Consider the following 144,179-nt stretch of genomic DNA (forward strand, 5'->3'; position numbering starts at 1 on the left):
TAAGTCTGGTTCAACCATCTAATAGTCTGGGTTTTACAGTATTTTGACAATGGACAGCCTTTGTGAGTCCTTTGGGTTTCATGATGTGAGTCACTTTGGGAGATGATAAAATCTCTGCAGCTGTACCAACATGTGGTTAAAAGGCCTAGTTTGCATACATTTACTGGAAGTGTTCGTTGTCCAATCGGGAAATGTACACAGTGATGGTTCATCACATGATTCACTGATTTAGAAGAATGAGCAGCTTTATCAGGAAAGCCTTAAGTGAATCAGATTGTTTCCTTTGCTGATGTTTTTCTTAGAAACTTTAAAACATCCACTGACTGTGCGTTCCATTTAACAAATTGAATTTACAAATGATGGAAGACACTGACATATATTTAAGAAAAGTGATTAACAAACAACAGGAACCTGACTTAACTTGACTAAAGTGAGCTGTAAATAATCTTGATAATGGACTTGACATGGAACTGATCAAATTTACAACACATTTGGAAGAAACCATGACAATAGTGTGGTTGGACGCAAAATTAAAATATGTGGTGTTGAGTCAATATATTCAATGTGTGACAAAGAAAATGCTGTGCTCTCCTACTCTATATCAATCCTCTGCACTGATAAAAAAACAAACAAACAAACAAAAAAACATTACTTCCATTGATTATTGACATAGGTATGAATCAGCGTTGAGTAGCTTGAACATTTTTAATATAGTCTTGTTTAGATTGAATTTATTACATCACTTTTGTTTTCTTTAAAGTTGGATACTCACAAGTGGTTATCATGTATTAGCATCCGCTGGAAAATATTCTATTATTTTAACATATATGTTTAAGTTTGTTCAGTCATTTATTTCTGTTTCTTGTTTTCAGTTTTGTTTTATTTATTTATTTATTTATTTATTTATATTAACTGATGCTTTCATCATTTATCACCCTTAATGCTTTATGGACTGAAAAAAATTATTAAAAAAAAAAAAAAAAAAAAAAAAAAAAAAAATCCATCCCAGATCACGTGGTATTTTCACTGAGGCGGAAATGAAAGTTCACTAGCGACGGCAGCGGAGCACAGCTGAAAAAGGTACGCCAAAGATGACTTTAAAGCAGCATTTCTCAGCCTGTCAATAGATGTAACGTGCTCTTTCATGAACCATGGAACTACCAACACATATGTAGCCGTTGTCAGTTGATTAGAACAGGTTTTATTGGCGTGTCCTTTTATAAAATCACCCTGCGAAGCTGGCTGGCTAACAGTTAGCATTAGCTGCTTAGGTCTGTCAAGTTAGCCAAGGTTAGCTGTGCTAAACCGGAAATGAAGTGAAATAATGTCGACAGAAGGCTCATAAAGGTAGAATAAATGGACTGAGTTGTACACTGCACTGTGTTTAACCACGTAAAGCTTATTCTTATTTGGAATGACACGATTTACTACATGTAGTGTGGCATCTTTGTCACGTAAATTTGAATTTTCCGTCACAGTTAAGCTAATGTTGTTTATATGTTGGAAGTAATTGACCGGAAGTTCCAATGTTTTCTTTACTGTGGTTAACAGCGATGCTTAGAAATGCCTCGGATCGTCTTCCGTGTTTGTTGTGCGCAACAGCCAAGGGTATTTAAACAGAGGATGAATAAAATCAGTCTGTCCGGTACAGCTTTATATGTGATTCTTCATGTATAGTCAGAATAATAAGGTTGATTTGTTGAGGCGTGTATTAATCTAACGCGTCCAAACCGGTCAGGGTGTTTCACAAGGTTGTCGGAAGATGCTTTTGTTGTTGTATCTCTGATGTGTTCATGTGCAGCCCAGGAGCCGGATCCCAGGTGATTGTGTAGGTATTAACTCTGCATCACTGAATTCCTCGGTTGGATCCTATGTGTGGCTCACATGTGGCCTGGATCGCAGGGTTTTGTGTGGACTCAGGTTGAGATGCCAACACCAGTCACCTTGGTGCTGCAGCAAGTAACGTTACACTGATGTCAGGGTAGAGGCAGGCTGTCAGACCTGCATCCCTGACCAGTGTCTTTAACCTTCCCTTGTCTAAAGACAGTAGAGATCAATGTTAACAATAGACTAGAGTTGTCCTTGCATTATGCAGTTCCCTTTTTTGTACCCAGCAGGCAACATCTGTGACTTTGCTCAAGGTGATGTTGGTAGGGTTTTGGCACTCACTGTGTCAGTTGGTTTCTGTTTCTGCTGTTACTCAAAAAAAAAATACAGTACTAATCATTACCAAGACCATATTCTATTTAAATATAATTTGTGTTTAGATCTTTGAACTCAGTACTTATTTTTGTTACATTTCCATTCTCTCCCTACATTTAAAAACAAATATCTGTAGTTTGTGCATCTTACAGTATCAGAACAGGATTTATTTTGGTCATAATAGATAGATAGATAGATAGATAGATAGATAGATAGATAGATAGATAGATAGATAGATAGATAGATAGACTTTATTTCAAACATTAGTGGGCAAAAGAGGGAAATGTCTAAAACATGCAGGATACCAGCCCTCGAGGACCAGGATCTGACACCCCTGATGTAAACAATACAAAAGACATAACAAGATAAAATGATGTAAAAGAAGTCACAAGTTCTGTTGCAGGCGTTGAAAGCTGATATGTACTTTGGAGTAAAGTTAATGTGGGGTATCCTTATTTGATTTACAGTTAGAATGGTTTAATGGTCTTCAAATGATATTAGTACGATGCGAGGTTCAGTGTTAGTACAGAATGTGTGGACTTTTCCATCTCTGTTCAGTTAAATGTGTGTATTTAAATGCGTGAATTTGCTTGTGTTTCAGAGCTGTGATGCCATGGCAGCTGCCAGTGTGAGCAGACCTGGCAGTGCCCAGACCACTGAAAAGTCTCAACTGATCTTGAAAGGTAATTATCATCATTCTGCTGTCATTTCATTGACCAGCAGGAGAAAGTCCTCCTTCTGTTCAGACACGTCTCTGCATTAAAGGCTGCATTATGTTTTGGTGCACAGCAGGCTGGTCAAAGTCATTTTCTTTCAGGTTCCACATTCAGCCCAATATGGTCTCAGGTAGGTCAGACCAGTAAAATAATAACATAATAACCTATAAATAATGACCACAATATTATGCTTCAACCAATCATTACTACATGTGCATTACAGATCAGATCTCCAAAGGCACAAAACATTTAGTAATAGGCATTAAATTGTTAAAATGCCACTTAATTTTCTTTAGACATTTCAGATTGTTCATATTTGTTCAGGTTATTTACATTTTATTGTTAAAGAATACTTTGTTAATGTAAATATATATATATATATATAAATTAATGAGGTTTTTTGCACTAAAACAAAGAGAAAAATTGGAGTTTTATTATTTATAGGAACAATGTAATATTTTTTTTTTTCCACATTTAACGAAGAAGAAAATTTAGAGTCAGTATTTATAGGTTATTATTTTACTTTAGATCATATTGGTCTGAATGTGGAACCTGAACTAAAACCAGTTCAATGTACTTGACCGTTAATATCTTGAGCGTAATATTTGCACTTTGCAAATTCATCCCATGGGCTGCTTTTTGCCCCTGAGCTGCATGTTGAACACCCCTGGTCAGGTTGACTTGGTTAGGAATGAGCCCTGTGTTAAACATCTGAGGTTTACACCATGTTTGATCACTCAGGTAGTTTTTAGAGGGAAACCTCGTGACTCTTAATGACAAATATAATGAAGTGAGGACAGGATGCAACAGCAGTATCCTGTCGTTTGTGCTGAAGACAAATTCCACTGGTATATTTTAATTTATAAAGCAGTTTTGGGGAGACTTCCTTCTTATTCCATGTGTTTGACACCCCTGGTGTACAGGGTGTTCATAAAGTCTCTTTACAATTTAACAAATTCATTACAAAAACAAATGAGTAGACAAATCTGTGGAAATTATTACAAAATGAAAAATAGATATTCAAGTTTTTTTGCCTCATTTAATCCACCTCTATATGGGACCATTAGTTGAATGAAGCACATCCAGACAGTACTGGATTTGTTTCCATGAAGGTCATCCAGTTGTGGTGCCACATATTCAGTCCAAAGGTCAACATTTACAGTAATTGAACTCTTGTTGAAGAAAAATGGACCAGTGGTTCAATGGCACATGGTCCCACAATGTGATTTTAAAACTCTGATAACCACTGAGTACATAGAACAAATCTGATTAACGTATCTCATCGACTAGTTTTCTATTAAACTTTTTGAATTGTAAAGAGACTTAGTGGACACCGTGTATATTAGACACTGTGTATATTAGTGTGTTCATTACAAGTCAACAATGCTGACAACTACAACAATGCATCCTCTTCCTTTTAAGAAACATCGCTCATAGTACTTCCCTTTTCAGATTTTGGCTGTAATTACTCATGCTCAGTGGAACATTTTTAGACCTGGTCTCCTGTTGTTTACACAGTAGAACTGCTGCTGTTCAGATCGGCTGGACAGTGGGTAGAAATCAGGAAATACACATGCCAGTGTTTATTTGTGTATGTGTTTTTTGACAGTCAGATACTCCTTTATGATTTGCGGCGTTGACACGCAGCACAGTAATCACTAAGATTTTTTTTCAAGGTACTATCTCAGGTCTCTGATTACTGCCCTAGACACCTTTATCTTATTCCACAGAGTAACTCTCTTTGCTACGCCCAAGGCTACGTCTGCACACCTGCAAGGTGCATGACCATAGGTGGCCTCTAACCGACTCCAGTACCCAATAAGTAGGGTCCGGTGAACTGGGCTACTACTAGAGGGGGTCACTTATTTTAAATGATCAACTTACCACTTGGGTTTCGGGTGGAAGAACCAACACCGGAGAAATGAAGAAATTCACCAAAAAGAAGGGTTGAGGTTTAAAAAGTTAAAACAAAGCTGGGTTTATTAATTCCAGCAAAAATAGAAAAAATTACAAAAATGCGAACATCAAAGAGAAGTCAGTTATCCACTAGTATGTCTTACGACAAACTGAACTTAGAGAAGTTTTACCATCTCTTTTTATAGTCTTTAGTGATATCAGAAAACTCCCCTTTACCAGTTATGTTCATTTTGTACACACACATTATTGGATAACTTTTGTTACTAGGCAAAAACACATATTTGCCCGATGTGAGGGCAACCAATCACAATCCAAGTTTAAGCCACTCCATGTGGGGTGCTGGGGTAGAACAGCTGTATGCGAGAGCAAGCACATATACATATGAAAATTCAATCAGCAGTCATGCACCTGTCTTGTTGCACCTGCACAGGATGTTCATCTGAAAGTTCAGTCCTAGCTTATGCACTTGTCCTGTGCACATGCACCGGAAGTTCATGTCATGCACATCAACCACAGAAAGTCCCCAAAGTTTCCATGCTCTGCAAACTTGCACAATCTGTCCCAGACCGGTGGACACAGACTTGACTTCTCAAGACAATTTAAAACAATATGTCAGAGCAACATCATTTTATGCAACAATATAGCAATTCTTTTTAAGCAAAGCTATTTTGATGGATATAAATTAATAGAGCTAGGCATTGAGCATCAATCCTTATGCAATCATAGAGCCTTTACCTGGTGCAGGACAGAATCCTGAGATACCCCGCCAACGATCGTCTGTCAATCGTGCCAGGCCCCGTGCCCGACAGTGGAATCTGCTGGGATTTGTGGTACATCATCAGAGGTCATATTTTAGCTGCATGGAACTTTTAGAATTGTTCCTTCAGTGACGTTAACACATATAGAGCTGCAGTCAGAGCTACTCAGCCTCATGCAGCTGCTGTCAGACTCTACATGTTCACACTGGAAATGTAAGAAACTCCTGTCATTAGACGCATGTCCATGGTTTGGTTCACTGTCTCTGTCTGTGGTGTTCCAGAGTGTAGCCATAGCCCTTCTGTTTATCATGTTATGGCCTACAGGTACATTATACGGACAAAAGTATGTGGACACATTGAAATCAGGTGTTTCTTCTCTAACAGGGGTCTGGGATACAAAACAATAATGACTAATGCCATAATATAGATTTATATTGGGATAAATATCATTGCATTGCATCTGTAAAGATAGTTTTTACTTAATTTTTCTCAACATTGATTTTTTTTTTATCCTTTGTTATGATTTTAAATGTTCCACCTCTAAATTTCTAAAAAATAAAAACAACTAAGTTTCATGCTCTGACTGTAAATAATTTTCTTCCACAACTAACCATCTACTTTCTTCACATCTCACTGAGGAAGAAAAATCTGCTATTAAACTTGAAGGAAATATTGATGTTTCTAAACTATATGGACAAAAATACTGTATTGGGACACATCATGTTACAATTTTGTCGTGCTTTTCCAAATATCTGCAGGGGACTTTTCTCTCCCTGGTCGATGTCCTTCTCAACCTTTCTCCTTCCAGTATTTACAACTGAAATACAACTATCAATGAACTAAATGAACTGGAAAAATACAGATATAAACAGCGGGAAAAACAGCACTCCCCCTCAGTAAAACTCCATAGAAACGCAGCAAAAACACGCTGTTATAACACTCAAAAACAGCACTATCACTATTATACACAGTTATTTCTAACAAATCACCAAGAAAGCATCGCTAAAACATGACTAAAATGCTACTAAAAGTAAACAAGCTCTCCTGTTTCTGTCTCATCACCTGTACTCTCCTCTGCCTGCTCTTACACAGTTATATAGTGTTAGCCTGTATAGTGTCGGAAAGCTCAGAATCTCAGCTTTCTGATGCTGTTTGAATTCTGTGGCAGAAACAGTTCAGGAATTACAGTAATTTGAATGCTGTAAAGTGCAAAATATGGCACTGGAGCAATTGCTGTCATTAAAGGGTTAAGGTGCAATGGGGATTGTATATGGGGACTGTATGGGGAACGTATATGGTGATTATATATGGGGATTGTATGGGATTGTATATGGGGGGTGGAGCAGTTCAGCAGGCTCTTGCAACTCTTGAGTATTTAGTTGTTTGACAGACTTGGTGTGGCACTATAATTGTTATGCACAAAATTCACTTTTGTTTAAGGGGAAAAAAAGGATTTTATTGCCGCTTGAAATGTTTGTTGATACTAAATATAAAGTTGTTTAACTTTGTTATACATTCTAATTGTTGTGCACCAAATGTTCTTGTTAAAGGAAAGAAAATGTTTGTTATTGCTGCAATAAATATAATTAAGCCTTTTTTTTAAAGTTCATAATCTGACTAGTTGCCTATTGAAATAGTCATTAGTTTCAGCTATATTATTGTCCTAATACCAAAGCATCTGAGATGCAGGATGCATCTTCCGTTGGTCTTATGTTGATAACATCACATGGTGGCATCATGTATCCAGCATCGTGTGCTGTTGTAATAATGTCACATTATCCATTCATGGCCTCCTCTTTAAAATTTAAAGGCTGCCTCCGTCTTCTGCTGTCCTTCTCTTTTTGTGTTTTCTGTGTTATCGCTTTTACTCTGCTCCGTATGAGCCACATCTATCTATCTATCTATCTATCTATCTATCTATCTATCTATCTATCTATCTATCTATCTATCTATCTATCTATCTATCTATCTATCTATCTATCTATCTATCTATCTATCTATCTATCTATCTATCTATCTATCTATCTATCTATCTATCTATCTATCTATCTATCTATCTATCTATCTATCTCAAATATACATATTGAATACTTTATGAAAACACACTTAGAACAGCAATTAGTACAATATATATTAAACAGATATGATCAAAATGATAAGAAATATACATAAATAAGTGTGCAGATGTGCATGCCATGTAATGTCTCAGATTTACATATATTTGCATATATTCACACCAAATGTGCAACAAACAGAGTCTAACAGTAGCTGTGTTTATACATTCTCTAATATTTGACCAACAGATTGAATAACAGCTCATTCTGAATAAAAATGTCCTGATCAGAGGGAGTATCAGTGTCATCAGCATACATCTACATCTTTTCCTGCTCCGTCTTTTGCCGGGCCTCAGCTTCAAATAAGAGTGTTTTCCTAATCTATCTGGCCTGGTTAAATAAATGTTAAATCTGTAGACCCACACCTGAAAATTCATTAATGTAAACATATGAATGGTGGGGCGTAGGACGGTGCTCTGAGGGATCCCATTCTCAGTTGACTTAAACACAGACCTATGATCACTTGAATTGTCTGTTAACTCCCGAAATCAGATAATGATCGGAGTATGTGTGGATGTAAATGGGCTCATTGATCAGCAAGCCTTCTAAGAGCTCTAAATGGAAATCTCCCATAAATCTGTGCAGCTCATAGAGGCTGATGAAGGAGGTGAAAACATGTAGGAACAAGACCCACAGATGTCTGAGATGCATGACTGTAGTGTTACAGAATTGTGGGGAGACAAAGACTTTTTTTGTCTGTCATATAGCCTTTTTTTTTCTGAAAGGAGGCCAGAATGTACTTTTTAACTCACAGGCTGAAATTAGCCTTTACTCATAATGGTCCAGATTTTGATGGTTTAGAACATGGTAATGGTTAGAGAAATCAATATAGCTCCTATTATCATTATATACAAAGTCATATATGGACTTCCATTTGGGTCCTTGACCTCTGACCTTGAGTGACCTTAAAGGGTCAAAATGTAGGTCTACAAGGTCTAGATTTCAACAAGCTTCTCCAAAACTTCTGATTGGATTAATTCCAAATTTTGTATCTTCTTTGGGACAATATCTACAAAGTTTGTTCACAGTTTCGAGAAATTTTGGTTTAGATTTGGTTTAGATGAACTGGCGAAATGTCCAGGGTGTACCCCGCCTTCACCCCTATGTAGCTGGGATAGGCTCCAAGCAACCCCCGTGACCCTAGTGAGGATAAAGTGGGTTCAGAAAATGAATGAATGAATGGTTTAGATTTTACTTACTTACTTATTTATTTATTTTTTACAAATGTTTGAAATATTCAAACTTTGCCTTTCCTTCTATTGGTCCATATTTTGGTGGTTTATAACACATAAATGGTTACAGATGTCAGTGTAGTTCATATTGATCACTGATAGAAGTCATATATGGACTTGAATTAGTTGAATTCTCCTCCAGTGAAAGTCCCGCCCACTTCTATTGGGAGATTGATCTCCTGCATCCAGACCACAGGACTCTAACAGAACAGAACCTGACAACCTCACAAATTCAACTGGGATTGATTCAGATAGAACATGACGCTGACATACAGGGACACTGGAACTATTTTTTTTTTTTTTTTTTTTTTTTACTGAGGCCTGTCTTTATCTCCTCTTTCACCCTTTGGGTTTATTTTTCTGTGTCCAGTCCTGCCATTTCTATCCCATCAGTGTCATTTACTGCAATTTGATGGAGCAGTGACTCATCTCCTGTTTTAGTTCAGTATTGATCTGCTCTCAGACTCTCTCTCTACCTGCCTTCCACCTCCTGTTCTGTTCTGTGATGCTTCCATTTCTGCTCCTCCTCCTCCTCCTTCCTTCTCCTCACCAGATGTGTATGAGTTAGGAATCAGTAGAGCTGCTAATGTCTCGTCTGCCTTTCTGTCTTCGTCATCGTTTACTCATCTGGTCTTCAGAGAAACACAGCGGGCTGGCTGGTGTTCAGATGGCGTCGCAACAGTGATTCTAGGAAAAACAAATGGGTTCATGTATGACTGACTAATGTTGTAGAAAGATTCTCAGCAGGATGACATCCGTCCTGCAGAGGTGTCCACAGTCTGTTCTCCAGTAGCAGAACACATACTCAAAATAAGGATATGGAACAAAATATGCACCAAATCATGGTTTTGACTTGATGAAGTTTTTGTTGTGGTTTTTGCATAGTTTTACATCATTTTGGTCTCGTTGTGTCCAATACTTTGATTTTGTCTTGTTGCATCTTTTGCATCGTTTTTGTCTTTTTGCATCTTTTGCGTTGTTTTTGTCTTGTTGCATCTTTAGTGTCGTTTTTATCTTGTTGTCTTTTGCGTTCTTTTTATCTAGTTGCGTCTTCTGCGTCGTTTTTGTCTTGTTGCGTTTTTTGTACTGTTTTTGTCTTGTGATGTCTTTTGCATCATTTTTGTCTTTTTGTGTCGTTTTTGTCTTGTCACATCTTTAGTGTCATTTTTATCTTGTTGGGTCTTTTGCGTTTTTTATCTTGTTGCGCCTTTTGCATTGTTTTTGTCTTGTTGTGTCTTTTGCGTTTTTATCTTGTTGTGTCTGTTGTGTCGTTTTTGTCTTTTGTCTTGCATTTTTATCTTGTTGCGTCTTTTGCGTTGCTTTTATCATGTTGTGTCTTTTGCGTCGTTTTTGTCTTGTTGCGTTTTTTTTGCACTGTTTTTGTCTTGTGATGTCTTTTGCATCATTTTTGTCTTTTTGGGTCGTTTTTGTCTTGTCACATCTTTTGCGTCATTGTTCTCTTGTATCTTTTGCATATTTTTGATGTTGTGCATTTCATATCATGTGTGTCTTGCAATTTATATTTTCATCTTTTTCCGTCTTTTGTGTTGTTTTAGTCTCGTGTCTATATTGTTTTCATTTTGTTGCATCTTTTACATCATGTTGTGGACGTTTCAGAGCTGAGTTTACTTATTGTATGAGATGATTTACTGATGAAACTGAAACACTGGGGCATGATTGTAATATTTTCTAGGTTAAACTCTTGTAAATTTCCTGATGCTGGTTCCTGAGGTCCTGCTTTACCTCGGTGTTGACTTCTTGCCTCTCTCTGACCATGTCGGTTTTTCCTGAACCTCAGCCTCATCATGAAATGAATGAAAAGTGCTTCTTCTTTCTTCCACTAGAGAGCGACGTCTGTATTCATCTGTTTTCTCACTACGCCGACAACACACATTAGATACTACCACAACCAAAAAGAACATATTACAGTGAACTGTGGCCCCATCCTATGGACTGTTTTTTAATTTTATTTTTATTCTATTTAACCTTCATTTAACCAGGCTGGTCCCATTGAGATGGGGGAGCAGCAGCAATACAGTCAGATCACTACAATTTTAGAATAATAAAAGCATTTGTAAACACAGAAAAAACTTATAGAATCAGTGGAAACATTTACAGACCAACGGCCTTGATTCCAGAGTTTTAATGCTCTCTTTAAAACCATTAAAAGGAATCAGTGTTTGTAGATGGAGCTCAGTCTGAAGCTTGTTCAGGCTTCAGGAGATAAAAACCTCGAAGATTTCTTTTCTAATTCTGTCCTTATCTTCAGAACAAACAGTTTCAAAGTGTTCATTTAGTGGAGATTGTAATGTCCTTGATTCCAGGTTAATAGTGAACATAAGCAAAGAAGGAAATCTCCCCAAAATTGCTGTAAAATAAAATATACCAGTGTCATTTATCTTTAACATAAATGCCAGGATGCTGCTGTTGAATCCTGTCCGCACTTTATATTTGTCATTTTGAGTCACTTGGTTTTCCTCCACAAACTACCTGAGTGATAAAACATGGTGTAAACTTAAGATGTTTAACACAAGGTTCGTTCCTAATCAAATCATCTAGACCAGGGGAGTCAAACATGTGGCCCGGGGCCTAAAACAGGCCCACCAAAGGGTCCAAACCGTTCCTGTGGTATGAATTTGTGAAAAGCAAAAATGACACTGAAGATATTAACAATCAAGGATGTTAAATAATTTTAGTTCAGGTTCCACATTCAGACCAATTCAATCTCAACTGGCTCAAAGCAGTAAAATAATAAAATAATAACATAATACAGTCTCATCTGACGTAGATTAGATGGGACTTTATTAATCCCACAATGGAGAAATTCACTGGTCAAGGCAGGAACAGGATAAAGTGCAGCAGAAAGATAAAGTGTAAAAGACAAACGCTATGAGAAATAATGATAATAGCAGCAAGTAATAAAACCTTTATAGACTGTATACATATTATTAATTATCTTCTTTTAAATAAATAAATAACAACAGCCGCTGTTCAGGGCTGGTTTTGGCTTTGGTGCCTTTTCCCTACGTTTTTAAGAATGTCTTATATATTCTATATCCAGGTGTCCTTGGTGTTCTACAGATGATCAGGTTCATCATGTACCAGGGTTTTCTGGTGGTTTTCAGATGGTTTCAGTCGTTGTAGTTGTGGTTGGACTGTGGACTACTATTACAAAGACAACACCATCATCCTCATCAGAACCAATGGACATGTGTGTATCTGCAGTGTTTAATCCCTCTGTGTGTGTGTGTGTGTGTGTGCAGTGGTTTCAGCGAAGCCTCAGTCTCCGAAGCTGCCAAACCGTCACTCTCGGCTCAGCTCCTTCGTGGAGGTGACGGCCGACGGACTGACTAGTGAAACCAAAAAAACAGGCAAACGCAGCGGACACCTAGAACTACAGTGGAATGAAGACCTCACCCTGTAAGATCAACACACACACGTATATATACACACGTACTGTTATAGTGTTTATATCAGAACATAGTAATCAATTACATAAAATAGTCTTTTGTTACACAGAAGCGTATTATAGCAGAGACGTCAAACCTATTTTAGTTCCGGTTCCACATACAGCCTGATGTGATCTGAAGTGGATCAAGAGTAAAAGTAGAATAATAACCTATAAATTATGTCAACTCCAAACTTGTCTCTGTTTTAGAGTGAAAAAAGTCAAAGTACATTATGAAAATGTTTACATCTACAAACAATAACATGAACAACCTGAAAGTACTTAAAAATAAGTGCGTTTTTAACAATATTCTGCCTCAGTTTATCATTTTCACATGTACATTATAACTTACAGATCACATTGGATCTACAAATACACAAAACATTTAATAACAGGCAGAATATTGGGAGAATTTTATAGTTTTGAATTTATATTTATGTCATTATTCATATTCATTTTTTTTTTTAATATTATTGTACTGGTCTGACCCACTTGAGATCATATTAGACCCTGAACTTAAATGACATTTGACCATTACTGTCTTCAGTGTAATTTTTTCATTTCGCAAATTCATAGAATAATAACTAATAAATAATGTCAACTCCAAACTTTTTTCTTTGGGAAATATCGGCTTGCTGTTGTAACTGTGTTTTAATAGAGTATTTAATATATAAATGATATGTATAAGTATAAAAAAAATGTAATTAACTGATATATCAATTAAATTGTTATCTTTGCTTCCAAAATGCCTCAGAGTTGGTTTTTACTTAATTTCCCTCAACATTTATTTATTTATTTATTTTTTTATCAGTGACTGATTTTAAATGTTCTACCTCTAAATTTCAAAAATATTTTTCATGCTCTGATTGTAAATAATAATGTTCCTCCACAACTACCCATCTATTTTCTTCACATGTCACTGAGGAAGAAAAATCTCCCATTAAACTTTAAGGAAATATTGACGTTTATAAACTATATGGACATAAATATTGAGACACCTCATGTCTACAGCTGTAAGACGTCCTGTTTATGATGATTTGACATAGAAACATCAATATTTCCTTTAGGTTTAATGGGAAAAATAAATCAATATTGAGAGAAATTAAGTCAAAACCATCTCTGATACATTTTGGAAGCAAAGATAACAATTTAAACCAAACTAACCAATGCAATGATATTCATCCCAATATAAAACTATATTCTGACATTAGTCATTATAGTTTTGTATCCCAGACCCCTGTTAGAAAAGACACCCTTCAATTCAACGTGTCCACAAACTTTTGTCCATATAGTGTAGATTCTATAGGAGAGGAAACACAGGCTCTGGTTTTAAGACGGTGTGTGTTTGATCGCTGTACACTCCTGTGCTGACAGTGCATTTGTGTTGACACTGTCTTGTATTTGACAGTAATGTGACGCCTCAGAGTCATTTGGATCTGAAGCTGTGGAGCTGCCACACCCTGAGGAAGGAGCTACTGGGCAGCGCGACAATAGACCTGTTGGATACACTGCGCACACATGACGGCAAGAGTAAGGACACACACTCAGACCGTTTACATACACATGAAAACACTGACCACGGAGCCTGTTTACATGATCAATAATAATCTGATAGCTCCAGAAATTAGATAATGATCAGAGTGTTAGTGTGTGTGTAAACGGGCTCATTATCCGATTTCTGGAGTTATCAGATTATTATTGATCATGTAAACTGTATAATCTTTTATGTCATTGAATTGTGACAACAGTCAGAATTCTGCACTGGAGGAGGCGGGACCCAGAAAGATCCATATTTCGCTTGGTTTTCTTTAAATTTATGATAAATGACCCAAAAAATGAAGAAAATGTTAATTTGTAATCATTTTGTAAATTCTTCACTCATTTTTATATATTTCATTGATAATTTTGTTCCTTTTTGGCTTTTTTTTCCCTAATAATTTATGATAAATGAGCCAAAAATGAACCAAACTTTCTTAATTTAACATTAGGTTTTACTTCATAGCAGTTTCACAGGCTAATGTGCAGCTGGAGTCTGTGGGTTTAAACGTGTCCTCAGAGGCAGGTCAGGATTAGAAACAGGATCACAGGTTGAAATCCAGTTCATTTTTTCCATACATAAGGTTGGACTCAAAGTTGGAGCAAATCTATGGGTTCAGCCATTCTTCCAAATAAAACATCTACAGCCCCTTTTCCACTGTAGGAACTTTAACTGTACCTGGATCCACACTCAGTTCTACTGTGTGTCCGATAGATAAACCTTATTGATCCCAAACTGGTAAATTCCATTAATTGCATTTTGTCATAAGTATGTCCTCAGTGATGTCTTTATAGGTGGTCATAAATTGTGGGTTGACTCTGTTTACATATCATTATCCTCAGTGCATAATTGCTTAAGTTATTCACTATATGGACAAAAGTATGTGGACATGTTGAATTCAAGTGTTTCTTTTCTAACAGGAGTCTGGCATACAAAACAAAAATGACTAATGTCATAATATAGTTTTATATTGGGATAAATATTACTTTGATTATTAATATTGATGTTTCTATGTCAAATCTTCATGACCTCATCTTACAGCTGTAGACATGATGTGTCCCAATATTTATGTCCATATAGTTTAGAAACATCAATATTTCCTTACAGTTTAGGGGAAGATTTTTTTTTCCTCAGTGAGATGTGAAGAAAGTAGATGGTTAGTTGTGGTAGAACATTATTAATTGCAGTCAGAGCATAAAAAATATTTTATAAATTTAGAGGAACGTTTAAAATCATAGTCATGGATAAAAAAAAATAGAAACAAAATCAGTTTTGAGAGAAATTAAGTCCAAACCATCTCTGAGGCATTTTGGAAGTAAAGATAACAATTTAAACCAAACTAACCAATACAATGATATTTATCCCAATATAAAACTATATTGTGACATTAGTCATTATTGTTTTGTATCCCAGACCCCTGTTAAAAAAAGAAACACCTGAATTCAACATGTCCACATACTTTTGTCAATATAGTGTACGACTTAGTTAATTATGCTATGAGGCTAACGATAGTTTGTCCAACTCAGCTACTGTTGTTCTTTACCTTATTGACCACTCATCCTGTCTCTGCACCCCCCACCCCTAAATCCTCTTCTCCAGTGGAGAACGTCCAGCTGAGTCTGGTGCTGCAGACGGAGAACAAAGGCTCGGTTGTAGCGGGAGGCGAGCTCAACGTCTGTCTGGACGGGATGGTTGTTGATCTGGGCTCATTGCCCAGTGGCAGCACGGCAGCAGACAGTGAGTCGCACCTTCAACACATACACACACTCAGAGATAGGTGAAGGAGAAGCAATAACACAGGGAAGATCACAGCTGTTGTGTCCAGAACAGGCACTGTTTTATGGACCTACAGGCTTTAGATGAAAGAAGGGTCACATACAAACCAGTGGGACCTAAAACAGGTCTGGGGGGTGAGCATTGTTTAAAGGAAGTTCTATGATCATTATGTAATTCTTGTGATGTTGTTACATATTTTGGTATGGCTTTAGGGTTGTGCAATAGTTTTATTTATTTATCTACTGGTGCTGTGTCCCATGTTTCAGTATGCCATGTTATAGCATCGCTGTCACGTGTCTGCAGTGTTATTTATTATTATGTGTCTGCACTCAGATGTCTTCTGGTTTGTGCTATGTTCTCTGTATGGAGTTGCAGCCCATGTACACTATTACCTACGACAAATTTTCCCCCATCGACAATAAAGTATATCTTATCTTTTCTTAACACTACCATGTGTATATATGCATTGATGCTCAATACATAAAATATATATATATATAAAAGAGGTCCGATCAGTCAAATAATAATAATTAAGTGTAATTTTAACAATATTCTGACTGTTACTAAATATAACATACAGACCAATATGATCTCAAGTAAAATACTGTCATAATAACATATAAATAATGACAACTACAAATTTTCCTCTGTTTTTGTGCAAAAAAAAAAGTCAAATTACATTGATATTTGTTCAGGTCATTCACATTTTCTTATTTGCTCTGACTCTTCTGCTCCTTGATCGTCCAATCACATGTCCATGTTATTGAGCGCCTTCTATATGATTGGACGAACACTTTAACATAAAAATACAAGACTAGAAATAGTAAGTACCGGGACGTACCTTTTCTTTCTTTCTTTCTTTCTTTCTTTCTTTCTTTCTTTCTTTCTTTCTTTCTTTCTTTCTTTCTTTCTTTCTATCTATCTATCTATCTCTCTATCTCTCTCTCGCTCTCTCGCTCTCTCTCTCTCTATGCGACCTGTGCCTGTTTTTAACTTCATTTCCCGTCATGCAGTGTGGTACTGCGCTTCTGTGATTGTAAGGCTGTTGTATTCCAAAATGACTAATATCTCTGAAAATATTGGCCCTATAAACTTGCTGAGATATTTCACGTGGAAAGGGGACTATCCCTCAACTGTAGGTACCAATTTGGACAGTTAAAAATGTCTACATTTGTCAGAATTGTGCCGACACACACACAGACGCTCTTAGACCGTCCTGTATTGTGATACAGATCAGTGTGCAAACATATTGTTTTGTGTAATTGTGATTATGAGGTTATAAGGTGGAATTACACAATTAATGTCTTCAAAGAAATTATACCACACATTCAATTTGAAAATATAAAAGAGAACTTTGACTGGATGAATTATGGAGAGCGGTTTCTCAGTGTGATATTTTGGAAATCCAAGGCTTTGGCCCATCAGTGGAATTATATTAAAGCAAACATGCACACAGTGTTTCCCACAGAAGTCCAGACAGTTTATTAACACAGAACGAACCACCACCGTATTAAAGCGTTTCTCCTCCGCTCACTCTTTCCCTTCCTCTTCTATTAAATGTTCAGTAATATTGCCAACAACCACACAGACACACGCATATGCAGTATTTCTACACAAGGATGTTTGTGAGTCTCTCCACCCTGCTAATGTTTTTTTGTTTCCCCTGAGGATTGACATTATGTAGATGACAACTTTCCAGCCCAACCACAGTACGCATTTTAGTCTTTGTTATGGTCATGGGTGTAGTATTTCTGCAGTGACATTACTGTACATATAATTAATACTTAACCCTATAAGGACTGCTATTACAACAGGCCTAGATTTATTAGTTGTTGTTTTTTTTTGTTTTGTTTTGTTTTTTGTTTTTTTGTTTTTTTTGCAATAAAAGGAAAATGTCTTTTTTGCCAATTCTTTTGCACCTATTTTCAGGAAGAGCTCAACTTTCAGTATCTGGACAATAATTATCATTAATGAAAATCAAAATTGCAGATTAAAACAGAACAAAATAATGGAAAAAAAAATTGGAAAACTAAATATGAATTGAATAATAAAAACTACTAAAACTATAAACTAACTAATAAAAACTAAACCAAATTTAGCAAAAATAATGGAAAGATGAACAAAGCCAAAGAAAAATTTTATAAAATGATGTGTAGCGCATCTCTTTGTGCCCTTGTTAGCTCTCTGCATATATATCGAAAATATTTACAGCTAAAATACAACTATCAATGAACTATACAATCCGGGAAAGTATAGATAATAAAAACTGTGAAAAACTTGAGAATAAATACAGCAAAACTGGACAGAAACACATCAAAACACACTAGTAGAACACTCCAAAACAGCACTATCATTATGTATACAATTATTTAAAAGAATTCACCACTAAAACCTCACTAAAATGCTGCTTAAAGTAGTAAGAAATCTTCCATCTCTCTCTCACTGACTGTACTCTGCTGCTCTGTGCTCCGCCCACTTCCACCCCTCCCCCTCAGCCAATGCAGGCCTCTACCCTAATGTATTATAGACAAATAGAAAGAGCCCAATCTCAGCTAAAAGATGATGTTTGAATTTTGTCGATAGCAAGAACCATTCAAGAGTTACGATAATTTGAATGACCTAAAATGCAGAAGGTGTTGTGGGAGACGCACGTGGTCTTAAAAGGGTTAAATTCTTTGGGACATTGTTTTTTTGTGTTTTTTTTTTTCCTGCATCTTCCCTCTGTGCATCCTAATGATAGACGGCTCTGATGTCACCATTAGTTGCAGGGACCCTGGAGGTTCAACCAGGCTGGAGTATCATTGTGGTGTATGGTGTACTCTAAATATGTACCGTCATCTAAAACCAGTTCAGCTGTTACTGTGGGGAATAATTCAACCACCACTAATGACATGTCAGCCTTAGATACCTCTTAAAATCCCTAAAACTCTCTCTACATGTGGACACGAGGCGCAAACTTGGAGAAAAATAAAGTACACCCAATTACACCTTAATGTAATCGACCAATAGTCACTAGTGTCATTAACATCCACCCTCTTCCACAAACCGACCAAGTTCTTCAACCATTCCAAGTATTATCTGTTGTCATTTACCACCGTCTGCAGATGTTTTTAACCCCTTTAGGACAATTGTCGCTCTAGCGCCACAATTTTTGTACACACCGTCATTCAAATTACCAAAACTCCTGGACTGTTTATGCTACCTGAAATATGAGATTGGGTTGTTTTCTGTTACTGTATTGGGGTAGAGGCCTGCATTGGCTGAGGGGGAGGGGTGGAAGTGGGCGGAGCAGAGAGCAGCAGAGTGCAGTTGGTGAGAGAGAGATGGAAGATTTGTATTACTTTTAGCAGCAATTTAGTGGTGTTTTTAGCGGTGGATTCCTGTAAATAATGATATATAATAGTGATAGTGCAGTTTCGGAGTGTTCTACTGGTATGTTTTGCTGTGCTTTTGAGTTTCACTGGTTTTTTGTTTTTTTTCTCCTTTTTTTTCCCACTGTTTTTATCTGTATTTTTACAGTTTGTATAGTTCATTGATTTTAGTTGTAAATATTACATAAATGTGTGTATATACACCTTTCTCATGTGTTTTCTTTTCTGTATGTCTCCACCTTTTTACTTGAGTATTTGTTCTTTCTTTGCCCTTTTGTGTTAACTCTGTATCTGTTTTTACTCCGTTTGTTGTGTTTGTCCCATGGCTGCTTATTGTAAAACATCTTTGAGTACTTAGAAAAGCGCTATATAAAACTGATGTATTATTATTATGCATATATATAAAATATGTGTATTTTCAGTTAAATGAGGGGTTCTGTCACAACTACAACTAGACAGAAAGTGAACAGAGACTATCACAGGATGAAAATGACTAGAAATAACTAAAAATAAGAAGAAGAACATGGACACAGGATGCTCCAGACCAGGGGTCACCAACCCTGGTCCTCTAGAGCTACTATCCTGCATGTTTCAGATGTATCCCTCTTCCAACACACCTGACTCAAATGATAAGCCTATTGCTGCTTTCCAGAGCGCTGGGAGGTAGAATATACCGCACTTAGAGTTAACTACATCCCACCTCGAAGTAATTAGTAGTAGTAGAAGTAGTTCCAGGTGATCCATGTTGAACATAAACAACAAACATGGAGATCGTAGATCCAAGCTCCTATTTGCTTTGTTACTTCATTGTATGTGTCTTTGTTAGTGTTCTCATGTACGCAAATGAGATGGAAGAAGCAAAATGACAGATGAGCTAATTATACATTGTGAAGGTTTATTCATTGTGAATTTGCACACTGTGAACCGCCATTGTTGTGTTGATATCATGTTGTAGTACGTGGTGAGGTTGGGGTACTTCTATCTGGCCCCACTTTGCAACAAGGACCCCTGGCTTGGACACGTGTTCCAATGCATTTTACCGAGTTGGACGTCCGAAACTTCCCATCTACCAGCACTCTGGAATGTAGCATATCATCAAGCTCTGCTGATAATGACGCATCAGGTGTGCTGGAAGAGGGAAACATCTAAAACATGCAGGATAGCAGATCTTGAGGACCAGGGTTGGTGGCCCCTGGTCTAGACAAACTAAAATGTTTGAACACATTTAAAATAGTTTAAAGTTTATTTCTATAATTTCATAAAGATTCATTATGAACATTTACAGTTGTTTTTCATAATGAATATAAATATTCAAGACAGGTTTTTTAGCTTACCGGCTGATAGGCTGTAAGCTATTGTCGTCATGTGTCGTCGTCTGTCGTCCATTACAAAACTATCAATCATCTTCTTCTCTGAAACTACCATTCCCATTGACTTCAAACTTGGTATACAGCTTCTTTATGATGATGTCAGCAAAAGTTAGTGAAATTATTTCGATCCGGATCTGATTCTGGATTTGGTGCAACTTTGAAAAATTTCCCCATTATAAGAGATAGGAAGTGGATGGATGCAATAACTCAGTAAATATAAATGATATCCAGTGTAAATGTCTCCAGTCCAGCCCTGGTGGGGAGATGACCCAAACATAATGTCCACATGCTGATCAGGATCTGCTTCTGGATCCGGGAACTTACGGAAAATTTAATAAGGGCTCTTACAGGGAAAAAATTTCAATCATCTTCTTCTCCGAAACTCCAGTTCTGATTGACTTCAGACTTGGTATACAGCTTCTGTACGATGATGTCAACACAAGGTATTGAAATTATTTCGATCCTAATCTGATTCTGGATTTGGTGCGACTTTGAAAAATTTTCCCATTATAACAGATAGGAAGTGGATTGATCCAATAAATCAGTAAGTATCAATGATATCAAGTTGGAATTTGAATTTTTTATAGATCTGATTGGAATATGACCAAAACATGGGCTATTTCTGTAATGGAATAAATACACAGAACTGGGTGATAATAAATGGCATCTAGATACATTTCCCAAAGCTTTTAATTTGGCCGGTAAGCTACAGGGCCATTTGTCCTATTTTTTTCTTTTACTATAACACACAGTTTTAAACATTTATTGCATATACTAATGATCATTAATGGACAGATGTTGAAAGTTAAGTTCTTCCTTGAAAAAGGTGCCAAAGAAGTGGCAAAGAAGACATTTTTGGACACTTTTATGACATAAATGCCTCTAGTCCTGTTATAATGTTAGTCCTTAAGGGGTTAACATGTTTTAATGTCGACAGAACAACCGTACCTTCAGGTTTTTCGGCCTCATCTGTAAAGTTCCTCCACAGACTGTATGTAACTGATCCTAAAGCAGCTCAGGCTCATGTCAAATCCAACAAACATCAGCCCTCTGCTCGTATCCCAACGCCGGCCTCCTGGAAGTCACCTCCAGCGGTTCTGCAGGTTTTTGGGCTTAGTCTAATTCCTGATCAACGCCTTAGGGCTCGCTTCATTAGGACTAGTCCCATGTTTAAGTCTGATTGCACTTTTATTATTGTAACCCCTCGACAGTGGAGCCCAGTCAGCAGAGGGGTTATTTTTACACCTTGGTTTTTGTCTTTTCCTTCTAATGTCAGTGTGAGGATGTCGGAAATGGATCCAGATTCTCTCATTTCAGACCATTCTCTGCTGCGTCGGTGCATGTGTAGTATATTTATTTTAGTAATGTCTGAATTTTAGTCTAAATTCCAGTAGGATGTCAGATGTTCACCTGTCTCGCCAAGAATAACACGACAAATATATTATTAAAGTCAATGTAACGGAATAGCAGCAGGAAATATTTGCCAAGCACAGCTGCAGGTTTTTTTCTAAACCAAAGCAACTTTAACCCTTTCATGCATGAATGGTTAATAATCTAGTGGTATTTTTGACATGAAACATATCCATTGTTCTATTTTAGCATATTTTTTCTAGATTTTAGTGCATTTTAGTGTTTTGTTTTTTGTTTTTTTTTTTAGTAGTTTGATGTATTTTTTGGAGCAGTGTGTATTTTAGCATTTAGAAAATAAATAAATAAATAAATTAGCGTATCTTTAGAGCACTTTAGTGTATTCTAGTATATTTTAGTGCATTTTAGTGTTTTATTAATATATATTTTAACTTTTTTTTTTTTTTTTGTGCATTTTTTGTGTATTTTAGTGTATTCTAGCATATTTTTTGTATGTTTCAGTACATTTTAGTGTTTTAGCATTTTGGTGTATTTTAGTGTATCTTTGGAGCATTTTTGTGTATTTTTTGTGCATGTTGGTGTATAATAACTATGAAGTGTATTCTAGCATTTAGAAATTGTTTATTTTAGCGTATTTTTTGTGTATTTTAGTATTCTGTAGCATAATTTTTGTATATTTTGTATGTTGTTTCTTTGTTTTGTTTTGGGGTTTTTTAGCCAGTTTGAGGTATGTTTTTGTGTATTTTTGGAACTATTTATTTATGTATCTATGTATGTATATATGTAGAAGATGACGGTGTTTCCATGTTCACTACAGTGCCTCTGAATGTCCAAATGGGTCATATCTGATGACCATGAAAAGATGACAAACTGCATTTTATACCAGTAATTTACATGTATTGATAGGATTAGTGGATCAACAGGTATTAAACTTAAAAATTAATATCGGTAGATGGTTTCAATTGACAGAGGATGTTTGGGTCTTTGAGGGTTAAAGACTGAATAACTGTCCACTGCAGTAATGAATGCATGAAAGGGTGAAACACTAATATATGAGTGCATTTATTCTCCATGTGCTACTGTTAGTATTCACTTCATGTACTGTCCTTTAGATGAGGCGTCTGTTTAACAAATGGAGAATTATTCATTTCCTCTTAAAACCTCCAGGTCCATGCATCCATTTTTCTGTACAACACACACACATACACACACGCACACACACACACACACACACACACGCACACACATGCACGCACACACACACGCACACACACACACACACACACACACACACACACACACACACACACACACAGGGCTTTTCATAGTACACCACACAGAGCCCACAGTGTGTTCTGTGAATGAACACAGGTCCGGAGGTCCAGGCCAAGGCCCACCACCACAGCACCGACCTGTAAATGTGTGTCTTTGTAGCCCAGATGTGAAGGGAGGTTCAGAGGAGCTGTGTGTGTGTGTGTGTGTGTTGTCGCGTGGACAACGAGATGAGAACAGTCCTCTAAAGTGGACACAGGTTCAAGTCCACACCTCTGTGTTTAGGGTGTAGATTGATGTCAGCATACACAGCAGCTCTGCAGACCCATGGATGGGGTTGTGTAGACTTGACCTGGTTCTGCAGGTCTGTGGACCAGGTTCTGTAGACCCATGGACCTGTTAATGGACCTTGGAGGTGGTTCTGTGTGGTCCAATTCACCCAGTAAACGCTGCTTCCATTAATGTGGGTTATTTCAGCTGAACTGAGTGTGTGTGTAATGTTCAAACATGTTGTTCTTCCCTCCACGGATCATTGGGTCCAATGAAGTTCAGTTTCAGAACCAACACTGGGTTTTAACTTTATCACCAGGTACAATGAATGCAATATTTCTGAAGGATTTTAGTGTATTTTTTTTGGTGTGTATTAGTGTATTCTTGCATACATTTGTGTATTTCAGTGGATTTTAGTGTTTTTTGTAGCATTTTAGTGTATTCTTTGAACATTTTAATGTAATTTTTGGTGTATTTTACTGTGTTTTTGGAGGATTTTAGCATATTTTTTGAACACGTTTTTGTATGTTTTAGTGCATTTTAGCTTTTTTTTTATTTTATTGTATTCTTGAATATATTTTGTGCCTTTTAGTGTATTCTAGCATATTTTTTGTGCCTTTTAGTGTGTTCTAGTATTCTAGTGTATTCTGTTTCAGTGGATTTTATTGCTTTTTTAAAATTTTTACATTTTAGTGCATTATTTGAGCATTTTAGTGTATTCTTTTGTGTATTTTTGTGCATGTTAGTGTATAGTAACTGTGAGGCTTGATGGACTGTTATTTATGTGAACGGAAGGTCTTTTGACCAAAGATGAGGAGAAAAATATCTTTAAACATCATGCATTGACCTTCCTCTGACGTGCAGATACACTGGATGATCACACATGCAGATAAAAGCTGTAAATGAACAGATTCACTAAAAGGTTCCATCTGTCATTTTTAACATGTGCACGTAAAAGATAAACATACAACGAACAGAACTCCGCTCTCCTCCTGTGGCCTTTTGTGTGGTGTTTTCTGCACATTACACACACACACACACACACACACACACACACACACACACACACACACACACACATATGTAATAACAGACATCAGGACGGCCTTTGTCTAATTTATTTCTTAGAATTGTGTAATTGAGTCTCATTGCTCGCACTTTGCCTGCACAGTCACCCCCCTTGATCCCTCAGCGGTGTGCATGGTGACGGGGGGTTTCCTGCCCTGGCTCGCAGGGGCACAGATGACAGAGGTGATGTGTGTATGTGTGTGTTTGAGTGTTTTTGGGGGGAGGAGAGGTTGGTGAACACAGGACCGGAGTGTGTCCTCTAAAACCTGGTTTAACGTCCAGGCACTTGTCTTTGAATGTGTGTTTTATGGTATTACCTGTATGTGTATGTGTGTGTGTGTGTGTGTGTGTGTGTGTGTGTGTGTGTACATGTACATGTGTTTTACATCGGGTAGTGTGTGTATGTGTGTAGACGTGTACGGGCCGTCTGAATGTACAGGGTGTATAAAGGTAGGAGTGTGTTGCCTTCTGCTGGTGTTAAAGCGTTCTGTGTTCTTGCTCTCAACGTCTCTCTGTTAGTTCGGAGGTTTTACTCATTTCCCCTGGCAGCTTTTCTGACACACACACACACACACACACACACACACACATACACGGCTTCATAAACAAACCCTTGTATTGAAAAATGGTCAGAAACAGTAGCCAGAGCAGAGAGATTTCAACTCCAGGAATAATGACAGACTTTGTAAATGTTAGTTGGAGAAATCACATGTACTCAGATGAAAAACACCATTAGTGGTGGATTTTCAATGTATTTATGGAGCATTTTAGTGTATTGTAGCATATATTTTGTGTATTTCAGTGTGTTCTAGCATTTTTTGTATATTTCAGTGCATTTTAGTGTTGTTATTAGCATTTTAGTTTATTTTTTGGTGTATTTTAGTGTATTCTACCATATATTTTGTGTATTTCATTGTGTTCTAGCATATTTTTTTGTATATTTTAATGCATTTTGGTGTATTATTTGGTGTATTCTAGCATATTTTGTGTATTCCAGTGTATTTTAGCATATTTTTGATAAATTTTAGTGCATTTTAGTATTTTGTTTTAGCATTTTAGTATATTTTATGGTCTATTCTAGCATATATTATGTATTGCAGTGTATTCTAGCATATTTGTTTGTATATGTTAGTGTTTTTTAGCATGTCAGTGTATTTTCTGAGCAATTTAATGTATTGTAGCATATATTTAAGTACGTTATAGTGTATTTTCTGAGTATTTATTTATTTTTGCTGTATTTTAGTGTATTCTAACATATTTTATGTATTTCAGTGTATTGTAGCTTTTTTTTATATGTTCTAATGCATTTAGCGTGGGGGGTTCAGTTCAGGTCTTCTATACATATAGGTGAGACTCTTTCTATTAACATATACTAGATATTTAATTTAGTAAATAATTTATATCAGCAAATTGACAACAAAAATGGATTATTCCGTAAAAGAGTAAAAAAAAAAAATCTTAAACTGTTGTTTTCCAGGAAAAAGGTGCCTAAATGTTTAGATGTTAGTTGTGTTTGTTCTGTTTTCTGTTGCTGTGTGAGTTTAGGACTGTTGATCTAAACAGATAGAAGGTGTGTAACTGAAATAGGAACCAATAACTTAGTCGATAATGGAAATAATCAACAGTAAAATGTAACGTGGTCTCTTAATCTTCTCCAGTGGTTGATTTTTTTTTTTTTTTTTTTCTTATAATCTTTTTATGGAAGTCACTGTTTCCACCTCGAACTGAGCCCAAATGTTCCTGGTTTTGTCGTGAACGCCAATCAGTTGAGATGTTTTGGGACCATAACAGGAAACCCCGTTTTGCACACCAACATACAGACGCATATAGACACACAGCAGACCAGTAATTAGACCGGCCCATTAAGAGGGAGGGGGATGGGGGGGCTATGACACAATGGTTTCTCCTCAAGCCCCGCTGTTTATTTTTCTTTATGTCCATCGGGTTTGCTCACAAGACGCCCTTTCACAGGCGCAAAATAACACAGTGTGTGTGTGTGTGAGACATAGTGAGTCCTGTTTGCTTTACTTTAGATAGGAGGATATATACCAGCAAACAGATACAGTCTGAGGTTGTCCTGCCTCAGGTGTGAGTGTTGTGCACTTAGAACACACACACACACCCTCACACACACACACACACACACACACACACACACACACACACACACACACATATATATATATATACTGTATGTGTGTCTGTTTGTGAAGGGGAGAGTGAGTGTTAATGAAAAGCATGTTATAGGTCTGTGGTTTTCATTCACAGAGGCTGAACATATAGTCGCACATTCCCTCACACCACTACAACCACATAATCACACACACACACACCAGCACTGACGACAAACACACACACACACACACAACCATACACATACACCAGCACTGACGACACACAACCACACACACAAACGCCAGCACGGACTACACACAGCTACACATGCAAACACATAAACACCAGTGTAGACTACACACAAACACACACAAACACCAGTGTGGACTACATATACATACAACCGTGAATGGTCTGTATTAAACCACCGGTTATATTTCCAGTACCATGCGTCTCAGTCCATTAGAACGGAGTGTTTTCCTTTTTTTCTCTTACTAAACCTGGACACACACTTAACAACAAGCTAAAGGAGTGGTGTCAAACATACGGCCTGCGAGCCAAAACTTAAATGCTTAGTGATTAGAACAGCGTGTTCTAGCAAAAAATAAAAAAACACACTCTTATTTTTGTATCATATTCATCCTGAAAATCAACTGTAAATGTTCATAATGAAACTTTATGAGATTCTACAAATAAACTTTCAACTATTTTCCATGTGTTCAAACATTTGAGTTTGTCTAGATCATTCTGTGTCCATGTTCTTCTTATTTTTAGTTCTTTCTAGTCATTTTTGTCCTCTGCGATAGTCTGTGTCCACTTTCTGTCTAGTTGTAGACAGAGCCCCTCATTTCACTGACAAAAACATCCATCATCTGATTCAAATACACACTCTGCATCTGTGTATGCCCTGGATAGATCTGCATATAGATTATATATATGTATAATATTTACAGCTAAAATAGAACTATTCATGAAAAAACAGTGATAAAAATTGAAAAAATGTTGAAGAAAATTAGGAAAACTAAACATAAATTGAATAAGATAGTGAAAAAATTAACCAAACCAAAGAAAAATTTAATAAAATAATGAAAAAAGTTAATAAAACTAAACTATATAAAACACAACTCTCAATGCACATACAAGCTAGAAAAATCTAGATGAAACCGGGAAAAAAAGACAAAAAAGCAGTGATTACAAACACAACACAATTATTTACCCAAATTCACTGCTAAAACCCTCACTAAAACGCTAATAAAAATAACATAATTCTTCCATGTATCTCTCACCGACTGCACTCGGCTGCTCTCTGCTCCTCCCACTTCCACCCCTCCCCCTCAGCCAATGCAGACCTCTACCTTAATGTGTCACAGACCAATAGAAAGAACCCAATCTCAGCTTTGAATTCTGTCAATAGAATAAACAGTTCAGGAGTTTTACAAGGAATTTTGCAAGTCAAGGAAGTCACAGTCGAAGTTTACAACTCTGTCTCCAAACACAAATTCACCTACGTATTGTTCTGCACATTGTTTTCATTGTGTGTTTTTTCTTTATCGTTGCAGAGATGCTGCAGGCAGACAGACCCAACCTGAGGAGGACTCAGAGTGAGGACAGTCCCAGTGGATCTGGATCCCACAGCAGGTACAACATCCACATACACATGAAAAACACATGAGGGATGAAAGGCTGACGGTGTGTGTGATGTCCCAGTATACAGGATATAAACACACTCTGCACGAGTCCTTTGAGCACAGACGATGAACATATCAAACATTAATGCTGATTGAACGTCGTTGCGGCTTCAGCGCCTCACATTAAAACATCAAAACATCATCTGGTTTTTAGGTTTAGTCTACCACACACCCTGTTACAAAAAAATGTACATGATTAAGATTTAATCCACATAAAAAGAAGTTCTAGTGTTACAGTAGATTACAATTCAGTGAGTTACATTTATCATGATAAATGGTCCTGAGTGAAAGTTGAAGAAACTAGTGAGTTATTTTGATGTTGAATTATCCATAAAGGAAATGACAAGATGAAAAATATTTACAACTATAACAAGTCAAACAGGACTTAAGACAAAAACAGTGTTATAACAAGACAAAGCCAATGTAAAAGACTTATGTAACAAGACAAAATACATAAGATAAGATAAGGTAAGATGAGACCAGGTAAGGTGAAATAAAATAAAATAAGGTAAGGTCAGGTCAGGTGTATTTTATTGATCCCCAAGGGGAAAATTCAAATGCACAGCAGTACAAGACAATAAACATCAAATACAAAAAAAAAATAAAGAAAAGATTAAAAAAAATAAAACAAATTTGTTAAAGTGACTCAATGACATATACAGTTATAATAATTTATATTATAAAAGCCAAGTCACCACTGTGAATGTATGTGTATCTGCTTTATTACTGAAAAACTGGACCGAGCTAGCCTTTGCATTTTGCAGTACTTATGTATTTTGGGTCATGGATCAGACTGGCGAAAACAGCTCATTGATACGACCAATACTTTTGGAGTTATTAGTTGTTTACAATGAAGTTACAGGCAGCCTGTGGACGAGTCCATTCACTGAGCTTTAATGAACATCTACATGACCAGTAAATTAAATCTAGGAAAATAGCTGATTTTCACTGAAAAAGTGGAAAATACAGAGAATAATATTAGAATAAATGCTGATGAATCATTTCAGAAAGAATAAATTAATTAATTAGAGATCTACCACAGAAGTAGCTCTGGGTCTTTATGGGTTAAAGTCAGTACATGGCCTTTGTTTGAGACCTTTGTGAACACAAACACATTCAAATCCAACGTCTTCAACATCAGCTGGGTCCAGATCTCTGCAGACGCTGTGGTTTAATAATAAGAATAATAGCACCATAATAAACTCGGGTAACCTCTTTCTCCAACTCTGTTTGCAAAGCCCTTATATGAAAATCATAAAGCCAAGGCATAATTGTAATCCAAATAAATGGAAGAAAGAGAGAAAAGGATGGTGTGGAGGAAACATGTGCCAGTATATGGTCGACTGAAGCACTTACACCGACTGCCAGCACGTTATTCCCCCTGAATGTGGTCGCAGACGCCGCTGTCTCTGGACAGAATGGTAGCGGGATAATAAATAGTGGAGCAGTCTGCGTTTATTTCAAAGCTCTGCAGCGGGAGTGTGTGGGGTCGGATGGTATTTCCCTGTAAACACTGTAGGGGGGCTTTAAACACAGTTCAGCCAAGAGCTCAAACCACTGCTGTCATGGAGAAACAGTCAACAGACGCCGCCGTCAGAGGAGGAAACAATACCACATACATGTACATCATATGGACAAAAGTGTGAGGACATGTTGAGTTCAGGTGTTTTGCAGAAAAGCCTTTTTTGTGTTTCTAAAGGTGTGGCTGCATCAGACAAACTAATGCAAATACATTACTTTTGTTTACTATTAAAATGCAAAAATAGCCAAACTAAATAGTTGTCAGTTTCATCATGTCATGTCCTGCATGTGTTTCATTATCTGCTGAAACGTCCAGTTTGGACCTCGATGGAACTGAGCATGTGCAGAAGGAGCCTATGGGTTTGAATGGAACAATACTGGGCACAGTCTTCCTCATTGCCTTCTCTTTCTATTTCCTCCCTCCTCGTCTTCATCCTTGTGTTACCAGGAGTAACAGACTCTCAGTGGGGGGGTCTCAGGATGGATCCCCGGGGGGCTCCAGAGGTGGGGGGTCTCTGACTAACGGAGATCTGAATGAAGAGCAGATCTCTGGGTCGGCCTCATCCACTCACCACCGATCCTCCAAGACTAACAGCAGCCCTGGAGGCAGCACAGGTAGGACGCCACATTTTCATCATCATCATCATCATCATCATCAGACACACACACCTACACACACACACACACACACACACACACACACACACACAAAGACAACCGTCTGTTTATGTGGTTGTAGGTGGACTAATGTGTGCATGTAAACATTCTGACTGTGTTAAAGTTGAATTGAAAGTGTGCGCTGTGTTTTAGTCACGGGGGGGGGTTATGCTAGTACCAGGTATGAACAGACACTAAGGTGCCCAGGTGTGGACCGGTCTTACGTCTCCTTCTCTGTGTCTCCTCTCAGATAAAGTCGAGCTGACATCCAATGGCGTGGACAACAGCCGCGGGGGCGTGGTTCGCCACACGCCGCCCCCGTCCTCTCCGTCGGGCAGATCCCCCGCTGCCGGCAGCAACAGCAGCAGCAGTGGCAGCCCCTCCCCTGGACAGGACGCCCTGAGCACGGTGACCCCGGCCGAACCCGGTCCAAACTCCACCTCCAACAGCGAACAGGCCGGCAGCAATGCTACAGAGCCCAACACAGACACTCTCCCGGCTGGGTACGGCTTTAAAACAGTACCCTTTGGTCTGATGGTACCACTTATGGAAATAGTACTTAGAGATGTGATGCTGTAGCAGTTATTAATGTTCTGCTGCTGTTAGCTGTTGATTTCACATATTTATGGTATACACAATTTGCAAAAAAAACAAAAACAAAAGCTGTATCAGATGAGTGAACCCGTGCAAACTGTTTCACCCAAGTAGCAGGTCACCAGAAATTGTGTGTCAGCCATTTTTACTTTCACTATGACAACAAAAGCGATTGAACACAACACACTGGTAATTTCAAATTCACAAGTGGAAAGTGTTTGGAGCCTTGACAAACATGTATCCAGACACACATTCTCTAAGGACATGTGTTTCTTTCATTGTGAGAGAGTCCACCCATACTAAAGTTTTTAATTTCCTTTACATTCCCCATGACTGCACAGTAATCAAATGAGGCCTTGTTACTGTGTGTCTGTTTGCTTTTTTGTGCATTTCTGTAAATTTATGGAGCCAAAGTTTCTGGGAGGATTGTTAAGCACATTTCAGATTCATAATAACTCACTCAGACCCTCAAAGAATCCAGATTATTCAGTCGGCTTCTGATTAATGGTCTAATGCCACGTTTCCACTACGTGGGACCGGCTCGGCTCGACTAGAGTCTGCTTTTTTGCGTTTCCATTATTTAAAAGAACCTGGAATCTGGTACCCGGCACTGCTTTTTTAGTACTTGCTCTTCCCAGGTTCCAAAACAGGTGAAGAGATACTAAAATGTGACATGTAAACACTGCAGACCGCTGATTGATCAGAGAGTTGTCTCTGCGTCACTGTGTCATCAATTCGTGATACGCCATTTTTTTAAAAACAGATTCAGAAGTTTACAGTAAATATACCGGTAGGCTAATCCATGATGGACGCCAGCAAAATGGCACCATGGTCAGTCGAGGAGATTCAGACATTTTTGTCCTTGGTGGCCGATGAAAAGACACAGCGTCGCTATGATGTCCAGATACTCTAAAGTCGATAGTATCCTGTAATGGAAACGGTCTCCAGGAATAGTACCTGGTTCCTGAGTCGAGTCAAGCCGAGGTGGTTCCATGTAGTTTAAACGCAACATAATGATACCTTCAGGTACTATCGGGAAGATGATGCTTTCCAATTGTGAATTTGAAATTGCCAGTGCGTTGCATTCTTATTTACAACTGTGGCCTGTAAAATTAAGTTGTGATGTAATAAGTAAAATAAGTTATCCAATTTTTATGTAGTACATGGGGGGGTTGCATCAAAAAATATGGTTCGTGGCATGGCATTTAAAGGGTTAAAAATATGACAGTTATTGAGTATTTTGTGTTGTTGTTTATTGCTCACATTGATGAAATACAAAAAAATTAAAGAAGTTATAAACGAACTGTATGAAACATTTTTTGGACATTACTACGGTGATTAGAAGGACATCTATGGGTGGGATACTGGAGGGATAGATGAGTATTTGGTAAGTAAGTGAAACAGTAGTTAGTGTAACTAAAATAGACCCATTGAAGAGCCATTTCTGACTGCAGGTGTTTAAGACACATTTAGATACAATAGATGTGTGTTTTTTTTCCTGTTGTGGGCTTTGATGGTGTGTTCACTGTCTTTGCTCTGGGACATAGAATAGTGTGTTTGTTGTGATCCACCGGCTGATGAAGTGCTCTGATATTTAGTCCATGTGTCCTGTCTCTGTAGCTGGGAGCAGAGGGTGTTGCCTCATGGAAGAGTCTACTATGTCGACCACAACACTAAAACCACGACCTGGGAGAGACCACTGCCACCGGGGTACGTCTGTGTCATTAAAATCATGTGGTTATGTCTTTCACTGTGTAATAGAACTTACAGCTTCACTCCAGAAAAGACAACAAACATCCCCTGTGTTTTCCTTCAGATACTTCCATTCACAGTAGTGTTGTCTCAAATCAAACACAGACCAGTCCACTTACCAGAAATGACAATCACCGCATTCTCCTATTGGTGGATTGAAACTGGGTGGAGCATGTCCTCAACATGACCATAATAATCTGATAACTCTTAGTAATCAGATAATTGTAATAATCAGATCTGATGTGTTTATATACACTTCAATAATGCAAAAATCAAAAACCCAGGTTTGGATGTTTCAGTCCATTGTCAGATTTCCTTTGGAGTTCTTACGTACATAATGATGTTAAAATTAAACTTCCTGTGATTATCTTTGACTCACCTTTGACTACGCAGCTTCTGATTTGTGCGATTTTTAATTGTGTTTTCACATGTGTAAATGGAAAAGAACTAAATAAATCAGATTAACCTGTATACATGCAGGAAGACATCGGAATATTGGGGAGAAATCCAGGTCCGTTAATCAGATTACTGCTTTTATCTGATAAAACGTATCAAATTATATTGTTTCCGTGATCAATAATAATCTGATAACTGCAGAAATCAGATAATAATCAGGAGTATTAGTGTGGATGTAAACATGTTCAGTGTCGTCAGTGTACATCTGTAGACCTACATCTGAAGATTCATTAATGTAAACCTATGAATGATGGGGCCTAAGACGTTTCCCTGAGGGATCCCATTCTCAATTTAATGAAACACAGATTTATGGTCACTGGAATAATCTGATAACTGCAGAAATCAGAAAATGATCAGAGTATTAATGTGAATGTAAATTGGCTCAGTGTAACAGGCCAGTGTATGCCTTATCTTCTCAATTTAACCCATTAAAACCCAAGAATTACATAAAACCAGCCTCTTAGAACCTGTAGGCTTGACAGAATTGTCTGTTCAGGACGTTCAGCAGTTGCAAATCATCACACCTGGTTTTAAAGATTAAAAACCACTACTGTTGCGCCTCATCTTGAAGGTAAAATAAAGGATTAAGGACCGCAACAAAAAGTTTTCAGACACGTTTAAAAATTCGTACGATCTCAAATATACAGTTCTCTACAAGAACCGGCTCTAGATTCCCATCCCTACTCATAGTGAATAAAAGTACTTCTACAAGTACAGGATTACCTTCATAAGCCACATGATGAAACTGTCAGTATCAGGTTAATGAACAAAACTGAATGAATGAAATCCCAGTCATTACAATAACAGCCTACTACTACATAAAATGCAGTTACTGTAATGTAACGTGCAATAATCTGTTTATATTCAGTCATCTCTCCTCCCCTTCCATGTTGATTTATTTATTATTATTTGCACTTTGCTCTGTTGTTTTGTATTTTAAATGTGTGTGCTCTTTCTCTTTTTTCTCTATTTTTAGAGGGGTGTGTTTTTAAATGTTCATTCACTATCGATCCTGTGGGCATCTTCATATCAATGTTGAATTGACAATAAAGAATCGTGACTCTTGAACAAAATATAAGCCAACCAACAGTTTTACAGACGGGTATGGAGCTCCCCAGCTCTTGTTTCTGTGTGTTTTAAGTCAGAATTAGAGCAGGACTTACCTATGCTCTGCTTTAACAGTTCTGGGTGTTAAGTCTTCATAATGGACCACAGTTACTTCTGCCAGAGTCGGCCTTTTTACCACATTTATTCCCAGGATTATTTATTGATTTTCACTGAGCGTGCGACTGGTGACAGAGGGAAAGAGTGGCTGTTTTTAGGAAAAGGTCACCCCCACTTCTCCTTACCCAAACCTTTACCCCCACCCCCCATCTCAATTTTTCCACACAAAGTACAAGAGCGCGGGGGCCCTGAGAACAAAAGTCCTTTCTTACAGCGCCACATGTACTTCCATGGGCTGCTGGCTGCCGTGGCCCTTCAGAGGATCAATTAGCAGGCTAATGCTCGGCGAGCGCTCCAGATGTCTACACCAGGAGCTGTTTAGAGGCTGGGGGGGGGAGTGGTTAGGCAATCTCGGTTTGGAAGCCGAAATAATGAAAGCCATCCGAAGCCAGGCTGGAGAAGAAACGCTGCTCTTCATGAAATCCACTGCAGAGTTTGTAACTAGTGAAGCATTGTTGCTGGAAGTCTGAAAGTCCACTGGTTAATTAAAGCTGGGTCTGTGTTTACTTAAAGCCATACTTGTCATCATAGTAAGATTTCTTTGAACCACAATGTTAGGCTTTTTGGTCTTGATTTTGAGATATTTTGACATAATGAAACAATAGAAATGAGTCCGTAAAGCAGCCTTGTGTGTTTATGTATTCGATATTGCATTTCAGAATGGGAGATAGTACTATTTAGACAAAACTGTTGCTTTGTAGTGGGTTTTGATAGAAATAAGTCCAAGAATAGAACTGGAACAGCTGTGCCAAACCAGGCTTTAGCAACAGGATCCTCTTAAACCTATTTCTGAGGACAGACGGTGAAAAGAAAGGAGCTGCTGCACATTCATACTCAACAGAATTTTAAGGTCTTCATTTTGGGCTGTGGGCCATGACCTGTTGGGAAGGTGCGGTGTCGAGTGTCGTCTTCGTTAGCAACTTCTTTAGACATGTTCTCTGACAAAACTAACAGTGCTAACCTTTAGCTTAGCTTCATTGTTTGTGCACTGATGATGTTTCCTTGCATTGTAGCATGAGTTTCAGTCTGTGTTGTCATTAACCAATCTGCATACGTTCCATTCCCGAGTGTATTAGATCTGCGCTGTATCGTGGGCTGTATTCAGACTGTTGAAATCTCAGTTTGTCGGGCTCAGCTGTCTGAGCTGTGTCATGACAAGTGAAAACCTGAGGATGTGTCTTTGTTTTGACAGCTTTTACTGAGGGGTTCTACATCATCTGGCAGCTGCAAAACCCTCCATGTACAATGACTGAGAGCAGGTCAAGCAGCAACCTGCAACCACCAAGGCTTAAAATATGGAACTTTATGAACTGTGTGACGTCATGGGAGCTACATTCCCTTTTTTATACAGTCTGGTTCAGGGGTGTCAAACTCCTTTTAGTTCAGGGCTCACATACAGCCCAATTAATAATAGCAAATACCATGTAGGAACTTAATGACTTTTAAAAAGCTAAGAAAATACTCTTTTTAGTGCTAAAAAGTAGAAGTGCAATTTTACCAGTATTCTGCCTCAGTTTATCATTTGCACATGTACATTACAACTTACCAGATCACAGCGGATCTACAAATACACAAAACATTTAGTAACAGGCAGAATATTGGTAAAATTACACTTACTCCTCTTGAAAACTTTCAGGTTGTTCGTAGGTTATTTGCATTTTCATGAAAGGTTAATTTGTAAATGTAAACATTTTCACAATGTAATTTAACTTTGGCAAGTTTTCACACTAAAACAAAGAGAAACATTTGGATTTGTTGATATTTATAGGTTTTTGCACTATTATTTTACTGATCCGGCCTGCTGCAAATCAAATTGAGCTGAATGTGACCCTGAATACCCAGAAAACAGGCAGAATATTGGTAAAATTGCACTTGATTGCACTCAGGTTGTTCATATTATTCTCATTTTTTTAAAGGATAGTTTGTAGATGTAAAATTTTTTCATAATATAACTTAAAACTAAAACATAGAGAAAAGTTTGGAGTTGTCATTTGTGGATTCTTATGTTATTATTTTACTTGGGATCATATTGGGCTGAACGTAGAACTTGAACTAAACTGTTAAATGCAGCAAAAAATAAGTAAAGATTTTCATTTGTAAAGTTAAATTTGTTTGTAGACCGGTTTTCAAGTAGCTTCAATCAAGGCAAGGCAAGGCAAGTTTATTTGTATAGGACATTTCAGCAACAAGGCAATTCAAGGTGCTTCACACAGGACATTGAAATAAATCAGAACATGTTGAAGGTATGGCTGCTGCTGCTGCTGTTTCTAGATGACATGACTGACATCAGGACCATCAGGAGTTAAAGTCGGTGTTCAGACCTCAGTAGAGACCGTCAGACGGGCTGTTGTGGGCTCTGGGTTTCCAGCCTGGCTCCAGTAAATAACCAGCTAGCCCTAATATCAGAGAGTGAACAGCCTTTTAAAGGAAGCTCCGAGGCATAGCGGTCAGAGACATGATCCCTCCACTAAATAACTCCCTGTGTTTGCAATCATCCATGCTGTTGAAGTGTCCTTGAGCAACATACTGAACCGTAGCAGCTCTGGGGCAGCTGTTGTCGCCGATCCGGGGTTTTGACCACAACAGGAAAGAGCTGTTCCTGCACAATTCACAATAGTATCACTATTATTCTAATTATTACTTCAGATGCTTTGGGGAATCGTAGTTTCAGGGCTTGGTTTCCATTGAAGACACAAATGTAAAAAAAAAAAAAAAAAAAGCACTGTGTCAGTTTTCATCTTCGTCTTCATTGTCATCTTCATCGTCGTCTTCGTTCTCAATTTCTTCAAACATTTTCTCTGACGAAACCACTGGTCGGACGCATTTCAAATTTCTCATGTAGCTTCCTTGGGACAATGTTTACAAAGTTTGTGCACAGTTGTCCTAAATTTGGATTTTTGAATGTTTGAGGATTTTTTTTAAGTACAAAAAAATTTGCCTTTATTTGTAATGGTCCATATTTTGATGGTTTGTAACAGGGAAATGTTTTGAGATATAATATAGTGCTCAGTGTAGTTACTATTGAGCACTGATAGGAAACCATATATGGACTTTCATTTATGTTCATGACCTTTGACCTTGAGTGACCTTGAAGGGTCAAGGTCAAGGTCACTAATGTCTAGATTTTAACAATCTTCTTTTCCAAAAGTACTGGTTGGACTAATTTCATTTTTTTGTAGCTTCCTTGGGACAATGTCTGCAAAGTTTGTTCACAGTTTTGAGAAATTTAGGTTTTTGAATTTTTGACTCATTTTTGAAATTGGAAAAATGTGCCTTTACTTTTAATGTTCCATATTTTGATGGCTTGTAACTTGTAATATCAATATAGTTACTACTGAGCGCTGATATTTACAATGTGCTGATTTGAGTGGCTGGGTCAGAATTTTAATGATCATGCAAAAATGAATAACTTTTGAATTCTAGCCTAAAACAAATTGTAAAACATAATATGACCTTTTATAACATGAAGTGCGAAGTGTGCATAATATGCTCACCCAGATACTGGAAAGTTAAACATTTTCATTTGTTTATCCTGTGCATTTTACTGTTCCTACTTAACTGAATTCTACATATGTTCTGTGCAGTTTTCCCTGAATAACTTAGTGCATTAATAGCTTAGATTCAGCAGAAGTGGGTGTATTTATTCTATTAGTATATTGGTATTTTTAGTGTATTTATTGTATTTAGTGGTGTATTTAGAACCATGAAAGCTGAGCATGTGAAACCTGCTGCTTCCACAGTCGTACTGATTGTGTAAAACAGATTATTTACTGGTTTGTGTGGATGCTTCTGAGTTTCTTTGGATGGTTCAGGTTCCAGTGTGTGAATAGAAGTGTCTATTTTACACCTCGTTTGACTTGTTCACTGCAGTAGTCGCTGTTTTTCACTGGTGTTTGTGCTGAAGTCGGCTGTTTGACCACTTTAAAAGACTCCGTACAAACACGAGAGGAAGAAGGTCACAGAGTTTCTACACTTTCCACTCCAGTGCTCCTGCCTTCCACTACCTCTATATCAGGGATGTCAAACATGCAGCCCGGGGGCCAACATCAGCCCGCCATAGGGTCCAATCTGGTCCATGGGATGCATTTGCAAAAATCAAAAATTACACTAAAGATAATAACAATCAAAGGATGTTAAAATCATTTTAGTTCAGGGTCACATACAAAACAATATGATCTAAAGTGGATCAGACCAGTAAAATAGTAACAGAATAACCTATAAATAATGACAAATACACATTTTTATCTATGTTTTAGTGTGAAAAAAGTTAAATTACATGATGAAAATGTTTACATTTCTATGAAGAATCTGAAGTTTCTTGTTTGGAAAAATAGTATCATAATAATCTATAAATAATAACTCCAAAGTTTTTTGTATGTTTTAGAATGAAAAAAATAAAATTACATAATGAAAATGTTTATATCTACAAACTGTCCTTAAAAAAAAAAGTTACAACCTGGAATTTTCGTAAGAAAAATAAGTGTAATTTTAACAATATACTGGCTGTTACTAAATATTTTTTGTATTAGTAGATCCACTGTGATCAGTTGTAATGTACATGTGTAAATGATAAACTGAGGCAGAATATTGGTAATATTGCACTTATTTTTCTAAGGAAATTTCAAGTAGTTCAGGATATTCACTTTTTTATGAAAGGTTTTCCCTTTTTACTTCACTTTTTTACCCTAAAACAGAAGATTTTTGAGTTGTCATTATGTGTAAGTTATTATTGTATTATTTTACTGAGGTTAAATTGTGCTTTATGTGGCTCCTGAACATCTTCATGAATATTTTCCCCTTTTTGCGGTGCATATTTGTGTTTCCCAGGCCCGCTGATATCAGCCTGCTCTGTCTGTGTTAGTGTACGGAAGTCAAATCTGTTTTCTCTGCCAAATTCTGCAGCGTTTAGGTCAGAGATATGGGAATAGCAGCAGAGGCAGCAGGACGGCAGGCAGATATACCGATGTGTGTGTTCACTTCTGTGGACAGTCAGTGATATCTCAGTCCTGGTCCAGACGCCCGGCCTCATGGGAATCGTAGGTTTATACATAGACTGGTGACTAATGGCAGTGGCAGCCACTCAAACACAAACACAACACAACACACATGGTTAATGTCACTCACAAAACCCACATCTATCAGTGGTCATCCTTTTCATTGTTATTTAGCATTGGAGTTGTCTTATATGAGACAAATCAGCAAAATCCACAATGAAAATCTGAACGTCAACCCAATGGATGATGGGAAATTTTAAAATGAGAGTAAAGGTAAATGGGCGGTTTTACATGTGTAGGTTCTCACAGGCTACGTCCAGATGGCAACGCTCTTGGTATTTTTCTTTTGTGGATTCTAAAGTTTTGCGTCCATACACTATTATTATAGTATCATTTCAAGAAATATCAACGTCCAGATGGAAACGGGAAAACTGGGCTAAAATCGTGTAATACCGGTACGTATGCCACACCTATATGTGGCGCTGTACACCTTCTGGTCACATGGTACTATGATGTCATCGTTTCCAAAAAGTGTTGTGTTGCCTTTCCACACGGCAACACAAGCGCGGCATTGTGAGATTCTTCTGCTCTGGGACCCGTTCTCAAAAAATACCATTTCAGGACACCAACAATGCCAGTGTCATGTGGACAAAAGGCTGAAACAGTAATAAACTTTTGTGGATTGACTTAAGTTCGTTGTCATGTTGACAGGTGCACAAGGTCTGAAAAGAAATATTACATCGACTGTAATAAAAAAAAAGGCAATATTCCTACGATTAGATTAGATAGAACTTTTGTATTTGTGGATTTGTGGATCTACAGCTACAAATACACAAAATGCAAATGTATGTGTTCCCTGAACTACAACAATTTTAACATCCTTTATTGTTAAAGCTGCGTATGACTTTCATCACCAATTTTTCATCAAATCTGTAAAACCCGAGTCATAGCCTAAGTATCATGAATTCGTAAGTCTTTCCGTGAATATGCACCTGAATCTCTTCACTCATGGTGAACAGTTTCGAAGTGTGCTCCACCATAAACAATCCATTTGTTTACAAACAGAGCCCATAGGTCACTTGGATTATGTGTGCATTTTGGTCGCAGCAGCAACAAAAACGGAAACGGCTTCATTGCCTCTTGCTGCTGCAGGTGCATGGAGCTCCGCTTCCCACAAAGCACGTTGCGACCAATTTCCGAAAATGCCTGAGTGACCAACTGGCTCTGTTTGTAAACAAATGGATTGTTTATGGTGGAGTACCCAAATGACATTGTATGAAAATACAATAACAATAAGTCAATAAATAACAATAAAGTCTCTTATCTTATTATAATGATCTGATTACTCCCAGTTATCAGATTTTATGGTCATGTAAACGGGCTTATTGTGTGATTTCAGTTAATTTCCATTATCTGGTTCTTGTCATCCAGATTATGTTCATCTCCACCCCCGTCCTTTCCCACTCTGTCTCCTGTTTTCTTTCCTTTTCTTGTCTGTTTCTTTTTACTCGTCCCCATAAATCAGTGCTGTTACTATCAGCAGTGTTTTCATACAACCGCCCACTCTGTACATGCTTAATAAAGATGTTGATGAAAGCCTCCATCTGCCCCTCCACCCTCACCCCTCTTTCTCTCCAGCTGGGAGAAGCGTGTGGACCAGCGGGGGCGGTTCTACTACGTGGACCACAACACTAGAACCACCACATGGCAGAGGCCCACGGCCGAGTCTGTTCGCAACTACCAGCAGTGGCAGAGTCAGCGCAGCCAACTGCAGGGCGCCATGCACCAGTTCAGCCAACGCTTCCTCTACCAGGTCTGGACATACAGCACATGCATCTAAACTCAGACCAAGACCAGTATGATCTCAAGTGGGTCGACCCATAATAGCCTATAAATAATGAAAACTACAAACTTTTCTGACTGTTTCAGAGTGAAAAAAAGTAAAATTACATGATGAAAAATGTGAATAAAATGAATAGTCTGAAATTGTTGAAGAAAAATAAGTGCAATTTTAACATTGTTTATCATTTATACATGTTCATTACAACTCACAGATCACAGTGGATCTACAAATACACAAAACATTTAATAACACGCAGAGAATTGAGACATTAGGACCTATTAAGACATTCGAGAACAAAAATTTGGACTTGTCATTATTTATAGGTTATTCTGTTATTATTTTACTGTTCTGACCCACTTGAGATCCTATTGGTCTGAAAGTGGAACCTGAACCAAAATTATTTTGACACTTTCGGCTAATATGTTAATATCTTCAGTGTAAGTTTTGCATTTCACAAATTCATCCCATGGGCCGGACTAGACCCTTCAGTGGGCCGATTTTGACCCACAGGCCTTATGTTTGACACCCCTGATCTACGGTGACACAAACAGAATACTCTCTGTTTTCAGTTGGTCTTATACTAATGAAAACACAAATCTGATTACATTCATAATTCCACATTTGTGTAGTTCCATCCCTCTGACTCCCTTTAACCCTTCGATGCCTGAGTGTCTGGACCTGAAACTCTTCCATAAATGGGTCAAAATGACCCGTGTTAAAATCCATGTGTCTTTATGACACTTTTGTCAGGTTAAAAATAATCATTTGTATTATCTTTTGGTCCACAAAAGAAGGATTTCTTGTTTAAAATATTTTTTTCTTTTTTTAACAATTTGAAAATATTTTTAAAAATATTTTGAAAATGTGAAAAGCAAAGTATATATATTATCTAATATATTGTATATAACAGTAATAGAACAATGTTTGCATCCATTTAGTGAGTGAGTCCTTTGGTTTTGCTGTTGAATGAATCAAAGGTTCAGATGTAATTCCATTGTAAATTAATGCGGGTCATTTTGACCCAACTATGGAAGCCTGGGGTAGTGGTACAAAAACTACAGTTACATAAAATCTATAAAAGTTAAGTTCAAAATTTAAATAACACGATGTCAATAAGATGTTTTTGAGGAATACCTGGAATATGAAACAATAACTTTTCATTACAAAGACATTAAAATAAAAGAACCTCACTGGGTCATTTTGACCCACTTATGCATCTAAGGGTTAAACTCCACACATATCCACCAGTGATGGACTGTGGTGACAACAGGACACTGGGACTCTTTTATTTTCCATATAATGGTGGTGAATGGTTTCGAGTCCACCCTGAACATGTCGGCTTCGTGGGGGATTACGAGTGTTATTTGAAAGCCCTCGGTCGTATTTTTCCAGCGGAGGTTTAGTCGTGTCTCTGACAGACATCGTCCTCTCGCTGAGGCAGCCAAGGTCAAACTGCAGCCGTGCAGCAAAGGCTTCTGGGACTAAAACAACAGAGCTTTGTGAATGGACCATTAGTAAAAGGAGCCTTAAAACTCTTATAGGCGCCTGTAAAAGCTGCCCTGCCCTGTGCTGTGTGTGTTTATGAAACCGTTTGTGTCTAAATCTATAAGCTTGTGTCCATTTCTTCTGTCTTTGTGTTTCTGTGTGAGTTTGTCTGTCCTTTTTCATAACCTTCACCTGGGTTTTATCAGCTATTTTCCTTCTATCTGCTCCCTCATCATTCTTCTGCAGATTCTGTTTCCTTTGAGTATTTCACTCCAGTTTATCTGTGAATGTCTGTCTGTCTGTGGTCACTCTTTAAACATCTGTACAAAGCTTTAAAAACTGTAAACAGCCTTTTATTGCTCAGTTCAGACCAGAATATTCAGCATTTAACAGCAAACATTCTTCTTCGCACACATTATCCACTATGAAATGTGTCTCCTTAAATGTTCTTGCATTAACTCTCTGGTATCCCACCCATAGAGGTCCTTTAAACACCAATAGCGCATAATTTGCACAGTACCCTAGGAATGTCAAAATGTTTTTCATACAGTTTGTTTTGAACTTTTTTACATTTGTGTTCAAATTTCATCAACTTGAGCCATAAACAAAAATACCAAATGCTTATAACTATCATATTTTTAATCCTTTTAATGCCATGTTTGTAATGTAAAGAAACCATATTTTTTATGCAAAAAGACCCCCACAAAATTTAGTTTTTTCAATATACTACTAAAATTGGATTAGTTTTTTTTTTTTTTTTTTTTTTTTTTTTTTTTTTTTTTTTTTTTTCCTCCTGGCATATGTCAATGATTAACAGCAACATTACTTAATATACATTATTATTTTTTGTGCTAGGTCAGATGTTCTAAAATGTGTCGGTGTGCATTTGTTACTTGGTCGAAAGGGTGTTAGTGTAGGAATTTAACAGTATTTACAATGCACTGATTTTAGTGAATGGGTCAGAGTTTTAAAAATCATGCAAAAATGAACAACTTTTGAATTCTGACCTAAAACAAATTACATAAAGTTCATTTGATGAAGGTTGAACTGTCGAAGGATTTTTATAATTATTTAGTTGTATGTTTTTTGAGAGACTGCCCGTTCATGATCATTTATTTATTACAAAACGTATACTGAGGTGTACAGTATTTCCTTTAAGAAAAAACTTCCAATTGTGGGTCATCTCCTCTGCAGTCGTCACGTTGTCTTTGAGAGTATGTCGACAGTAGCACCAAATGCATCTTGGGATATTTACCAGCTAAGGCAGGGTACACACAAAGATAATCTGGCTGTTTTTGTCCCGATTTTCCCCCTTCCTGACCAAGGATGGCAAACGCCAGATTATTTTATGTTTTATAAGATTGTCCTATCAGATTATCCTGTGGTCTGAGGTGTGTTAAGAGAGAATTTGTCCTGATTATCGGCTCCGAAACGGGTCGGGGCCGACAATCGTAAAAATTAGTATTAAACTTGTTTAATATTTACAATGAAAAATCTTCATGTGTGTGGGGAAAGCCAACAACTTCTGATCAGAGTCCTGCACAGGTCCACTTTTCCAAACCCACACCTGCCCATCCCCACATATATTAGACCCACAACCTGACCTGACCTGTGATTAAACATGTCGTCTACACAGTAAGTCACTTTTAAGGGCTTTATTTTTGCCTAAAACATACGCTATCATTAAATCTCTAATATGTGCTGCTCAATGATATCTGTGGTTGGATGTAAACAGACATGAAGCTCACTTCAAAATAAAACCGGATATGGATCAACCATGGTCAAATTAGATGATCATCATCATTAAATGTCCTGACAATTATTTTAATCCGCAAATTTTTTTTTCCACTTACTTGCCTGCTACCCACCCGCATTTCGTTTAATTTTACCCTGGCCTTTTTCCCCCAAAAGTTCTTCTCTCTTTTTTTTTTTTTTTTTTTTACCCATCTCGGCATGTTTTTGCAGGTGACCCGAATCTTTTTTTTTTGGGGGGGGGTTAGGACTCAGGACTCTGCTCCCCACTCATTCTATTTTTTTTCCTCTTAATTTTTGTTAAATCACATTTGATCATGTGAGATTTCTGGCTTGGAGGACTAGATTCTAGATCAGTGGTGGGACAGAGTCGTTATGTGTGTGGTGTGAATAGAATAGAATAGAATAGAATAGAATAGAATAGCCTTTATTGTCATTGTGCAAAAAGCAAACAATGGTGTGCTGTGTTGAGATTATCAGAGCACACCACACAGTACGATCAAAACTGTTCAATGCCTGATTTTTTTGTCTTCATGTGTGGGGTCTGTAACAGATAAAAAAATCTCTTCAGATTTAGAAAATCCTTCGGCGTGTACCCCGCCTGAGTCCACACGAGTCACCAACCAGTGCATCCTTGGTTTAAGCAAGGAGACAAAAACAACATCTGGGAATTCCATCCAATCTTGGTTTGTGCAAACTTTTAAATGGAACAGTAACAGAAAAGAACATGTATTGGGAAACACCTGTAATATAGTGTATTCATAGCTGAATAACTAAAGGCTAATTGAACAGAACTAAAAGCTGGCATTAGAAGTGTCATGAGTCCTTCACAAACCCCCCCACCCCCCACCCTCCTGTGTTGTGTTGATAGAACAGCCTTGGAATGCCCACTCTGCCGATAGCAGCTTCTATTTCTGGCTCCAGTGTGTGTGAACAAAACAGTTGAACATGTGAACATAAAAGATGCTCAGTTTTGGTTTCATCAACTGATTGAAAACTAAAACGCCGTCTCTACCGTTGGATCATGTGCTTCCTTGTGTGTGTGTGTTGGAGCAGATGTGTTCGTGGGACTATTATGTCGAGACCAGGTGCCACATTTTTGCTCCACAGCACATGACGACCAAAGGGGGTCAAGGGTCCAACCAGGCACTAAACTGGACCGAAGCTCTGAAACGACAAACACACACACACTCTGCAGAGTTGTGTCTGTGCAAACCTGTAAACACAAGAGCAACAGAGCATAGGATTTATATAGAAGTTACACAAACACATCGGTGGAGACACGTTGTAGCTGGTCCACGTCGATAATCGGTTTATATTCACATCTTCAATTTGAGCATAAAAACCCAAATTAACCCATTAACCCCTGAGACATGATTCCAGGTAAAGGTGCTGCTGTGAATCTGCATCTGTTTCAGGTTCATAAAAGCTGCTGTGAGTATGTGTTTGTGTTCCTTTTCTTCAGTGGTTTTGCTTTGCTGTGTGTTTTAGGGTCAAAACAGGGTAGGAAAACAGAAAAAGACAAAGGGAGGAATTTGACAGTTTGACAGGTTTTTACTAAATAAGGCACTCAGAATGTACATCAATAAAAGATTTAGGATGTTGAATTAAGTTGAATCAAGTGTTTGAATTTTGGCCCAGTAGTTTTTGTTTTGGGCTCGTTTTTTTCTAAACCAGTCCAGCTGCTTTTTGGCACCTGGTTGAACTCCAAAAAGCAGATACACGGTCAAAACTCAATAAAAACACAGTAAAAAAAAAAAAAAGGAAAATCACCACAACACTGTAAACAACAATAAAAACAAAAAAACACAAGGAAAACAGTGTAAAAAAAGCCCAGACCTCACTCACTCAGTCTCACTCACTGCTCTGTTTTTTCCCTCCCATTACACAGGTGGCGGGGGGTGAACTGAGCATGCTCAGTGAAAGCAGTTATCACTATGGAAAGAACATGGTCTATTCTATCAGCACGTTTTGAAATTTTTTCTCCGGTAACTTACGTTATATCCCGTTGTCAAGTACATGCGAGTACTAAGTCACTGTTCCGTCAGTCAAACATGATCAGAGGCATGTTTCCTCCTTCTCGGGCTGTCCCAGCACCAGTACTGACCCCGTGCAGCATAAGAGGACACATTTTCACCCAGTGATGAGGCAGTGGTGAAGTGGAAATCTTATCACTGCACAAACAACAAGCACCAAACATACTTTAAGTCAATCTGTCTCACTAGTTCCTTTTCCACTGGACATATGAGCAAAACTTTACTGATATTTACTACATGTAAAAAAAAACAGAAGTGCGTAATGTCGGTTTTTCCATTAAATCACAATTTATTATCGCAAGATGACATGAGAAGTCATTCCATAAACATGGCAACAAACATAAATATCACATTGATTTACAGATATATTCATTATTATTATATATCAACCCTCTATCCTGTACTAAATTGAAAAATGATTGGGTTTCCTGGTGTGTCCACACATACCACGACATGTTTCTTTTAAAACTCTTCTTTGCTTATTGTAACGTCCGTCAACATTCTTTTTTTTTAAATTCACGTTACTTTAGGGTTGGAAAAAGGTCTTTCCATTGAAGTTTTGCATGATATACCAATTTCGCTACGCCCGAAAAACCACCTCTTGCCAGCGCAAAAAACGTTTTAATCAAAAAACAAGAGTTTTGGCGAAATTGTCATTTTCTATGAGGCAAATTTTCATATGCAAGTTGTATGTGTAATTTGAGGGTCAGTGGAAAACTACTGACTGATACTGGTTTACTCACACAAACACCAACATGTACTTTAACTCAGTCTCACTCACTGACTGCTGCTTGTTCACTTGCACTTGATCACAACGAGGGTACGTCACTTCTGACTGGCACTGGCTGCTCTCATAGGTTCTGCCTGTAATTCACGTAATAACAAGGTCCAGTGTGGTGCATTTATGGAGATATTTTACTGAATTTGCATCTTTCTTGCTTACAAGTGATAAACAAAGCACAGTTAACGTCAGAAACTTGACCGGTGCAGGTACAACCGCGTTTGGTGTCGACTTCAGACTGAACGTGGCTGAACTTCGGTCCAGATCTGAATGTTCAGTGTGTGTGTGTTGTCTGTGTTTGTGTGTGTTTGCAGAGTAATTGCAGCTCGTTAGAAACCCCAGAGAGAGCAGCCACGGAGTCATTAAGTGCTGTTTCCGCCCCCCCCCCCCCCCCAGCCCCCTCCCCTTTCACCTCCACTACCTCTCCTTTTCCACCCCACCCATCCTCTCTGCCAAAAAAAACCCTTTTTCTGTCTTCATTTTCAGATAACAACTCCTTCTTCTTTTTTTGTCACTCCGTCCTCCATCTTCAGGTCGGCCTTTCCCTCAATCGCCTCCTTCTTCCTCCCCCCACCCCTCCCCCCTCTCTGTACCCCTCCCCTCTTTAGAACAAGGATCCTTAACAGCAGCGCCTGAATTAGCCCTGTGTTTTATCACCAGAGCTGCTGAACAGAACGGTTCCACACATCCACTTGGCCGCTTGTCACATTCATTCATGTTTACACACAAGATGTCAGAGCTCACGTTTCCATACAGTCGGGTTATAGGTGGTTTATTCACTCAGAGGACAGGGAGCACAACTTGGAATATTTCAGCTCAAATAATGGCAGTTTTGTTAATATAACTCCTCCCATCAAACTAACAGTCGTCTAACACACTCAGTACGTTTACATGACACATAAAAAAATGAATTATTGCATCAGTCAGACTAAAACAGGACTTTAAAACTACATCTAAACGTGCTAGTTCGACTGAAATCAAAGTTTTACCCAAATAATGTGATTAAACCTTAGGGAGTCTGAGTGTATTTTGGCTACTTTTTTTTAATCATTTAGATTTTTCCTTTATATCTTTCCATTACCTTGTTGGGTTGACTGTTATTTTTTTCCACTTGTTGTATTAAACACACTGAACCTAAAATCATCCAAAAAACATGAAATCCGAGCAGGAAAAAGTTTGATTCTTTACTGTTTTTTGCCAAAAACATGTTGAACTAAGCATTTTTCTAAGTTAGAATGAACATATACCTTGAAAACTTTAAAAATAATTACAAATTTAGCAAATAATAAAGTTATATACAACTATTTGCATGAAAATGCCAATAGTGCCTCAGGGTTTTTTTAGGAAAACTATTTACAAAACAATCTGGTGTCACAAATGATGGGAAAACATGTTCATTGAACTATTTTACAACTCGCAAAACTATATACAACTACTTATAACAACAATCAGGTGTCACAAGATGACACGTCTGATTGGTTGATATTGTTCACTTTTCCATCAAACTCTGTGACATGTTCATTTATGTTTTTACCGTCTCTTCCTGCACCAAACCTGCAACAAAAATGATGACAGTATTGCAGAAAATTCTGTCTTTGTTGTGTATCATATCTGGTTTACTCAGCCTTTCAACACTATTATCTTCACAGTTTTACTTAAAACATCTTCACTTTCACACAAGTTGAATGAAGACTCTGCTCCGTCTGCTCATACGTTGCCTTTAAATCAGTTTGTGATTGGACGTAACGGTGCGTTTACGGACTCCGAAGGGTTAAAGTGGGTCTTCTCCAGCATGTAAACAGACCAGTTATACCAGAACTGGACCAGGTTTTCTGACTCAAATCCATCGTATCCAGACCTATCTGCACACTTTACACATGTCTGGAACCTTCTATTATTGATCTGTGACAGGGGTCAAAGTTCTGCATCGTCTGGACCTTAAAATCTTATTCATACACAGCAAGGTTTTAGAGAAATTAAAAGTCAAATAATAGAGTGAAACAAACCTTGATGTTCTGGTTTCACTGCAGCTTTCTGGAAAAAATCTACAAATACTGACTATAAATACACCCATGAACACTAAAATGAAATGAAACGAGCTAAACTAAAAGAAGATAAACCCTCAAAATTAAAATAAAACATAATACATTTACTGTTTGACATATTGCAGTTCAACTGTTGTAAATATGTATTTAGTCGTTAGAGTTTTATTACTTATTATTTTATGATTTGCACGATCTTTATGCTGGATATTTTTTCTTGCACTTTATTCTGTTGTTGCTTTGACCAGTGAATTTACCCATTATAGGATCACTGAAGTCTAGTCTAATCTAATCTGACAATATATTAAAAGTTCATCTTTTTAAACATAGATATTTGAAATAAAAACTGTGATAATACATTGGATTCAAAAATGAAAATGATGAGGCGTCGACCTGAGGCTGATGAACTCACTGACCTCCTGTTGATTCTTTCAGACCAACGTTTTCATTTTCTGCTCTCAGTTTTTCTTCGCATCAGTAAAAGTTGACCTTTTTTTTTAATCTCACTGGCCATGAGTTTATAGTGAAGGCGCTGTGTCCGGTGTCATCTTTGTTGGCAACTTCTTCAAACATCTTCTCTGACAAAACTACTGGTTGGATTCATTTAAAATTGTATCTGTATCTTCCTTGGGACAATGTCTACAAAGTTTCCTCACAGTTATGAGAAATTTAGATTTTAAAATTTTTTACACATTTTTGAAATACTAAAATCTGCCTTTCCTTCTAATGGTCCATATTCTGATGGTTTATAATATGTACATGGTTACAGATATCAATATAGTTCCTATTGATCACTGATAGAAGTCATATATGGACTTTGATTGAATGAGTTGAGTTCTCCTCCAGTGAAAGTACCGCCCACTTCTATTGGGAGTTTGATCTCTTTCATCCAGACCACAGGGCTGGAACATAGAGACAGAACCTGACAACCTCACAAATTCAACTGGGGATTGCTTCAGATTGAACATGACGCTGACATACAGGGACATTGGTCTCTGTTTTTCTGTGTATGTTTCTGCTGAAGCTCGGTCGGTGCTAAAAGCATTAGAACATGTTTAATGTGACGAGCTGAATCGGCCATTTTCACCTGCAGCGCTTGGCCTTCAAACAAGGCCTTTATGGAATATTCCATCCAGATCTATAACACCCAACCTTTATTTCACACTTTTGTGCCAACATGCTGCTTTTCCCACTCTTCCTTCTCCCTCCCTTGTTTTCTCAGCCTCTCTTTTCTCCTTGTCCGGCGTCCAGCCTCGCTCCGTCTGGAAGCTGCCGAGGAGCTGAACGGTCTGAGCCAGGATGAAGTCATCATGTCTTTATATCATTATATTCTCCTTTTACCTTTTTTAGTCACAGAAAACCCATAAGGGTGGGGCGCCGGGGCATAGATTGGCTGTGGATGGGAGTGACACACACACTTTCACACACCCACCCTTTAACCCTGGTGTGTGCCCACTCAGGCCTTTCCATCCCCGCTCCCTCACAGTTTCCATGACAGAGCCTCTTGAAACGGGCACAGTCACTTTTCCTTTTGTGCGTAAAGTGACGTTGACATTCAGTGGATAATACTGCTCTTTATGAATTCTCAGAAAATAATCATCACTTTCGTGTCTCAGAAGGAAAAAAACCCTTTGAAGGTCCTTTAGCTTTCATTTGGAAAACGGTGGTTTAGGTTTTTTTTTAAACCTTCAGCAAAAAATGAGACCTACCTGTGCTGCAAAATCAATAGTTCCCTAACAAACTATGAATGTTTTCTTCAAGAGCGCATTTTTGGATAGATGGGGTCTGTTTTTAGCTGACTCGATCGGCCATGAGCTACTGTTATGGCGCTGTGTTCGTCTTCTTTAGCAGTTTCTTCAAATATCTTCTTCTCTGACAAAACTATTTGTCGGATTCATTTCAAATTTTATATGCATCTTCCTTAGCACAATGTCTACAAAGTTTGTTCACAATTTTGAGAAATTTAGATGTTTTAATTTTTGACAACTTTTTGAATTATTACATATAATGTTCCATATATTGATGGTTTATAACATGTAAATAGTTACAGATATCAGTGTAGTTCCTGTTGATCACTGGTAGAAGTCATATGTGGACTTTGTTTGAATTAGTTGAGTTCACCTCCAGTGAAAGTACTGCCCACTTCTATTGGGAGATTGGTCTCCTGCATTAATAAATTCATTTGACGTGGTAAAACCATTGCTACCAGCTCTATTTTCTTTATGTATTCCTTTCTTTTATTGGACTCTTGCAAATGTATTTTATTCTCTATTTACATGGACTGAGTGTGTAAAATCCAATAACATTTTGGAAGTTGGGTGAATGTGACGTTGAAGTCATGCGACCCTTGTGCAACTTTGTGTTAAACTTTTACTTTTGTCAATTGCACTTGGATTGAGCACTTTCCTTTTGTCAGAGCTGATTTTCTGGGATAATCCAGAAGCCAATGGAAAAACCCCACTGATTTTTTTTTATCGAGGGAACCAGCAAAAAAACTACACCTCTCTGTAGAACCATTACTATGTGATAGTATTTTACTGGTCTGACCCACATTAGATCGTATCAGTCTGAACGTGGAACCTGAAGTAAAATAATTTTGACATCCTTGATTATTAATATCTTCAGTGAAACTTTTGCATTCACTAATTCACTGATTCATCCATGGGAGGGATTGGACTCGGGACGGTTTTGGCCCATGGACTGTATGTTTGACATCCGTGATGTAGAGCTTTTCCTTGGACCTAACCGAAGTTTTTAAATGAGTTTCTTTTAACAAAATCCAACTGAACTGGTTTGGAACGACCCTTTGGTGTAATTGGAGTGGGTTCTATATACACTGCCCCAGAACACCAAATGTGGATTAATCTACTGCTGAGAATAAACTCTGACAAATAATATGGCACTGTTTTTTTCCTACCTTTCCTTTTCACTTTTTAACATCCACTTTTTTATGGATCTCTAACAGTATAACAGATGAAGTCGAAATCAAAGGCCACTACTCGTCAGTTTGACTTGGGTGGAAATTGAATATGTTCTGGTTTAGTTTTGTCTAGTTTAATCTAATTCAGCCTCCCTTCATTTACAGAATTAACCTGAATTCTTCTTTGTACAAATTGCAAAGGCGCAGAGTTATTATTGTTATAGTTGATAAATACTAAGACTAAAACAAAAAAGTACCCATTTTTTTCGTTGTCGTCATCTTCATCATAGCCTTTGTCATTGTCTTTGTCAGTATTTTCATCGTTGTTGCCATTGTCTTTTTTGTTGTCTTCGTTGTCGTTATCCTCATCATCATCTTCATCGTCTTTGTCATTTTCGTATTCATCTCCATTGCCGTTGTCGTCTTCGGCGTCATCATCATTGTCATCTTTGTTTTCGCCATCTTTGTCATCTTCGGCGTCATTGTCTTTGTCGTCATCTTTGCTGTTGCCCTCTTTGTCGTTGCCGTTTTTGTCACACTGCCGTCTTCGGCATCATTTTCGCAGTTGTTTTCGTATTCATCTTCGTCGTGTTTTTTGTTGTCGTCATAGTTGTACTCATCTTTGCCATCTTTGCTGATTCATCTCTAATTTTATATATATCTTCCTTGGGACAATGTTTACAAAGTTTGTTCACAATTTTGAGAAATTTTTGTTTTGGAATTTTTGACGAGTTTTTGAAATATGAAAAATGTGGTTTTACTTATAATGGTCCATAATTTGCTGGATTATAACATGTAAATGGTTACAAATACCAATATAGTTCCTATTGATCACTGATAGAAGTCATATATGGACTTTGATTGAATGAGTTGAGTTCTCCTCCAGTGAAAGTACCGCCCACTTCTATTGGGAGATTGATCTCTGGCATCCAGACCACAGGACTCTAAGATACAGGAACATTTTGTATCGATGCTTTTGCTGCTACATGTTGTCTTTCAGCGAGGCCTGTAACTTCATTCCGTGGTTCAGTTAATGATGTTGAAGTTGTTTGACCTAAACTGGCAAACATCTTTCAGCCGGCGGTCATGAAATCCCATCAGCGACCGCTAATTCCTAACAAGCGTCTTTTCAGCTGCTTTTCCACTCAGGCTAATATATTCATGCGTGTTTGTATATTCCAACATAAGAACTGACCGACTGTTTGCCACAGATAAACTTTCCACACCGTGGCACACACACTTTTTTTCCTGTGTGTATATGTGTGTGTATATATGAGTGCAGGCTGAGTAAACTCCACAGTGGTTTCCAGGCCCAGGGTGAATAAAGGTACCTTTTGTCAGAGCCCGGGGTGGGTGAGGAGGCGTGGGTAGGTGGGTGGGGCGGGGGTGTCCAGTCTGGAACAAGCATGAATGTTCCCTCAGTTCCCTCAGACATCGCACTTCCCTGCCTACTTTCACAGCAGCGTTAGAAGAAAGCGAGAGAAAGGAGGAGGAGGAGGAGGAGGAGGAGGACTCGGGGTGGGGTAAGGAGGGGTGCCAGGGTGGAGGAGGAGGAGGAGGTTGGGTGAATCAGGGAGGTGAGCGGGAAGCCGGGGGGTGGGGCCTGTGTCCAGCCAGTGAGCTCATTGGAACAGAGTTGTTGTTTTATCCTCCTACCGAGCGTGTAGTTTTTGGAAGGCATACGAGCCGCCGGCCGGCCAGCTCCGTCAGTCGCCCCTCACCGCTGCAGCAGAGAGGAGCCCCCACCCACCCATCACCACCACCACCACCCCTCTCCTCACCTCTGTCGGTCATCCTACCTGACCCACAGCTCCGGCTCAGACCGACCTGAGTGAGTTCACTGAGGTTTCACATCGGTTTTCCACTCACTTCTTGGCTTTTTTTTTTTTTTTTTCTCGGCACGTTTCGCTCCTGTTCACCTTCGGACGACAGCAGAACGACTTCATACAAACAGAACCAAGGGGGAAAAAGACAAAGCCAAGCAGAAAGGTGGAAGTAGAGACGACAGAGACAGAAAGGTGTCCTAACTGGATTTGTTTCTTTGTGTTTCCTCCCTCAGCCGTCTGGTGCTCCGGTGGAAAATGACCCTCTGGGCCCGTTGCCTCCTGGTTGGGGTAAGTCTGACCTTGTAAAGATCATTTCAGGAGGCGTTCTGAGCTGTTACGGAACCGTCCGGAGGCCTGACCTTAGCCTCCAGACCTGCTTCTATCTCCTTCATACCTGCTTGTTGAGATTAATCTGATCAGCCAGGACTAAGTCACGAAGTACGAGGGGGCTTCAGAAAGGACAGTTGGAAAAAAACGGTTTAAGTCATGATGTTTATTTTTCAACATATGCTCCATGTAGGTCAGTGCACTTCTGCAAGTGTTGTAACCAGCCTTTAAGTCCATCTGTGTGAAACTGAGGTCCATGTGATTTAAGCCATGTTCTTTTTCCACAAACTTTTTGAAGCCCCCTCGTATGAGCTGTTTTCAGTCAAAACTTACAAACCTCACATTTCAGTTCAGTTTATTTCAAATATGCTGCAAACAAACAAAATAATCTTACTTAAGTGCCTAAAATTAAAACAGATTTGAAGAAAACATGAAAACTTATGTACATATACATGAAAACAACATATAATGACTTCATTTGCATATTCGAAAAGGAGTCTCGTGTGGATGGTTTTAGCAACTTCTGTCAGAAATGTGCAGCAAAGCAAGTTAATTTGTCAAGATACAGCTACACATTTCTACATGTTCATTTCCAGACAGTTATGAGGGAATATAGAAGTGTTTTATATCCTCATATTCTGTGAGACACATGGCTGATTCTGTGGGAAAAAAGTTCTTATGCTATTTCTGCTCTCTGAGCTGATCCCTTGTTAATTGTTTGATTAATATCTGTAGAAAATCTGGGTAAAATTTGGATCTCCTGGATTCTTCTCAATGGACTCCTCATGTTCTACCAATTTATCACTGTACACACTCCCTTTACTCTAAAATCCACAAATTACAGAGGCCGCATTATTGATGGGACCCTACATCATCCAACGTTTTCCCAAATGAGTAATGTAATCCGATCCGTGTCGTACACATCCATTCACAACCAATCGTCACTGGCAGGTTCTGTCCCACCGACATTTTCACAGACTTCATCACACAATCCAAAAAAACCCTACCCATGATGCCTTTTCAACATGTTGTGGTACCTCAGTTGAAAACCTCAATTATATCGCTGGCTCGGATTCGCTTCTCTGGCGCGCTCTTTTTCATCTGCGGTTGCTTTTTTTTTTTTTTTTTTTAGGCTTAGATACAAAAAGGGAAAAAATGGGAGAAAAGAGGGGCCAATGTTAGATGTTGGAGACAGTGACAAATGAAAGAAAGGTTTTACTTGAAGAAGGAGAAGGGTCGGGGGGGGTTGATTTCAGCCTGGATAGTAATGTGGGGGTGGAGAAAGCTAGTAAGAATTGCAATGTGAGCACTACTGTTTCTGGACCCTCCACACACTCCTGTTAATGAGAAAAAGATGTCAGCGATGGAGGGAGGAGGGGGAGGAGGATGGGGATGGGGCACCAGCCACTCTCCGGAGACCAGTGACCTATACCACAGACACTTCGAACACACTCCGAAATATACCCAAATGCATTTACACATTGTAGTAAATTGACGCTGAAGTTGCCTCAGACGTTCCCTTTTACCTGCTGATGTTCCATATGATTATTGATCATTGGTTTTATCTCCACAGACCCTTAGGTTAACCACAGTGAGGTATTTCAGACGAAGCCACAGTGAAATATCACACACACTCGTCGGTTTTCTATCACAGTGGCAAGATTTTTTTCCCCTTCGTCCTAAAAACTGACCCATCAGTGGTGACGGTGAATTCTGTGATTACTGGATTCTGTGTTTCTGAAAACTGACGCTGCCATTAGCCTCTTACTGCCTACATTTATTTACAATTATGTTAAAAAAAAAAGAATTAATTGTATTGTTGCTACCAGGCAGATACTAAATTAAGTGGAGATATTTAATTTGAATATAGCACATACAAACTCATTGTAATTCCACTCTGTTGTAAATATGTATATAGTCTGTATAGTTTTATTACTTATTACTATTATTATTATTTTATAATGTTTGTGTTTTGCACTATCTTTATGCTGCACTTTTTTTCTTGCACTTTATTCTGTTGCTGCCTTCACCAGTGAATTTCCTCATTGTGGGATCAATAAAGTCTCTAATCTAATAGCTATGATGCAAATTAGAGACATTAGGCATAATTGCAATATAGATATTAATTTATCTTTGATACAGATTAATCCAAAAATCAGTAGAATGTCATGATATTAACCATTACTGAAATGGTATATGTATATCGTTAGCCTCATAGCATAATTGCTTAACTCATATTTTTGGCCAGATTGTGATATCTGTGTAACTTTACTCTCATAAAACTGGTGCTTCATTTTTCATCATTGGCTATGACCTGAAAAAATATGACTTAGGTAATTATGCTACGAGGCATATGATATGTGTATGTATATTAATATGCATATTCATATGTATATGTATATTCAGAAATAATGTTGAGCAGGATCTCATTAGAAAACCGCTGGAATATTGCTTCAAACTTGCAACAATAGTCTATAAAGGGTTAAATGTCTGTCTTTGTTTCTGTTTATTACCACAGAGAATTTCCAAAAGGATAATAAACTCACCAAACCTGAACATCATCAATCAGCTGAAACTCGCCATCTAATGTGTTGTTTCTGTGTTGTTGTGTGTCCACAGAGAAGCGTCAAGACAACGGTAGAGTGTACTTCGTCAACCACAACACACGAACTACGCAATGGGACGACCCCCGAACCCAAGGGTGAGACCACGGGCTGAAAAAGCACTGCTAACGAGTGTGTGCGTCAGTGTGTATGCATGTGTTTGTGATGACCGCCTGCCTGTTCGATGGTACGTTGCTTTGGGTGTTTGCTTGGACAGATGAGGAGACTAACATCATACACAATTTAGGATGATGGCAGAAACAATAATATACACACACACAGAACATGATTTGAGATATTAGCTTTAAAGGATGAGTCCAGTGTTGTCTTTACTTATTGCTAACAAATCCTTTGGGACAGCTAAGGTGTATCCATGACATATTTTAGCTTATTTATCACTGAGCCCGTTGACATGACCATAAAAATCCAATAATGTTCAGATAATTGAAATAATCGAATCTGCTGTGTTTACATGCATTTGAAAAATGAGATAATCAAAAAACCCTGGTTTAGATGTTTTTGTCCATTATCAGATTTCTTTTAGAGAATGTACGATGATAGACTCAAACTTCCTGTTATTGTCTTCCACTCACATTTGACTATGTCACTTGGAGTATTAGTGTGAATGTAAATGTGCCATTAGCGTACATCTGTAGACCAACATCTGAAAACGCATTAATGTAAACATATAAATGATGGGGCCAGAGACGATCCCCTGAGGAATCCCATTCTCAGTTTCATCACTGAACCTATAGCAGTTACACCAGGTGACATGTTTGATGAAAAGTACTAATAATATGGTCAAAAAGTTAACTATTGAGGCCTGAAAATAAAACAGATAAGCCATAAAATCAAAGTTCTGAAATACAAAAATACAATTAAAGAAATAAAAACTACAGTAAAATCAGGAAAGGATTCCAAATTCAATCAGTCTAGTTTCTTCTCTTCCAAACAAACTAAACAGCTCCATGTATGTGATAGAATAAACCAGAATCGTCATGATTATTACACATTGAACACCCTCAACAAATCAATCATTGTACAAATTTTATTTTTATTTTCTATGATTATTCGCTCCCTACAAAATCAGCCTAATCACTGACCAATGATTAATTCTTTCCATGTAAATCTGTTGAAAATTTCTGCGTTTTTTTGTACCATATTCTATAAAGAAGATATTCCAATGTCATTTTTTATTAATGATTTAGATCATAGGCCTGGGGTGTCAAACATACGGCCCGTGGGCCAAAACCGGCCCTTCAAAGGCTTCAATCTGGCCATGGGATGAATTTGCAAAGCACAAAAATTACACCCAACCCATTGGTAGTCAAGAGTGTCACTGAGTCTTGACAAGTGTTGTTAAAGTTAAATGCTGTATTTTTCAGTTCCATATGTGTGTTACTAAATGTTTTGTGTATTTGTAGATCCACTGCGATCTGTAAGTTGTAATATACATGTGTAAATGATAAACTGAGGCAGAATATTGTTAAACTTGAGCTTATTTTTCTTAAGAAATTTCAGGTTCATGGATGTTCAGGCTATTCAAAGTAATTGTCCTTTCGTTGTACTCAAAGAGAAAAATATGGAGTTGTCATTATTTATATGTTATTATCTCACTAGTCCGGCCCAGTTGAGATCAGATTGGGCTGAATGTGGAACGCGAACTAAAATGAGTTTGACACCTCTGTCGTAGGCCATTAAATTATGTAGTTGGAGTTACATATGTCATAGGAACAGACAGCTGTGATCACTGACCAATCAGAGTCAAGTATTCAACCAAGTATTTAATAATTAATAACTAATAATCACCAGTGAGGTCACAGATGCACTGATGTCACCATCGGATTTAATGGCAATGAAGAGACTCATCCTTAAATCAGTTATCTGCTCTTCATTTGGTCATTTTTCTGACATCACCCTCTATTTCTTTGACATTGATGCACATCCCGAGTAATGATCTTCGCTCTTCTTCACTTCTCTTTCTGATTGGACTCCTCGGTCCCTAATTGACCATAGTCTCCAACGGCAGCTGTGTTGAAGTGACTCTGACATAAATAAACCTGTCGGCGTCTCCAACACACACCTACTGCTCATCACAGGAGCTGAACTCGCTGTTCATCTCAGTGTTTTTAGCGTCCAGGGAGGGTTGTACTTCCACAGGTTGGCTGGGGAAGTGTGTTAACTCTGGCCCCGGGGTCGTGGGGCCCCTGGACGGGACCGTGCTCACTGCCCCCCCTCTCCCCTGTTGCAGGATGATCAAGGAGCACCCCCTGCCCCCGGGCTGGGAGATGAAGTACACCGCCGAGGGAGTCCGATATTTTGTGGACCACAACTCGCGCACCACCACCTTTAAAGACCCCCGACCTGGGTTTGAGTCAGGGTAAATATTCACTCAGACCTTCAAGAACTAAAGCACATAACAGACCAACGGCCAGGGAACAGACAAGTATACAGCTACAAAAACCAGGGCCAGGGAACAGACAAATATACGGCTACAAAAACCAAGTCCAGGGAACAGACAAGTATACAGCTACAGAAACCAGGGCCAGGGAACAGACCAACATACAGCTGCAGAAACCAGGGCCAGGGAACAGACAAGTATACAGCTACAAAAACCAGGGCCAGGGAACAGACCAACATACAGCTGCAGAAACCAGGGCCAGGGAACAGACAAGTATACAGCTACAAAAACCAGGGCCAGGGAACAGACCAACATACAGCTGCAGAAACCAGGGCCAGGGAACAGACAAATATATGGCTACAAAAACCAAGTCCAGGGAACAGACAAGTATACAGCTACAGAAACCAGGGCCAGGGAACAAGACCAACATACAGCAACAGAAACCAGGGCCAGGGAACAGACCAACATACAGCTGCAGAAACCAGGGCCAGGGAACAGACAAATATACGGCTACAAAAACCAAGTCCAGGGAACAGACAAGTATACAGCTACAGAAACCAGGGCCAGGGAACAGACCAACATACAGCTACAGAAACCAGGGCCAGGGAACAGACCAACATACAGCAACAGAAACCAGGGCCAGGGAACAGACCAACATACAGCAACAGAAACCAGGGCCAGGGAACAGACCAACATACAGCTACAGAAACCAGGGCCAGGGAACAGACCAACATATAAATGCAGAAAGCAGGGCCAGGGAACAGACCAACATACAGCAGCAGAAAGCAGGGCCAGGGAACAGACCAACATACAGCTGCGGAAACCAGGGCCAGGGAACAGACCAACATATAAATGCAGAAAGCAGGGCCAGGGAACAGACCAACATACAGCTGCAGAAACCAGGGCCAGGGAACAGACCAACAGACCAACATACAGCTGCAGAAACCAGGGAACAGACCAACATACAGCTGCAAAACGAATATATAGCTGCAGAAATCAGAATCAGTGCAACTTTAATTCTTTCATTTTTATATTCATTTCAAACCGGAAAAACAAAATAACAGCGTGAATTTTTTGGAGGTGGTCGTCCATTTGTCGCTAAAATGTCAGTATATGACTAATACAACATGGTGGCACGTTTTGGTGTGATGGTGATACTAACATTAATATTAACACTAATGAGCAAAATCACTGTTAGCTTATATAACGTTAGCCTCATAGCATTATGGTGTCAAACATATGGCCCACAGGCCAAAACTGGCTCGTCAAAGGTTCCAATCTTGCCCACAGGATCAAAGTGCAAAAATTATACTTAAAATATTAACAGTCAGTGGTGTCAAAGTCATTTTAGTTCCAGTTTATGCCAAAATTTTACCAATATTCTGCCTGTTACTAAATGTTTTGTGTATTTGTAGATCCACTGTGATCTGTAAGTTTTAATGTACATGTGTAAATGATAAACTGAGGCAGAATATTGTTAAAATTGCAGTTATTTTTCTCCAGAAGTTTCAGGATTTTCAGGTTATTCACATTTTTTGCAGAAGTTGTAAATGTAAATATTTTCCTCCTTTTATTTTTCCATGCTAAAACAAAGAAAAACTTGCAGTTGTCATTATTTATTGGGTCTTATGTTTTTATTTTACTGATCTGGCTGGTTTGAGATCATACTGGACTAAAATGAGTTTGACAGTTCTGGCCTAAATCATATCTGAAGGTTTTCAGAAAAGAAGAAACTTGTAGAACTCTTTATCTATATTATAATAGTAAGTTCGACCAGATGTGTGCGCAAGTTTAAAAAAAACAAACAAAAAAAAACAAAAACTAAGACACAACAATGATTGCATAAGAAATAAAAGTGACTTAGGCAGTTATGCTATGATGAAATTAACATTCATATTATGATCTACTTGTTAGTATTGGCCGTAGGGCTTAAAAAGGATTTATTATACTGTTTCCTCATAACACCAATGATAGTATTAACTGTAGAGCTTTGTATATACGTCGACATGGAGTTATTTATCATATTTGACATTTAAATGGATAATATTCATGCCAGATGCTAAAATACACTGGTTAAAGTCAAGTAGCACATTTAAAACAATACAAAGTGCCGAAAATGCTGTGTAAAGACATAGGTAAAAATCCAAGGTGTGGTAAAACTAGTAAAAATATATAGATATATACAATAAGATATACTAAAACTGATAAAAACAGATACACAATAATTGGATGAATAGCATCTTAAAGCAGTTAAAGCTATTAACTGGTCGAAACTACCGCTCAGATGTTATACTGGACGTCCACTTTTAATAAACTGTGGAAATATATTAAAATCAGGTGTAAACAAAAAAGCACTGCTGGTTTTTTTGTTTTTCTTGGCCTTGAAACTGAAAAATCAAAGAACGACGGAAGCACAGATTCACAGATGGAGACATTCCATTACACCGTTCCTGAATCTGAACCATATCATCCTTTTTATTTCCTTATCTGTTTTTTTTTTCTTCTTTCTATTCTTTATCGTAGGCCTTAGATCCTTCATATTTTATCACACACACACACACAGCTCTTCCCCTCAGCCTGTGGATGTTTGCCTTTCCTTGAAGCGCTCTCAAATCTCACCACAGCTCAGAGAATGTGCAGATGTGTGACAGCAGATCCACTGCAGGCTGTGTTGGCATGTGTGTGTGTATGTGTGCGTGTGTTTTTGTGTTGACGTTCGGCATGTTCATATGTATTCGCCGTGTGTTCTCATAGATTTCTGTGAGTGTGCGACTGCTTTTCTTGCTGATACTTGAACGTGTTTGGGCAGAATTTTTCAGCCTGAACAAGCTCTTTTTTTTATTTTTTACGTTTAAGTGTATGTGTGGGTGTCTATGTGTGTGTCGGCGGCCAGACCTCAGCCGCCGTGGCCTCCGTTTCCGAACCCAAACCGAGATGTGCCTGGCAGCTCAGCGAGCACAAACGCATTACAGACCGCCTTCACTTCCATTTCACTCTCTCGCTCTCTCCTTCGCTGCCATTATCAGCCTATGTCGCTCTGCCTTTGCGGGCTGCTGACGAGGCACATATCCAGTGTGTGTGTTCAGTGGGTTGGTGGGGCTTGAACTAACACAGCTGCACGATCCCACTCACCTCCGTCTCCGAGGCCCAGACGCACCAACACATTTACTTCTTTATATAATAGCCCAATGTGAATTTAACATGTACACATTAACAGTAAACGTGCACACGACCGACCCTCCCTGATTTGCTTGTTGTGGGTTATTTGTTCTGGTTTTTACCGACCGTCCGTCTTCCTCCCGGTTGTGTATGTGCAGGTCGCGGCAGGGCGGTTCACCCGGCGCCTACGATCGCAGCTTCAGGTGGAAATACCACCAGTTCCGTTTCCTGTGCCATGTGAGTATTAACACTAACCAGCGTCTGCAGTAAAAACCACACACATCCTCATACATCACTGAGACCAGTGTGTTCGGGAATACAGCAGAACCAGGCAGTACGAGGGCAAAGCAGGATGAGAAACTCACTTTGAGAATTTTTATCTGGAAATACAAGTGGAAATCTTCAGTAGGAGCAGGTGATCCTCCAATAGGTACAGGACAGTGTAGTGGAGGAGGAGATCTGGACCAGGAAATGAAAACAAGTGTTGAGAAAGCGGGCAGAGGTTTCTGATTTTAAATGAAAAAAGTCACCCAAACAAATTAAGTTGAGGTGGTGCGGCTGCTTTATTTAATGACAGTGGTCTGGTGTATTTTGGAAACATTTTAAAAAGCAGAACAAAGCAGATTTCTCTGCATAAGTTTTTAATAAAACCACCTGTAAGTGCAGACAGTGATGAAAGTGAGGATAGAAAAGAACAAATTAAACTAGAAAAGCACTCGGAGAGCGCAGACCTTCACCAAGGCAGATCATTCGTGCCCCCCCCCCCCCCCCATCACCACCAAAATGTAATCATTTATAACTCCAAAACACTTCAAAACAGCGCTATCACTATTATATACAATTACTTACAAGAATTCACCACTAAAACATCGCTAAAACACTAATAAAAGCAATAAAAATCTTCCATCTCTCTCTCATCGACTGCACTCTGCGCTCTGCCCACTTCCACCCCTCCCCCTCAGCCAATGCAGACCTCTACCCTAATGTGTTATAGACCAATAGAAAGAACCCAATCTCAGCTCAAAGATGACATTTGAGTTTTGTCAATAGCGAATTACAGTAACTTGAATCCCGTAAAATGCTAAATGTGTCACTGGAGACACACATTGTCTTAAAAGGGTTAATAAATTTCATATATATTTTTCATTTCATACCCAGATATTTCATATGTAAATACTTTGTGTATGCGTTGTTTTGAATCTCAGTTCTGATCAGTGTCAGTTAAAGTCAGATCAGTGGTCCTTGTGTTTGACTGTGTTTTGTCTCTGTTCAGTCTAACGCGTTGCCGAGCCATGTGAAGATCTCTGTGTCCAGACAGACGCTGTTCGAGGACTCGTTTCAACAGGTCAGACTTGGACGACATGAACGCACACAGTTAATAGTTTGATTATCAGCGTCACATCACGAATTGTACATTTTTACACATCATCTGCAGATACGCTGATGTTTTAAAGCCTCTGGAAACCTGGCTTAAAATAGAGAACATGTAGATATGATGAAGTTGAATGAAACATTTAGTCCCAAAACGGCTTATTCAGCTGTGTAGAAAATGTCTTTTATTGATATTTCAAAGCATGAAAACATTTGGTGCACCATCTCATAAAATCAGGGGCAGCAAACATACGGTCCGTGGGCCAAATCTGGCCACCAAAGGGTCAAATCTGGTCCTTGGGATGAATTTGTGAAAAGCAAAATGATGTTCAAATCATTTTAGTTCAGGTTCCACATACAGAACAATATGATCTAAAGTGGGTCAGACCATTAAAATACTATCATAATAACCTACAAATAATGACAATTCTAAAATATTGTCCTTGTTTTGGTTTAAAACATTACAAAAGTAAAATACTATCATGAAGATGTGAATGTGAAAGTGCAGTTGTACCAATATTCTGTCTGTTATTAAATGTTCTGTGTATTTGTAGATCTACTGTGACCTGTAAGTTAGAATAAACATGTTTAAATGATAAACTGAGGCAGAATATTGGTAAAATTGCACTTATTTTTCTTAAGAAATTTCGGGTTATTGAAGTTCAGACATAAACATTTTCATTTAACTTTTTTCACTGTAAAACAGAGTAAAAATTTGTAGTTGTCATTATTTATATGTTATTATGTTAGTATTTTACTGATCTGACCCACTTTAGATCATATTTGACTAAATTTGTTTACATATGAACTTAGAGTTTAACTTTACTTTTGCTTGGCAGCTCAGCATTAGCAAGAACAAAGCAATGAAATTAGAGAAATAACAAATTTTGTAATGGTTTCATGGTGGTTGTGTTCTAAATCAGAGTCCAGATGGATGGATGGATATGCTTAAAATTAGATTAACGACATAGCTGGATGTTGACGTAAAACTTTTTCATTTGCCTGAAACGAGCTAGTAGCATTAGCTAACATTAGTTACAAAATCTGTAAAGTTAATTAAATCTGTGAGATGATTAATGTTAATGTCATCAGAGAATATTGCAATAAGTCAGTTTATAAAGGATAGATGATTAATAGATTGATATTTGATTGATTTCACTGTTCACGTCTACATCTTCCTCCCTTCATTTCACGTTTCCTTCCACAAACTGATCGTGTGCTGTTTTTTTTCTTTGGTCAGATCATGAACGTGAAGCCGTACGACCTTCGCCGTAGACTCTACATCATCATGCGCGGCGAGGAGGGGCTGGACTACGGCGGCATCGCCAGGTGAGAGCCGCTCACATCCTGTTAGCGGCGCCGTTTTCACTCATCGCTCATGGTCATTTGTCACTGAGTGTCGGTGATGGTGTGTGGTTTCCTGTCTCTTAAGGGTATCCCCCTTCCCCCCTCCTCCCCCTCCTCCCATCAGTCATCTGTCACCCATCCCAGGTCTCCTCCCTCTCTGTACACGTCCTTATTTTTTCTGTTGCCAGTGTTTTCATTCGTTCTCCTTTTGGTTTTTTGCATTGTGTCTCTGTCTCCGGTGTCACGTCAGTGGTTTTACCCTATGGTAGGTGACATCATGCTGTTCTACCACAGGGTAGAACCACGGACGGGATGTTGGGAGGTGTCTGCATCCGTCCGTCCGTCCGTCCGTCAGTCCATCCCTCTCCTCCCATACACCCAAAGGGGAAGGCGGGGGCTGGGGGCTGGTGCTGCAGCTGGTGGTGGGGGTCCTCATTCTGTCTCACATGCATCTGTTTGTCTGTTTTTAATCTGCTCTGCTGTATTTATTCTGTCTTGTATGTTTCGTCCTCATGTAATTTGTTGGTCATATCATTTACCACTGTCCGGAATAAAGTCTAACAAAAACCAAACTAACTGACTGTTATATCCTCAGTAAAGAAATAGTTGAACACTTGGGGAAATGTGCTGATTTTTTTTTTATGTTGAGATTAATGTGGCTGTTTTTACAGTTGTTTCTAAACTATATGGACAAAAGTATTGGACACATCATGTCTACAGCTGTAAGATGTCCTGTTCATGATGATTTCAGATAAAAACATCAATGTTTCCTTAAAGTTTAATGAGAGATTTTTCTTCCTCAGTGAAATGTGAAGAAAGTAGATGGTTAGTTTTGGTGGAAAATTATTACTTAGAGCACGAAAAATATTTTAGAAATTTAAAGGTAGAACATTAAATAAAAAAAAAAAATACTGATATATAATGATTTTATTGCTGAAATGCATTGTGAAATTTACTTTTTAAAAACCTTACTAGAAACTAGACACTAGAATTGGAATTTGTCTCACTATAAGAAATAAATACACAAGTAAATAAATACATCTGAACATGAAGCTCAGTTCAGTTTAGTTTATTTCGAATATGCAACAAAACAAAAGTAATCCTACTTAGTTCTTAGAAATAAAACAGATTGCAAGAAAACATGGAAAAAAACATATACATACACATGAAAACAAAGTATGACTTCATTCGCACGTTCAGAAAGGAATGGAAGGAAGGAAGTATAATTTATTTAATCCCACCACTTCTCCACATGACAGTCTGTCCTTCGGCTTAATATCAGCATAATCTATGAAATATCAAGTCCCTTGGATCTTTTGTAAAAAGTCAACCTCACTTATCATCTTCACATACACATACACATTCATACGGTACATACACACCTGTATTGACATACCAGAAACATAAACTCAAAGGAACTGATCAATAAATGTAAAATTGAACATCGCACTAACCAGTAAGTGATTTTTTATGATCTAATCGGACTTTAATTGTGGCTCTGTACATTCTACGTTCTCTATAGTCTGTTCTGTTTTCTGTACAGATAGTAAAACACTATGTTGTGATAATCAGTAACTGTCTAAATGATATCGATAAAGAGGCAGATACGATTATAATGCACAGTAGTTTGTTTGTTTTCAAGCCTGTAAAGCTCTGCAACCACTTAAAAGACATTTCTAACAAAAGATAAGAGATAAGAGACTTTATTTCGAAATGTGGGTGCACCTCCAAAAATATTCTCTATTTAAAAAAATAGCCATACATATATATAATATACAACATACATACATGTAACATACAACATGTATCACACAACATGTAATATACAAGACAAAATTAATTTACCAGTTAGTTAAAAAAAAAAAAAAAAAAAAAACTTTCATATTTAGTTCATAAGTTAAAGTAAATAAATCATTCTTAATGCACATTGTTATAGTTTCACTGTCTGAGCTTTCAGGGCAGAGTTCAATGTTGTCATAGCAACAACACTGTAACCTAGAGACTACGGCTGCAAATTAGCACTTTAGCTATAACCCCGATCACACAAATGAGTAGAAATAATGTGAATCATGATGAAGTCAAACCTGGCAGAACATGCATCACAGGTGGTAGGACAAAAGCAGCCTGTTTACAGTAGGTGAAAGCTGATTGGTTGTTTTAGGGATGGGGGTGGAGCCTTTATCAGTGTGTCCACGGATCCTTTAAAAGTCTCAAATATGATCGTCCTAAATTAAGGCCTGAATTCTCAATACTGATAATTAATGTTTAAATATGTCACTCAAACGCCTTTAAAATCCCACAGACACAATAAATGATATTTCTTTATTTTGTTTGTAAATCTTTGTACAGAATTAGTCCAATGTGTGATTAGTGTTGATCATTTTATCCTGACAGAGATGGGAATGAGTGGAGCCTCCAACAGTCATTCATGGGTGAGGGGGAAAGGAATGAAATTTGACCCAAGACAATGAGAAAAATAGTTAAAAAAGCCATAAATTTAGCTTCATCAAACTTGCACATACCCTGTTTGTGTATTTAGCATATATTTTGGGTATTTTAGTGTATTTTTTGGAGTAGTTGAGTGTATTATTTGGTCTATGTCAGTGTATTTTTGGAGCATTTTAGTGTATTTTTTTGTGCATTTTAGTGCCTTTTTAGTGTATTATTTGTGTATTTTTTGTGCATATTGGTATATTATAACTATGACTGTTGGACTGTTATTTATGTGAATGCAAGGTCTGAAATTTTACCAAAAACCCAAATAGAAAAATGTCATAAATTCAGCTTCATCAGACCTGCAGATACCCTGGTTTATTTCTCCACATTCCAAAGGCCAGGTTACACGTAGAATCTGTTTTTCCAATGAGTGTAGTCATAGATTTCATAGAATAAATATTACAATAGTATTTATGTTTTCCAACCAATTTCAACAGGTATTTACCTTTTATACACCCAAGTATTAATGATTTAACTGGAGTATATAAACAGTTTTGTCTTAAATAGATCAAAGTATAAATATCTTTTTATTGAAATATAAGCATAATAGCATTTTTTATTATAAATACGTGTGTGTATTTTTAGTCTAATCCAAACCACTCCAAAATGGCAGCTACACTGATTTCTTAATAGCAACAGTAAGAAGCAACCAATACATAAAAACTTATTTCACTTCAGTGTACGCTAAAAGAAGAGTAGATCCTACCTCGGTTTGTTGGTTTTCAGAATCAGAATACTTTTTCAACACCAGTGTGTTACAGTTTGGTTCCATTCAGGTAGAATAAAAAGTAGCAAGAAAGAAATTATCAATACAATGAAATATACAATAAAATAAACATATTAAAACATAGGACAGCAATTTGTGCAACATATAGAAGGCAATATATTATTATCAATATGATAATTAAAAGAAATGTACATGTAAATATTATTGTGTTATTAAAATTATGCTATTATATTTTATTTGTATTTGCTGTACTGTAAGTCATTTGTTTGTGTGATTTATTTGATCTACGTTTAAAATAATCTGTGCTGTTTAATCCTGGTGAATTCCATCTGTATTTACTGTTCTGTCTCTGTTTGTTGTACTATATCTTGTTCTTGTTCCTGTTCCATGAACCATGTGTTTGATTTAAAACCTAACCTTCACTAATATCTGTTAAAACATGTTTCTGATCGAAACCCTCCGTCTGTAACCGTGTGTTCTGTGGCATCCGTCTGCAGGGAGTGGTTCTTCCTGTTGTCCCATGAGGTCCTCAACCCTATGTACTGTCTGTTCGAATACGCCGGCAAGAACAACTACTGTCTGCAGATTAACCCCGCCTCCTCCATCAACCCCGACCACCTCACCTACTTCCGCTTCATCGGCCGCTTCATCGCCATGGTGAGCCCTCTTCTTTTAAACACGGGATGATTCTTTGTCTTCCACACTATTTTTTTATTTAAGTTTTACAAATAAGATACAAAAAAAATCAACAAAATAGCTTCTCTCATACGATATATAAAAACAATAGGTAATCTATTACAACAAGTACATTGTGTACAATGACATAAAATATCTAATTTTGAATTAAGAAATTATCTGGACAAATTTGATGCATGAAAATAAATAAATAAATGAATAAAAATTGTAAACTATATATATTTTCGTAATTTTTATTTTATAATTTTTTTATTTGAGGTTTATCTCCAGCGGAGGAAAGCAACTGAAATGTTGACTTTCATTCGCTATGTTTCTTCTGTTTTTCACTTCTTTTCGTCGGTACTGACAGAATTAGCTCAGACAGTGCAGCTTAACATCCAAACTTTTTATTTCTCCACACTTAAAGTACCACTTTTGGTTATTTTTAATATATTAAAGACAAAATATGGACCATTTTCATATAAAGACACTGTGGATCAATGTTCTGAATCATCCTTCATATCCCTCTGTCACTGTGTTAGGGTGTATTTATCTGGTTGATGCTGCTTTCTGCCTGCTTTGTCTTATTTTTACCTTGTTTTACCATGTCTGGGATGTTGAATTCAGTCCACATACAGACCTATACGAGCTCAAGTGGGTCAGACCAATAAAATAATAACATAATAACCTATAAACAATGTCAACTTCAGTGTAATGTTTGGATTTCACAAATTCATCCCTTGGGCCAGACTGGACCCTTTGGTGGGCCGGTTTTGGTTTGACACCCCTGATGTAGGGGTGAACACAACCACTCTGAAACAATCCCAAAATGAAGTTTTAATTATGTTTGTATTTCAGAGCTTTTTTCTCGCCAGCATTTACTCTTTTGTTCACTTGACCAACACTCACTCACAGGACAAGCCAACTTTGAGCGATGCTTTTACAGACAATAATCGAGAAATGCTGCAGATTCGTTCTTTAATAGAAGCAGCATAAATAGAACCATAATTGACTTCAGAACCACACATAATAATGAAGCCACAAATAGAAGGTTTATGGGTGAATTATGTTCAGGAATTCAAGAACTTCACCATGTCCTGTAGGAACAACCAGAACATTGTCTCCTGATGATGTTAGTATGTTCACATCGTTCTGGTTTTCTTCCTCTGATCCACATCCGTCATACATGGATGAGTCACCTTTACCTCCATGTTCATACATGATGCACAGTACGAACTATGAAGCCTCGTTAAAGTCTCATAAACCCACTCCCTCCTCCCATCACCCCACCCCTCACCCACACTATGACCTCACCGCCGCACCCAGCCTACACCCACCAGCAGCTGCCTATATTTAGTCCCAGAATGCACTGTTAACATTAAACCGCTCTGTCTGACTGAATGTACTTGAACGCACACAGAATGAATGATTTCATATTTGAAATATTTTTTATTTTCAATTTTTTAACATTTTTATGTTTTTAAAATATTTTTAATGTTTGAAAAGCAAAGTGTATATTGTAAACTAGCGCGTTGACCCATGGGGATCCACGGGTTCTAGATATGGTAGTTTTCATGCTGTTGTGTATTTGTGCATGCTGTACTGCATTTGTCCAGCAGTCACCACCAAAGCATTGTGGGTATAGCAGTATGATTGTAAGGCTATTGTATTCCAAAATTACTAATATCTCCCAAAATATTGGTCCTATCAACTTGCCGTTGTCGCTAGTCTGTTCCTTGACCAAAAATACACAAGTATGTCAAACTGCAGCAGTCAGCTCTTTCAGGATTTTGAGTGAGTCCCCAGACACACATACACACACACATACACACACACAGAGGCCACTTGGCTTTTATAATATAGATAATATCGTCGTTGTCGGGCAGAAACCTCTTATGTCCAAAACTGTTATTTTTCAGGAAACTGGAAAAGCGGTGTATATTCTAAATAAATAAATTAAATTAAGTGATGTAGTGATGAGCTGTTTTCAACACTTTTCATTGGTTAAATATTTCTAAAACCGTCAGGCCAACATGAAGACTGACCAATGGAATCATTTTATGGCAAAAAAAGACCAAAAATGGACTTACGAGGTTTCTGCCCGGCAGTGACGATATATAGTATATAAACAGCAATAGAACAATGTCAACATCCATTCGTCCATCCTTTGGTTTTGCTGTAGAATGAATCAAAGGTCCAGATGTAATTCCATTGTAACAGAATGCGGGTCATTTTGACCCCCCTATGAAAGCCTGGGGTAGTAAAACAAAAACTACAATTACAAAACATCTATAAAAGGCATGATGTCAGTAACGTGTTTTTTTAAGGAATACCTGGAAGATGAAATAATAACTTTTCATTATAAAGATATTACAATAAAACAACCTCACTGGGTCATTTTGACCCACTTTGGATCTAAGGGTTAAATAAGGATCAGTTCTATTGGTTTGAGCCAATAGAACACAGAACTCACCTGTCTGCTCTGACACATCCATACGCCAGATGATTGACAGCCACAGATGTAGAAATATACGATAATCAAACATTTGTGAGGCGTTTATTACATGAATTGTCAGCTACTTTTTGTTTCTAGAACTCCAGGTGCAGACTATTTCCTGGACGGTGACTGAAATTATATCAGACTGCAGAAATAAAAGCTCTATTCATTGTCCCTGTAATGGCCACTGGCTGTGGAAGTGTTTCTGACACTCGGCCGGCCATGAAAAGGCTCCACCATGAATCACCAGCGCTAACGACGAGCCACCGACATTAAAATATTCGCAATTTGTTTAGAAATTATTGGAACCAGATGTCACCAGTGGCCATAAAATACCATTATAATATCAGCAAATTATGACTGCTTTAGATCCTTAGTATTAAAGCTCCATGGCATCAGACGTTCTGATGTGGAGATGTTGAGTCCAGGGGTGGGGCACACCAGTGGGTCCATGAAGACTGGTCCTGGTTCTGGTTTAGTTTTATCTCTACATGTATTTGGGCCACGGCACCATGAACTTAGATTCTGATTAATACTGATTTAATGTAATCCTTATATTATTATTATTATTATTATTATTATTATTGATAATAATGAAATTTAAACTCTATTTTTGTTCTAAATGGAATAGTTCTTTAGCGAAGTCTTATTCCTAATGTTTGGTACATTAAGTGCTTTCTCATTGTTCAACGTAGAAAAGTAACGTAGTCTCAAACATGGAGGATTTATAAGAATCACATCATAAACTTTATTTAGATCAGGGGGGTCAAACATACGGCCCATGGGCCAAAACCGGTGCACCAAAAGGTCCAATCCAGTCCATCCAGGGATGAATTTATGAAATGCAATGCCTTATTTGTCCTTATTGATCCTTCTTTATCCTTTTTGATCCTTATTGAGCCTTATTTATCATTATTGAGCCATATTGATCCTTATTGAGTTTTATTGATCCTCATTGATCCATATTGAGTCACATCTCTGGGTGGTTTTCCTTGTGCTTCTGTCCACAGGCTTTGTACCATGGGAAGTTCATTGACACTGGCTTCACGCTGCCGTTCTACAAGCGAATGCTGGACAAGAAACCTACATTAAAAGACTTGGAATCCATAGATCCAGAGTTTTATAACTCCATCATGTGGGTCAAGTAAGTACCGGCTGTGTTTACTGTGTTTTTGCAGATCGTGTATAAATCCTTGTAGATCAGTGTTCTTATTGCTCTATGTGTGTTCAGGGAGAACAGTCTGGAGGAATGTGGCGTGGAACTATATTTCGCTCAGGACATGGAAATCCTGGGTAAAGTGTCGACTCATCAGCTGAAGGACGATGGCGAGAACGAGCTGGTCACCGAGGAAAACAAGGAGGAGTACATCAGGTGAGAGCGTCATCAGGGACGACGAGCACATGAACACACACAAAAAAAACAAACAAACAGTAAAAGTCAAAGCTGTGTTTGTTGTTCAGCCTGTTGACGGACTGGAGGTTCACCCGCGGAGTGGAGGAACAGACCAAAGCCTTCCTGGACGGATTCAACGAGGTGGTTCCTCTGGAGTGGCTGCGATACTTCGACGAGAAAGAGCTGGAGGTGAGGAAGATGAGGAGGAGGAAGATGGGTTATTAGGGAAGAAGCATTATTACACAACAAACCACTGACTGTGGATGAGGTTTTCTGTGGAGATGAGGATTTACAGCAGGAAGGTCAAACTCACTTTAGTTCAGGTTCCACGTACAGAACAATGTGATCTAAAGTAGGTCAGACCAGTCAAATAATAACAGAATAACTCATAACTTTTTTTTATGTTTTAGAGTGAAATAAGTACAATTACATTATGAAAATGTTTATATCTACAAACTATCCTTTAAAAAATGTGAAAAACATGAACAACCTGAAATTTCTTAAAAATAAGTGTGATTTTAACAATATTCTGTCTCAGTTTATCATTTACACATGTACATTACAACTTACAGATCACAGTGGATCTACAAATACACAAAACATTTAATAATTTTCAGAAATTTTAGAAACATGAACACAATTAACAGAGAAAAATAACCAAAAAACAACAAAAATGAACAAAATAAAGAATAACAAGAGGAAAACTTATACAAAAATGAACAAAAAATGGAGAACCATTAACAAAATAATGTTAAAATAACACTTATTTCTTATCTTATTTCTGTGTTTTAATTCATTGTAGTGGATTACATGCATCAACACTTTAACATGGAACAGTGTTAGTTTTTCAAGCATAAACATCCATAAAAGTGAAGGCATGAAAGGGTTAAACACCTCAACATAACGACAAATACTCACAAATAAAATCTCAAAATAATGTTTAATGTCCCAAAATATTGATTTATTTTGATTTTGATTAACTACTGTCAGATGAGTTTTCAGATAGTAGTTCTTATTTTACAGTGGTTTAAATGTTCTGTTCATTTTGGACTTTTTTCAATGTGTTTCTTTAAACCTGATACAAATACAGCGGTGATTTCTGAGGTTTTCTACCCATTTGTAACCAAAAGCGTTTGTAGAATCTTTCATACCTTTGACCAGATGAATAGAGTAAATTTATTTTCGTGCTTTTTATTTCATACTTGCTTATTTTTGCGAGCTGAGCTTTCGGACACAGAGCCAAAGGTTCCAGGATTCAACTTTAGGAAAAATGTGTCCTTCAACAGGATGAAGTGAAAATGAAGAGCAGCTGTGGTTTAGTTTGTCAAATGTTCCTGACGCTGACGTTCAGTTTGCTCTTTTCTCCTCAGCTCGATGTTCGATCCAGATGAGTCAGGAAAATAAAAACATATTAACCTATATGTAACAGCTCAAACATGCTCTCAATGTTTTAGAGTGAAAAAAGAAAAATACATTAAGGAAAATGTTTGCATCTACAAACTATCCTTAAAAAATACAAACAACCTCAAACTTCTTAATAAAAATAAGTGTAATTTTCACAATATTCTGCCTCAGTTTATCATTTACACATGTACATTACAACATACAGATGACAATGGATTCACAAATATACAAAACACTTATTTTTCTTTGGACATGTCAGGTTCATTGTTGTTTAGAGGATTTTTTTACACAAAAATAAAGAAAAATTTGTAGTTGTCATCATTTATAGTTTATTCTGTTATTATTTAACTGGTTTGATCCACTTTGATCAAATTGGTCTGAATGTGGAACCTGAACTAAATGATTTTAACATCATCAGTTGTTAATATCTTCAGTGTAATGTTTTATTTCACAAATTCTTCCCATGGGAGGGTTTGGACTCTTTGGTTTTGACCGTATGTTTGTCATCGCTGGTCTAAACTAACAAACAGTGAATTCAGGAGGTCGGAGTTGTCACTGTTTCCTCCGTCTGTTGTTGTTAAAGGAGTGATATTTTGCTTTTTTTTTTTTTTTTTAAAGTTATATTTTATTGATTCATTTTAGAAATTTTACAACACAAACTATTAGAACATAGCGTCAGTTGTCGTCCTGTATATTGTCCATTTTTTCCATCGATCTTCATAAGTTGCTTGCTGCCATCTTATGATATACGGAAGTTTCTCCGTGTTGTGAATTTCTTCCACAATGTCTCTCCAATTATTTAGGGTAAGAGGGTCCACTTTACACCATTTTCATGTGATGGCTTTTTTAGACGATGCCAAGAGGATTTTAATCAAATATTCATTCTTACTTGGTTTGTCTTTTCCTGTTAAATGACCAAATATAACACAGAACATGTCCTTGTGGGTTCATATCCCAATATTTTCCAAGTTCTTCGCTGATATTTTTCCAATATTGGGATAATTTTGTGCACTGCCAAAAAACATGTGCATGACCCACATCCTGCTCACCGCACACCCTCCAACAGGGCTGAGGTAATGATAGTGAAGCCTTTTGGATCTTTGGTGTTATAAAAAATCTCATTATGTTTTTCCAACAAAATATTTTCCAATTTCTGGAATTAGATGTAGTTACTTGAGTTTCACATATTTCATACCATGTATCATCACTTAATTCTACCAACAGTTCTTTTTTCCATTCATCTCTAATATACAGAGTTGAAGTTTTCCTGTTCGACACCAATCCCTGATACAGTTTGGGTATCGCTTTTCCTCTTCGTTCTTATACGCTTTACGTGCTATTTCAGTGATCTGGTTGTGTTTACCTGGGAGGTCTGGTATTATCTCTTTATGATAACGGTCTCTGATCTGAAGGTACACAAAGGAGTCACGATGTTCTAAGTCAAAGTCCGGTTGTAAGTTTTGAAAGTTAAATATTTTGCTTTTTTAAATGGAATTCTGCATTTTCCAACATTTCCCTGTGGTCTCCATAAACTGTAAATGCTCTGCTTGGGTCTGAGTTCTTCATTCATTCAACTCCACAGGTCCATCTTCAACCCTATTTCTGAGTAAAGACACCAGAAAGGTCATTTTGAGCGCTGGCCCTTTAAATGCACATGAGCCACTTCAGGCCCCGCCCCCTCCAGGTTGTTGATCGTGCTTTCTGTCCCGTTCAGCCACTTGTGTTCGTTGATACAACCAACAACTGAATATTTTAGGTAATTGGCTCGAAGTTTGGACATATTTTTAGTCTGACTACACCGCTGCTGGATGACAACAGTTATGGCGTACTCTGAGAATGGTTCGTCTGAAGTCTGGACCTTATATGTGCAAAGTCACGGCGTAACTAGTTCATAAAACATAATAATTAAGCAGTGAATTCAAACAGGTTGTAGAAATCCACTCGATTTTTTGCTGGAATGAATATAAAGATAGTTTTGCAGCACCTGAAGGGTTCAAATTCACACTGTATGAACTATTAGGGTCCAAATGCACAAATAAATGAACCAAAGACTAATAAAAGTGGGTTTAGTTGTATAGAATTCTAATAACTGCTAGCAAAAAGGCTGTGACCAGACACTGGCTCCAACCTGAACCACCTAATCTGGAAAAATGGGTTGATATTGTGAATGAAATTTACCAGATGGAAAGACTAACCTTCTCCCTTCGATTACAAATGAACAAATTTTCAAATCTATGGTCGAAGTGGATATTTTTTGTTTACACTTACCAAACACAATCTGTTGGAACCCTAAATGTACAAGAAATGACAATAGAATGACAATGTATCTGAAATTGTCTTGTTTTTTGTGTAATTAATTAATTCTACTTTTCATATTTTTTTTATTTATTTATTTTTCTTTTTTTTTTCTTTAGAGAGAGGAGGTCAAAGTCTCTTGGTCTTTCGTATGTGTTTTCTTTATGCAACAATGCATCCATTGTTCACTGTTTAATTGTTTTGTTTATTAACAAAAAAGAAAAACTGAAATGTTGAGAATGGAAAGATTGGTCATTGGTCACACACTTGTTATGTGACCACAATGTAATTTAAATGTATGTTGAACTTTTGTCAATATTTCTAAATAAAAATCTGGAAAAAAAAAAAAAGTGGGTTTAGATAAATATGAGCCCTTTAATGCTGTTGTTGTTGTTGTGTTTTAGTTGATGCTGTGTGGGATGCAGGAGATAGACCTGTCCGACTGGCAGAAGAACACTATCTACAGACACTACACCAAGAACAGCAAACAGATCCACTGGTTCTGGCAGGTACGGACCGTCACATGGACCACCATCAGCCGTTGTGTAACAGTGTGTGTCTGTGCTGATGAGGTGTGTGTCCGCAGGTGGTGAAGGACATGGACAACGAGAAGAGGATCCGCCTCCTTCAGTTTGTTACAGGAACATGTCGACTGCCGGTCGGAGGCTTCGCTGAGCTCATAGGTACCAAACACACACACGTACGGTAGAGGAAAAAAGGCTCAGACGCCCCGAATATATACACACTCTCATGTATTATAAAGAAATATTTGTTAGTAAATGTGTGGCTGCACCAGACTGACACAAACAAACACAAATGAGTTATTTTGTTTGTTGTTAATAAGAAAAAATAATGAAACTAAACAGAATCAGAATATTTTATTAATGCCAGAGGATATTAGTGTGTGTTAAAGTCGCTCCATTCAAGTGTAATTAAAATATCAGGAAAACACTCAGTTAAACACAGAACAGCAAGATGTACAGTACGCACTAGACAGATATTATCAATATGATAATTAACAGAAATGTAGATAAATAAGATAATAATGCAGTCATTGACAGTTTGAACATGTCATGTCCTGAATGTGTTTCAAAAGATTTGATTCAATTCGATTTGATAGAACTTTATTGATCCCTCAGGAAATGCAGGTTCCAGTAGCAGCACAACAACAAATGTACACATTTAAGAAATATGACAAGAAAATAGTAATAATAATCGTAACAATGGTATGTAAGTAATAAGTAATATAACTATGTAAGTAATAGTAGTAAAAATATTGTAATTTTATACTAGTAATAAATATAGTAAAAAAAAAATAAATAAAGGCATTATCTGCTCAAACATCCAGTTTTGACCTGGATGGAACTGAGCATGTGCAGAAGGAGCATGTGGGTTTAATGGGACCGATACTGGACACAGTTCAGTGACTTAGACTGAGTATTAATGTAATATGTCCCAAATGCATGAACTAAACCCTTTTTTTTCCACCGCTGTAGTGACTGCAAACAAGCTGAACACACAAACCATAGTTTTCAGAAACATTCCAGCGTCTATTTTTTTTTAAACATGTATTTATTGAGATTTTCTTCTATAACCAAGAAAACAAGTTACAAACAAATAACAAGGCACATAGCAAGTATATATATGTGTATAAACACACAAAATACACCCAACACGAAAGAAACGACTAATAATGTTACAAGGGAAAAAAAACAAAAAAACACACAATCGACTAAATATGAAATAATCATCCATCCATCTTCCATTTGATGAACTGACAGTTTGTGTAATCCTTACAGGAAGTAATGGTCCCCAGAAGTTCTGCATAGACAAGGTGGGGAAGGAGACTTGGCTTCCGCGAAGCCACACATGGTGAGTTACCAGGGCAACGGTTACCATGGTTACCAACCAACACAGGTTATACAGGGAGTCCACGGATCCTTAAACAGTACTGAATGGGATTGTACATACCCTGTTTGTGTGTTTAGTATATTTAAGTGTAGTTCAGTATAATTTTTTGTGTATTTTAGTGTATTTTTGGAGCATTAAAGTATATTTTTTTGTATTATTCGAGTATGTTGGCGTAACTTTTGTGTAATTTAGTATATTTTTGTGTATTTTACAATATTTTTTGAGCATTTTAGTATATTGTTTTGTATTTTTTGAGCATGTTAGTGTAACTTTTATGTAGTGTAGTATATTTTTTGTGTATTTTAGTGTATTCTTTTGTGTATTTTAGTGTATTTTTGGAGCATTAAAGTATATTTTCTGTGTTATTTGAGCATGTTAGCATAACTTTTGTGTAATTTCGTATATTTTTTTGTGTATTTTGCAATATTTTTGGAGCATTTTAGTATTTTTTTGTGTGTGTTTTTTTAAGCATATTAGTGTAATTTTTATGTAGTTTAGCTTATTTTAAGTGTATTTTAGTGTATTCTTTTGTGCATGTTGGTGTGTAATAACTATGGGACCTGTTGGAGTGTTATTTAAGTGTTTAAGAGTTTAATACCAGAAGGAATGAAAGACTTCCTGTATCCTCATTCTAGTGTCGATCATTATTCAGCAGCACAAACTCTGTTGACTGAAAGTATGAGTCTGACTTTGTTGTGGTCCTGCTCTCGGCAGCTTCAATCGCCTGGACCTCCCCCCTACAGGAGTCTGGAGCAGCTGCGAGAAAAGCTCCTGTTCGCCATCGAGGAGACGGAGGGTTTTCGGACAGGATTGACTGACCCGGACCGACACCGGCCGGGCCCTGAATCAACACAATAGTTTATCTTCTTGTTCTTTTTCATTTGTTAATCACAGGGCTATGAAATCACCTGACATTAAGCCCCTTACCCTGATCCAGTAGAGAGGGCGGGGCCGAGAGACTGAGGGGGCGGGGCTGAACGGAGGCTGCGTTCGTGGATGTTTGTGTCGACGCCGCTGTTTTATGCATAGAAACAGTGAATGTGTTTGGAACGTGCAGAGATTTATTCACTATACGGACAAAAGTATGTGGACACGTTGAATCCAGGTGTTTCTTTTCTAACGGGTCTGGGGTACAAAACGATAACGACTAATGTCAGAATATAGTTTTATATTATGGGATAAACATCATTGCATTGGTTAGTTTGGTTTAATTGTTACCTTGGCTTTCGAAATACCTCAGAGATGGTTTTGACTTAATTTCTCTCAACATTGATTTTGTTTTTTGTTTTTTTTAATCCATGACTGTAATTAATTGACGATGATGTTTCTAAACTACATGGACATAAATATTGGGACACATCATGTCTACAGCTGTAAGATGTCCTGTTTATGATGATTTGAGATAAAAACATCAAAATTTTCTTAAAGTTTAATGGGAGATTTTTCTTCCTCAGTGAGATGTGAAGAAAGTAGATGGTTAGTTGTGGAAGAAAATTATTTTTTACTGTCAGAGTATGAAAATATGTAAGAAATTTAGAGGTAAAATATTTAAAATCATAGTCATGGATAAAAAAACAAACAAAAAAAAAACAAATCAATGTTGAGAGAAGTTCAGTACAAACCTTCTCTGAGGCATTTTGGAAACAAAATAATTTAAACCCAACTAACCAATGCAATGATATTTATCCCAATATAAAACTATATTATGAAATTATTATGCCATTATTGTTTTGTATCCCAGACCCCTGTTAGAAAAGAAACACCTGAATTCAACGTGTCCACATACTTTTGTCCATATCAGACCATGGAGTCCCAGCCCCCCCCCCCCCCCACCCCCCCCCCCCCCCCCCACACACACCACACACACACACACCACACACACACACACAGCTTAGACAGCAGGATAATTTTATCGAGCCACGACTCCTACAACAGCACAGCTACAGCAAATGCAGTAAAACATATCTACGAGAGTTTTTTTATTTCGAGACCTTTAAAGTGCGAAGCGAGAGCGAGCAGCGTGGCGAGTGGCGTTGTGAATGCATGCGTGTGGATCATGTAAAACAGACACAGATGTTTTCACCACCCAGTTCCACCAGAGCAGACCTGATGGTGTTTTTATTTTTCTGTTAATTGTGAGATTCTGCATTTTTCTCCTGTATATAGCTAAAATAAATGACATTTCAATCTTGAAAAGTTGGTGTTTCAAAGTGTTTTTTGTTTCTGTTTATGTACAATAATTATTAAAGAAAAAATGTGATTCTACTGAAACAAGCAAACTATCCTACACCAGATACATGTTTGGTGAAGACGACTCTGAAATGTTGTTAAATGATAAAAGCAGCAAAACAGATCCATCCATCAGAGTTCCCTCAAACAAAACGAAACAAAAAAAAAAAAAATATTTGAACATGTAAATGAAGTGTTTATGGAACAAACTATCAATGAAATTAAGAAAAATGAGTAAAAAAAAATGAACAAAGTTATCATAAATTAAGAAAATGTTGATTTTTGGCTATTTTTATCATAAATTTAAAGAAAAAACAAGCTAAAATGAACAAAACTATCAATGAATGAAGAAAAAGTTAGTGAAAAATGAGCAAAATGTTTATAAATTAAGAAAACTTTGTTCATTTTTTGCTCATTTATCAAACACTTAAAGAAAAACAAGCCAAAAAATGAACAAAACTATTGATGAGTTTAAGAAAATTTGTAAAAAAAAAAGATCATAAATTACGAAAACTTTGTTCAGTTTGGCTCATTTATCAAAAAATTTTAAGTAAAACAAGCCAAAATGAACAACACAATCAATGAAATTAAGAAAATTTGTTAAACAAAACAAATAACAAACATGATTGTAAATTAATGAATTTTGTTCATTTTTGGCTTAAATATAAGTGTAAAAAAAAAAAAAAAAGCAATTAATGAAGATTACATTCATTTTTGGCTCATTTATCAAACATTTAGAGAAAAACAAGCCAAAAATGAACAAAACAATCAGTGAATTTAAGAAAAATTTGTAAAAAAAATAAATAAATAAATAAAATAAAAAATAAAATAAAATAACACATGAAAGTAAATTAAGGAAATTTTGTTTCAAATTATGGATCTTTCCGGGTCCCCCCTCCTCCAGTGCAGAATTATGACATCTGTTGCATTTTAATTATGTAAAAACTGGATGAACTGCATCATAAAAACATTAAATATGAATCTGATTTATGATCAGATATGAAAGATTTGAATCCATTGGATTTGTGCTGTTCACACTGTCATATCTGATCATATCTGATCCTATACGGGTGTGTGAACGCATCCTTTGTTCTGTTCACATCTGAGCAGACTTCAGTGAAGTTTGAGTCGACATGCTTTCATTCTGAGCTGCATTTTCAATCAAACGGAGCCAAACCACAGAATGTGGCTGATGTCTGGAAAACACTCCAGTTCAGCTCAGAACCACCAGGACAAACCAGCTCTAGTTATTAGGAACAAAAGGTCTCATGGGTCTAGAATGACATTATTTTAACATTAACTTTAGTTTTGTTTCTGCATAATGTCAAAGAAGAATCCAAATGTATTATTACATGTTACAGTAACAGTAGTTGGAAGAGTTTCAGTGGTTCAAACCTCAGGCACAAATGTTCACCTTCTGCCTCTTATCAGAAATCCAACTGTAATGAAATAATCTGCATTATTATTTCTTTATCCATCAGTAGTCATGATGTTATGGCTGAAATATGGAAATGATATATGGTGATTTATGGAAATAACAAACACATTGGTCATTTTACTTGATTTTGTGACACAGAAACGTGTGTTTGGTAATGACGAGAACTTATATGGACAATACTGAAACAATATTAAGCCGAGGTATAATATCGTTAAAATGGCACTTTTTTATATGTATAAATTTGAAGTTGTTCATTTCAGTGATCAGGCAGAGGAGTGTGTTCAGCTCCACTAACAGGCTCAGGAACTCTTTCATCCCTCTGACATTCAGACTGTTCAACTCATCACTGAGCGGCCTGGGGGGGGGGGGGGGGGGGGTCTGGGGGCTCTGTCTCAGTCATGACCACATTAGGACTGATCCAATGAGACTTTAAAATATCCAAGCACCTTAAAACCACCGTAGATCTCTTCAATAACTGTTCCACTTAAATCACTGTTGTCACTTTCTGTCCACTGCCCTGAAATGTGTACATACAATCAGAAGTCTGTATTTACAGTTTTGTACAGGAAGCTCTTTACAGGTAGTTCTTTAGCAAGTGTCTGTTACAGTAGATATACTGACCTTAATGTCAACTGGTTATTAACCCATGTTGTGTTCTGGTCTGTTTGTTTTTTGTCTTCTTGTGCTGTAGGTAAAGCTGCCTGAATACTGGAATTTCCCTTGGATCAATAAAATATCTACTCTATCTATCTATCTATCATCTATCTATCTATCTATCTATCTATCTATCTATCTATCTATCTATCTATATATCTATCTATCTATCTATCTATCTATCTATCTATCTATCTGTCTGTCTATCTATCTGTCTGTCTGTCTGTCTGTCTGTCTGTCTCTTTAAAGACCTGTCCTTAATTTTATTTTACTCTTTTCATTCTTAATAGAGAAAAAAAAAAGTATGTATTTATCATTATTTATAGGTTATTCAGTTATTATTTTACTGGTCTGACCCCCGTTAGATCATTTTGGACTGAATGTGGAACCTGAGCTCTGGGATCCTGCTGCGTCAAACAACTACAAACCACATGGCTCCAACCCGGACTTTTATTGTGAAAGACCGGAAGTCCTCCGCCGGCCCCGGAAGTAGCTGTTTCATGTCTCGAGATGCCGCCAAGACGCTCACGAGCCTCCGTCACTGAACTCCAACCACCGGACGTCTGTTCCTCGGTGTAAATGTACCGGGGCCGTCGGTGTGTAAACGGTGTTAACGGAGACTAGAGGCGGTGTTTGTGTTTTAGAGCCCGTCCTGGTCCGCGGACATGGCGGACGCGGATGAAATCGCCCGCCTTGTGTTACCGGCGCTTCGCGGAGCTGCCCCGCAGAGGGAAGCCGGAGCCGGGCAGAGAGTGGACCCTGATGGCCGCGGTGGTCCAGCTGACCCGGGGACAGGACTCCGGCCGAGGTCTGACCCCCACCACCGGACAGCAACAAATACACAGAAAAAAACTCCATTCACTTTAATATAGAACATGTACTGAAGACTTATTTAACTATAAAGTAAAATAATAACAACAGCTGCTCACTGTTTACATACCCTTCAGTCAGTGACACTTTTAATATGTGACAGTATTTCTACTTTTAATAAGTATTGTTTGACTTTTATAGGAAATGACAAACTGTGGCCATAGTGGAACACAAAAATATAGAAAATAGGACATAAACTTATCAGACATAATATCCTGACTTTGACAAGTGGTTTTAATGTTGATTATCTCATCTCATTTATGACAGCAGAACATTAAATAAAAAAGAGCAAAAAATTAAACAGACTGCTAAATAACCAAGAAATAAATATGACAAATAAGAAAGAATACAATAGTCAACAAAATGGACAAAAGTTAATGAAAACATACCAAAATATACCACAAAATGGGGGGGGGGGAAGATAAAATAAGAACATAATTGTCACAAAATGGACAAAAATGAATAAAAAAAATATTGAAAACTGACCAAAACCCACAACACATATTCTAAATAAATTGAAATAGTATGAAGTCAACTAAATAAATAAAGAATTAACTAAATATCCAGTTAAATGAGTGTTATTAAGGTTGATTATTTCATCTTATCTATGACAACATAACATTAAAGATTAAAAATAAATAAAACCTGATTAAAATAATCAGCAAATAAAGATAACGAATAAGAAAGAATACAAGTTAACAAAATGAACAAAAAAAATACTGAAAACTGTCCAAAATATTCAACACAATTCAAAATAAGAATGTGATTGTCAACAAAATGGACAAGAGTGAATAAAATAAACAAAATATCCAATTAAATGAGTGATATTAATGTTGATTATTTCACCTCATCTATGGCAGCAAGACGTTAAAAATACTAAAATAAACATAAACTGACTAAAATAACCAACAAATAAATATCACAAATAAGAAAAAATCTAGTAGTCAACAAAATGGACAAAAATTAACAACAAAAAATTTATGAAAACTGACAAAAATGTATAACAAAATGAAAAATATGACTGGGAATAAAATGAGCAAAAACTGACAAAAATAATTAAAATTATTGTAAATGAGAATCAGTTCTCAGCTAACTTACCTGGTTAAATATAGGTTAAATACAATAAATAAAGCTACAAATAAATATAATGAATAAGAAAGTGTTCAGTTCTCAATAATCAACACAATAACCAAAATAAGTGCTATTATATTTGATTCTCTCATTTTTGGGACCTGTTGGTGGCTATACTAGGCACCAAGTGAACATATAGACATTATATTGTCAATATTCTATTTATTTTTCTTAGGAAATTTCAGGTTCATGTTTTTTACATTTTTTAAAGGATAGTTTGTAAATGTAAACATTTTAATAATGTAAAATCAAAAAAACAAGGCTGGAGTGCTGCGTGGGTATCGTTGGTCTTCTTTCCTTGCTTCTGGTGCTCATGAGTGTTGGGATCCAAATACTAGTTGTTTGTAAAAACTGAGGCCCTCAGAGTAGGGCTGAAATTAAAAAGCCTTTATTAAAGCATGGCCAAACAAATAAAAACTATAGCTGACGCGTTGCGGCCTATGGGCCTTCATCAGGGCTGATATATACTCTGAAAGCTACGCAGTACCCAGGCCTGAATGGTGAACTGGACTTCTCCCCTTTTCTCTGACTTAAGTGGGGTCCAGCCTACTTGGCTTACTTGTGCCCTCCCTCGGTTTCCTGATTTAAAAAAAAACCCTTATTGTCTATCTGTTTATTTCTGATGGTTTATTTAATGTGAAGACTTACAGTGCTTGAAATGTCTTATTGTTGTTTGCTTATATACTATGTATTGCTCTGTTTTTTGTCTGTTTCAGTTATTAATTCTTTAATCTTTCTTCATGTGACCTCTCCCTATATACAGGAGGATCCATATGGGCGGCCTTCTTATATCAGCCCTGATGAAGGCCCATAGGCCGCAACACGTCGGCTATAGTTTTTATTTGTTTGGCCATGCTTAATAAAGGCTTTTTAATTTCAGCCCCCACTCTGAGTGCCTCAGTTTTTACAAACAACTAATTTTAATAATGTAATTTTACTTTTAACTCTGAAACATGGAGAGGTTGTAGTTGTCATTATTTGTAGGTTATTCTGTTATTATTTTATTAGTCTGACCAATTTATGATCATATTGGTCTGAATGTGAAACCTGAACTAAAATGAGTCAGACATTTATGATATAGAGCACAAAAAAAACCCAAAGTAAGGTCTAAAATGTATAAATGGAACAAGAATATGAATAAATGTTAATGTAAAAATGCTTTAATGTGATCATGGCATTTCCATTTTGTGGATTTTGTTCTACAGTTGAAAAGGAGGTGGTTTCTCTCGGAACTGGAACCAAATGCATCGGGCGATCTGCGATGAGTCCCACCGGTGTGTAGTTTTCACCCACACACATTAAAATGAACAGTTTGGTCTGAGCAAATATTTTCTTGCACTTTAATCCTTATGTCCTCCTCAAATTTACTCCCCTCTGGTTACCTTTGTGGCACAAACGCACCAAAAAACTCCTATAAAATCATCATAGATCAATATTTTTTCATTTCATACATCAGCCTACAATGAGAAAATGGTTGAAAATGGCGGAATACAGTAAAATGTCAAATATCACTAGGTTTCTTCTAAATAAAATGTTGACATTAGAGAATGTACGTTTATATAGTGTAACGGCAGTGAGATTAAGAAATGTGGTTTTAATGGAAGTGGAATGGGGCTTTTTGGTCTGAGGGTTGTTAAAGAAATTATGAAAAAAAGCAAAAAAAAATAAAATAAAAAATTGATGTTTCAGGAATTTATGGTAGTTTTTTGTACTCATGCATTTTTGGCACAAAGGTAACCAAAGGGTGTAAAATGCATCATGGGAGTATAAAACATGTAAGAGTGAAAGATGCTGGATTTCAAAAGTATAACTAAAAAGAAAAATTCTTGCCAATGCAACATGATCATCAAATTTAAAAAAAAAAAAGAGAAAAATGTACAAAAATACACAAGGAGGGAATAAGGGTTATTCTGTTGCTGCCAGTGAATTTGTCTGTTGTTGGATCAATAAAATCTAATCTAATCTAATGTAATCTAATCTATTAAGCTAACAGTGGTGGTGTTTGTGCTGTTCTATCTGTACAGGTGATGTACTCAACGACAGCCACGCTGAAGTCATGGCCAGGAGGGGATGTGTCAGGTGAGTATTCTGTTCATGTGTAGATACAACTGGGTTAAACTCCGTCTGCAGTAACTGAGTCCAGGTTTGTCGTTGTCGTCGTCACAGGTACCTGATCCAGGAGCTGCATCGGGTCGTCAGCGGCTCCACCAGCTCAGTGTTCGATCAGATGGATGAGAATGGGAGGTGGAGGCTGAAACCAGGCGTTTCCTTCGTCTTCTTCACCAGTCACACCCCCTGTAAGTCCAGTCTGCTCATAATAATACAAACCCTAATGTTTGAACACATGGAAAATAGTTACAAGTTTATTTCAATAATCTCATAAACTTTCATTATGAACATTTACAGTTGTTTTTCATAATAAATATGATAAACCATTCAAGTCCATTTATTTTTTTTTGCTATAACCCACTGTTTTATGCGTTTATTGCATATAATAATGATAATTAATGGACAGATATTTAAAGTTAAGTTCTTCCTGAAAAACAAAGATGCAAAAAATTTGGCAAAAAGGAGGTTTTATGACACTTTTATTGCAAAAACAATATAAATAACTCTAGGCCTGTTTTAATGGTCGTCCTTATAGGGTTATCAGGGTGGTTTTGTAAATAAAAATAATCCACTGGTGTCGGTGAGGTCCAGTAGAACAGTAAAGGGTCCTGAACGCTGAGTCTGTGTTTGTCTACTTCAGGTGGGGATGCTTCCATCATCCCCATGATGGAGATCCAGACTCAGCCCTGCCCCCCTGTCCCAAACCTGAAGAGGAGGGTCCAGGAGCCTGACAGGGGCCCAAACACCAAACGGCCCCATCTGGAGGTCCAGGACCCTCATCTGGAGGATGGAGGAGCCTCAGTAGATCCACCTCACAGTGAAGATCCTTCACAGAATCCACCTCTAAAACCAGAACTAGAACCAGGTGTGGACATCCACAGAACAGGGGCCAAGTGTGTCCCGGGGGGGCCCCGCTGACCCCCTGCACCCCGGGTCTGGGTACCACAGTACAGGGGTTCTGAGGGTTAAGCCTGGCCGAGGAGAGCCCACCATGTCCCTGTCCTGCAGCGATAAACTGGCCCGCTGGGGGGTTCTGGGCTTCCAGGGCGCTCTGCTGGCCCACTACCTCCAGGGGGCACTGTACTTCAGCACCGTGGTGGTGGGGAAGTGTCCGTACAGCCCCGAGGTGATGCACAGAGCGCTGGTCCAAAGGTGAGACCGGGTCAGGGTCAGAGACGTGGACTAGAACTGAACCGATGAGTCCAGAATTACACAGTTTAGGACATGAATGTTTGTGTTTCTGACATATTTTTAATCTAATGTCAGTTATTCTTACAGGTCTATTCAACACCACTGACACTTTTACACCCTCTGATGTAAAATCAACATAGAGTAATATCTTTGAATGTTTTTTTTTCTGCATAAATCTCTTAAACCATTTCAGCTCTACTCAAAAGTAAAATTTTTTCACATATTTAATGTAGATTTTGATCAGGCTAATCACAGTTAAAGCTTATAATGTTGTTTCAGCACCAAAAACATGTTTTAATATTTAACCCTTAGTGACCCCTATTGTTCATTTTTGTCATTTTTATTCCTTGTTTTGCTCATTATTATGTCTATGTTACAGTTTATGACACTAATTTATATCAGAATGTGTTTTTTTTTTTTACATTTTTTTAATCTAATGTCAGTTATTCTTACAGGTCTATTCAACACTGCTGACACATTTACAGCCTCTGATGTAAAATCAACATATATCAATATTTTTTATGTTTCTTTTTCTGCACAAATCTCTTAAACTATTTCAACTCGACTCAAAACTAAAATTTTTTCCACATATATTGGAACTTCCTCTTGTCCTCAGATGCTCCCATGTATCTGGTCTCCCTGTCGGGTTTTCAGTGAGTCCACCGGTGCTGGTCCAGTCCAGTTTGGAGTTCCCCTTTAACCAGGCCCAGACAGAGCTACAACACCAGGCCGGACAGGGACGGATATCCCCGTGTGGAGCAGGTACAGTTGATGATCAATCAAATTTTATTTATATAGCGCCACATCATAAAAATTATCTCAGGACACTTAAACCTTCAGAACTGGTCTAAACCAGACTCTGCTTGTGATTTTCCACTGAATGAGCCCGTTTGTATTTAGAGATGACTGTTGCTTATTCCTTTAAATTCATTTGCTGTTATTTTCTAATAAGAAACACAATAATCTCTCAGATTTTGAAACAGAAAACATGAAGCATGACCAGAGAACACACATTTATGGATGTTTTCAGGTCAGCAAAACAGTCTAATCAGTAATGAAGGGTTAGGGAAAACAAACAAAAGAACTTGTTTGTTTTCAGAATTAGGAATTCATTTAAAGGTCCAGAAACTCATTGAAAAGACACCTCATCTTATACCTACAAGGAAAATGGTTTGGATTTTACTGAGACTGTTTTGACATGGAAATACTGATAGAAAATAGATGAAAGTTCAATAAAATGATTTGTGGAAAGCCTCTAATCTACCCTTTAAACATGTATAAAGCCTCAGTCACACAAGTAATTAAAAGTAATTGTATGAGACATTATTATGACAATTTCACTGCTTTTATTTCTGAAAAAAAATAAAAATAAATAAAAGGATTCTGGATTTGAATGGATTCTGGTGATGTTTAGGCTCCATGTCCAGTTTCCTTTCATGATTGTGAGACATGGTGTATTCTGATTTTGGTCTTTAATGAATGAAATGTGTTTCCAAACAAAACAAAAGTTGAGTCAAATAAAAAAAGGAGTCCCATTCAGTTTGTAAATGTAAAGTAAATGAACTGAAACAAACCTTCTGATGTGGTAAACGTGTTGATTGTTGCAGCCATCAGCTGGTGTAATGTGACTGAGCAGCCACTAGATGTCACTGCCAACGGCTACAAACATGGAGTCACCAAGAAGGTCCTGGGTACAGCCAAGGCCAGGTACTGACAGCACACACACACCATGAGTTCACTGTGATTCAGAGTCAAATACACTTTAAACCAGGGGTCAGAGGTCACATACAGACCAATGGGATCTCAAGTGGACCAGACTAGTAAAATAAAATAGAATAAAAATAGAACAATAGCATATTAATAATGTCAACTCCAAACTTTTCTTTATGTTTTACAGTAAAAATAAAAAAGTAAAATTACATTATTAGGTTATTCACATTTTTTGTGAAAGGATAGTTTGTAAATATAAATTTCATCATGTAACTTTCTTTTTTTTTTTTTTTTTTTTAAATTTGTAGGTCTTATTATTTATGGTTTATTCTGTTATTATTTCACTGGTCTTTCTCACTTTAGATCATCTTGGTCTGAATGTGGAACCTGAACTAAAAGGATTGTTAATTTCTTCAGTGTAATTTTATCATTTGATGCATTCCTCCCAGGGGCTGGATTGGACCCTTTGGTGGGGCGGTTTAGGCCCGTGGGCCGTATGTTTGACAGCCGTGTATTAAACTGTAGTCAGTAGTCATTTTTCCATTGACCCTCAAATTACTCCCTCCCTCAAATATAACTTACGCATGAAAATTTACCAAATGGAAACGACAATTTCGCCAAAAATCTTGTTTTTCGATTGAAAGTTTTTGCACTGGCAAGAGGTGGTTTTGTGGGTGTAGTGCAAATGCAGTATCACGCAAAACTGCCTTTTTCTGCAACTAGAGTCACGTGAATGAAAATATACAGATGTTGATGGACGTTACAACAAGCGAAGAAGAAGAGTTTTAAAAGAAACATGGTGCGGTATGTGTGGATACACCAGGAAACCCAATCATTTTTTAATTTAGTACAGGATAGAGGGGTAATATATAATAATAATGAATATATCTGTAAATCAACACCATATTTACGTTTGTCACCATGTTTATGGAATGACTTCTCATGTCATCTCGCCATAATAAATAAATAAATCATTGCATTTATGATTTAATGGAAAAAACGACATTACCCACTTCTGTTTTTTCGACATTTAGTAATTATCGGTAAAGTTTTGCACACATGTCCAGCGGAAAAGCGATTATTGATGGTTTGTGTCTGTGTTTGTGTTTTTCTGCAGGTCTGTTCTGTGTAAACTGGAGCTGTTTCATTCCTTCCTGTCTCTTGTATCTGCCACTACGTCCTCAGCTCTTCCCTCCTCCCTCAGGTACAAACAAAAGCCTCTTTCATGCTCTCGCTGCAGTTTTCTGCAAAACTAGGGATGATCTGCAAACCCCGGGCTGGATTTCATCAGCTTGTCCTGTTTGGTAACTCTGGTCCAATCAGCAGCTGAAGTCAATAGAATTAGTGCCGTATCACATTAATGGCTCTTTATTAAATGTGTAGATCAGGGACGTCAAAATCATTGTACTTCAGGTTCCACATTCAGACTAATATGATCTCAATTAGACCAGACCAGTAAAATAATAACAGAATCACCTATAAATAAAGACAACTACAAACCTTTTTCTGTATTTTCGAGTGAAAAAACTAAAATTACACTGTCATACTTACTCTGTCTTCAGATGTTTCCCTCTAAGACAGGGGTGTCAAACATATGGCTCGTGGACCAAAACCGGCCTATCAAAGGGTCCTGTCAGGCCCATGGGATGAATTTGTGAAATGCAAAAATTACACTGAAAATATTGAGTAAGGATGTAAAAATCATTTTTGTTCAGGTTCCACATTCAAACCAATATGATCTAAAGTGGGTCAGACCAGTAAATTTATAACAGAATCACCTATAATTAATGACAACTACATTTTTTTCTGTGTATTTTAGTGCAAAAAGTCAAATAACATGAAAATATTTACATTTTACAAACGATCCTTTCACAAATAATACGAATAACAAACAAATATGAACAACTTCAATTGTCTTAAAAAAAGTGAGTCAGAGATATCAATATACAGTCACGGAAAAAATTATTAGACCACTCCTTGTTTTCTTCAGTTTCATGGTCATTTTAATGCCTGGTACAACTTTGGACAAATATAATGATGACAACAAAATTAGCTCATAGTAGTTTAATTTCAGAGCTGATATCTATCCATTTAACATGTTTTCTTGATAAAAACCAAAATCACTTCAGTTCTTCCATCAATATCTATGGCATTGTACTGACAAAAACAGTGCTTTTAGGCATTCTCTGTTTTCTTTTCTGTCTGTTTTAGTCACATGATACACACAGAAGTTAGTACTGGATTGCTTAACCATTGTTTTTGATGACTTTTGATGGTCTAATAATTTTTTCCGTGACTGAAAGAAGTCATATATGGACTTTGATTGAATTAGTTTAGTTCTCCTCCAGCGAAAGTCCCACCCACTTCTATTGGAAGAGTGATCACCTGCATCCAGACCACAGGACTCTACTGTACTCTAATTCAACTGGGGCTTGATTCAGATAGAACATGACACAGACATACAGGGACCAGACAACTGGGTCTTCCTGCTGGTGGCGCTGTGGTCATGTGGACGTACATGGCGGTCGTCTCTGTGCTTGTCTTTGTGTCTTGACATTCTAAGCTCAGATTTCAGCCGTTGTGTTGATGTGTGCATGTGGCTGATCCCTGTTTACATGCCTGGTGTGTGTGTGTGTGTTCTGGGATTCCCTTCAGGAGCTGAACAGTGGAGCTTCTGTTCATCAGCTCCTCCAGCAGATAACCTGATCCCATCTCATTCCACCCTCACACATGGAGCAGCACACATTAAAACACACAATGACAGTATGTTCTACAACTGTGGAGGCATGTTTAGTCAGGCTGAAGGAACCGTTGTTTCACTGCAGCCTCACAATCAGGTGGAACGTGTTATTTAATAATCATATCCACATTGGACGTTGTTTCTTAACCCTTAAAGACCCAAACAGCCACCAGTGACCAAAGGCATCCACTGATATAAACTGTTTAGTACCTTCTGAACCACTAATCCTGTAGGAAAGTAGTAAAATCAACCTAAAACCACACCTTCCTTCCATACAAACAGTTGTTTTTTGCAGTCTTTTGTTTGTTTTAAAACATGAAAAGATGACAAACTGCATTTTACACCAATTATTTACATGGATATGATTTTGTAAAATGCTGTTATGTTAATGGTTCAAAAACAACCTGGCCAATAATGTAATAACATTTTTGAATCATTAACATAAGAACATTTTACATAATAGTATCCATGTAAATAATTGGTGTAAAATGCGGTTTGTCATCTTTTCATGGTTATATATTTTGCTAAAAAAAAATCACTTTTTCTTGTGATTTACATGTAATTGAGTTTGCAGTAAAGTCATATTCTGAATAAATCTCTGTAGAATAGTGGTTTAGTGGCTTTAACAGATTCTGTCAATATAAAATCACACCGTCCTTCCATATAAAAAGTTGTTTTGTGCATTCTTTTGTTTGTTTTAGGGGAAAAAAACGTATTTATTGATATTATGTTGTGTAAAAGCAAATGTACCAAACTATAGATGTAACAGCATTGTTGTTCGTTTAACCCTCGAAGGCCTAAACATCCACTGGAGACCAAAAGCATCTACTGATGTAACTGTTTAATACTACGAAAATTACGTGCTATTATTTTTTTTTAAATGTCTCTTTATTCTCTCACAGGTCCATTTTGTGTTTCACAAAAATGGCCACTGTTGAAAAATCATTTGCAATTTACTTGTGTTTAAATGTTCAGGTTCTGCATGTAATGCTAGTGGACACGATGGGTTACATACAAAACCTGGAATGAGACTGAGATTCATGAAAAACCCGCATGTCTGGATTAGAAAAACCACCAGGATCATCAAATTTAACAGTGTCTTTATTTATAGTCTATATAAGACCATTTACAGCCATGTTTTCAGATCTAATCCACTGACACATAGGGAGTTTTTATGTCCCAATTTTGGTCCTATTTTTGGCCCCAGTATTTTATTAAAAATTCATTAATTTTGGGGATGGCTCAGAGCAAGAGTCTAATTTTTTTTTTTTTTTTTTGCATTTATCTGAAGTCACCATTTGGTACATACAGTACTGGGGGGAAATATATTTAAATTTTTCTTTTATTATTGGGTCTAAAAAAGCTGCAAAAATGTCAGATACCAAAATGAACCCAGTTTCATAGAAGCACCCACATATGTCCATTTATACAATAGATTTATAAATTATTTTGTCACCAGTTTTACAATAAAACTTTTGCCAAAGCTTAGATTCTTCACAATATTGTTCTGAAGTTTATTTTATACTATTCCTGAACACCATAACAGGATAATATTGTAATAAATCTCTTTTGAAAGGTTAACTGTTGAGAAAAAATGACTTGGTAGTTGCCACAAAAAGTTCTTGGTTTATAAAGAAGAAGGTATCGTTAACATTTAGCAGTCAGGATGGTAACTTTACTTCTTTCTTGCATCATGTGTTTGTGTTTGTTGGTGGTTGTGTGCAGGAGGCCGGGGCTGTCGACCTACTGGGACTATAAACAGGCGTCCCAGTCCTACCAACAGGCCTGGAACCAGCTGCAGCACCAGGCCTTCCCCCTGTGGCCACGCAGCGACAGGAACCTCCTCCAGTTCCGCTGAGTCTAGACGCCGTCCACACTGGAACACTTTAAACACAGGTTAACAGAACCGCTGGGACCTGGGTCACGAAGAGGGTTCAACCGGACCAGAATCTGTCACTTTAACTGGTGATGATGGGACCGGGTCGTCAAAGGGGATTCAAAACCAGACTGTGTTAGAGGTTTTCTGCACTTCTTTAAAACATCTGAAAACCATAACTACTTCTAAACATTTTACATTTTGTATTTCACAGGCGTTAAAGTCAGTTTTCTGGTCATCTTCCGTCTCTTTTAAATGTTTTTTGGGGAAAATAATGTAATTTTTGTTCATATTGTAACAAAACTTACATGGAAGGAATAAATACTCAAACTGTGTGACGTCGACATTAAACGTGTGGGAAAAAATAATCAAATGTAACTTGAGTAAATGTTTTTATTCCTGGGATTCCCATGTCATTGGTTTTCTTGTTGCAGTATAGACTTGTAAATCATTAAAAAGTCTTAACCCTTTTTAGACAATTGTGTCTCCGGTGGCACAGTTTTACATACACGTCATTCAAATGAATAACTCCTGAACCGTTTACACTAATGACAAAATTCAAACAGAATCTTTTAGCTGAGATTGGGTTCTTTCTATTGGTCTAGAACACATTTGGGTAGAGGTCTGCATTGGCTGACGGGGAGGGTGGGAAGTGGACGGAGTGTAGAGCAGCAGAGTGCAGTCGGCGAGAGAGAGATGAAAGATTTTTATTACTTTTAGCAGCATTTTAGTGAGGTTTTAGTGGAGAATTCTTTTAAATAATTATATATAATAGTGATAGTGGTGTTTTGGAGTGTTCTAGTGTGTTTTGCCATGTTTTTGTCAAGTTTCCTTGTTTTATTCTGTATATATCTGATTTGTATAGATCATTGACAGTTATATTTTAGCTGTAAATATTATATAAATATATCTATATATATCTATATATATATCTATATCTATATCTATCTATCTATCTATCTATCTATCTATCTATCTATATATATATATATATATATATATATATATATATGCAAATCTATCCAGGGCATAAAGAGATGCAGTGTCTGTATTTGAATTAGATGACAGATGTTTTTGTCAGTGAAACAAGTGGCTCTGTCTACAGCTAGACAGAAAGTAAAAACACACTATCACACAGGATAGAAATGACTAGAAAGAACTAAAAATAAGAAGAACATGGACACAGGATGATCTAGACAAATGAAAATGTTTGAACACATGGAAAATATTACAAGTTTATTACTATAATCTCATAAAGTTTCATTGTGTACATTTACAGTTGTTTTTCATTGTAAATATGATTTTTAAAAATTCAAGTCTTTTTTTGATTTTTTTTTTTTTTTTTTGCTATAACACACTGTTTTAAGCATTTATCACATATAATTATGATAATTAATGTCCAGATATTGAAAGTTAAGTTCTTCCTGAAAAAAGGTGCAAAAGAATTGGCAAAAAAGACATTGGCTGACATTTTTATTACAAAAACAACTAAGAAATCTAGGCCTGTTATAGTATATAGTTGTCCTTAAAGGGTAAACAATTAAAGAGTCTTAATAAATATAATATAACCCGTTGAAATGTAATGTCATGAAAATCTAAAACATCACAAAGAAAGTTTGAGGAGGCTGTTTCTTATAATAATGAACTGAAGTGCACATACATCAGGGTCATGCAGATTATTTTACTGATTCTTGACAAGTCATGGAAGAGTTAATGTTGAGTTTTGAATGTGTTGGATCCTGTATTTATTATTCATAAAGCAGATACAGTTCTGACGTCAGACTTTGCACTAGAAGGTCAGTTTTGGGTGTTTGTTTCTTGCAGCCTGTCGGGTCAGCGTGGCCATTGGAACTCTGGGTAAATACTGAGTGGATCTAACAGCCTGGATGCTGCTGCCTTCACCAGCAGGATGTCCTGCATCGCCATCACCACGCTGTTCAGAGAAGGTCAACGACCGCCGGTAAAAACACAGCTGGGACACGAGGGTGGACGGTGGAAGTCGTAGAACAAGGATGTCAAAGTCATTTAAGTTCAGGTTCCACATTCAGACTAATATGATCTCAAACAGGTCAGACCAGTCAAACAATAACCTGTAATTAATATCAACTCCAAACTTCTCTATGTTTTAAAGTCAAAAAAGTAAAGTTATGTTATGAAAATGTTTACATTTACAAACTATTCTTTAAAAAAAATTTGAAAAACATGAACAACCTGAAATTTCTTAATAAAAATAAGTGCAATTTTCATAATATTCTGCCTCAGTTTATCATTTACACATGTACATTACAACTTACAGATCACAGTGGATCTACAAATACACAAAACATAATAACAGAATATTGATACAATTACACTTTTCATTACATAATTTCAGGTTCATATTTGTTCAGGTTATTCATGTTTTATTCTTTGTAAATGTAAATATTTTTATAGATTGTTATTTTTTTCACATTAAATCAAGAAGAAAATTTGTAGTTGTAGTTGATCTGTAAGTTATAATGTACATAAATGATAAACTGAGGTGTATTACTGTTAAAATTACACTTCATTTTCTTAATAAATTTCAAGTTGTTCATGTTATTCACATTTCTTTTAAATAATAGTTTGTAGATGTAAATATTTTCCTAATGTAAGTTTACTTTTTTCACTCTAAAACATAGAGAAAAGGTTGTAGTTGTCATTATTTATAGGTTATTACGATATTATTTTATTTTAGATCATATTGGTCTGAATGTGGAACCTGAACTAAAATGATTTTAACGTCCTTGATTGTTAATATCTTCAGTATAAGTGTTGTACTTTGTAAATTCATCCTGTGGGGCTGGATTGGACCCTTTAGTCCCATTAGTTTTGGGCCGTGGGCTGTATGTTTGACACCCCTGTAGAAGTGAATCTGTTGATGCTGTGTTTCAGGGATCCTCCATGGACGACCAGACTCTGTGGTGAAACTGAAGGACATTTGTGTCACAGCTTCATGTCAGCAGATTCCACCGGTAATGACTCAGATAATACTCAGCGGTTTGTCCCAGGTTTCACCAGGACGCCTCACATTGTCCAGATAATTCAATCCAAATCCTTCTGATGAAGACGTTGATGAATATTTGGACCTGATACATTTCTGTGGTTCACCTCGTAGGAATCTCTGTCCTGAAATCAGTCATTTAGATCCACAAAGCTTCATGAAATGGATGATTTTGTTCCCTCTGTTTGTTTGAAATAAGTATTTTCAGAGATAATTGGCACCAAAAAAATAAATTAATTAACAAATGAGGAAAGGTTAGAACAGAGGTCAAACTCATTTTAGTTCAGGGGTCACATACGGTCGGACCAGTAAAATAATAACATAATAACCTATAATTAATGACAATGCTAAACTTTTCTCTTTGTTCAACACCAAATGTCTCTGTTTCAGTGTAAAAAACTTAAATTACATGAATGAATGTTTATTTACATATGATCTTTTATCCATTATTATATCATCATCATTAAATAAAAATCACAAGTATTAAAAAATTCAAGTATTAAATCTGGGAAATTTTTTACACACATACATAAAAACCCTCTGGAAATGGTTTAAGTTGGTTGTGGATGGAAAGACAATGCAGAGTATTTGTTCCGATATATATTCCGTTTATTTCTTTTTAATAAAACAAACAAGTGAGATGCATTTATCAGTTTCAGTCTCTCAGTTCCTTCAGCTTTTGTCAAGTTTCTAAAACATCTTGATGTCTTTAAGATATAATTACTCATAATACAACACTGATAAAACAAACAAACAAAAAATCCTGAATATCATAGCGATCCATCAATATATTATACTACGCACTGAGGTTAAAGTTCAGGATTCAGCTTTATGAGTATGATTATGAATACTTCAATGTATCAAGTAAAAGGTGGAAACACCAGATGTCGACTCAGCACCGTACAAACTAAAGCTGCAGCCGAACCGTCATCACCACGACGACGGGAGATAAGACGACGTTCAGACTCCACAGACAAATACAGAAACACTTTACTTCAGCTTCTAACAATCACTGTCAACTTTGTCTTCAAAGTTGTTTTGTTGAAATATTATGAATGTGTCTTTCCTTCTAATGGTCCATATTTTGATGGTTTCTAACATGTAAATGGTTACAGATATCAACATAGTTCCTATTGATCATTAATAGAAGTCATACATGGACTTGAATGAATTAGTTGAGTTCTCCTCCAGTGAAAGTCCCGCCCACTTCTATAGTTAGATTGATCTGCATCCAGACCACAGGACTGGAACACAGAGACAGAACCTGACAACCTCACACATTCAACTGGGGATTGATTCCGATAGATCATGACGCTGACATACAGGGACACTGGAACTATTTTAACCATTAACAAGACTGAAAACAGAGCACTAAAAATAGCCTTTCAGTGATATTATTAAGCCTTGTTTCCGCTGGGTGGTCTATCTGCTGTAATCATTAATATTATGGAGGTGTAAGGTCACAAGGTCGTGTCGTAAAAGTGGTGAGTAAACAGTTTCCTTTAGCTCCACTACATAGACTTATTATATAACTCTGTAGTTCTGCCACAGTATGTGATTTTTCTTTTTTTTTGTCATTTCCCAGAATACCTTCAAAATGTCCTTCCTGTTGCTGGTTACATCACCAGCAAGAACTGAAAATATATCTGCAACAGGGACCACATTCAGTCCAATATGATGTAAAATGGGACAGAACAGTAAAATAGTAACATAATAACCTATAAATAATGACAACTACAAACTTTTCTCCATGTTTTAAAGTGAAAAAAGATAAACTGCATTAAGGAAAATGTAACATCTACAGATTATCCCTTAAAAAAGTGATTAACATGAACAACTACGAACAACATGAAATTTTTTTTAGGAAAAATAAGTAAGCCTCAGTTAATTATTTACACTTGTGCATTACAATTTACAGATCACAGTGGATCTACCAAGACACAAAACATGCACAATACTGTTAAAATTGCACTTCTCTTAAGTTTTACCAACTTTTAATCTGGTTTAATCCTCAAATAATATAGTCTTCCCATCTTTTAGTCTAAATTAATCATCTTTTAGTTTAGCTTTACTGTCTTTTTTTTTTTTTTTTTTTTTCTTACTGGTTTTATCAATTTCATGCACGTACATGTACACAGTGTATGTTTGGCTGTGTTGTACTGGGAGATGGTTGTTGATGCTAATTCCATGCTAAGCTAATGCTATGATAACATTAACTTGTGTTTTATCATAGACAGAGGAACCGTGACATCACCTGTTGGTTATTTTGAAGTCAGGAGTTTGTGTTTTGGACATCAACGTTGGTTGTCTGGAGCCAGAAGTGACCATATTTGGACAAAAAGAGGTGGAGCTGCAGGAGCGCTAAGGATCAGAGTCATCTGTGATGGATTATGGGTAAGCTAATGCTAAACATCCCCAGGATGTCAGCTCCAAAAGCCAACGCAGACATATGTGAAATGAAACGGGTTAATTCTCCAATGGAAGGATCTGGGCGGTTTTAAAGTCGTCATGTGACCTTCATTTAGTATTATTTACGAAACAACTATTTAATATAATATGAGTCAGTGGAATTGGTGAAAGGACATTTTATACTCTGACCGCATCAACAACCAACCACCACCGAGCATAAAACTCCACCTCACAGGTTTGCATAAATCTACACCGCACCTTAAAACCATGAAGTAAAGTGTTTCTGTACTCGCTGTGGAGTCTGAAACATGGCCAGTGCTGACGCCTATTAACCGACATAATGTGCAAAAAAAGGTAAATAATCATAACAGGAAGCTTTCAGTAAGTATCTGCACTCCACACGTTCTCATATTCACCGTTTCCATAGCGTTAGCTGCCTTCATTCACATGCTTCTGTGTACCTGTGGAATTTAATACATACTCAGGTTTTATACATGATATGATACGTCATACAAATACATCCATAATATGGTTAATTAATGATTCTAGTCACATGATTACAGGGTTGGGCTGAAGAGAAACAGAGCATGGCTGTGATGTGTGGTGTTATGACCTGCAGATGTACGTGACAGAGCCTCAAATGATGCCAATATTTAGAAAATTACCAATACTCCATGTGCCTATAATGTGTATGGTGATCTTTTTTTAAAATTATTTTTACTATTTTCCGGCAGTGTTAAGGATTTCTCTCCACAACTGGCCTTTAAATCGTTGCTCCACTGAAGGCGTTATCGTTAGGCATTGCTTGGCACTAATGATAATCAGAGAAATAAAAGAATAAGGTTGTTTCTTTTAATCTTTTGGTTAATTTTCACCATTAATGTGTCGTTTCAGTATCAAAAATCGGCCATAAATGACTGTGCCGGTGCCTGGGTGTACTCGTTGTGGACCAGTAAAGGCCGGTGTTGGAAACATGGTGCACCAGGATTCGTCAGGCCCTACTGTGCAGTGTGTGTATACGGTGTGTGTATACGTAGATACTGTATATGTTTGTGTCAGAGACAGACAGAGACAGGTATTGAATAAAGCGTTAACCCCGTGTTGTATAAAAGGCCTTGTAACCAAAGGTGTTTTCTCCGCTGTAAGCCACGTACAGGAAGCCGTCCTCGTCCTTCTCCTTGTCGTAGAGTTGGCCCATGGTCAGACTGAAACACACAACACAAATACACATCACACATCCATTATGTAGATATAGATGTACAATAGGCGAACAGCGGAGCCTGGACAGTGCTGAGGATGCAGGATTTTCAATCAGCTGCCTTTGCTAAAAACACACATATGAGACAAAAGCACAAACATTATGGAAAATGCATTGGATTTCAGCAAATTACTGCAAAGTTACAGAGGGTAGGGCAATAAAACCATAACCATTTTATATCACATTTTAATACCAGGACAGTAGAACCTCGCCAGCAACTTTAATAATTCATTCCATGACCATGCTCTTTTTTGTGATTTACTCATTTTATGAATGACTTTTCCCCATTGACATATAATAATCTGTTCCAGCCCCCAAAACAACCCAAAAACCACTCAAAACAACCCCAAAACAACCCAAAAACCACCCAAAACAACCCAAAAACCACCCAAAACAACCCAAAAACCACATAAAAATCATTTTTTTAAGGGTTTTTAACCCTCATATTATCCCTGGGTCAATTTGACCTCATTTAATGTTTATCATTCCAAAAATAATAGTTGACTTTTTTTTTTTTTTTGCTTCATATTTCATGACTTTTCCTAATTTGATGGGGACAACTGATTAAGCATAAAATTATCATGATGATATTCTTTCAATGTGCTGAACACATGTTGAACACATTGGTGTTCCTCTGGGGTCAATTTGACCCTAAGCTGTTTTATCTGTGTAAAGCTGGTGTGTGTGCGTGTGTGTGTGTGTGTGTGTGTGTGTGTGTGTGTGTGTGTGTGTGTGTGTGTGTGTGTGTGTGTGTGTGCGCGCGTGTGTGTGTGACCTAACATTCCTTCAGACTGGAACTCCATCTGCAAATGGACGTCCATCAGTCCTGGTGCATCTACAGCCTGTCCGTCCATGGGAGTGGATCTCTCCTTCACTGTGGTTCTCCCCAAGGTTTCTCCCTTTTCCCACTGGGTTTTGAGTTTTTCCTTGCCGAGAAGGAGGGTCTAAGGACGGGGGATGCCCTGGACGCTACTCATTTTCTTGCTGTTTATTTGACTGTTGTTTACATCCAACTGACTCCGTAAAGCCCTTTGAGATAACCTTGTTGTAATATTGGGCTATACAAATAAAATTGAATTGAATTGAATTGAATTGAATTGAATTTGAAATTGAAATTGAATTGAAATTGAATTGAAATTGAATTGAATTAACATCCCCCGACCTGCAGGTGCAGAGTTGATCCATAACAGGGGGGTGGAGAGAACAACTATTCCCACCAGAACTTTGATACTTCTCGTGGCACGGGCATGTGGGAAACAACTTGACTCTTGAACTCCTGCCAAAATGAGGAAGCCAGTGTAGGCTTGTGAGCTGATCACATCCAAGTCTTTCCAACTACACATGCCTCCCTTCTAATGTTATCATCTCAAGTACAATATTAATAATAATAGTAAACAAAGTGCCTGACACAAAAACTTGGTCAACAATTTTATGTAAATTATTTTCTGGAGGCAAATATCCCCATAAAATTACAAAAATTATAAAGTAAAATAAGAAAATAGAATATAAAATTTTACAAAAAGTAAAATAAGAAAAGAACTAAAGTAAAATAAAATAAAATATGGATAGACACCATATCAACAGTATGTATATCTGTGACCAAGTCTTTAAAAATAGTGTATGTATATGTCACAGTAGAGATTGAAATCCAGTAGGATTCCTAATCCTACTAGGACAGATAGGAATTTTAGTTTGTCCTAGGACAAACTGAAATCCTACAAGAAATTAGGATCTGAAGATTGGAATTCCAATCTGTCCTAGGAGAATTTACAATCCTACTAGGACAGATTGGAATTCTATTTGGAAGTGGGATCTGAAGATTGGAATTTCAGTCTGTCCTACGATTTCGCCATCACCATTCCAGCTGAATTCTTTTCATATCTTAGATCCAGTATATGGCCCTTCAGCTGAATTCTTTTCATATCTTAGATCCAGTATATGGCCCTTAGGTCAATACACATTGTAACCAGGATGCCAGCTGTCCTATCTGGTCCAACCTTATTCAATGGCCGTTTGTAACTGTCATTGGTATGTAAATGAGACACATTTGTATTCAGAAATCGGTAGAATTTGAAAAACGTACCTGTAAACAACCCGTTGCCATGGCAACATACAATTTTATTATTATCTAATTGTTGCCAAGTCATTCAGAAAATGTACAATGTTAAAGTTGGCATTGGCATTTTGCTGCCCCCTGGTCTAGATGGTAGGGTTAAAAGTAAAAGAAACAACAATATTCTTACAAACCATGATTTTATTCAGAATTTACACAGACTTTGAATCTAATATTCTATAGCTAAGCTTCAAAGACTTTTTCTAAGACTTAAATGTGCTGCATACTACTCACTAGTTAAGTGACAATAACCTTAGTCTATAGTACTAACTTCCAAATTTCAAACAAGTAATACTATAGAGGTTTTGTCAGTTGTTTTTTTCTAATACTTAAAGGTGCTACATACAATTCCAACCTTCAGATCCCACTTCCAAATAGAATTACAATCTGTCCTAGTAGGATTGCAAATTCTCCTAGGACAGATTGGAATTCCAATCTTCAGATCCTAATGTCTTGTAGGATTTCAGTTTGTCCTAGGACAAACTAAAATTTCAATCTGTCCTAGTAGGATTAGGAATCCTACTAGGACAGATAGGAATTTTAGTTTGTCCTAGGACAAACTACAATTCCTATCTGTCCTAGTAGGATTAGGAATCCTACTGGATTTCAATCTCTACTGTGACATATATATTTATGTATGAATAAATATTGACTAAATATTTCATTGTTATTAGAACAGAGGATTATTGCATGAACTACTTTGTCTCCTACTGGATGTTTCATATATTTCCAGTTTATCCTACATTTGTTTCTAATGTGAGTAAAAGCAGCTGATGGAAACCCATCAAAACCATGCCATTAAAGCACTCTGCAGGGCAGGTCATATTATCCAACTGTCAAACTGCTCTTTAAAGGTGCAATGAGTAATGACATCCTATAAACCAGTTTTTATTGTACAGTCATTATGAACACAATACTGTAGGTTCTGAAAGCAGGTCAGATTGAGCCGATAGTGGCAGTAGGTGTTATACATGTCAATAAGTGAAGAAAAACAGGGCAAAAAAAGTGTTTTTCAGAACTGCAGGTGTGGCTTCATCCTCTTTCACAGGGAGATTGATTACTCATACGCTAAGAAATCATATTTTACTGCTCTTCAGTTACATAGATGAACTGATAAACACAATATGTACACATGAATGGAAATGTCAGACTTCCACTTGAACCTCCTATTACTGTAAGTGGGCTAGGGTGTGAAAGTCTGTGACCGATAGAGGAAATGAAGACACTGGAGCCAAGATCTGACACCATCCACTGAATTTATGAACGTTTAAGACTAAATAAATCAATGGAATATTAACCCTTTAAGCGCCAAAGTCACAATATTGCGACAACGTAAGTGACTGAAACGGACCATTACTCCGGATTGAGTTTCCAAATGTTGTTACCACCTCCCACCAACAGATGGTGGACATGTGCCCCTTCAATCCTAACACCATTTAAGAGCATGTTTCTATTCAAAGTGAAGAAGAAAATCCAGTTTAAAGGTGTGGTCCTGAGTTTGTTTAGTAAGTAAGTAAAGTTGATTGAGTTTTAGTTTGGATAGATAAGGGCAGATTTGTCCACTCTGCTTGGATAAAAATATACTAAAACATACTGCATTTTACATTCTATTAATATTTAAGTTAATTTATTTAAAGGATGGAAAAAAAAAAAAAAAAAAATTTCCATGTAAAGATGTTCAAAGTTCAATTTTACTAAAAGTTACGTTATCCAATATGGCCACCACCCTGTGACATCACAATATGCAAATTAGATGAGTACATTTACTGCCATTATAAACATACCCAATATTTTTCTCATTTACAGTATGACTTCATCTCTAACAGCTTCCAGGGTACCGCTTTTTGAAATCTTGTTATCAACGTTGAATACTTTTTGACCAAAAAAAAAAAAAAAAAAGCTCCTAAAGGGTTGATAAAAAGGTGGAATATGAAAGGTTTATGGACGTACATGTACACTGTGATGGTTGTTGATGCTAAGCTAATGCTAAGCTAATGCTAAGCTAACGTTAATTTGTGTTTTATTATAGAGGCACTGTTACATCACCCACTGGTTATTTTGAAGTGGGAGTTTGCATTTTGGCTGTCAACGCTGGTTGTTTGGAGCCAAAGCGATCATATTTGGACAAAAAGGGGCGGAGCTGCAGGAGCACGAAGAATCAGAGTCATCTGTGAGGGATTATGGGTAAGTTAATGCTAAATATCGTCAGCTCCAAAAGCCAGCGCAGACATACGTTAAATAAAATGCAAATGCCGTTTTTATAAACAGCTGATGTAGGATATATCTGTAATAAAAAAAATGAATAAGAAGAATAATGAAGGATTATATCTGATCATCTGTTAGGCAGTGAAATTAAAAAATATATATATATATTTTCAGTTTTACAAATGTGACAAATCATATAGTAAATGAAAAAGGGGAGAAATGAAACAAAACTATCAATAAATAAAAAATGTATATAAAAAACATATTTCTATGCATTTTATAGCCTCCTATAGGAACGGGACATTTCTGCTGCTATAATAGTAAAAATCTTTCGAAACTATTTATCTAATCTTATCTCATTTTAACACCAACACTGGTTAATATACATTGTTATTTTTTGTTCTGGGTCAAATGTTAAACGTTAAAATGTGTCAGTGTGTATTTTGTACTCACTTGGTCAAAGGGTGTTAAGTGTAGGAATTTAACACTGTTTATAATGTGAGGATTGTAGTGGATGGATGAGAATTTTAAAAATCATGCAAAAATGAACAACTTTTGAATTCTGACCTTAAACAAATTGTGAAAAATAACATGACCTTAAATAACATGAAGTATAAAGTGTGTATAATATGCTCACCCGGATACTGGAAGGTAAAGGTGTATCTAATACGAAACATTCACTTAATGACACAGTCTAAAGGTGAATTTCCTGAAGTATGTGTTAGTTTTACTGTCTGACTTTCAACTCATTCTGCCTGTTTTTTGTTTTTTTTTATTATTAATATTCTTCTCGTTCTATTTCTTCCCTTTTTCATTTGCCTCTAATATTTCCTCTCCTTCTGACCGTAGAATAAACAGGTGGAACGTTCCTCTTACCTGGACTGTGGGACGGTTTTGTCGACGAACAGGAAGATGGCTTTCTCTGAAGGCAGCTGGATGCGTTTCCTGATGATCCACATGAACTGGGCCACAGTGATGTCAGACGGAACCAGGTACTTCCTCTTATCGATGTCCACGATCTGAGACCCAGAAACCTTCTCCACTATGACCTGAAGCACAAAAGAATCACACACACATTCACAACACAGGCCTGGGAGAGGGAACCTGAGGGAAAAGACACTGACTCAACGCCTTTAATCCAGTCAAACAAAAAAACAACATGTAGTCGTAGAATAAAACATGTTTGTGTGTAAAACAAAGCTGGCATCATATTAACACAGCGGTGGGAAAAGCACAAAGAAAAGGGACTTTTTCTGCAAAATCTATCATTAACTGAACATAAACAAGTGTCTCCATCCACTGTCACTGATCCAACTTTATGGGTTTATTATTTTTTCTTCAATTTTGTTCCATTTATGGCTTATTTTGTTCTCTTTGCTTATTTTTTTGTTAATATTTTCTTGATTTTGTTCAATTTATTTATTGCTTTGGCTGTTTTTGTTCATTTTCTTCCTTATTTTCTCCATGGTATTTATTATTTTGTGAATTTTCTTATTTGTTGTCTTTTATTTTTGCTTCAATTTTGTTCAGTTTGTCTCTTATTTTGTTGTTACTTATTATTTTGTTGGTTTATTATTCATTTTTGTTCATTTTATGGATCAGTTTGACTGTTTTTGTTCATTTTGATGCTCATTTTTATTCATTTTACTTACTTCATTTGTTTTTGTTCAGTTTATTGCCATATAATTATTTTTCCTGAATTTTTTTCAGTTTGTGGCTTATTTTGTTGTTGCTACTTATTATTTTGTTGATTTATTATTCATTTTTAATCATTTTATGAATCACTTTGACTGTTTTTGTTCATCTTGTTGCTCATTTTTATTAATTTCACTCACTTTATTTGTTTTTGTTCCGTTTGTTGCCTATGTTATTACTATTTTCCCAAAATTTTGTTCAGTTTGTGGCTTACTTTGTTGGTGCTACTTATTATTTTGTTGGTTTATTATTCATTCTTGTTCATTTTATTGATCACTGTGACTGTTTTTGTTCATTTTGTTGCTCATTTTAATCTTACTCACTGTTTTTGTTCAGTTTGTTGTCTTTTTTTATTTTTTCCTAAATTTTGCTCAGTTTGTCACTTATTTTGTTGCTGTTACTTATTATTTTGTTAGTTTATTATTCATTTTTGATCATTTTATTGATCACTGACTGTTTTTGTTCATTTTGTTGCTCATTTTTATTAATTTTACTCTGTGTTTTTCTTCAATTTGTTGCCTATGTTATTATTATTTTTCCTAAATTTTGTTCAGTTTGTGGCTTATTTTGTTGTTGTTACTTATTATTTTGTTGATTCATTATTCATTTTTGTTCATTTTATTGATCACTTAGACTGTTTTTGTTCATTTTGTTGCTTATTTTATTCTTTTTTTATAACTTCATTTTAGTTCATTTTTGTTAACAGTTAAAGGGGAATTGGATTAAATAAATGATTAAACAAGTATCTGAACAGTATTTTACATAACTCTAGTGTGGATCTGTGTTAGTGTTTATTACAGGCTGTTATTCAGTGGCATAGATACTGAGTAAAACATTATACTTCTGCCAAAAATTAGGTGATTTCTATCTAGCTGGATGTGAAACTTCAACTGAATTCTAAAAATTTGCTATGTAGGCCATATTTCATCTGGTTGTACTTATAAACCCATAGTCAGTCAGGTGTTAATTCTACGACGCCTCAGGTCAGAGGTCACATAATAGAAACAACAGCAGGAAATGCCCATCCACTGCCTTTTGTGTGGATGATAAAACCTGTTATATCTGATCCCTTTTTCATGTTTATTGTGTTCTACACCTGTTTTATTGCCAGGCCATCAGCAGTAACACTACACCTCCAGTAACATACATAGACGTTCCTCCTATTGTTCTGTTATTGTACACGTGACCATATTTAAAACAGTGGCTTCGCTCTTCAGTCAACGTGATCGTCACCTGTTAAGTACAAGTTCAAGTACAGTTTCAGGTATTTGCAGGTGTACAGTCACCCTTTTGTCACCAGTTTCTACAATAAAACATTTGTCAGTATAGACATGTGATACATGATATGGACAAAAGTATGTGGACACGTTAAATTCAGGTGTTTCTTTTTAAATGTTTTTAAATTTTAAATGTTTTACCTCTAAATTTATAAAATATTTTTCATGATCCGACTGTAAATAATAATTTTCTACCACACCTAACCATCTGCTTTCTTCACATCTCACTGAGGAAGAAAAATCTAACATTAAACGGAAATATAAGGAAATATCAATGTTTATAAACTATATGGACATAAATATATATGTCTACAGCTATAAGATGTTCCGTTCATGACGATTTGACATAGAAACATCAATATTTCCTTAATGTTTAAAGTGAGATTTTAGAAATTTAGAGGTACAACATTTAAAATCACAGTCATGGCTAAAAAAACAAAAATAAAACAAAGTCAACATTGACAGAAATTAAGTAAAAACCATTTCTGAGGCATTTTGGAAGCAAAGATAACACTTTAAACCAAACTAACCAATGAAATGATATTTATCCCAGTAAAATAATATCCCAATATTTATACCTATAAAACTATATTCTGACATTAGTCATTATTGTTTTATATCCCAGACCCCTGTTAGAAAAAAAACACCTGAATTCAACGTGTCCACATACTTTTGTCCATATAGTGTATGTTGGAAAGCCTAGTGTACTCATACCAGCTTCTTCTCCATGGTAACCACTGTTTACTTCCTGTTTTTAGGTTCGATCCTGTTCATTCATCTGAGTCCATAAAACACATCCAGTTCATTCTAACACTTTACATGTGATGATAAAAAACAGAGGAAGTGGATGAAGATGATGAGTAAAGTCACACATCTTAAACAAATGAGAAGAATTAAGTTCGGCGCTAATGTTAGCATGGTAGCTAATGCTGCCTTCAGATGGTCAAAGCAGCAACAGAATAAAGTACAAGAAAAATATGCAGCATAAAGATAGTGCAAAAGATCAACAATTAAATAAGAATAAAAACAATATAAAATAATAATAATAGTAATAAAACTAACAACTATAGCCATCCATCTTTCACTATGAGAAATCTGTCTGGAATCACGGGGCTTGAATCCACATATGAAGGCGGGACTAACAGATGCCGAGTAAACCAATCACAGATAAAATGAACGCAGCGCTTTTGTCAGAGAAACTTGAGAATACAGGGTGTAATCTGTAATTCAACCCTTATTTTTGAATCAAGTAAACAATGGACAACAGTTATAAAGAGATTTGTGAACTTGGAACTGACTTTGACTCAGGACAAAAAGAAGTTGGCGCATATGAGGCATTGCGAAACACCCGCCCCCCCAGACTTGTGATTGGTCGATATAGAATAGATTGTGCATATTTCACTGTTTTCTCAGTATTGAATACACTGAGAAAACCGGATGGCTGGCCAGGTTATGTATTTTCAACAGAGTGGAATTGCAATATTTTTTAAGACTTTTTGATGGAACTGAGCATGTGCAGAAGGAGCATGTGGGTTTGGAGAATGGAAGTGTCACCAGTCACGTGTTTGCTCCTGCAGGATTCTGTTGGGTTTCTGTAAATGGGCTTAGAGTCTGGTTTCGACCAACTCGATATGTAAAGTGTCATGAGAGAACTTTTATTATGATTTGGCGCTATATAAATAAAATTTGATTTGAACAGTACTGGCCGCAGTTCAGTGAGTTAAGGGTGAATCTGAATGTAATAAATCACACATGCATGGGGGGGGGGGTTAACCCTTTTTTCCACCCCTGTATGATGGAACTCCAGTGGGTGTGTTTTACTGCTGCAGGACGTCAAACATCAGACACTTAAAGACTCTGAGCCTCTTCAGGACCTGAACCTGTCAATCCCTCTGTCTTCATCTGAACCCTTAACCCCACCCCCACCCCCACCCACTGTCAGTCACTCACCGGTACTCTGTCAGGATATTTGTTGCGTATTTTGGCTGATTCCACACATCGGTGCTCTGCAAAGAAACACATGAACACGAGTCATGGATTAAAATAATGAACGTTTGTATGTCAGACCGAACAGATCCCAGACTGGAAACACATAGAACCCAACATGGAACATCTAATGCAGGTCTGGCAAACTCAAGTTCTTTCAGGGGCCACATAGCCAACTTTGAGCTCAAGTGGATCAGATCAGTAAAATAACAGCATAATAACCTAAAAATAATGACAACTACCAATTTTTCTCTTTGTTTTAGTGCAAAGAAATAACATTAAGTTACGAAATATTTATATTTACAAACTATCCAAACAAAAAACAACGTGAATAACCTGGAAAAAATGGATTTTTTAAAGAAATACAAGTGTAATTTTAACAATACTATGTCGTAGTTTATCATTTACACATGTACATTACAGCTAACAGATCACAGTGGATCTACAAATACACAAAACATTTAATAACAGACAGAATATTGTTAAAATTACACTTATTTCTCTTAAGTCATTTCATGGTCATATTTGTTCTGGTCATTCACATTTTTTATGAAAAAATAGTTTGTTAATGTAAATATTTTCATTGTAATTTTAGTTTTTTCACACAAAAACAGAAACATTTGATATTATTTAAAGGTTATTGTTATTATGTTATTATTTCACTGGTCTGACTGTATGTGACCCCTGAACTAAAATGACTTTGACCCCTGTTCTTTCCTTTCATCATTTGTTAATTAACATTTTTTGGTGTTGATTATTTCTCAAAATCCTTATTTCTAACAGAGGGAACAAAACCATCCATTTCCTGAATCTTTGGTCACCTGAATGAGTGATTTCAGGACAGTGATTCCAACAAAGTGAACCTCAGAAATGTAACACATCCAAATATTCAAACGTCTTTTGTATTTGTCATTAATTATAGGTTATTATGTTTTTATTTTACTGGTCTGACCCACTTTAGATCATATGTGGAACGAACCTGAACAACACTGATTGTTAATTCAGTGTAATTTTTGCATTTCACAAATTCATCCCATGGACCAGATTGGACCCTTTGGCGGGCCGGTTTTGGCCCACGGACCGTATGTTTAACACCCCTGATCTAGTGGAAGTTCAAATTTTATCTGTCATTATCAGTGCATTAGCAGTGGGTCTGTACTGTGAGGCCTGGAACAGATCTGAGGCCACATGGAGGAGGGAGAGGTGACGGAGATAAGATGAGGATCCATTTAGGTTCATTAGCCCAGATAAGAGGCCTAGATTCAGCAACACAACTACAGCACAATGTGTTTAACAGGAGATGAAGACAGATGAGGATCCAACCATGGACAGGATCGAACCCAGGAGGAGACCACCGCTGCCCCCATGTCAGACATGTTTAATACTGAGGACATAATTCACCCTCTGGTGTCCGGTGAGCATATTATGCACACTTTACACTTCATGTCATTAAAGGTCATATAATTTTTCACAGTTTGTTTTTGGTCAGAATTCAAAAGTTGTAAAAAAAAAAAAAAAAGTATTCGGATCCATCCACTAAAATCAGTGACGTTACACACTCTTCTACCAAGTGAGTAAAAAATGCACACTGACACATTTTAGCATTTCATATTTGACCTGCCACAAAAAATAATAATGTATATGAACCAGTGCTGGTGTTAATCACTGACATATGACAGGATGTAAAAATAAAAAAGTAACTAATCCCATTTTTATGTAGAATATTCAAAAAACAAACTGGGGGGTGTTTTTTGGCCGGCTGTGGCTCAGTTGGTAGTGCGGGTCGTTCAATGACCAAAGGGTCAGCGGTTTGAATCCTGGCACTGACTGTCCACATGTCGAAGTGTCCTTGGGCAAGACACTGAACCCTAAATGGCTCCCAGTAGGGTCTGTCAGCCGCCATACTGGTGTGTGAATGGGTGAATGTGAGGCACTGTAAAGCACTTTGTGTAGCATGAAGGTGTAAAAAATGCAGATATATAAGTTCAGTCCATTTACCATTTTGCATCAAAAATATGGTTTGCTTATGTTACAAAGATGGCATTTCATTCATTCATTTTCTGAACCCGCTTTATCCTCACTAGGGTCACGGGGGTCACTTGGAGCCTATCCCAGCTACATAGGGGCGAAGGCGGGGTACACCCTGGACAAGTCTCCAGTTCATCTCAGGGCTGAACATATAGAGACAAACAGTCGCTCTCACATTCACACCTATGGGCAATTTAGATTAACCAATTAACCTATCAGTGCATGTGTTTGGATGGTGGGAGGAAGCCGGAGTACCCGGACAGACACGGGGAGAACATGCAAACTCCACACAGAAAGGTCCCACCCCCCGTCGACTGGCGTTGGAATCGAACCCAGGACCTTCTGTCTGTGAGGCACGAGTGCTAACCACTGCACCACCGTGTCGCCACATGGCAGTTAAAGGGTTAAAAATATGACAGTTATTGAGTATTGGCTCAAGTTCGTGAAATACAAAACGTTTTTTGAAAAGTTAAACGTAAACTATGAAAATTGAAAATTCATTTGGACATTACTACTGTTCCGCACAGATTACACACTTTTGGTGATGAAAGGACCTCTATGGGCAGGATAACAAACGATTAAATAAAAGCTCATTAATGACAGACTGGACCAGTGAACCATCATAGTGGTAGATCTACATCAAACTCACAACAGAAGAAGAAAGAGATGCAACAAGACGTCAGCACCACAGGCTCATCTCCACAGTTTTCTTTTTTGTTTGTTTCAGTGTAAAACAGTTAAACATGATGAAATTGTTCATATTTACAAACTAGCCTTTAATAAAAGTGTGAATAACATGAACATATGTGAACAACCTGAAATTTCCTAAGAAAAATTAGTGTAATTTTACCAATATTCTGCCTGTTACTAAATATTTTGTGTATTTGTAGATTCGTTGTGATCTGTTAGTGGGTCAGACCAGTAAAAAAAAACAAACAAACATAACCTACAAAGAATGTCAACTCCAAACTTTTCTCTACGTTTTAGAGAGAAAAAAAGAAAATGTTTAAAGTATTCTTTACAGAAATGTGAAAAACATAAACAAACATGAACTACCTGAAATTTCTTAAGAAAATTAAGTGCAATTTTAACACTATTCTCCCTCAGTTTATCATTTCCACATGTACATTATAACTTACAGATCACAGTGGATCTACAAATACACCAAACATTTAATAACAACAGAATATAGGTGCAGTTACACTTACATTTCAGGTTGTTCATATTTGTTCAGGTTATTCACATTTTTTGTGAAATTTTACTTTGTAAATGATAATCTGAGCCATAATATTGTTAAAACTGCACTTTTACTTCTTTTGCACTAAAAGTGATAAACTGACAGGTATTATTTAGAGGTTATTATGCTGTTATTGAACTGGTCCAACCCGTTTTAGATCATACAGGTCTGTGTGTGGAACCTGAACTGAAATGTGTTTGTCATATAAGTGGATTTGTCTTGTAATTATTTATGATGTCATTATAAAGTGGATCCTTTTTGGAAGGATGAGCCCATTCCAACTGTCCCTGACCTGACAGAATTCACCTTCTGTCTGTGTGTGTGTGTGTGTGTGTGTGTGTGTGTGTGTGTGTGTGTGTGTGTGTGTGTGTGTGTGTTACATTGTCATGCTCTTGGATGTTCCTGTCTGAGGGTGAATCTGCTGACGTGATGATGGACGGCTGATGCTCGTGCTTCTATTGTCGTCGGTTATTCGACTCTAAACATCAACACAAAGGCTGCGGCTGCAAGTCATGCAACATCTGCTGCAGGGAGTCGAGGAAAACATGCACGAACGCACCGTGATGAGAGATGAACCCGAGCACAACAGAGAAGAGGATGCATGACATGACAAAAACAGCTCGTGTTTCATAACAAACCCACAGCCCCTTTTACCCAGGGAATGGTCCTCCTTAAACATCCATTTCATCTTTGCTGCTCCTCGACTCCGGCCTTCAGAGCGTCTGGATCACAGCGGCCTGGAGCTGCACAAATCCCACCAAATGATCCAAACAAAAACGCCAACAAACGTCCCCGAGTCCGAGCCCGAAGCAGCCGAGGCGAACCGTGAGGTGACGTCACTGTCTACCGGAGGGCGGCGGTGAGGGTGGTGCGTTCAAGGCCCTGAAGAGGAATGTGTCTCTCTGAACACGAGCAGTCTTTGTTTTGATTTGTACATTGTGTGTGTGCATGGGGTTGAGGTATTCACACAGGACAAACTGACATGTTAACACTGCATTACTGTTTATATAGTGAACTTTTATGCACAGATTTATGTCTTTTTGTCTATTAGTTTATGGTGCAAATGAGATGGTGATTAAATCCATTCATCCTTAAAGGCACTGGTTCCTTTTTTTTTTTTAACATTGAGACCCAAATAATCAGTTTTATATCTCCTGTCAAAAAATGCACTGAAGATACTTACAATGAAGGATGTCAAACTCATTTTAGTTCAGGGGCCACATACAGAACAGTTCAACCCCAAGTGGATCATAACAACCTATAAATGAGGAATATCATGATCAAACATGTACAGCATGAAATGTCCAAAGAAAATAAGTGCAATTTTAACAATATCCTGCCTGTTACTAAATGTTTTGTGTATTTGTAGATCCACTCCACTTTTTTGTTTTTCTCTTCTTCTTTCCTTATTCTTCTTTTATGTATTATTCTTATTCTAGGAAATGTTTTTGTACTTTTAGAATGTAAGCCCTTTTTATGTATTTGGCTGTAACCGTTCAGCCTGAGCAAACTCTCCTATTTCTGTCATGTTTAACGGTTTCCTTCCAGTATATTAGAAGTTCGTAATCTGTGTGATGCTTTGTTATGTTTGTACTTTGTCCAAGACAACAGACGGAAACTAGCTTCTCTGCCAAATCTGGTGCATGCATGTTGTTCTCTGAAACTAATGCCAATACACACTATCCTGAAACTAAAAAAATAAATACAAATACTGGTACCTATATTTTGTAATGTACATGTGTACATAATAAACTGAGACAGAATATTCTTAAAATTGCACCTAATTTTCTTAAGAAATTTCAGGTTCGTGGTTGTTCATGTTATTCACTTATTTTAAAGGATAGTTTTTACATGTGAACATTTTTATTGTGTAATTTTTTACTTTTTTCACTCAAACAGAAAAGTCTGGAGATGACATTATTTCTTCTTATTATGAGAGGTTACGGAAAGCAATTTGGAATTTTATACTGCGTTTAAGTCATTCTAGGAATGTTGTGATTTTTACAATTGTTAACTCTGACTTTTTTTACTGATTCTACACTTGTTAAATACCGGCACCAGCATCTTTATACTTGTTATTGAAGATAGGGTGTGTGTACACATGTCGTTTTTACATTTATAACCCTTTTTTAATGCTCATTATACTCTATGGACTGTAACTACTTACATGTCTGATACAAATAAATAAATAAATACATTTATAGATTATTTATGTGTTTTTATTTTACTGGTCTGACCCAGTTCAGATCACAGTGGGCTGAATGTGGACCCTGAACTAAAATAAGTTTGACACCCTTACATCGAAGGCAGCAGCATGTGAATAGTGTGCTGAATATTTGTGCCGACAGTCCGTAAATGCCTCATGGTACCACGCAGCCATGGTAACCGTGAGACGCTAAGCTAACGGCAACATGGCGCGGTTCCTGCTACTTTAGCGGCTAATGGAAACAATACGTGTAGCTAATAATAATGTTTAAGAACATATTTTCCTGATAGATACCTCTCACACGAGTCATGTCTTAAGTTCGTTATTTGTCGCTTGTCTGAATTTTACTCAAAGTTACTTCTCCGTGGTTTTCAACTTAGCTAACAGCTAACTAGCATCTGTCTGTTATGCTAGTTAGCCGGTTAGTTGACAGAAGTACAACTCTGGTGGACTACTGAACGAAAGCTGTTGAACGCTCCCCATGGCTTTCTATGAAGTCTATTCCCACCCGGCTTTGATTCGGTACAAAACGAGTGTTTGTACGAAAGCCACACTGTTTCTGGTAGTTGTTGTTTGCCTCACATACATCCCACCTCTGCTGGTTGCCTACAGGAGCCAAGGTACAGACACACTATTAGACTGGTCTGCTTTTATTACTGCAAGGATGTGTATGCACAACTGTTAAAAGCTACATGGTTTCAGGTTTCTGGATAAAGAGAAGCGCCTATGAGGAACAGCCGGTGGTCAGGTTTCAGTACCAGACTTTACTGGTGGCAGCTACCAGTACTGATGGGGACTATGTGGCCTGGAGCACCTTCCCTCACCTCAACAACATGCTTGGATCCAGACTTCGCATCCCGTCTGTCTCTGTAAGAATATATTTAACACAGACAGAAAATGTCCACCTCTGAGTCCTGTCAACTGTGTTATATAATATGTAATATTTCAGTTTAATATGACAGATTTATTAACCTTTATTTAAAAATCGTCTAATTTTAGGCGTATTAATAATTTAGAAAAAAAATAACTTAGAGGTAGAACATTTAAAATCATAGTCATGGATTTAGAAAAAAAAAAAAAAAAAACATAATCAAACAGATTCTTTAATTTCTCATTTTCTTTAGCCTTAGAGCCAAGCGCTTTATAAAAAAAAAAAAAAAAAAACGAAGAAAAAAAAGTTTTAAATGAGAATAAAACATGCAAATACACTTGAATACCCACCTTCAGTTCTCCTGGTTGTAGATGTATATGATCTGTGTTTGTTTTGTTTATTCTAGGCTCATATTAAGTCAAATATAACAGGTGACAGTAATGAACCTTAAAGCTTTTCTTCTTTATTTCAATAATAATAATAATAATAATAATAATAATAATAATAAGACATTTTATTTATAGGTGCCTTTCAGGACATTCAAGGTCACCGTACAAATTTGTTAAAAATAAATAAAACACAATTAAAATTACACATATACATATATATTGTACGTACCAAGAACCCGCCTGAAGACTAAAGGTGACAGAGCCTTTTCTGTGACAGGTCCAAGGTTCTGGAACTCTCTGCCCCAACATTTCACATGTGCACAGTCTGTTGAACATTTTAAATCTATTCTAAAGAAGCACCTACACTACCAGGCAAAAGTTTGGACTCACCTGGTTTTTCTTTATTTTCATGACTATTTCCATTGTAGATTCTCACTGAAGGCATCAAAACTATGAATGAACACATATGGAATTATGTAGTTTAAAAAGATGTGACAAAACTCAAAGCATGTTTTATATTTTAGATTCTTCAAAATAGCCACATTTTGCTTTTATTACTGCTTTGTGCATTCTTGGCATTCTCTCAATGAGCTTCATGAGGTAGTCACCTGAAATGTTTTCCAAAAGTCTGGAAGGAGTTCCAAATGATGCTGAGCAATTGTTGGCCATCTATGGTCCATCTCATGTCATTTAAATAAGAAGATGAGTCCAAACTTTTGCCTGGTAGTGTATTTGCACTGGCTTCTAATACACGTGTATGGCTTTAATTTGTTTTATCTTCTGGTTGTATTTTTAGAGACTAATTATCTTATTATTGTGTATCTTTTTTTTTTTATCAGTTTTGGCATATCTTATCTTTTATATCCATAAATTTTTATTGTTTTATTATGTTTTATATTTTGGCCTATATCCTTGTACAGCACTTTGGACACTTTGCGTTGTTGTAGAAATAAACCAGACTTTGATCTTGACCTTGACCCTATTACACCAGGAAAAAACGGGTTGAGATTAAAAATGTCTTTTGCAGGAGTGTCGAGGCCAAGACAGCAGCAGCAGAAGTTATAGACTATTAAAAGACACTTCATCCATATATCTACAACAAAACACATACTAAAACTCCATTCTAAAACCATAAATATAACATTATAACATTACACACCATCAATAATTTAAAAAATACTAGAAGTGTAACATCAGTGTTCCTTAAAAGCATCTCAAAGCAGAAACCGGTTCAATCAGTTAGAAAAACATCTACATCCAGATTTATCCTTTTATTGTTCATTTAAAATGACTTTGAATGTATTTAAATGGACCAGATCCTTCAGTTTTAGATGAGATGTAGAAGAGATTCATTGTTTTTTATTAGTGGTTTGAAAACAGGCATTGGACAAACAAAAAAATAAACTCTTTCTTTCTTTCTTTGCTCATATGATGCAGGTGAGAGAAGAGGACAAGAACCAGGATGGGAAGTTGGACCTCCTGAATTTTCAGCTGGAGCTGCCGCTAAAACCTGATGAACAGGTTTACAGCATCCAGCTACTGCTCACCTTCAGCTACCAGCTCTTTGTATGTATCATGTCCAAAGCACACACTTTAGATTCATTCACACTGCAGTTTCCTACTGTTCAGTTCAGATTTTGGGATAAAATCCATTTTTGTTAGGTGGTTTTTACATTATATTGTAAATGCGATGCTATCAGACTCATGTGTGAACAGTCTACGATCTTGAAGTGACATCACATGCATCACACTGTGTTTATTGAAGTAAATATGGATTTTTCTGGGTCCCGCTTCCTTCAGTACAGACACATCTGTCATGACATCTGTTGCATTTCATTGATGCAAAAGTCAGATGAAATGATAAAATTATATTTACAAAAACAAGCAAAAAATGAACAAAATTCTCAAAAAGTAAGAAAGATTTGCCAAAACTGATCAAAATTCTCATGCATTTTAAGAAAATTCCCATTTATTCATAAACTATAAGAAAAATGGGCCAAAAATGAAAAAAATTGATCACATATTAAGAAAATTTTGTTAATGTTCTCCTCATGTTTTCCATTTTTGGCTCATTTATCATAAATTTAATGAAAAACAAGACAAAAATTAACAAAATTATCAATAAAATGAAGAAAACTAGTGAAAAATGAACAAAATGATCACAAATTAAGATCATTTTGTTCATTTTTGGCTCATTTATCATAAATATAAAGAAAAACTACCAAAATATGGCTCTTTCCGGGTCCTGCCTCCATCAGCGCAGAACTATGACATCTGTTGCACTTTATCTGACTTTTACATCATTGAAATGACCGCTCAGTCTGAAGTCACATTCCAAAATATCAGACATGAATCTGATTTAGGACCAGATGTGAACGTGTCCTGGTTCACCTGGTTGGACTGCCTTCTCCTCGTATCAGCGTTTGTGTTTGTTGTTGACCCTTACAGGAGTGTTTGTGTGTTTGTGTTGTGCAGCGGATGTCTACGGTGGTGATGCAGAGTCTGGCCTATGTTCAGTATTCTTCTTCAGTCCCTGGATCCAAACTGTTCATCAATGGAGACCTGAGGCTTCAGCAGAGGACGCCCCTGCCCCACCGAGGCCTCTACAACATCTACAATGTGAGACCACGTCAACTCATCTTTCATTCTGGTCACTGTGTCCTGCACTTTGTCTTCAATACACTATATGGACAAAAGTATGTAGACACGTCAAATTTGGGTGTTTCTTTTCTAACAGGGGTCTGGGATACAAAACAGTAAATATCACTGCATTGGTTAGTTTGGTTTAAATTGTTATCTTTGCTTCTGAAATGCCTCAGAGATGGTTTTGACTTAATTTCTCTCAGTTTTGATTTTGTTTTGGTTTTGTTGTTGTTTTTAATCCATGACTATGATTTTAAATTTTCTAAATTTCTAAAATATCACTTAGGAAGAAAATGCTCCCATTAAACTTTAAGGAAATATTTATGTTTATCTGTTGAATCATCATGAACAGGACATCTTACAGCTGTAGACATGATGTGTCCCAATATTTATGTCCATATATTTTATAAACATCAATATTTCCTTAAAGTTTAATGGTAGATTTTTCTTCCTCAGTGAGATGTGAAGTAAAGTAGATGGTTAGTTGTGGTAGAAAATTATTATTTACAGTCAGAGCATGAAAAATATTTGAGAAATTTCGAGGTAGAACATTTAAAATTTAAAGACGTTCAAAAAGAAACACCTGAATTCAACGTGTCCGCATACTTTTGTCCATAGAGGAAATTGCAATTCTTCTGAGGTAAAATCTTATTTTTTATTTGCAAGTGAGCCCCGACCTCTACAGAGTGTCGCATCAGTCTGAGTCCTAACCCTAACTACGGACCACAGATACCAGATGTTATATCTTCTTGTCAGTTACCATAACCTTAGTTCTTCAGTTCTATCTTTACTGAACAGATGTGACAAGACGGACACCAGTTATCTGATAAGTACCAGGTCAACCGTCACAGACATGCCATCTGCTCACTAAAAATAAAAATATGTAAAATATGTAAGTGTAGATGACATAGACCATGAATACAGGTCCAAAGGCAAAGGCGTAGTTACAGACTCAACTCAACTTTATTTCTAAAACAAACAGCACAGTTGGCCAAAGTGCTGCACACAGACATAAAAACAAATAAAAACACATAAAAGAATGAATAAAATTAATAAAAGTAGCTATACATTAAAACAATAAAAGCCGACCTCTCACACTCAGACATAAAAAGACCAAAAATTCCATTACAGCAGACAGACAGATGGATAGGTAGGTAGATTCACAGTACTTACATGTCACTTTTAAATTTCTTTTTCTTGCCATGTTTGTAAAGCAGCAGAAGTATAAACTTACAGTCGAGGAAAAAAGTATTAGACCATCAAAAGCCATCAAAAACAATAGTTCTGCAATCCAGTACTAACTTATGTGTGTGTCATGTGACTAAAACAGACAGAAAAAAAACAGGGAATGCCTAAAAACACTTTTTTTGTCAGTACAATGTCATAGATACTGATGGAAGAACTGAAGGGATTTTGGTTTTTATCAAGAAAACATGTTAAATGGATAGATATCAGCTCTGAAAATAAACTACTATGAGCTATTTTTGTCCTTATCATTATATTTGTCCAAACAAATGAACCTGTAGTTGTACCAGGCATTAAAATGAACAAGAAATTGAAGAAAAGAAGAGTGGTCTAATAATTTTTTCCACGACTTTAGAAGTTTCCATTAAACACAACTCAGATGAGTCTGTTTAGATCAAGAACAGAACAAAACTATGCAGTTAAATTTCTCTTAAAACACTTCCATTACCGTTCTCGATTTTCCTCATCCTTATATTTTTTCCTTTAAACCAGTGATTCTCAACTGGTGGGTCACGGCCCAAAAGTGGGTCCAAACCCCTTTTTAGTGGGTCAGGGGCCTTTGTCTGGGTTGAAATAATGTTAATAAACCAATCGTGTGCTTTGTTTTTTATGGAGCTGAGCGCCGTCCATTCACACTCCCCAACAGTAGGTGGCAGTAATGTGCTGTAATGATAATTAACACCAGACATTTAACAACATAAAAGAAGAATCAAACATTCATATTCATGTCATAGAGAAACTCAGGTTTGACGACGACCACATCAGATACGGTTTTACCTACACTGGACAAAACCTCAGTGTGTTTAATTCTGGAAAAAGTGACTGAATGAACTTTTAATTTGTAACTTTTTAGTTTTGGTTCAAATGGACCTAATTTAGCATAAAAGGGAATATTTCCATATTTATCATCGCCACCTGCTGGTCAGTTTGGTTTCTCATTAAACTGGTCTTCTGTGTTTTCATGCTGTGATATTCTATTTGATCTCAGGTTCAAAATGCACCATCTTTATTAAATACATTTGAGAACTTTAACTTTGGGTCGTGTCTTATCATTGAGGGGTGATGGTGGGTGCTGAAGCCAGAGCAGTTGAGAACCACTGCTTTAACTCTTTAAAACCTGACGTGTCATCTCTGACTCACCCTGCACATATGCAGTTTGAATTGAACTGAAAAATCTTTAACGTTGCATTTTGGTTTGCAACAGAAGTGTACATATCTCACATTTCACCAAAACAATCAATCGCACATAATAGAATAAATGGATGGATGTAACTCTTCACTGTTTCTGTTTCTGAAACCTGAGATGTTGCACTGTATAGGATTTATTGAGTCATTACGGTAATTTCACTCACGCCTGTCCTAGAAGCTAGAGAAGAAGGAATTTTAGTAGTATTATAACATGCATTAAATTGTAAATAATCATCTAAATTTTGAAAGACCTGGAAAAATGGTCAAATGGACTCACTCAGCATACTTTCTAAGCTTTTAATTAATCAAAATAAGAAAAGAAAACTCCAGGTGGACCGTTTTAGGCTTAGGGTTTAAAGGGTTTTTAAACTGGTTTATGTTTCTACTTTGCTTTAATTCATCCGTTGGACTGTTCCATTATTTAACCCTAACTGTTCTGACCCAACACATTTATACATTCAGTTCATCTCCTTCTGTCTCTGAGAAGAATTTCTACATTTTAAAGCCACATTTATTAGGATGTTGCTGCCTGAGGTCTAATGTCTGTGTGTTTTTCTTCTTTGCGTTTTCCCAGGTGTCGGTGATCGATGGTTCCAGTCCATTTGCAGCTTCATACGACCTCGAAAACATCATTCAAATGTACCAGGACAGAAACCGTACGTTGACAACAGCTCTGACTTTGCTCCTTATTTTCTCTCAGACTGAATCTCCAGTGTTCTTCAAACCCACTGACAGTTCCATGTTTGTCTGGTTCCGTTCCAGTGTCCACGGTCCTGTCCTGTCCCATGCCGGTCTGGACCGTCGGACGAGCGGCTGCTTCTCCGTTTCAGCTGAAGGCTCAGATCCGCTACCCCCTGGAGCTCATTACATATCCTTCAGATCAAACCTTTACATGTCAGCTGTTCTAGTACGCACAGTTTTATCCTTTCAGACCAAATGTGAATGAACATGAACAAATACCCGTAAAGAGTAAAACATTTTCTTTTTTATTCTTTTCGTGAAGTTATTGTGATGATGTGATGTATTCTTGATCGATGAAGTGTAACTCGGACTCAGTGTGTGAAACATTGCACCCGCTCAAAGGTGATTTAAACAGGAAGGGAAAGAGGATAATAATAATGGATTATATTTATATAGCGCTTTTCTATGAACACAAACTCAAAGTGCACAGTGGATCCATTACACTGGTCTACAAGGAAAATGCTTCCAGAATAAAAGTAATGAAATTTTACCACATGAGAGTCACTGATGAAGAAAAATCAAGTAAACAATGCTGGTTGGCTGAACTTTCCAAGATACAGCCTTGGGTCAAAATGTGAAATTCAAGAATTAATGAGAGAATGGGTTTGACTCAAAAGGAATATTTGTCTCAGAGCTACAAGATTACAACAGCACATGACTGGGACAGAGTGGGATTCAAACCGCCAACCCTTTGATTATTGGACAACCCGCTCTACCATCTGAGCCATGGCCACCCCCAAAAGAGGAGATGTAAATGTAAACATTTTCTTAATGTAATTTTACTTTTTTCACTTTAAAACACATAGAAAAGTTTGTTATTTCTCATTATTTATCAATCAGTCAATTTATAACAACATTTAAAATTGACAATTCATTTACAAGAACATTTTTTACATTTTGTAACAGGACACCCCAGAGGCAGTCCTCAGCTTATAAATGGGGGCCTTAAACATGTGATAAGAGACACAACTTACATTATAATCTTTAATAAATTCAGATGTTCATGCGCATTTATAGGTTATTATGTTGTTTTATGTATTGTATTTTACTGGTCTGACCCACTTTAGGTCATATTGGTCTGAATGTGGAACCTGAACTAAAATGAGTTCGACACCTCTGCTGTTGAACTAAATCTGTGTCAATGACGCTCATTTAATACAGTGAGTCAAAGCTCAGGTGTCAGCTGGTAACAGTGGATCTGATTTAAGTGACCTGACCCTTGAACCCACTCACCTCATGTGTTATTTTGTACATTTTCACTCATGCTGTACCGCTGTCTGTGCCTTAACCTTCCTCTACTTATCGTCCCGGCTTCTGGGAAACCATTAAATTTGCCTGGATTCAGTACGTCAGTGTTCTTCTCATCTTCCTCTGGGTCTTTGAACGCATCCAGAGATTTGTTTTTCAGAACCAAGTTCTAACTACTGTACCCATCCCACTGGGGAAACCTCACCTCTCATGACCACAGGTACGTACACTATATGGACAAAAGTATGTGGACACGTTGAATTCAGGTGTTTGTTTTCTAACAGGAGTCTGGGATACAAAACAATAATGACTAATGTAATAATATAGTTTTATATTGGGATGAATATCATTGCATTGGTTAGTTTGGGTTAAATTGTTATCTTTGCTTCTAAAATGCCTCAGAGATGGTTTGGACTGAATTTCTCTCAGCATTGATTTAGTTTCCTTTTTTTTTTTTTGTTTTTTTTTTTTTATCCATGACTATGATTTCAAATATTTTACCTCTAAATTTCTAAAATATCACTTAGGAAGAAAAATCTCCCATTAAACTTTAAGTAAATATTTATGTTTAATCTCAAATCATCATGAACAGGACATTTTACAGCTGTAGACATAATGTGTCCCAGTATTTATGCCCATATAGTTTATAAACATCAATATTTCCTTAAAGATTAATGGGAGATTTTGTTTTTTTAATCCATGACTATGATTTTAAATGTTCTACCTGTAAATTTCTCAAATATTTTACATGTTCTGACTGTAAATAATCATTTTTTACCATAACTAACCATCGACTTTCTTCACATCTCACTGAGGAAGAAAAATCTACCATTAAACTTTAAGGAAATATTAATGTTTTTATTTTAATTCATCATGAACAGGACATCTTACAGCTGTAGACATGATGTGTTCCAATATTTATGTCCATATATTTTCTAAACATCAATATTTAATTCAGTTAATTTGTAAAAAAAAAAAAAAATCATGCAAAAATGAACTGATTTTGAATTCTAAATTTCTAACCCAATACAAATTGTGAAAAATAATATGACTTTTTATAACCTGAAGTGCAAAGTGTGGATAATATGCTCACCTGGATGCTGGAAGGGTAAACTAGTAGTATTGTAACATTAAGGAGCTGAAGTTAAGCCTTGTTGTTGCAGCCCAGTCTGTTTTATCTGTTTTACCCCAGTGTCTAAGTCACACATTTACCCTCATGTGTTTCCACAGGAGGTGAAAAAAACCACATCAACTGCTGAATATTTGGCTCGTCTTTACGCCTTCATACTTCTGTGACATGAACATCAGACATAAAAGCACAAAGATTGATTCATGTGTTCATCTGTTCCTGAACAGGTTTGTACAGGAGTCAGGCGGATTCCTCAAAAACACCTTTTCTCTTTTGATGCTGAAAAAAACATGAAAGACGTTTTATATTTTTATCATTTGTATGTTTATGAGAATTTTGTAACAGTAGAGAAACATCCTGTCCCCCGTGTTAGTCTGTACATAGTATTTGGGGATAATAAACAATAAATACATGTCCATTTTTGGTCTTTCTAACTTCATGTAACGTCTAATTTATATGGATCTTATGTCTTAACAGTGTAGGTAGGTAGGTAGGTAGGTAGGTAGGTAGGTAGGTAGGTAGGTAGGTAGGTAGATAGATAGATAGATAGATAGATAGATAGATAGATAGATAGATAGATAGATAGATAGATAGATAGATAGATAGATAGATAGATAGATAGATAGATAGATAGATAGATAGATAGATAGATAGATAGATAGATGTACACATATCAGAAATATTACAAGACATTTTGGTGTTCTTTTTGCCCATTTGAAACATGTGTTTATATGGGTGTATTTGTGGGGATGCCACCTGGATTGGGGGTGGGGGGGCAAGTTCACAATTGTGTAAGAAATGATAAATAAAGTTAAAAAAAAAAATATTGCAAGACAAAAAGGAAAGAAAATCGTAATTAAATTAACTATAAAAACAATGAAAAACTGGTCTTTGCACATTAGAAAATACAAGTAGAAATAATAAAGTAGAAATAATAAATAACAACTGGGGGTACATGAAGGCACTCCAGGGGTACGGGAGATTTTGAAATATATTTAAAAAGTAGCATCCATGCAAAAATCCTTTAAAAATAATTATTAAATTAATTAAATATCTCAGAAAAATATTTAAGTTCATAAAATGTATTTATATTCAGTAGACTATTCAATTTCATCCTCCTAAAAGCCCAGAGTCTCCCCCATACCAGAATGGTTCGACCCAACCTGTCACATGCCACCTAGCGTCACCTGTCAATCACTTGAAAACTCAAAAAATGGAGTCATGTTTGAAGCGTAACTCTTTTTGCGAACAGATCTTTACTTTGATCCCAAAGGAGGACACTTTATGTTGATAATTATTTTTATGTGCACAAATCTTTATTTATAATTAAGTTGATTCTTTCTTTCTTTTTTTAGTTATATCTTTTTATTTCCAAATAGTTCAAGAGAGACCATTACAAATGGAGTTCCAAAGTTGAATAAATCAGACACTGATGGCACAGCACTCTGTTTTAAGTCTTTTTTTTTTTTTTTTTTTTCAACCAAAAATGCTTTGCACTGGTTAAGGGGTACATGACTGAAAAAAGGTTGAGAACCACTGTTCTAAGGTACACAATATATACATATACAGTTTAATAATAGCAAAACTACTAATGATAATTAGAATAAATAAAGGAATAAAGTCAGAATATGATAATAATAATAGTAAGGAAACTAAATTACCAACAACAAACAAACATCGCACACTGAAATAAACAACATAAACAACATCGCACCCCAGAACTACAGAGTTGTACATGTTTCCATGTTGTCAGTTTTACAGCGCCACAGTGAAGGGGGTCTGGTCCAGATCTGAATGAAATATGGCCCATGGATGGTAGACGCTGTACTTCAAACATATGAGCCATGACATGACCGTATCTCAACAACTGTACAACCTGTTCTACAGCAGACCAGTTTATGTTCATACAGTCGACTCAGATGGAGCTGCGTCATCGGCCATACGGGGAAAGTTTCCTGGATTCTGTTCAGGACTCTTTACTTTATCAGAATCAGAATCAGAATACATTAAATTATTGTGTATTACAGCTCCTCCATGCAAGTATAATTAAAGTAGAGGGAAAAATATACACACATGTATATATACACAACTCTAAATATGCATATACAACACTATTAAACACAGAACAGCAATTTGTACAATATGTACTAGACAATATATTATTAATATGATAATTAAGAAATATATGTAGATGAGTCTAAAAATTGTTACAAGTATGTGGTTATAATGAGGGATACACTATTATTAACAGTATTAGTTTGGACTAATTATAGTAAATATTGTGGTTTTAATTGAAACTTGAATAATTGTACAACATATGAAAGAGTTAAGATAAACAATTATGATGCTTAAGAACAAGAGCTGAAGGGACAGTGTGTTGTGTATTTTTCATGGTGTTTTGTGGATGCAGGGCTGATGTGAGGATAATAGGAACCAGTTCAGGGACAGGAGTTGTGGTTTTCATTTTCCCTCTGATTCAGTGTCCTTGGAGATGTTTGAACACACATGTTCACGTCCAGGTTTGTTGTGTGTGTGTTTGCAGGATGTGTTTTAAGTTGCATTAAACCCCTGGAATTTTTCCACATCTGGACCGGCACCACAGGATTATGTCACTGAATCCATTCGCCGTTTGCCAGTTTGTGTTTTGTAAGAGTTCCACCCTGTTCGCTCCACTTTAAAAAGAACGTTTATGTCGCATGTTCTGGGCATTTAGAAGCTTCTGTTACATCGACAGAGCAGCTGAAGATACTGTTAGGTGGATGAAAAGAAGGAAAAACAGGACAAAACGATGGTGTCAGTCAAAGCCATCGACAAATGTCACATAAAGGCATTAACCCTTTCATGGATGTTGTAGTTATTCAAGCTTCACTGAACACATTAAGACCTAAACATCCACTGGTGACCAAAGCCATCTACTGATGTAACTGTGTAATACCTGTTGATCCACTTATCCTATCAATACATGGAAATAATTGATGTAAAATACAGTTTGTCATCTTTTAATGGTCATCAGATATGAACCATTTGGACGTTCAGAGGCTCTGTAGTTACCATGGAAACACCGTCATCTTCTACAACATTGATTCACAAGTAAAACCAATGAATGTGTTTATGGAAAGTATGATATTTACCATAAACTCCATCCAAACCGTCCGTATGCAGGTGTGTATTTCCCTCAAAATAAGAACTGAGTCTAATTGATTTTCTCAATACATGTCCCATCGTCCCTGCTTCTCAATAATTCACGCATGAAAGGGTTAAAGTCGGGGGCGTGGCCTGAGAGGGGACAGTGCCCCCCCAGGGACAAACTCTGCTCCCCCAGGGCCAAGCACTGCCCCCCAGGGCCAAGCTGTACCCCCCTGTAAAATGCCCTGTTCAGCCTGCCAGAGCCGAACGGACCCCTGTTTGACAGTCACGGACACAGAACATGTGAACTCCCCCCCCCCCCCACATGACACTGTGGTCACACCTCTGGTTAAAGTGGTTTATTGGAGTAAATGGGGACGCCTTTACTCACAGTTACCAGGTTATTGTGTTTCTATTGTTTGAATGACAGAGCGTTGACCTGCTCTCACCTCCTTCTGCCTGTCTTCTGTTTTGACACCACACTGTGGCTCTTTGAAACTGGTCCCAGATCAGCGCCCAGAGGCACTCCCCCCTCACCCCCACCCCCGTCTGTCCGTTCAGCGGGCTGTTCCTGGTCAAAAGCCGACTATAGAAGAGCAGGATATGAGTCTGGGCTGCTCAGGAACCAGATGCATCCTTTTTTCCTGTGGTTGAATCTTATAATCAGTCCTTCACAGTTTCACCATCAGACCCAAACAAATGGTCTCTGCTGTTTCTCTGTAGGAACCTGTCAATGCTAATATGTGATGCATGTTTCATATCCAACTACTACACCTTTGGGTTGTTTTTCAGTGTGCATCACATTTGTTGTCACCATGTTGGTTATTTTAAACAGGAAGCAATTTTATTTGTTCAGAAATAAACAATAATAAGTGATAACTGATGCTAAACGCTAACAAACTGCTAAAAATGCTATAGTTGATGCCATCTTCATTTTCAGATCCTCAACAGATTTCCAGCATTTGAAGGAAAAAATGAAGAGTTTAGTTTTGTTATGATTCATTTAATGTGGGCCTAGAATACCAACTCAAACATAGAAGGTAATGATAATAATCCATTAGTCTTTCCATTCTTTCACACCTGAATCCCTTCCATCAAGGTGAACAACTTCAAAGATGACTCCATCACAAGCAGTGTGTTTGTTTACATACCAAACCGACACGGCACTCAGGCCTTTTTGGAAATTTTGTCATGAAGTGCATTGTGGGAATGGGAATTCCACGCAGCCGCAGCAGCAACAAACATGAAGACAACAAGCAATGAAACAGTGTCCACTACCGGGTCAGAAGAAATGGAAGGAATCACTATAAGTCAACTGTCATCTTATAATACATGGTGTGTGATTGTGAAAAACAATACCTAGACATCAGTTTCATGACATTTTTGGAATATGTCATTGTGTAGGTTTATCATACAGGCCTCACAAACAGACAGGGCATGGGCGGACCCTCACCGCTCACTCACTCCTTACAGTACATGTATGATAAGATGACAACTGACTTCTGGTGATTCCTTCTGTTTCTTCTGACCCGACTTTGTGATGAAAGTCATACGCTGCTTTAACCTCTAAAGCCTTACAATTATTTTTGTGGCGACTTCTAAATAAATTTGTCTATATTGACCTTTCTGAGATCATTTATCATTATTTATTCTATAGTATCCTCTGTGTTTTTGCATCTTTAAATGAAAATAAGGATTTTTGAATATATATGTTTATTCATGTAGATGTTCATAAAACCTCAAGGTAAATTTAAAGATTATTATATCAAATCAGAAAAAATTAGGAAAAATTGACTTTTTCCACCAAATATATCATTAACTGAACATAAATCAAGTGTCTCCATCTACTGTCATTTATCAAACTCCATGTTTTGTTTTGTTTTCTTCATTTTGTTGCTTATTTCCTTATGTTTTCTTCAGATTTATTTACTTTGTGGCTTAATTTGCTTATGTTTTATTTTGTTGAATTATTCATTTTGTTCATGTTTTTTCTTATTTTAGTAATTTTATTTTTCTTATTTTCACGTTATTTATTATTTTGTAAAAATGTTCCATTATTTTATTTAATCCTTTAATATATATAAACCAACTGTGTCCCTCCACTGTCATTTATCAAACTCCATGAAGTTTTTTTCATGGCTGTTTATTTATTGTTCCTTTTTAGTTTCCATTAGTAGATGCTTTTGGTCGACGGTGGCACACAGCCTTCAGTAAGTCATTTCTTCTCATCAGCTCTAACCCTAAATCATCTCACAGAAGAGTTTATAGGCATCAAGCTGTGACTAGTTCACACAGAGGTGGAATATTTGGTTGAAATTATGAAACCGTTGAAGTTCAGATCTGAATCTGACACGAGGCTCTAAAATCTGTTTTAGTAAATCAGAGTTTTCAGATTGTTTTATCTTTAATATAACAACAGGACCTGTTTCAGTGTAAAATAAAACCTCACCTACATGGTTCAACATGTGAAAACTGGTTTTATTGAGTTGATTTAAAGTTCTAAAACAAGTAAAGGGTTAAATGTTATCCTGCCTTCACGTGCTATGGGAATTATGGTAAATGCTAGTTATGAACTTGAAATTTGCACATGAACTAGAGAACTGGGGAAAATGTTTGATCCACAACATGAAAATAACCTTTGACCTTTTCAACATGGCGTAGATTAATGAGGAATTCATCATGCCAGATATGCAATGCTTTTACTTTGATGATTTTGCACATTTATAGTAAACACATTTTGGAAAAAAGAAAAGAAAACTGTATCAGATGAATTAACATGTCCAAAACTGTTTTACTCAAGCGCCAGGTCACCATAAATTGTGTCAGCCATTTTTCATTTGGAAACATCAACAAAAGCATTTGGAACACAATGCAAAGGTAATTTTGAATTCACAAGTGGAAAGGATAATCTTCCCGATAGGACCTGAAGGCAGCATTATTTTCATCTCAGCAGGTCGTCAATCAATATTTTTCCCAGTTCTCCAGGGGGAAATAAAACGTGAGGGGGCGTTCAAGTGCAAGTTTTGAAGCGGTAACTAGTAATTACCATAATTCCCATAGTACGTGAAGGCTTCCACAGACCCAGGCTATTTAAAACCGCAGGAGTGTTAAAAAAGAAAAAAAAAACAAAAAAAACCAACCAAAACAATAATGAATAAAGGCAAAATAAATAAATACGATCAATAGAACTCTACAAAATTAACACTGCTTGGTTTTCTGTGTGTTTAACCCTGATTATTGGAACTAATTACCGGTTTCTCTCTTTTTTTTTTTACCCCCCAATTCTCCAGTGGAAATTACAACATGAGGGGGCGTTCAAGTGCAATTTCCGAGTTCGTACCTAACATTTACCCATTTACCACAATTCCCATAGCACGTGAAGGATTCCACAGACCTATTTGACAAGAGTGTAAAAATAAAACTAAAAAAATACAAAAATAAATGTAAAAAATAAATAAATAAATAAATAATAATTTAAAAAACTTAAATGAAAAAAAAATCAATACTTATTTCCACTTCTACGACATAAGGGGGCGTTCTTTGCAATTTCCGAGTTGGTATTTAACGTTTACCCATTTACCACAATTCCCATAGCACGTGAAGGATTCCACAGACCTATTTGACAGGAGTGTAAAAATAAATTTCAAAAAATACAAAAAAATAAATGTAAAAAAAAAAAAAATAAAAATTTAAAAAAAAAAAAAAAAAAAAAAAAAAAAAACTTAAATAATAATAATATAATAATAAAAAATCAATACTTATTCCACTTCCACACATGAGGGGGCGTTCAAGTGCAATTTCCGAGTTCGTACTTAACGTTTACCCATTTACCACAATTCCCATTGTACGTGAAGGATTCCACAGACCTATTTGACAGGAGTGTAAAAAATAAAACTAAAAAAATACAAAAAATAAATGTAAAAAAATAAATAAAAAATAATCAAAAATACTTAAATGAAAAAAAAAATCGACACTTCTTCCACCTCTGTTGTGCTTTTGGTGAACCTCGAACTGTGACTCTGCAGGATACCCGTATCTCCCGGCACGCGGAGACTCCCGTCCACCGTTAATTGACGCAGGCCCCGCCCACATGTATCTGTGTCCCGCACGCAGCCCCTCGCGCCCGGCCCACCGCGACTCAGCCGGGGACGTAGGGGGAGCACGAGGGGGTGGAGGAGGTGGAGGAGGTGGAGGGGACTCACTGGCCACGTCTCAAACACAAGCGGACACTGGAGGTATCCGAGCGGACACACACACACAGGGAGGAGGAGGAGAGGACACCGGGGACACCGACCAGGGCGCACCGAGGACGCACCGGGGACACCGACCAGGACGCGCGAGGCACCGGCTCCGCTCCCTCCAAACAAAAGCTAAAGGTCAGCCATTTCCTTTTCCAATTACACACACATTATCGGGGCTTGTCTCCGGACTCTGCTCCTCTTTTCACCTCCGGGGTTCAAATACTTTCTTCGAACTGAGTCAAACCAACGGCTCCGGTTCTTCCGTTAACGTTAAAACTTAAGTCCGACCTGAAAACCACAGAAGCACCACTGGGAAACTAACGGGTTAACTATTAAAACTACACCAGTACTCTTAAACCGACACTTTCAGACAGTTAAACCCAGGGCATCTCTCTAATTTACGACCCTGTGTGGCCAAAAGTGTACATGCACAAACAAATGTCATAAAGTCATCATATAGCAATATTTTTCAGCTTTTTTTCCGCATAAATCTCTCAAACCTCTTTGGCTCTAATGTAGATTTTGATCAGTCTAATCACAGTTAAAACGTATCATATTGTTTTAGCACCAAAAACATGTTTTAGTGTTAATATTTAACGTGATTTTGTTCATTTTGTCATTTTCTTTCTTGATTTGCTGAGTATATGTCTGTGTTTCAGTTTATGACACAAAATTTATACCGGAAGGTTTATTTTTGGCCATATTTTTTTAATCTAATGTCAGTTACCTACTGACACTTTCTACACCCTCTGCTATAAATCATCATTTGTCATTATCTTTTTGCATAAATGTCTTAAATCACTTCAGCTCTGCCCAAAACTACCTTTCTTCACATATGTAATGTAGATTTTGATCAGTCTAATCACAGTTAAAGCCTGTAATATTGTGTCAGCACCAAAAATATATTTTAGTGTTAAATATCACTGAATTTTTAACCCTTATTAAGCCGTCAGGTCATTTTGTACGTTTTGTACTTTTTTTATGCTGATTTGCTGATCATTGTGTTTGTGTTGCAGTTTATGAGATGAGCGTTTTCTTTTTTTGACATTTTTTAATGTAATGTTCAGTCTAATATCACTTGTATTTATAAAATCATGCTATATCAGTATTTTTTCTGCTTTTTTCTGCGTAAATCTCTGAAACCCCTTCAGCTCTGCCAAAAACTACCAAAAGTTCAATAATTTTCAGCATTTTAACGCTTTAAATGCCAGTTTGATACATGATGCCACTTGTTTCATATATAAAAAAAAAAATCTCACACACACTAAATATGAGATGTTTTCCGTATACTAGCCTACATGGTGGACAGATGGTGCCATTAAAATGTCAAAGATGATCAATAATACTGATGTCATATGCATTAGTATTTTTTGTTCAGTGTTGGATCCTCATGGTAAAAAAAAAAATGACACATTGACTTACATTGAACACCCACTAATCATACTATATTCAAAGTAAAAGAAGCAGTGTGTGTGGGGGGTATATTTATTTATTTATTTATTTCAATAAATCACACTGACATCATGTATTAAAACTGGCATTTAGAGGGTTAAAATCCTGAAAATTATTGAACATCTGTAGTTTTGAGCAGAGTTGAAGTAATTTAAGAGTCCTTATGCAGAACAAAAGCAGAAAATAACACTGACATATGATATTTATAGCAGAAGGTGTAAAAGTGTAAGTAGTGTATAACAGGACCTGTAAGAATAACTAACATTAGCTTAAAAACAAAAACACATTCGCTGAAATTTATGCCATAATGATCATTAAATCAAATGCACAGAAATGATCTGAAGGGTCTCTAAGGGTTTGACCTCAATTAACTAGTCCCTTTCCACTGTGACCCGTTCAGTTTCTCACAGGTAAAAAGCTGCAGAATCAACACTTAAGATGCCTGTAAAATATTATGTACTGGACTTAATTAAAAGTTCAAATTGCCTGAAACCTCTGTTGAATTGTCCTCAAATAGTCCCCGAGTGTCCCAGTTTGAGCCTCAGAACAGACCCAGAAAATGAGGACAGAGGCCTGGATGTAATTGTGAGTGTGGACTGGATGTGGATCTGGACTTATAGGTCAGGACGCTGTGGTTGAAGACCATTTGACAGCTTTACATAGTGTTAAGACAAGCGACAGAACCATAGAAGTGGAGAAACGTGTCATGGTGCAAGTGCAGATATTGAATTTCTCTGGTACAGGTGAACTAGTAGAAGACAATGAGCCCGTTTACATAACCATAAAAATCCATTAACTGTTAGTAATCAGATAGTTGTAATAATCAGATCTGACTTTGGAATACGATAATCCATAAACCCTGGTTTAGACGTTTCAGCCCATTATTGAATTTCTTTGAGTAGCATACGTGTGATGGTAGAATCAAACTTCTGTTACTGTCAACTCATGTCATTTAGTTTTGTTCATTTTTCTATATTTTATTTAATTTTGTTCATTGTTTTATTCAATCTTTAGTTTCTTCATATTTTCATAATTTATTTGATTTTTTTTTTCAGTTTTGTTCATTTTGTCCATTAAATTTTAATTTCATTTAGTTATTTCTTAATATTTTATTCAATTTTGGTAAAGTTGTGTCCATTTTTTTCTATTCATACACTTTGAGTCTAGTGATGGTAGACTAAAATTTCCTATTATTTTATTCCACGACATTTGACTGTCACTTCCCTTTTCTACAATTTAATTGTTTTACACATGCACATAGGAATTAAATAAATCAGATTAACCTGTATACATGCAGAAGGCATTAGAGTATTAAGGTAAATCCAGGTGTGTTAATCTGATTTCTCATCATCAGATTGCTGCTGTTAACTGATAAAACAGATCAGATGATACTATTCACATGATCAATAATAATCTGATAACTCCACAAATCAGATAATGATCAGAGTATTAGTGTGGATGTAAATGTGCATAGTGTACATCTGTAGACCTACATCTGAAAATTCATTATGTAATCTATGAATGATGGGGCCTAAGACAGTCCCCTGAGGGATCCCTTTCTCAGTTTAATGAAACACAGACTCATGATCACTAATAAATCGGACAACTTTGCAATCAGATAATGATCGGAGTATTAGTGTGGATGTAAATGGGCTCATTACTGCAGATCTGCATCAACATAAGTTATCAGACTAAAAAATGTTTTAATGGTCTGAATATTGTCACAGTAAAATGTGAGACATGATTTGTGATTAGCTTTTCTTCTCAAAATAAAAATAATGTGTTTTCTGGAGTTTAGGAGATGCCAGATTCAAAAACACTAAACAAGATGTGGCAGGATGTGAAAAAAACACAGACAGATGAAAATGACAGAAGAGTTTGATTATTCTTTACTGTTTTTGCATGTGGTGTTGGTAGAACGTATGTAGTTTGTTTATGTGTCCATTGGTGTCAGTATCTTTTTATCCTTGTCAACGTTCTGACGTTCCTACAAAGTGTAATTTAAGTCAACATTGTGTCATGGAAAAGTAAGTACAAATAGTCATTGTATGGAGTTATAGCATATTGTATCTATGTAATTTGACATGAAATTCATCTTTTGTGTCTCAACAAAATTTTAAAGTTCTGGTATAGATAGATGATCATTTGGAGTTAAATCACAGTAGTGTTAGCAAATTAAACCAGGGGCCACAGATGGTCCAATATGAACTCAAGTGGTCAGATCTGTAAAAATAACAGAAAAACGTAAAATTGCATGATGACAAATGTTTACATCTACAAACTATCCTTGAAAAATGTCACCAAGAACAGCCTGAAATTTCTTATGAAAAATATATGTAAGTTTAACAATATTCTGCCTGAGTTTATCATTTACATATGTTCATTATAATTACAGATCACAGTGGATCTACAAATACACCAAACATGTAATAACAGCAGACTACTGGCACAATTGCAGTTATTTTCTTGATGCATTACAGGTTGTCCATACACTGTTGCCCACTAAATTGGAATAATTTTGTTTTCAGACACATTCCTCGTTTTATTCCAATTTAATCACCTGTGACCAGGTGCAACGATTACACAATGAGCCCCAATTACATTATACAGATCAGAACACATCATGTCATCACAATCATTTCATGAAAAGAGGGGGATAAAAAAAAAACTATTTTGCTCTTGGGTATTTGTTCATGTTATTCACATTTGTCTGAAAGGATAAAAATGTGAATAACATGAACAATCTGAAGTTCTTAAGAAAAATAAGTGTAATCTATAGTATAAAAGCCAAGTGGCCTCTGTGTATGTGGTGGTGTGTGTGTGTGTGTGTGTGTGTGTGTGTGTATCTTGGGATTCACACAAAATCTGATCAAAGCTGACTGCTGCAGTTTGTCACACTTATGTATTTTTGGTCAAGGAAGAGACTAGTGAAAATGGCAAGTTGACAGGACCAATATTTTGGGAGATATTATAATTGTGGAATACAATAGAATTACAGTCATGTTGTTATACCCACAACGCTTTGGCGGTGACTACTGGACAAATGCAGTACAGCATGCATGAAGAGACAACAGTATAAAAACGACCACATCTAGAACTCATGGATCTCCACGGGTCAACCAATGTTCTGCCTCAGTTTAGCATTTACACATGTACATTATAACTTACAGATCACAGTGGATCTCACAAAGTCATCCATGACCCAGATTGGACCCTTTGGTAGGCCTGTTTTGGCCCACAGGCCGTATGTTTGACACCCCTGGATAACCAGGTTCATTTGATCAGTAGAAGTGATGCAGCTGAGCAGCTGTTTTCTGGTTGTTGTTTGTGAGGTGGACGTCCTGGCTGAGTCGTTTATTTATCCTCTGCACAAAGGGCTCGTTCTCCTCTGGTTCCATCACATGCAGCTGCACAAAACCCTGAACCAACCCGAGCAGAAGGTTTGTTCCAGCTCCTTCAGCTGAGCAGAACAACAGCTTTGACATGACGCTGTATTTGTGTGAATGCCTCCTGACAAACTGACATGACCTTGGAGGGTAAAGCTTTCAGAACATAATGCTGTCTTGCAGCTGAAGTGTTATAATATAAATGTGTTTGAGCGATCACAGAATGTGTTTTTGGCTCTATTGGAGCTGTGTGGCACTTGTTGCTATGAACTCCCTCTGTCGTCAAGCAGCATCTAGACCCACGTGACTCCGCCCACAAAAGGACTGGACTCACATTCCTTTAGGAAAACAGGAGGGATGTCTGTCAGCCCCCAATCTCCCTCACACGGAGGAGGTTCAAGTATCCAGAGCAGGTTCACATAGAGCCTGGTGGAGGGTCCATACACAGCACAGGTGTCAATCATAACATCAGCCCACCAAAAGGTCCAATCTGCCCCATGGGATGAATTTATTAAATGCAAAAATTACACTGAAGATTGAGAACAATCAAGGATGTTAAAATCATTTTAGTTCAGGTTCCACATACAGATCAATTTGATCTCAAGTAAAATATTATCATAATAATCTAGAAATATGTCAACCCCAAACTTTTCTCTATGTTTGAGTGAAAAAAGTAAAATTACATTATAAAAATGTTTACATCTACAAACTCTTTAATTCGTATTCTGTAAAAAATATGAATAACAGGAGCAAATGGAAGTTTCTTAAGAAATTAAGTGCAATTTTAATAATACTGTACCTCATTTACATTACAACTTACAGATCACAGTGGATCTACAAATACATAAAATATTAGTAACAGGCAGAATATTGGTACAATTATACTTACTTCTATTAAAACATTTCATATTGTTCATATTTGTTCAGAGTATTCTCATCTTTGTGAAAGGATAGTTTGTAAATGTAAATATTTTCATCTAATTTAACTTTTTTTACACTCAAACAAAATTTGTATTTGTCATTATTTATAAGGTATTCTGTAATTATGTTACTGGTCTGACCCACTTCAGATCATGTTGGTCTGAATGTGGAACCTGAACTAAAATGATTTTAACATCACTGATTGTTAATATCTTCAGTGTATTTTTGTATTTCATAAAGTCATCCCACAGGTCAGATTGGACCCTTGCTCGGCTGGTTTTGGCCCACGGGCCGTATGTTTGACACCCCATTTTAGATTTATTAAGATATTTCTACAAATCTGATATACCTTCATATTTTGAGCGACTGAGCTATCCATTCACAAAGAAATATGAATAACCTGAACAAATATGACAACAACCTGAAAAGTCTGAGATAAAATAGGTGTAGTTTTAACAATATTCTGCCTGTTACTCCATAAATCTGCACTGGTCCAACAGAACAAAGGCCAAGCCAAGGCCAAAGTCTTTTCAACATGAATTCCTCTCTCTGTTGAAGGAATCGTTAAAAGACTCAGTGAAAACTATGAAAAAATACAAAATACAAATAAATGAAGGATTTTATCAGTCTTTAATGTCTCTTAGTCTAATGCCAGGAAATAGATGGTTCCCAACATGTCAATATAGCAATAGACTTATTCTTTTTTATTTAGCCTTTATTTAACCAGGAAGTCCCTTGCGATAAAATCTCTTTTTTGAGGGAGACCAGATGCAGTCAATAAATGATATAAAGTCCAAAATGCATCACTGTGTCCCAAGGAAACATGTAAAATATTTGAACCATGTGTAGAATTACATTGTCTCGGAGCTGCTGTGTCTGACATCTCCATTTGGCTTTTAGAACCCATAATGCCTTAGTGTTGCTCATTTCTGCTCCGGTCATGTAATCCACACATAGAATAAACTTTATACATAAAACATTAATTTCAGGCCAGGCATTGCTTTACAGGTGTGGTTTGTTTATGATCCCCATTACCAATTTCTTTGCAATATTATTTATGACACTTTTAATCCATTTTAAACTCAAAAAAGGAATCATTAGAAGTAGATAAAAATAAGCCTCAACCCCCATGAACTTGTCTCACTGACAGTCACACTACAGGTCATCACAATCGTCCATATTTGAGTGTTGTATGGAAGGAAGAGGCTGGAGATGAGACAGCTGATCAAGTATCAGAAATGTTCATTATGTTAGAACTAATTAAAACAGATGCTGAGCTCCCAGTCAGCCCTCAGTTGGTTGGTTGATGACGTATTTAGATGAATACTGTACATCTACGGTTGGTTCCAGACTGGGAGTGATGCTCTACTCTGCTGTGGTTGTTGTTCCATTACACACCTGGAATTAATACTATTTATAATGTATGCTAATGCTACATGCTATCACTAGCTGTGGTTCTCTCATGGAGCCTCACAGGTGGGTAGAGTGCTGTTTGCTTGTCTATATTTATGATATTACACTGAATTGCAGAGTCTGTAATCTTGATGTTCTGCTGGAGATGAAAAAATCCTAAGTCTTTGAATCTGGTTCTGAACTGTGATTCACTACAGGGGCATCAAACTCATTTTACTTCAGGTTCATTCAGCCAATTTGATCTAAACTGGACCATAACTACAAGCCTTTCTCTGTCTTTTACTGTAAAAAAAACTAAAATTACATAATGAAAATGTTTACATTTACAAACTGTCCTTTAAAAAAGTGTGAATAACCTCAACAAATATGAACCACCTGAAATGTCTTAAGAAAATTAAGCGGCATTTTAACAATGTTATTCTTTTTACTAAATGTAGTGTATTTGTAGGTCCACTATAATCTGTAAATTGTAATGTACATGTGTAAAGGATAAACTGAGGCGTAAATATTATGAATACCTATAAATACTTATATATAAATAACTGATTTCTTATCTTAATATTCTTAAAATTGCACTTATTTTTTGTTAAAATGATTTTGACATCACTGATTGTAAATATCTTCAGTGTATTTTTTGCATTTCATAAATTCATCCACAGGACAGATTGGACCTGTTGGTGGGCTGGTTTGGCCCAGGGGCTGTATGTTTGACACTGTCGTTGTGTCGTGTTTCTGTTATTTATGGGACTTGTATTATTAGTGTGGATTTTCTCAGTTATGTATTATTCTCTATGAAGATACATTTACATGTGACACTGTCAGGTTTTTTCTGTGTTACTTAGATCAGATGGAGAAAGGCCTTTTTAGAGTGGAGTCTTTTGTCACTTTCCATTTGTCCATATTAATTTCACAGCTACATTCTGTAAAATAGAGGGAACACAACAGGGCCTCAGTCAGTCTGGGTTCATCTGCATCGGGGAACATTAATCCTGGATTGTGTTTCGATTCACATTAACTTCATCGGGTCGACTGTTTAACAATTCAAGGTGGTGTAGATTCCAATACATGGAACGTAATCTTAAACTGGTCATTTTACCTGCATGTATTCACCATGAATCAGAGCCGCACCCGCCTGAAGGAATTAAAGAATTCACAGAGACCGTCTGCCCAAAGGGGGTCAAACATACGCCTTGCAGGCCAAAACTGGACCACCAGAAGGGTCCTGATCTGGCCAATGGGATGAATTTGCATTAACAGATGTTAACTGTCAAAACTCAGTTTTGATTCAGGGGCCACATACAGACCAATATGATCTCAGGTGTTTTAGTTTGAAAAAGTAAAATTATCTGATGAAAGTGTTTACCTTTGACAAAAAATGTGAATGATCTGAACTTGAACAACCTGAAGAAAGGCCAGGAAAAATAAGTGCAGATCTACCAATATTCTGCCTGTTATTAAATGTTTTGTGTATTTGTAGATCCACTGTGGATCTGTAAGTCGTAATGCACATGGTGTAAATGATAAACTGAGGCAGAATATTGTTAAAATAGCACTTTACTTTTTTGCAGGACAACAAACAGACAATTTGGAGTTATTATTTATAGGTTATGCTGTTATTTGACTTTAGATGATATTGGTCTGAATGTGGAAAATGGACTAAAATGAGTTGACATTCCTGGTCTAAATGGAAGAGAGACTCAATTATGAACATCATAATACTTAAAAAAAAAAAAAAAATACTAGCTTTATTTAAACCGACAGGAAGCATCTGTGAGCAGCCGTGAATCAGAAGATGACACTTAACACCTTTCATCAAGTTCAGTGCTTTTTTCACAGTTAGGGTTTGTTTTCAAACCTGTCTGGGTGTAAAACTGACCAGTTCTTTATATATAAACTGGTCTGTTTCACTGAGGTACATGTTAGAAAAGTCTCTCCAGATGTCGGCAGACACGCCTTATGATTCATTAGAGTCATACAGCCAAATGAAAAACTCACTTTCCCATCATATTAAACTGACAAACTGTAAACATTCAAGCTGCAGAGCTTCCTCTTTGAGTTTTCCCTCAGTTTTTCAGAGGACTAAGGTGTGTCGGTTTAGGGATAGTTTGGGGAAATGTTAGCTGTTTATTTAAATCTAGGGCTTCATATCGTTATCTTTACCAGATTTGTGAAATAAATGAGTAGCACTTCAACTTTTAGTCTAATGTCATGTGTGAAATGTTAATGAAAACATATATGGATTATTTTATAGTCAGAGCACAGTTAAAAATAAGACATGACCAGTTTAGATTATGGAGTAAAACTGGACTGGCAACTGGTAAAACTACAGTAGGTGAATGAAAGTTACAATAATGGAGGCATTCTGACCTCCATTTTAACCATAAAGACCCAGAGCTACTTTTGTGGCAGCTCCTCAAATAATTTTCTCCGTATTTAACCTTTCTTAAGTGATTTATCACCAATTATAGTAATATTATCATCTTTATTTAGGCTTTTTTTCAGTGTAAATCATGTATGTTCCTATATTTAATTCACTGATCATGTAGATGTTCTAAAAAGCTCAGATTAAATTTGAGGGTTATTAGATCAGAAACAGAGAAAATTGTGGAAAGAAGAAGTGACTTTTTCAGCAAATCTCTCATTTACTGAACATAAACCCAGTGTGTCCATCCGCTGTCATTGATCCACCTCCATGGGTTTTACTGGTAAATCATCATTGTAGAATATGACTGTGTTTTCCATGGTAACTATGGACCTCTGAATGTCCAAATGGGTCATATCTGATGACCATGAAAAGATGACAAACTGTATTTTACATCAGTTATTTACATGGATTGATAGGATTAATGGATCAACAGGTATTAAACAGTTACATCAGTAGATGGTTCTGGGTCTGGGGCGGTGGATGTTTGGGTCTCTATGGGTTAAGGTGGCTTATTTTTTTATTTATTTATTGTTGTCTTAATTTTTTCCCATCAGAAAAAGATTCTACATGTGAGTGTAGTCTGACTTTATTTAATGTAGGACACCAGAGGGACAAATGCAAAGATTTCACAATAGAATAGATTAGGCTTTATTTTAATTACACAGGTTATCTCTGACAGTACACTGTATGACAAATAGAACACAGTAAAATATAAACATATATCAGAAAATATGAAATATAATAGTGGTGCAATAAAAATATATATGACAGAAGTGGACAATCAAACTAGTAAGATAGACAGAGATAAGGATATAAGGATGTTAATATCAATGGTGTGAAGGTCATTTTCGTTGTGTACATTATACATCATGGTTTGCAACAGCAAAGGAAGTATAATCTAATCTTTTCAAAGCGATAAAACATACACTGTGGGTGTTCACATTTTTTAACTGTTTATATTAAACTGGATTTAAGATGATAAACAGATAAAAGGAATGAGTATTGACATTGTGGTGAACTATCAGAGCATTTTGGTGAAACAGACCTGAAACCTGGACTGAATGTGTGAGACAAAGACGAGGAAACGTCAGTGAACGTAGTGGAAGGAGGATGTGTCATGATGAGTGTTGTTTACCTTGGTAGCCTCAGGGTCTGGAGGTGACGGGCTCATGTCAGGGCTTGTTCAATAAGCAGCAGATTATGTACACTTCATGAACAGACCTTCACTGTCCTCTGCCTCAGTCTTTCCTTGGCCCGTTCGTTCATGCAACAGAATAGATGGAAGACACATTTGACACATTAATGTCCATGTTTCCTTCACATCACATCATCCGTGCCACATGTTGCAGCATGTGTTTGGAAAGTCATCTCAGAACTCAACATACAGTGTCAGCAGTTTTGCATTAGTAAATCGTGTGCTCACATTAATGTGTGGGATGTTTTAGGGAGTTGTTTTTCCTCCTTTTCTCTTACAGCATAGAAGTCAAACTCATTTTAGTTCAGGTTGCATTCAGCCAATATGACTGAAATGGGTCAGACCAGTAAAATAACAGTAAAAAAAAAGTAAAATTACATTATGAAAAACATTTACATCTACAAACTATCTTTTAAAAATGTGATTAACATGAACAACCTCAAACAACCAGTAAAATAATATAAAAACCTA

At 36.9% G+C, this 144,179-nt stretch overlaps 4 protein-coding genes across 4 annotated transcripts; 3 read left to right on the plus strand and 1 right to left on the minus strand.

The window, feature by feature from the left end:
- Window positions 1–1,593: 1,593 nt before the first annotated feature.
- Window positions 1,594–79,569, plus strand: LOC115420989 (NEDD4-like E3 ubiquitin-protein ligase WWP2). Its single transcript, XM_030136637.1, is given in 25 exon segments — window positions 1,594–1,828; window positions 2,804–2,885; window positions 12,203–12,359; window positions 13,796–13,917; window positions 15,524–15,661; window positions 28,094–28,172; window positions 30,192–30,358; window positions 30,651–30,903; window positions 32,615–32,704; window positions 41,059–41,233; window positions 54,339–54,393; window positions 57,052–57,133; window positions 59,287–59,415; window positions 62,754–62,832; window positions 63,869–63,940; window positions 65,207–65,295; window positions 69,034–69,193; window positions 72,719–72,852; window positions 72,940–73,080; window positions 73,170–73,290; window positions 77,205–77,309; window positions 77,387–77,483; window positions 78,600–78,672; window positions 79,426–79,439; window positions 79,442–79,569. Coding segments are annotated over 24 exon segments (2,730 nt in total). The 5' UTR covers window positions 1,594–1,828; window positions 2,804–2,815.
- Window positions 79,570–83,560: 3,991 nt separating this feature from the next.
- On the plus strand, window positions 83,561–95,219 carry LOC115421453 (tRNA-specific adenosine deaminase 1-like). The gene is given in 11 exon segments (XM_030137350.1): window positions 83,561–83,724; window positions 83,726–83,840; window positions 86,239–86,307; window positions 87,058–87,112; window positions 87,200–87,330; window positions 87,783–88,045; window positions 88,047–88,294; window positions 88,950–89,095; window positions 89,941–90,040; window positions 91,161–91,247; window positions 94,509–95,219. Coding segments are annotated over 11 exon segments (1,374 nt in total). The 5' UTR covers window positions 83,561–83,697; the 3' UTR covers window positions 94,642–95,219.
- A 4,039-nt stretch (window positions 95,220–99,258) lies between these two features.
- gabarapl2 (GABA(A) receptor-associated protein like 2) lies at window positions 99,259–114,735 on the minus strand. Its single transcript, XM_030137371.1, has 4 exons — window positions 114,544–114,735; window positions 110,589–110,644; window positions 106,543–106,715; window positions 99,259–101,295 (listed from the first exon to the last, which is right to left on the minus strand). Exons 1-4 carry the CDS (start codon window positions 114,575–114,577, stop codon window positions 101,181–101,183), a joined length of 378 nt encoding a protein of 125 aa, XP_029993231.1. The 5' UTR covers window positions 114,578–114,735; the 3' UTR covers window positions 99,259–101,180.
- Window positions 114,736–116,245: 1,510 nt separating this feature from the next.
- On the plus strand, window positions 116,246–125,965 carry LOC115421461 (transmembrane protein 231-like). Its single transcript, XM_030137364.1, has 8 exons — window positions 116,246–116,715; window positions 116,798–116,964; window positions 118,793–118,921; window positions 119,831–119,974; window positions 123,006–123,087; window positions 123,194–123,299; window positions 124,472–124,640; window positions 125,651–125,965. The coding sequence occupies exons 1-7, from the start codon at window positions 116,577–116,579 to the stop codon at window positions 124,632–124,634; spliced, it is 930 nt and encodes a 309-aa protein (XP_029993224.1). The 5' UTR covers window positions 116,246–116,576; the 3' UTR covers window positions 124,635–124,640; window positions 125,651–125,965.
- The last annotated feature ends 18,214 nt before the right edge of the window (window positions 125,966–144,179 follow it).

The sequence above is a fragment of the Sphaeramia orbicularis genome, chromosome 6 (genome assembly GCF_902148855.1).
Source record: "Sphaeramia orbicularis chromosome 6, fSphaOr1.1, whole genome shotgun sequence".
Taxonomy (NCBI): Eukaryota; Metazoa; Chordata; class Actinopteri; order Kurtiformes; family Apogonidae; genus Sphaeramia; species Sphaeramia orbicularis.

What these genes read in the sequence shown, in the direction of transcription:
- LOC115421461 (XM_030137364.1), top strand. Translation starts at nt 116,577, where the DNA reads ATGGCTTTCTATGAAGTCTATTCCCACCCGGCTTTGATTCGGTACAAA. An exon ending in CCTTCAGCTACCAGCTCTTT is followed by an intron (nt 118,922 to 119,830) that starts GTATGTATCATG and finishes TGTGTTGTGCAG; the next exon opens with CGGATGTCTACGGTGGTGAT. An exon ending in GCCTCTACAACATCTACAAT is followed by an intron (nt 119,975 to 123,005) that starts GTGAGACCACGT and finishes GCGTTTTCCCAG; the next exon opens with GTGTCGGTGATCGATGGTTC.
- gabarapl2 (XM_030137371.1), bottom strand. Translation starts at nt 114,577, where the DNA reads ATGAAATGGATGTTTAAGGAGGACCATTCCCTGG. An exon ending in TAAGGAGGACCATTCCCTGG is followed by an intron (nt 110,645 to 114,543) that starts GTAAAAGGGGCT and finishes GTTTCTTTGCAG; the next exon opens with AGCACCGATGTGTGGAATCA. An exon ending in AAAACCGTCCCACAGTCCAG is followed by an intron (nt 101,296 to 106,542) that starts GTAAGAGGAACG and finishes TGTGTGTTTCAG; the next exon opens with TCTGACCATGGGCCAACTCT.